This window comes from Mustelus asterias, chromosome 2 (genome assembly GCF_964213995.1).
Source record: "Mustelus asterias chromosome 2, sMusAst1.hap1.1, whole genome shotgun sequence".
NCBI classification, from domain to species: Eukaryota; Metazoa; Chordata; class Chondrichthyes; order Carcharhiniformes; family Triakidae; genus Mustelus; species Mustelus asterias.
This window is the reverse complement of record NC_135802.1, coordinates 159,588,035-159,732,213: the sequence shown is the minus strand read 5'-3', so window position 1 is coordinate 159,732,213 and position 144,179 is coordinate 159,588,035. Positions and strand designations below refer to the sequence as shown.

At 44.8% G+C, this 144,179-nt stretch overlaps 1 protein-coding gene and 1 pseudogene across 2 annotated transcripts; both read right to left on the bottom strand.

The window, feature by feature from the left end:
* Positions 1-68,922: 68,922 nt before the first annotated feature.
* On the bottom strand, positions 68,923-136,014 carry mrpl3 (mitochondrial ribosomal protein L3). 2 transcript variants are annotated; one of them, XR_013495652.1, is made up of 11 exons: positions 135,877-136,014; positions 130,407-130,585; positions 126,903-126,994; positions 126,153-126,251; positions 115,747-115,846; positions 112,724-112,784; positions 91,609-91,720; positions 89,719-89,796; positions 88,589-88,666; positions 72,511-73,328; positions 68,923-69,101 (listed from the first exon to the last, which is right to left on the bottom strand). XR_013495652.1 is itself a non-coding variant. In XM_078199747.1 (10 exons), exons 1-10 carry the CDS (start codon positions 135,951-135,953, stop codon positions 73,179-73,181), a joined length of 1,026 nt encoding a protein of 341 aa, XP_078055873.1. In that variant the 5' UTR covers positions 135,954-136,014; the 3' UTR covers positions 71,824-73,178. The 2 variants fall into 2 exon arrangements, 1 of the variants encoding a protein (XP_078055873.1); XM_078199747.1 differs by lacking the exon at positions 68,923-69,101 and having other exon boundaries at positions 71,824-73,328.
* A 2,857-nt stretch (positions 136,015-138,871) lies between these two features.
* LOC144481952 (U2 spliceosomal RNA) lies at positions 138,872-139,081 on the bottom strand (annotated as a pseudogene).
* Between the last annotated feature and the right edge of the window lie 5,098 nt (positions 139,082-144,179).

The window sequence follows — 144,179 nt, the reverse complement described above, 5'->3', positions numbered from 1 at the left end:
TTGAAGAGTTTGTGAAGTTGATGGTCCTTGGGTTCTACATGGGGTGAGGGACTGCTCCATAAGACCATAAGACATAGGAGCAGAATTAGGCCACTTCGAGTCTGCTCCGCCATTCAATTATGGCCGATATTTTTCTCATCCCCATTCTCCTGCCTTTTCCCCATAACCCCGACCTCCTTATTAATCAAGAACCCATCTATCTCTGTCTTAAAGACACTCAATGACCTGGCCTCCACAGCCTTCTGCAGCAAAGAGTTCCACAGATTCATCACTCTCTGGCTGAAGAAATTCCTTCTCATCTCTGTTTTAAAGGATCGTCCCTTTAGCCTGAGGTTGTGCCCTCTGGTTCTAATTTTTCCTAATAGTGGAAACATCCTCTCCACGTACACCCTATCCAGACTTTGCAGTCCCCCCTCATCCTTCTAAACTCCAATGAGTACAGACCCAGAGTCCTCAACCGTTCCTCATACGACAAGCTCTTCATTCCAGAGATTCGAATATTTACGTTGGTTGTCACTGAGCCAGTTGGCTGTAGAATTGCTGAAGTTTATAGAGATGTTAAAAGCTTTGAAAATCCACTCTGCTTTCAAATATTCCCCTCATCATTTTTTAAAAAAAGAAAACGAGGCATGAAAGAAGAAGCTTGCAAAATCCCCTGGAGAACAAAATTCAACTATGTGTTCAATCAGGTAATCTGTTCATCTCAGCTATTTGTACCTGGATGGTACAATACAGTCATTAGAAATTTTAGATGTTAGGGTTTAGCAACATCCTAACTTTAGGGTCATAGAATCATCCTATAGTATGGCATAAAAGGCACCCAAGCATCCCATGGAGTCATTGTCAGCTCATTCAAACAATAATCCAATTCATCCCAACGCTCCCACTCTGTCCCCATATCCCTGCAAAAAATGTCTCCTTCCAGTATTTATCCAATTCCCTTTTGAGGGCGACTAATGAAGCTGTGACCAGGATTTTCCAGCCCTCTCACGACAGGATTCCCCATGATGGATGCAGCGAGCCATCAGCCACTGTTCTGTTTCCGCCAACATCTAAGGGCTTTTGTGTGGCTCGCCCGGTCTGCCATCTGAGGAACCTGCTGTGGGAGGGTCAATTGGAAGATCCAGCCAGTGGGAAGTGCTGGAGAATCCCACCTTGTATCTGTGATCCTATCAGACTGTGCGTTCCAAATCCTAAATAGAAACAGAAAGTGCTGGAAATACTCAGCAGGTCTGGCAGCCTCTGTAGAGAGAGAGTTAACAGGCAGAATGTGTCGGAGCTCTTGTGGCACAGTGGGTAGCGTCCCTAACCCTGGACCAGAAGCTCCAGGTTCTAGTCCAATGCAAGGCTTGTTGGCTACTGAAGGAGCTTTCATAACATAGTCAATGGGCTGAGGAATCCTTCCATCACTTTCCTCCCAGTGTCAAAGGGTGAAAACAGAGTAGGTGTGAAGATACGTTTAGTGGAATTTTTAGCCCTGCCTCTTAGCGAGTTCGGTGGCAGTGGGTATTTAATCAGGCGGGAGGCTTGCAGTTGAAGAACTCACTACTTTCTCATCTCTACCCCGATTAGGTCTGTGGATGGAAGGATGGTGGATGACCTTGCTGCCCTGTCTCCAATTAAGGCCCTTAAGTGAGCAATTAATGTCCACACCTCCCTGGCATTAAACTAACGCTGGGCGATGGTTTGCCATGCTTGTGCTGGGATGCCAGTGGGATCCTGAGGGACCCCTAGTTCAAAGGCACTCTGTGTCTGATTGAGAAACCCAGCATTGGGAAGGGGGAGGACCACCAAGAATCACCTCCCTGCCCTTGCTGCTGCTCTCCTCCCCCTCATCCCCCGACTCCCACCCTGCAATCACTCACTGTGGCCTGGATTCCAGCGATGATACTAGGCCTTATAGTAGCAGCAACCACCACCTTCCTGGTGACACTGCCCTCCAAGAGAGCTGCTGCTCTGTGGCTGCCTGTCCTCAGCGGAAATTTTGTCCCTTGGGCTCTTGTTCCTGGCAAAGGCCCAGCCAAGTGCCTGAGATCCCCCCCCCCTCCCCCCAATCACCACCATTAAATACCACCCAACATTTCAGCTTGTGATCTTTCATCAAGTCCTATTATTGAAAAGATATTATTAAATTAGAAAGAGTGCAGAAAAGATTTACTTTGGATGCTACCGGGACTTGATGGATTGAGTTATAAGGAGAGGCTGGATAGACTGGAACTTTCTTCCCTGGAGAGTAGGAGGCTGAGGGATGATCTTATAGAGGTCTATGAAGTAATGAGGGGCACAGATCAGATAGATAGTCAATATCTTTTCCCAAAGGTAGGGGAGTCTATAACTAGAGGGCATAGGTTTAAGGTGAGAGGGGAGAGATACAAACGGGTCCGGAGGGGAAATTTTTTCACACAGAGGGTGGTGAGTGTCTGGAACGAGCTGCCAGAGGCAGTAGTAGAGGCGGGTATAATTTTGTCTTTTAAAAAGCATTTAGACAGTTACATGGGTAAGTTGGGTATAGAAGGATATGGACAAAACGTGGGCAATTGGGACTAGCTTAGTGGTTAAAGAAAAAAGGGGCGGCATGGATAAGTTGTGCCAAAGGGCCTGTTTCCATGCTGTAAACCTCTATGACTCTAAGTCCTGAATTAACTCCTCAGAAGCCGGTATCTCGTTACCAGATTCCCTTTATTTACAAACTTATCTCCAATCCGAAGTGGTACAAAGTCAGAATCTGGAGTGTCAGCGTGAGGGGAAGAGACTGTAAGGTGCCTCGATTCTTCTGGAAGCTTAGTTTGATGGAAGCTTGCATTGAGGTGAAGTTTATCAAAGTGTTCAGCAACTTCGCTTCAGCTATGCTGTCATCAGGTGCCTTTCTCTTTGTATGACTTGGTTTGTTGACTACATCTCAACTCAAATTCTAAGCTGGTTCTTAGTCTTGGGGTTCTTGACAATGTGATCACCCCCCCACCCCCACAGTGTTGACTCATCCCCATCTTACTCAATAATGTCAAAGTCATGTTGACAATGAAGTTCCTTCTCAGTCTGCTTCATAACACGAGATGGTGTTCATCGCCATTGATGCATGACCAGAGGCGCATTGGGGTCTAGATGCAACTCTCATGTAATACATTTCAGTTTATCAATACCAGGGAGGCATACGATTCAATAAACGGCTGGTACGCTCCGGGAGAATGTATGTAACAGCAATTGTGCAGATCTGTTGCTGTGTGGAAACTGACAAGCATGTCACATTCTCAGATATGACATAAAATACAACCGTCATTCTGGTATCTTTGAATGGGGTTGGCGTTTCAGAAGTTCTGAGAACCTTCAGTGGTTTGTCACTATCGTTAAGGGAAAATATTCTTATTGCCTGGTTTACAGAGGATTTTTGATTTGATTTATTATTGTCACATATATTGGTATACAGTGAAAAGTATTGTTTCTTGCGCTCTATACAGACAAAGCATACTGTTCATAGAGAAGGAAAAGAGAGAGTGCAGAATGTAGTGTTACAGTCATAGCTAGGGTGTAGAGAAAGATCAACTTAATGCGAGGTAGGTCCATTCAAAAGTCTGACAGCAGCAGGGAAGAAGCTGTTCTTGAGTTGGTTGGTACGTGACCTCAAACTTTTGTATCTTTTCCCCAACGGAAGAAGGTGGAAGAGAGAATGTTTGGGTGCGTGGGATCCTTAATCATGCTGGCTGTTTTGCCAAGGCAGTGGGAAGTGTAGACAGAGTCAATGGATGGGAGGCTGATGGGGTGATCCTTAAGTTTGTACATTTTGTCTCCCGTGACATTGACAGATGCTCCTGTATCTATGAGGGCATCTTTGTCTGAGCAGCCAGTGGTCACTGTCCCATGCGGCTGTTTGCTGTGAACACAAAGGTACATTCAGGGTCATTCGCTCCTACAATGGCTGCAACCACTCATTCTTTGGCTCTGGTACACGCCTGTGGCATCTCTCTGTTAGTATTGGTCTTGTCTTGATTTTTGCTGATAAACAACCGACATTAGCAAAGAAAGTGGTTGAGTTTTCTCACCAGGAGCAGCAACCTCTGCCTGGTGTGGATAAGTTCTGCCCCAGTGGAAACTGGACAAGTCGTTACTCTGTTTGCAAGAAGGGCTTTCCTGGCGTGTGAGCGATGTCTCACAGCACCAGGTTAAAGTTCAACACGTTTATTTGGAATCACGAGCTTTCAGAGTGCTGCTCCTTCATCATCACTCACCTGATGAAGGAGCAGCGCTCCGAAAGCTCGTGATTCCAAATAAACTTGTCGGACTTTAACCTGGTGCTGCGAAACTTCTTACTGTGCCAACCCGCAGGAGTTGAACTCGGAGGGTGCCAGCCTCAACCTCAGTAGCTCTGGGCTCTGAAAGCAATAGGGATCTCATACAAGCATATAAACATATGGATTAGGAACAGGGGTGTCACTGTAGCGTAATGGTCAGCACTGCTGCCTCACAGCACCAGGGTTCAATTCTAGCCACTGTCTGTGTGGAGTTTGCACGTTCTCCCCGTGTCTGCGTGCGTTTCCTCCAGGTGCTCCAGTTTCCTCCCACAGTCCGAAAGATGTGCAGGTTCGGTGGAACTCCCTCCCTAACAGCACTGTGGGTGTATCTACACCTCGGGGACTGCAGTGGTTCAAGAAGGCAGTTCACCACCACTTTCTCAAGGGCAATTAGGGATGGGCAATAAATGCTAGTCTAGCCAGTGACACCCACATTCCACAAATGAATTGTAAAAAATATCTGTACCTCAACTCTATTGACGCAAAAAATGCAGATTGCTCGAGCAATCAAGAAAGAAGGGGAAAGATGAATGCGACTAAATGTTCCCAGCTAAGGAGATTTTTATACACCAAGGGAGATTTAAAAACAATTAAGCTACAAGTTCAGGGAGAAATATTGCTGCCTATTATGCATCAGAGTCAAGAAAACTTCGCACATGAAGTCTCATCTGGAAGAAAATATGAAACTGTCTAAAGAGAGTCATTTGACCTTTATTATTGCTTTGTCTGCCAGAAGATTAAAGACCCACCTCTGTGGAGCCAAAGAAGGGTTTGGCAAGAAAATGCATTTGAAAGCACTTTAGCACAGGAGGACTCCATTAGCATACTCCCTGTGCCATGGACTACCAACTGGGCTGGGCTTCTGCCACTGAGCTGGTAGATTCTGCAAAGCTGTGCTCAAAGCACAAAACATTTCTCCCAGGCAGACATAATCAGGAATTTGGAGACAGGCCGAGTTTTTATTCATTGTCAGTATACAGGTATCATTGACAAGGCCAGCATTTATTCACTGTTCCTAATTACAGCCACTAGTTATATTTATATAGCACCTTTATTGTGAGGTTGAGTTTGTAAAGATATAAAGAATGTTTATAAAGACATAAAAGAATTGTAAAAGATGCTAGAAGGTAAGAAAACAGTGCGTGGTCCCTTTAAAAGCTGGTTTTGAGCTCCGTGCTAAAATGCAGAGTGCACACAGACTCCAGGATGCAGCATTTGTTTCAAAAGGGACCAAAAGCACCAGGGTTGCCTCGGTAACCGGCTCTGCAGGTTTTTGCATTTTGCTAGCCTATGAGTTTAAAAAAAACACTCTCAACTGTTAAGAGCCTATCAGATTTGAATTTGAGAGTGTTGACAACATCAAACCAATCGTGGTGTAAGAAAATTGTGAGGTCATGGCAGGTATAAAAGCCAAAGCAACAGCCATTTTCAAGAGAGAACATCTTGGAAGAACATCTTCAGAGGCCAGGGCAGCCAGTCAAAAAAGCCAGCATTCATCTCGAGAGCAGCTCTCTGTCTCTGCCAGTTTAAATAACTCTTAAGAGAATTATCTAGCTACCTAACCGAAGGATACCGAGTCAGAAAGATCTTACAGACAGCGGACAACTACAAAAGAACTCCAAAACTTCCGAACGTTACCAGACCTGGTGATTTTTTTTTGAGAGTGACTAACATTCCGTTATTACTCATAGATCATAGAATCCCTACTGTGCAAAGGAGGCCATTTGGCCCATCGAGTCTGCACCGACCACAATCCCACCCAGACCTTATCTCCATATCTCCACATATGTACCCTGCTAATCCCCCTGACACTAGGGGCAATTTAGCATAGCCAATCAACCCAACCCGTGCATCTTTGGACTGTGGGAGGAAACTGGAGCACCCGGAGGAAACCCACGCAGTCAGGGGGAGAACGTGTAAACTCCACACAGGCAGTGACCCAACACTGGAATTGAACCTGGGTCCCTGGCACTGTGAGGCAGCAGTGCCAACCACTGTGCCACTATGCCACCACTGTTTTGGTAATGAATGTTCCTTGTATTATTCGAACAGCATTTCAGTTAAACGTACCTTAGTTAATATGTTACTTGTTTAGTTAAAGTTCCTGGTTATTTAAATAAAATATCTTGTTATTTATTCACTTAAAGCGAGTGCCAGGCCTTTATGTTAATGAATCTCATCATTAATTAAGAAGTTAACACCTTCCCAAATATTTTTACCAGATTACAACGTGAGGTAAAAGGGATTAACCTTTGTGTCGTAACACCTTTAACGTTCTGTAATGATGTAAGGTGCTTCACTGGAATATTTTAAAACAAAGCATGACACCGAACCACATGAGGCAATATTAGGTCACATGACCAGAAGCTTGGTCAAAGAGATAAGGTTTAAGGAGCGTCTTAAAGGAGGAAAGTGCGGTAGAGAGGCAGAGAAACGTAGGGAGGGAATTCCAGAGGTTGGGGCCCAGGCAGCTGAAGGCGCGGCCACCAATGGTGGACTGATTAAAATGGGGAATGTCATGAGGCCAGAATTAAAGGAATGCAGAGATCTCGGAGGGTTGTGGTCAATGTTACTACTCGACAAGTCAGATCTCAGGATGGATAGGTCCAAACTTTTTATTTTTGTTTAGATACATGGATCAATAGAGTAACAGGACTGTCAATGAGCTTTTAACAAAAGTATGAACATTTATTAAATAAGAAAAGATTAACTATAATCCATTTCCCCTTCACTCCCGGATACACTTTGTAAGGATAACACAAGTTATAAAATCTATCTTATACTCTAATGTTCTTGTAGGTGCACAGTCCATATAAACCAATGGGTGACGTGTGGTCAGACACCCCACACTCTGAAAGCAAATGGCAGATGCCACCCAAAGCAATTTATACCGATTTCTCATCAAATCCCCCAAACACCTACCACACTATGAGCCGACTGTTCTCACTGGAACTCTGACTTTCACACAAAGGTTCCTAAATTCCACTCTTGAAGAATATGCCTTGGAATCTTTTCCCAAACAATACTTTCTCTCAGATGTCTTCACCAAGGATCCACCTCCAGGATTTCAACCTCTCCTTTCAGTATTCTGACCTGGAACACCACATGCATTCAAGCTTCCAAACAATCTCTCAAGTACCCAGCCACACCAACTGAACACCACAGCTTCACACGCTGTATTAATGTGTCACCAACTTCTTGGTCATCTTCTTGCAAGCTGACATTCCCAGGTCCACATCTTTTAGCCCTATCTTTAACTGGGAGCCCCTCTAAGCCCACTAATTAAACTTCACTCAACAAAAAGCAATTTTTTCGATTCCTGTCTGTGTTGAGTTTGCAGGTTCACCCCGTGTCTGCGTGCGTTTGCTCCAGGTGCTCCAGTTTCTTCCCAGTCCATAAATGTGCAGGTAAGGTGAATTGGCCATACTAAATTGCCCCTTAGTGTCCAAAAATGTGCAGATTAGGCAGATTAGCTATAGTAAATGCATGTGGTTATGGGGATAGGGAGGGGAGGTAAACCAGGTAAGATGCTCTTTGAAGAATTGGTGCAGTCTCAATGGGCTGAATAGTCACCTTCTGTACTGTCGGGATTCTATGGATTCTATGGTTCTGTTCTTTGTTCCTTTGACTTGACAATCTTCCTGGAACTCTCTTCTGTCCCATTCCTTGGTTTCTGGGACTTGCTGTTTCTTAGATTGGGACTGACTTTCTGTCCCTGCGCACTGTCTTGTCTGTATTCGCTGCTTCTAGGAAAGCTGCGTACTCCTGGGTAACCTTCTTTCAAACTGCACTCGCTACTTCTGCTTTTCTGTCTGGGCCCCTGGTTGCTAGGCAACAGCTTAGTTTCTTTAAACCCTGTATTTGCTTTAACATCGTAAAACCTCATTACAATACAGACATCTAAACTGACTTCCGACTTGCAGGCACTTTTTTTAACGTGAAGCTAAAACTGAGGTTTTAACCCTTTCTTAGCAGACAAACACAGAAACAGAAATTAAGCATGTTTAATAATGGTGGTGGCGCAGTGGTATTGTCACTGGACTAGTAATCCAGGGACCCGGAGTAATGCTTTGGGGGATCTAGATTCGAATCCCACCACGGCAGATGGTGAAATTTAAATTAAATAAAAATCTGGAATTAAAAGTCTAATGATGACCATGAAAACTTTGTTGATTGTTGCAAAAACCCATCTGGTTCATGAACATCCTTTAGGGAAGGAAATCTGCTGTCCTTAACTGGTCTGACCTACACGTGACTCCATTCCACAGCATTGTGGTTGACTCTGAAATACCACATAGAATTACTGCAGTGCAGGCGGAGGCCATTTGGCCCATTGAGTTTGCACCGACCACAATCCCAAGCAGGCCCTATCCCCATAACCCCGTGCGTTTACCCTCGCTAGTTCCACCCGACACTAAGTGGCAATTTAGCATGGCCAATCAACCTAACCCGCACATCTTTGGAGCGTGGGAGGAAACCGGAAACCCGGAGGAAACCCAGGCAGACACGGGGAGAATGTGCAAACTCCACACAGGCAGTGACCCAAGCCGGGAATCGAACTCAGGTCTCTGGCACTGTGAGGCAGTAGTGCTAACCATTGTGCCACCGTGCCGCCCCACTCAATTCAAGGGTGATTAGGGATGGACAATAAATTCCGAGCAGCAATGCCCACATCCCATTAACGAAGAAAAGAAAGTTATACCTTATTTCTAATACCCCACATAAACAAATATAAGTGATTTAAAACTGTCTCTAATTCCTAACACCAGGTTGATCCTTTACTCCCAGTTACAAGGTAAGAAAAACATACATGTGCGGGGTGAAAAATTGAGGCTGATTATTGACGCAAGCATAGCGTACCATGACTGAAAAGGTGGTCAACTTATATGCCGTGTATATGCAAATACATGATCTATGGGGCCAGTGAAATTAAGTTGTCTTTTTTGTTGGGTCAATTTCTACGCTGGGATTTACATTATTAAATTCAGGAATTGACTTTGTTCTCTGTTCCTGTAAGAAAAAAATATTAAAATAAAGATGCATTGTTTTACCGAGGACAATAATCCGTTTACTATATAGAATAATATCGTTCCTGCTTTAATTCTTTAACTGTGCATTGCCAGGACAATGTCAGCGAGTGTGCGCAGGAATCGGCGATTTTTATCAATCAACATTCCTTTCCATCTTATCATTATCTTTTCTTTCTGTTTCTATCAGCCGGGAGTTATTTTCTTTTTCATACACAGTATGATCAGATGAGATCTTAATTTCATGAACTAAATGATTGGCTGATGGAAGAAAGATTAAAGATTCAAAGGGAGATCTCGGTGGCCTGTTTTCTCATTACTTTCAGGGAGCACTGCACCTGGGACTGGCTATTGTAATACCACCTTATGAAATAATAGAGGTTTATATAAAACTCACTTCAGGAGCAAAGATATGTGGAATATATGACTAGGGATTTGTCCTGCGGTTATTCTAGTTTCTGTGGTAACTGTCATTGGCTTCGATTCATGGGCAATGAATCACAGAATTCCTACAGTACAGAAAGGAGGCCATTCGGCCCATTGAGTCCAAAAATGTGTGGGTTAGGTGGATTGGCCATGCCGAATTGCCCCTTAGTGTGAGGGGGTCTAGCTAGGGTAAATGCACGGGGTAAGAAAATTACTGCGGATGCTGGAATCTGAAACCAAAAGAGAAAATGCTGGAAAATCTCAGCAGGTCTGGCAGCATCTGTAAGGAGAGAAAAGAGCTGACATTTCAGGTGACCCTTTGTCAAAGCTTTAACAAGAATCACCTGGATTTGAAACGTCAGCTCTTTTCTCTCCTTACAGATGCTGCCAGACCTGCTGAGATTTTCCAGCATTTCCTCTAAATGCATGCATGGGGTTATGGGGATAGGGCCCGGGTGGCATTGTGGTCAGTGCAGACTTGATGGGCCGAATGGCCTCCTCCTGCACTGTAGGAGTCTATGTGTCTCTACAGACCACAACTCCACCCAGACCCTACTCCCGTAACCAATGATGGTTTTCTGTAAGCATTTTTAAAAATTCATTCATGGGACATGGGCGTCACTGGCTGGGCCAGCATTTATTGCCCATCCCTAGTTGCCCTTGGAGGGCAGTTGGGAGTCAACCACATTTCTGTGGCTCTGGAGTCACATGTCGGCCAGACCAGGTAAGGATGGCAGATTTCTTTCCTAAAGGACATTAATGAATGAGATGGGTTTTTCCAACAATCGACAATGGTTTCATGGTCATCAGTAGATTCCTAATTCCAGACATTTTTATTGAATTCAAATTCCACCACCTGCCATGGCGGGATTCGAACCTGGGTCCCCAGAACATTAGCTGAGTTTCTGAATTAATATTCTCGCGATAATACCACTGGGCCATTGCCTTCCCTATTTATCATTATTGCTTTTTGTGGGAATTTGCTGGGCACATATGGGTTGTCACATTTCCTACATCACAGCAGTGGCTACACTTCAGAAAGTACATGATTAACCCTAAAGCACTTTGAAGCATCTCATTTGAGTCATAGAATCCCTATAGTGCAGAAGGAGGCCATTCGACCCATCAAGTCTGCACCAACCCTCCAACAGAACATCTTACCCAGGACCACAACCCATCTTATCCCTGTAACCTCACATGTTTATCCCATGAATTCTTTAACTAAGCAGCAATTTAGCACGGCCAATTCACCTAAGCATTACATCTTTGGACTGTGGGAGGAAACCGGAGCACCCGGAGGAAACCCACACAGACACGGGGAGAATGTGCAGACTCCACACAGACAGTCAGCTGAGGCCAGAATCGAACTCGGCTCCCCGGCGCTGTAAGGCAGTAGTGCTAACCACTGTGCCACCGTGCCGCCTATCTGGTGGGTAAAGCACTTTATAAATACAAATCTTTTTCTTTTCAACACCCATACCCTCTCCCCTCAAAGCTGCAATGTTTTGTCTTGTTTCTGACTGTTTATTTGAACATAACTGTTATGAAATACATTTTTGTTCTTATGTGAACTAGATGACCAATCATGGCATTGCTTTCTGTTACCCCCATCACCCCACCCCACCCCCCATGATTAGTTTGGTTCATTTAGTAAAATGAATATTTCAATGGATTTTTGTACCAGTTTTGGAATTAGCTTCCTCCCTGGATGTGGGATGGGGGGGGAGTCGATTAAACTAACTGTTTAAGGCCATTGAAGGAGGCTGATTGGGATTTTCCAGTCAGCTTCCAGGTTCCTCAGAGGTGGCAGGGCAGTAATTGCCTGGAGACAAAGCAGCCTATCTCTAGTGGCACAGTGGTTAGCACTGCTGCCTCACAACGCCAGGGTCTGGGGTTCGATTCCCAGCTTGGGTCAAGTGCCTGTGCAGAGTCTGCACTTTCTTCCCTGTGTCTGCGTGGGTTTCTTCCGAGTGCTCCAGTTTCCTCCCACAGTCTGAAAGACGTGCTGGTTAGGTGCCATTGGCCATGCTAAATTCTCGCTCACTGTACCCGAACAGGTGCCGCAGTGTGGTGACTCGGGGATTTTCACAGTAACTTCATTGCAGTGTTAATGTAAGCCTGCTTGTGACACTAATAAATAAACTTTAAACAGAGTTAATGCAGGGAGGATATTTTCCTTATCTGGGAGCCTTGTGACACTAATAAATAAACTTTAAACTAAGTTATCTTCCTTTCCATTCTGCTGCTGCTGTCAAGCTGGAAGCCCTCTAATGGGTCAGCTAGCAAAAACCACTCATATCAGACCCGACAGACCAGTTGACCTATGTAGGAGTAAGGCAATACCAGCCCAGTTAATCTGTAACAGTATCCCCCTGTGGCTATTTCTGTATGTATGTATATGAACAAACCGGAATAAATCAGTTTCATTTGGGCATTTGACTTCCGAGTGGCATGTAGTTCATTTTCCTCTCCAGCTCCGAAAACCTGTGTTACGTACTTACCTGTATTGCAAGCCCAAATTGTGCACTAATTGGCCTCCCTCGGGAAAGAACACATTGAGTGACTGTTTCCCACACAGTGTGGGATTCTGATTTCCCCCCTCTTCTTATTTGAACCTGAAGGCAGGATGCCGAAGCCCACAGAGAATCCCAGCCCTTTGTGTCTACCAGCGATCAGCCGCCACGTTAAGATTAATTCTGAAGCCAGTAGCGATGGCAGGTATTTATTAACATTGTCACACTCTGCGTACAATCGACGCTCGACCAAACTTACAGCCAGAGAGCTGCCAATACTGGGAAAATGCTAAGAGGGAGGTTTTTGGGTGAGTGAAACAATTGCAAAGCAATTTAGTGCATCAGAGCTGTGTTTGCCTTGCTGCACTGCAAATAGATCATCAGTTTAAATCAAGATGAATCTGTACTCAAATGCATGAGCCTTGACAGGTTTGCAATTAGTACTGTTACAGTTGTGGTACCCGAAGGAATTGATATGCATGCGAACACATCAAATGTATCAGTGAAATAGCTTTCCATCAAAATAAGTTTTAGATATGATAGGACAGAGCACTAACTCACTGCCCCCTCCCCCCAACCCTTTGTGTGTCCTTTGTGAGTTGGAGCATTTAAAAGGTTGGCACTATTACTGTTACACTCTATGTTATCATAGTCTTTATGTGCCTTGTCTAAAAATCCAGATGTGGAGATGCCGGTGTTGGACTAGGGTAAGCACAGTAAGGAGTCTCACTACGGCAGGTTAAAGCCCAACAGGTTTATTTGGAATCACGAGCTTTCAGGTCACCTGGTGAAGGAGCAGCACTCCGAAAGCTCGTGATACCAAATAAACCTGTTAGACTTTAACCTGGTGTTGTGAGACTTCTTACTAAAAATCCAGAGGCATGGTTTATTAATCCAGAGAATGGGAGTTCAAATCCCATCATTCAGAATTTTCAGTCCAGTTTAAGAGATTATTCTGGAAATAAAAATCTGGTATTAATAAAAGTGATCAGCTTGCAGCAACCAATACCAATCAAATCTGACAGAGCACTCAATCGAGTCAGAAAAAGGAACAACTAGCCCAATCTGTCATAGCACCCTCTTGTAGCCATTTGATTAGGTATGTATACGAACAAACTGGAATAAACCTGTTTCATTGGGGTACTTGACTTCCATGTGGTACATAATTTCTTTTGTCCTGCAAAGATGGCACAGTCTGTGTTCCTTCCCCAGCCAGACATCTTTTGGCTCGGAGAAGCTTCTAACCAACTAGCAAAGGAACTGTGAGGATTTCTTTTGCTGAAAAATAGCCCTAAAAATCCAGTCTCAGAGAAAGGGACCAGGTGCTGCAAAATAGGATTAAAATGAGCAGCTGGGCTTCTTTTTCCCATTTTCTTTTGGCCGGTGCAGACACGATGGGCTGAATGGCCTCTTTCTGCATCATAAGTTTGGTATGGTCCTAAAGCTGTTTTAACATGTGGGTGGACTGACCTTCGAAGATGGCTGCACCAGTAGATGTGCAGGTTAGATGGATTCCCCCTAGTGTCCAAAGACCAATGTGTGGTGTTATTGGGGTAGGGCAACTTGGTGGGGCCGGGGGGGGGGGGGGGGGGTGGGGTGGGGGTGCAATGTGGAGTCAGGGTAAGACGCTCTTTAAGAGAGCCCGTGCAGACTCGATGGGCCAAATGCCCTCCTTCTACACTGTATGAATTCTATGATCTAATAGGTATTATTGGGTGACTGGGAGAGTCCAGCTGTGACCAAGGAACTTTTGGTCCATGTGTGGATCAGTTCAAGATGCTTTTCAGTGCTAAATAATATTCTCAAAGATCCTGAGGGTCTGACCATTAATCAGGTGGTGGGGGAAAGGAATTTACTCACCCCAAGCAAAGCCAAAAGGCTCACCGCTCTCAGACGTCTTGTGTAAGTTTGAGCAGCACTACAATCCCAAACCATTAGAGATTGCAGAAAGCCATGGGTTTGGAACCAGGAATCAGCTGCCCAGTGAGGACACTGGAGAATCCCTACACTGCAGAAGGAGGCCATTTGGCCCATCGAGTCTGTACCGGCCACAATCCCACCCAGGCCCTCCCTCTGTAACCTTCATTTACCCTGCTAATCCCCCTGACACTAAGGAGCAATTTCGCATGGCCAATCAACCTGACCCACACATCTTTGGACTGTGGGAGGAAATTGGAGCACCCGGGGGAAACCCGTGCAGACACGGGGACAAAGTGCAAAGTCAACACAGACAGTGACCCGAGGCCATGAATTGAACCCGGGTCCCTGGCTCTTTGAGGCCGCAGTGCTAACCACTGTGCCACCGTGCAGTCCCACCACTGTGCCAACATTTATTGTGGATTTGAAAAAGTGCCACCCCTGGTTAAGTACAAAGGAAGAAGATTCCTGATTGGCCCATCAATTTGGCCCTTAATCAAGGAGTTCATATTCTAACAGTCCCACCTCGATCGCCTGATCAAAGTCGTTACAATTTGCAGGACAGATTTGTGTGCGGTTTATAAAGTGAAGGTGTTCACATTAAGTTGCTGACATTGCCAAAGTTAATCTTTAACATGGTGTGGAGCCTGGGTCCAGCAGCAGCACCACCCTGACTCTCGATGCCACTCTCTCTCTCTTATCCTTCGCAGGATTCGGAGGGATATCGGGATGGAGGCAGTGGAGCTGGCTATCTTACGGATCACTGCGCTGGAGGAGCACAGAGTCCAGCCACAATGGGGGCAGCTCCGAGAAAAGACCCTGCAGAACACGACCAGGTGTAGGTCACGTTCTGGTGATGTGCAGGTCAGGGTCAGGGGTCGGAGGCCGCAGCAGCCAATTGTGTGGGTGGACTGACCTTCGAAGATGGCTGCACCAGTAGATGTGCAGATTAGATGGATTCCTCCTAGTGTCCAAAGACTAATGTGTGGTGTTATTGGGATAGGGCAAAAAACTCTTTCAGAGAGTCTGTGCAGACACGATGGGCCAAATGGCCTCCTTCTGCACTGTATGGATTCTATGGTTCTAATAGGTATTATTAGGTGCCACGGGAAGGTGAGGGCAGGAATGGAATGAGGTGGAAGATGAATGTGTGGCTGAGGGACTGGTGCAGGGGGCAGGGATTCAGGTTCCTGGACCTTTGGGACCTCTTTAGGGGCAGGGGTGATCTGTATACAAAAAACGGGTGGAACTTGAATCACACGGGGACCAATATCCTGGCCGGTAGGTTGGCTAAGGTTACTGGGGAGAATTTAAACTAGATAGGTTGGGGGGAGGGGAGCTAGAAGAGTTGACTAGGATCAAGGAACTAATTGATGGGGTGGAGGATGCAGGGGTAAGGGGAATTACAAAATTAATGGTAGAGGAGAGGGTGCAAGTGAATGAAGGCGGTAATTTAGATAAGGGAGTAGAGGGAGAGGGTGTTCGCGACTCATCAAAGCGGGTCCAGATAAAAGCTGGAATAAGGACACTTTGCCTGAATGCACGAAGCATTCGGAACAAGGTAAATGAGTTGATGGTGCAAATCAGCACGAGTGGGTACGATCTAGTGGCCATTACAGAAACGTGGCTGAAAGGTGACCAGGACTGGGAGATGAATATCCAGGGGTATCAGGCGTTTAGGAAGAATAGACAGGAAGGAAAAGGTGGTGGGGTCGCGCTATTAATAAGAGATAATATCAGGGTAGTACTGAGGGATGACATAGGCTCTGAGGAACAAAACGTGGAATCATTATGGGTAGAGATGAGGAATAGTAGAGGGAGAAAGACACTAGTAGGTGTGGTATATAGGCCCCCAAATAATAATGTTGAGGTAGGGAGGGCTATAAACAAGCAGATAAGGGATGCGTGTAAAAACGGAACGGCAATAATCATGGGGGACTTCAACATGCACATTGACTGGCAGACTCAAGTCGGTAAGGGTGGAATGGAGGAAGAGTTCTTAGAATGCTGTCGGGATAGTTTCCTTGAACAGCATGTTACGGAACCGACGAGGGAACGAGCTATTTTGGATCTGGTATTGTGTAACGAGGTAGGTAGAATTAAGGATCTTATTGTGAAGGACCCTCTTGGGTCTAGTGACCACAATATGGTCGAATTTATGATTCAGATGGAAGAGGAGAAAGTTTGGTCCCAAACCAGTGTCCTCTGTTTGAACAGAGGGAAATATGATAGGATGAGGGATGAATTGGCTAAGGTAGACTGGGAGAGCAGGCTGGCAGGTAGGATAGCTGAGGAACAGTGGAGGATTTTTAAGGAGATCCTTTTCAGTTCTCAGCAAAAATATATTCCAGCAAAAAACAAGGATTGTAAGAAAAGGGAGAACCAGCCGTGGATAACGAAGGAAATAAAGGAGAGTATTAAAATAAAAACAGCTGCGTACAGAATGGCCAAAAATAGTGGAGAAACAAGTGATTGGGAAAAATTTAAGAAACAACAAAGAGAGACTAAGAAAGCGATAAAGAAAGGAAGGATAGACTATGAAGCTAGGCTAGCAATTAATATAAAAAATGATAGTAAAAGTTTTTATAAATATATAAAAAGGAATAGAGTGGCTAGAGTGAATGTTGGACCCTTGGCGGACGAGAGGGGGGAGTTAATAGTGGGAAATGAGGATATGGCTGAGTCTTTAAATAAGTTTTTTGTGTCGGTCTTCACGGTGGAGGACACAAATAGTTTGCCAAATATTAACGATAGAGGGTTGGCAGCAGGAGAAATACTTAATACAATTAATGTTACCAGAGAGGCAGTGCTGGGTAGACTAATGGGACTGAAGGTGGATAAGTCCCCGGGTCCGGATGGAATGCATCCCAGGGTATTGAAAGAAATGTCAGAGGTAATAGTGGATGCGTTAGTGATTATTTATCAAAACTCGTTGCATTCTGGGGTAGTGCCGGTTGATTGGAAAACGGCTAATGTTACGCCGCTGTTTAAAAAAGGAAGGAGACAAAAGGCGGGTAACTATAGGCCGGTCAGCTTAACGTCTGTAGTAGGGAAAATGCTGGAATCCATTATTAAAGAGGAGATAGCAGGGCATCTGGATAGAAATGGTTCGATCAATCAGACGCAGCATGGATTCATGAGGGGAAAGTCGTGCTTGACGAACATGTTGGATTTTTATGAAGATGTGACTAGGGCGGTTGATGGAGGAGAACCGGTGGATGCGGTGTTTTTGGATTTCCAAAAGGCGTTTGATAAGGTGCCCCATAAAAGGCTACTGAAGAAGATTAGGGCACACGGAGTTGGGGGTAGTGTGTTAAAGTGGATTGGGGACTGGCTATCCGACAGGAAGCAAAGAGTCGGAATAAATGGGTGTTTTTCCGGTTGGAGGAAGGTAACTAGTGGCGTGCCGCAGGGATCGGTACTCGGGCCGCAACTATTTACCATTTATATAGATGATCTGGAGGAGGGGACGGAGTGTAGGGTAACGAAGTTTGCAGACGACACAAAGATAAGTGGAAAAGTGAATCGTGTGGAGGACGGAGAAGATCTGCAGAGAGATTTGGACAGGCTGAGTGAGTGGGCGAGGATATGGCAAATGGAGTATAACGTTGAGAAATGCGAGGTTATACACTTTGGAGGAAATAATAACAAATGGGATTACTATCTCAATGGAAACAAATTAAAACATGCTACCGTGCAAAGGGACCTGGGGGTCCTTGTGCATGAGACGCAAAAGCCCAGTCTGCAGGTACAACAGGTGATCAAGAAGGCAAATGGGATGTTGGCCTATATTGCGAAGGGGATAGAATATAAAAGCAGGGATGTCTTGATGCACCTGTACAGGGCATTGGTGAGGCCGCAGCTGGAATACTGTGTGCAGTATTGGTCCCCTTATATGAGGAAGGATATATTGGCATTGGAGGGAGTGCAGAGAAGGTTCACCAGGTTGATACCTGAGATGAGGGGTTTGGATTATGAGGAGAGGCTGAGGAGATTGGGTTTGTACTCGTTGGAGTTTAGAAGGATGAGGGGGGATCTTATGGAGACTTATAAGATAATGCGGGGGCTGGATAGGGTGGAGGCGGAGAGAATCTTTCCACTTAGTAAGGAAGTTAAAACTAGAGGACACAGCCTCAAAATAAAGGGGGGTCGGTTTAAGACAGAGTTGAGGAGGAACTTCTTCTCCCAGAGGGTGGTGAATCTCTGGAATTCTCTGCCCACTGAGGTGGTGGAGGCTACCTCGCTGAATATGTTTAAAGCGCGGATGGATGGATTCCTGATCGGTAAGGGAATTAAGGGTTATGGGGATCAGGCGGGTAAGTGGTACTGATCCACGTCAGATCAGCCATGATCTTATTGAATGGCGGGGCAGGCTCGAGGGGCTAGATGGCCTACTCCTGCTCCTATTTCTTATGTTCTTATGTTCTTATGTTCTTATTGGGTGACTGGGAGAGTCCAGCTGTGACCAAGGGACCTTTGGTCCGTTTGTGGACCAGTTCAAGATGCTTTTCAGTGCTAAATAATATTCTCAAAGATCCTGAGGGTCTGGCCGTTAATCAGGTGATGGGGGAAAGGAATTTACTCACCCCAAGCAAAGCCAAAAGGCTCACCGCTCTCATCTGTCTTGTGTAAGTTTGAGCAGCTCTACAATCCCAAGCCCAGCCCTCATCGTTGAAATGCTCAGCAGACCCCCGAGGCAAGCGTATCTGATGCTTCACCTTCAGGTGTGGCGTTGGGGAAATATTCCTTTTCATAGAAATCATAGAAACCCTACAGTACAGAAAGAGGCCATTCGGACCTTCGAGTCTGCACCGACCACAATCCCACCCAGGCCCTACCCCCATATCTACCCACTAATCCCTCCAACCTACGCATCTCAGGACACTAAGGGCAATTTTTTTTAGCATGGCCAATCAACCTAACCCGCACATCTTTGGACTGTGGGAGGAAACCGGAACACCCGGAGGAAACTCACGCAGACACGAGGAGAATGTGCAAACTCCACACAGACAGTGACCCAAGCCGGGAATCAAACCCAGGTCCCTGGAGCTGTGAAGCAGCAGTGCTAACCACTGTGCTACCATGCCGCACTTTTCTAAGTGCCTAAAAAATGGCAATCCGGATTACAACTCCTGGGCACTGGTTTCTGCACCAAGGTTTACACTTTACTATTTTTTGGGAAAAATCCCCCCCCCAAGATGCACTGCAGGAACTCACCTCCGACAGCACTTTCCATACTCACAATCATTATAAGTACAAGGCCAGCAGATACATGGGAACACCACCACCTGGAGGTTCCCCTCCAAACCACTTACCATCCTGACTTGGAAATATATCGCCGTTCCTTCACTGTCACTGGATCAAAATCCTGGAACATCCTCCCTAACAGCGCTGTGTGCGTCCCTACACCACATGGACTGCAGCTGTTCAAGAAAGCAGCTAACCACCACCTTCTCAAGGGCAATTAGGAATGGGCAATAAATGCTGGCCTCGCCAACGACGCCCACATCCCATAACTGAATAAACAAAAGTGTGTAGCAAGATCCAGAATGCAGCAGGACCGAGGATGCAGCAAGACCAAGTATGTAGCAAGGGCTCTGGTAAACATCCAGACTCGGGTGAATGAATGGGACGAAATGGGCTCCTGGACACAAAGTGGGTTCTCTAATACAGTGCTTTTCCACTAGTGTGCTGTGGTAAACTGCTGTGCTGTGAGAACTGTCCAAAAGCTGTGCTGGTTAGGTGCATTGGCCGTGCTAAATTCTCCCTCAGTGAGCCGGAGTGTGGCGACTAGGGGATTTTCACAGTAATTTCATTGCAGTGTTAATGTAAGCCGACTTGTGACACTAATAAATAAACTTTAAAACTTTAAAAGTGCCGTTAAGTTTTGCACGAAGGGTACAAATGTCCGCATTTTGAGACTGGCAGGGATTGAAAGACTTTAAGGTGGGACTGTACGAGATGAGGTTACAGTGAGCAGAGAGGGGTGGAAAGAATGATACTTCAGTGAGACGAACTGGCTGTAAACAGTGGGATCTTAGCGAGAGGAGCGGGGCTGGTGTCTATGTGAGTGCACCGTGGAATTGTTAGTCTCATTGAAGTGTGCCGTGTTACTGAAAAGGTTGGGAACCGCTGTTCTAATACAAAGCTTTCCTGTTAATCCTTCTGTCAGCTGCAATGTTCAAATAGTCTGCACTCACTAAGGAAGCTTATATCTAAATTGAAATTAAAATTGAAATTAAAAGGCATTTGAACAAGCTGATAGATCAAGAGCTGTTATTGTCCATACCCGGAGGCCTGTCTGAATTCAAACGGTGAAGCAAAGAGAGTAAAAAATCAAAAGAAATCGGGAAGGAAAATGACATCCAGGTCTTAGACTGTCAATGAAATTCATAGCCCTTGCCAGAAAGCAATATTTTAAACTCCTCATCCTATGATGCATATGCACGACGTATTAATGTAATTCACAGTCAAAAGGGACAAGTGAGTATGAATTATTCCACAGTTACAATCTGACCCTGGTCTCCTCAGAATGTCGAATGCTGAAAATTTATCTCCAAAGCGTGCCCATTTTCAGCACATCAGCCAGAGTCCAGTCACACGTAGCAATGAACTGAAGCAAAGACCTGTCAGATTTTTTTTTTCAAACTGAATATTGTAACGCACCCTCCAATCTGTCGAGTTACCTGCAATCCAACTACTCCGTGTTAAAGGTCCACTCAATTATTCACCACAAGGGCAGATACATCCCTTCCAGTGCTGTTCAGCTGAAACTCCCGGAATTAGAGAAGTAAGGGTCATTTTGATTTTAGACAACAGTAGAAACTGCTGATATCAGCTCCGTCGCTGTGAAACCCCTCGCCCCGCTTTCATTCCCTTAAACATTAGCACAGTAAGAAGTCTCACAACACCAGGTTGAAGTCCAACAAGTTTATTTGGAATCACGAGCTTTCGGAGCACTGCTCCTTCTTCAGGTGAATGAAAGTACGTTCACAAACACTATAAAGGCAAAGACACAATTGCAAGGTAATTACAGATTGGTTGGAATGTGAGTCTTTACAAGTAATCAAGTCTTTACAGGCACAAACAGTGTGCGTGGAGGGCGGAATAAGCACAGGTTAAAAAGGGTGTGAATTGTCTCAAGCCAGGACAGTTAGTGAGGTTTTGCAAACCCAGGCAGTATGGTGGGGGTTACAGATAGTGTGACATGAGCCTAAGATCCCGATTGAGGCCGTCCTCATGCGTGCGGAACTTGGCTACCAGTTTCTGCTCGGCAATTCTGCGTTGTCGCGTGTTGTGAAGACCGCCTTGGAGAACGCTTACCCGCAGATTGGAGGCTGAAAGTCTTTGATTGCTGAAGTGTTCCCTGACAGGAAGGGAACATCCTGCCTGGCGATTGCTGCGTGGTGTCCATTCATCCGTTGTCATGGCGTCTGCATGGTCTCGCCGATGTACCAGGCCTTGGGGCATCCTTTCCTGCAGCGTGTGAGGTAGACAATGTTAGCTGAGTCGCATGAGTATGTACCATGTACCTGGTGGGTGGTGTTCTCACATGTGTTCTCCGCATTTTAAAAATTGGTGTCATAACCCAGGGAATTGGAAGGACGTGACTACTAGTGTCCCACAAGAATCTATGCTGGGACTTACTAATGCGCTATATTTATTCATTACTCAGATAACACATTAGAAAGCCGTATATTCAGGTTCACTGATGATGCAATGTTTGATGGTGGTAATTAGTATAGGTAGGATGGGTGATAGAACATAGAACATAGAAAGCCACAGCACAAACAGGCCCTTCGGCCTACAAGTTGCGCTGATCATATCCCTACCTCTAGGCCTATCTATAGCCCTCAATCCCATTAAATCCCATGTACTCATCCAGAAGTCTCTTAAAAGACCCCAACGAGTTTGCCTCCACCACCACCGACGTCAGCCGATTCCACTCACCCACCACCCTCTGAGTGAAAAACTTACCCCTGACATCTCCTCTGTACCTACCCCCCAGCACCTTAAACCTGTGTCCTCTCGTAGCAACCATTTCAGCCCTTGGAAATAGCCTCTGGGAGTCTACCCTATCCAGACCTCTCAACATCTTGTAAACCTCTATCAGGTCACCTCTCATCCTTCGTCTCTCCAGGGAGAAGAGACCAAGCTCCCTCAACCTATCCTCATAAGGCATGCCCCCCAATCCAGGCAACATCCTTGTAAATCTCCTCTGCACCCTTTCAATGGCTTCAACATCTTTCCTGTAATGAGGTGACCAGAACTGCGCGCAGTACTCCAAGTGGGGTCTAACCAGGGTCCTATAAAGCTGCAGCATTATCTCCCGACTCCTAAACTCAATCCCTCGATTAATGAAGGCTAGTACGCCGTACGCCTTCTTGGCCGCATCCTCCACCTGCGAGGCCGATTTAAGAGTCCTATGGACCCGGACCCCAAGGTCCTTCTGATCCTCTACACTGCTAAGAATGGTACCCTTCATATTATACTGCTGCTTCATCCCATTGGATCTGCCAAAATGGATCACTACACACTTATCCGGATAGGTTTAGCTCAGCTGGCTGGACGGCTGGTTAGCGATGCAGAGCGATGCCGTGAGTTTATTCCTGTGTCGGCTGAGACCTTCTCAAGTTTGCCGCTCGCCTGAAATGTGGTAATCCTCAGGTTAAATCACCACCAGTCTCCCTACGGTCACTTGGGATGATGGCGACTTTACCTTTTACAGGATTTTTACAGGAATATAAAATTACTGAAGGACATTGATAGATTGAGTGAGTGGGCGAATCTGTGGTTGGTGGATTTCAACACAGGTGAGTGTGAGGACATCCGTTCTGTGCCAAAGAAGGATAGATCCGAGTATTTTCTCAAAGGTGAAAAGGTAGAAGCAATCAACATCTACAGAGATTGAGATGTCCATGTATACATTTCATTAAAATGTAATGGTCAGGTACAAACTACCATCAAAAAGCCTTATGGAAATGTGAGTCTACAGGCTAGAATATCAATGGGAAGAAGTTTTGCTTTAGCTTTACAAAGCCCTGGTTAGACCACATCTGAAGGATTGTCTACAGATCGAGGGACCACACCTTAGAAAGGATATAACGGATTAGGAAAGAGTGCAGCCCAGAATGTTACCAAAGTTCCAAGAGTTTGAGTATGAGCAGAGATTGCATCATCTAGAACATAGAACATAGAACATAGAAAGCCACAGCACAAACAGGCCCTTCGGCTGACAAGTTGCGCCGATCACATCCCCACCTCTAGGCCTATCTATAGCCCTCAATCCCATTAAATCCCATGTACTCATCCAGAAGTCTCTTAAAAGACCCCAACGAGTTTGCCTCCACCACCACCGACGCCAGCCGATTCCACTCACCCACCACCCTCTGAGTGAAAAACTTACCCCTGACATCTCCTCTGTACCTACCCCCCAGCACCTTAAACCTGTGTCCTCTCGTAGCAACCATTTCAGCCCTTGGAAATAGCCTCTGAGAGTCTACCCTATCCAGACCTCTCAACATCTTGTAAACCTCTATCAGGTCGCCTCTCATCCTTCATCTCTCCAGGGAGAAGAGACCAAGCTCCCTCAACCTATCCTCATAAGGCATGCCCCCCATCCAGGCAACATCCTTGTAAATCTCCTCTGCACCCTTTCAATGGCTTCAACATCTTTCCTGTAATGAGGTGACCAGAACTGCGCGCAGTACTCCAAGTGGGGTCTAACCAGGGTCCTATAAAGCTGCAGCATTATCTCCCGACTCCTAAACTCAATCCCTCGATTAATGAAGGCCAGTACGCCGTACGCCTTCTTGACCGCATCCTCCACCTGCGAGGCCGATTTAAGAGTCCTATGGACCCGGACCCCAAGGTCCTTCTGATCCTCTACACTGCTAAGAATGGTACCCTTCATATTATACTGCTGCTTCATCCCATTGGATCTGCCAAAATGGATCACCACACACTTATCCGGGTTGAAGTCCATCTGCCACTTCTCCGCCCAGTCTTGCATTCTATCTATGTCTCGCTGCAACTTCTGACATCCCTCCAAACTATCCACAACACCACCTACCTTGGTGTCGTCAGCAAACTTACCAACCCATCCCTCCACTTCCTCATCCAGGTCATTTATGAAAATGACAAACAGCAAGGGTCCCAGAACAGATCCCTGGGGCACTCCACTGGTCACTGACCTCCATGCAGAGAAAGACCCCTCCACAGCCACTCTCTGCCTTCTGCAGGCAAGCCAGTTCTGGATCCACAAGGCAACAGCCCCTTGGATCCCATGCCCTCTCACTTTCTCAAGAAGTCTTGCATGGGGGACCTTATCGAACGCCTTGCTGAAGTCCATATAGACCACATCCACCGCTCTTCCTTCGTCAATGTGTTTGGTCACATTTTCAAAGAACTCAACCAGGCTCGTAAGGCACGACCTGCCCTTGACAAAGCCGTGCTGACTACTTTTGATCATACTAAACTTCTCTAGATGATCATAAATCCTGTCTCTCAGGATCCTCTCCATCAACTTACCAACCACTGAGGTTAGACTCACCGGTCGGTAATTTCCCGGGCTGTCCCTGTTCCCTTTCTTGAATATAGGGACCACATCTGCAATCCTCCAATCCTCCGGAACCTCTCCCGTCTCCATCGACGATGCAAAGATCATCGCCAAAGGCTCCGCAATCTCCTCCCTCGCCTCCCACAGTAACCTGGGGTACATCCCATCCGGTCCCGGCGACTTACCAACCTTGATGCCATTCAATAGTTCCAACACATCCTCTTTCTTTATGTCCACATGCTCGATCCTTTCTGTCCACCGCAAACCAGCAGTACAACCACCCAGATCCCTTTCCACCGTGAATACCGAGGTAAAGTATTCATTAAGCAGCTCCGCCATTTCTAACGGTTCCGCACAAACTTTTCCCCCTTCGCCTTTTAAGGGTCCTATGCCTTCACATCTCATCCTTTTACTCTTGACATATTTGTAGAAAGCCTTGGGATTCTCCTTAATCTTACCCGCCAAGGCCTTCTCATGACCCCTTCTCGCTCTCCTAATTTCCTTCTTAAGCTCCTTCCTACATCGCGTATACTCCTCTAAATCCTTAACACCTCCTAGCTCTCTGAACCTTCTGTACGCCTCTCTTTTCTTATTCACCAGGTTCATCACAACCTTCGTGCACCACGGTTCCCGTACACTACCAACACCCCCCTGTCTCATCGGAACGTTGTCATGCAGAGCTCCAGACAAACATTCCTTGAAAATCCTCCACTTTCCTTCGGTACTTTTCCCCAAGAATGCCTCCTTCCAATTTACCCGTCTAATTTCCTCCCTGATGACACTGTATTTCCCTTTACTCCAGAGAAACACTTTCCTAGCCTGCCTGATCCTATCTCTTTCCAATGCTATCGTGAAGGAGATAGAATTATGATCGCTATCCCCAAGATGCTCACCCACCGAGAGATCCTCCACCTGTCCAGGTTCATTAGCCAGCACCAGATCAAGTACAGCCTCTCCTCTAGTAGGCTTATCCACATACTGTGTCAGGAAACTCTCCTGGACACACCTAACAAACTCCTCTCCATCCAAACCCCTAGCCCTAGGGATATTCCAATCTATGTTTGGGAAATTAAAATCTCCCATCACGACAACTCTGTTATTCCTACATCTCTCCAGGATCTGTTTCCCCATCTGCTCCTCAACATCTCTGTTACTATTGGGCGGCCTATAGAAAACACCCAGCAAAGTTACCGACCCCTTCCTGTTCCTAACCTCCACCCACAGAGACTCCGTAGTCAATCCCTCCACGGCGTCCACCTTCTCTACAGCCGTGACACTATCCCTGATCAACAGTGCCACTCCCCCCCCTCTCTTGCCTCCCTCCCTGTCCTTCCTGAAACATCTAAAACCCGGCACCTGAAGCACCCAGTCCTGTCCCTGAGACATCCAAGTCTCCGTAATGGCCACCACATCACAATTCGAAGCAGCAATCCACGCTCTAAGCTCATCCACTTTATTCACTACACTCCTGGCATTAAAATAGACACATCTCAGACCTTCAGCCTGAGCACTTCCCTTCTCCATCACTCGTCTAACCTCCCTCTTACCCTGTTTACATTCCTTATCTATTTGCGAGCTAACCTCCTCGCTCTCAGTCCCCTCATTTCGATTCCCTCCCCCCAACCTTTCTAGTTTAAAGTCTCTCCAGTAGCCTTAGCCAACCTTCCCGCCAGGATATTGGTCCCCCTGGGATTCAAGTGCCACCCGTCTTTTTTAAACAGGTCACACCTGCCCCTAAAGAGGTCCCAATGATCCAAGTACCCAAATCCTTGTCCCTTGCTCCAGTCCCTCAGCCACGCATTCATTCTCCACCGATTCCTGTTCTCACTCTCCCGCGGCACTGGCAGCAATCCCGTAATTACTATCTTTGCATTCCTCTTTCTCAGCTGTCTACCTAACTCCCTATATTCTCTTTTCATGACCCCTTCCCTCTTCCTACCTATGTCAGCAGTACCTATATGCATCACGACCTTCGGCTCCTCTCCCTCCCCCTTCAGGATTTCTGGGACTCGACCAGAGACATCCCGGACCCCTGCACCAGGGAGGCAAACCACCATCCGAGAGTCCCGTCTGTGTCCGCAAAAACGCCTATCTGACCCCCTCACCGTAGAGTCCCCAATTAGCACTACCCTCCTTTCCTTACCCTTTTGCACTACTGGGCCAGGCTCAGCTCCAGAGACACTGCCACCGCTGCTTCCCCCAGGTGGGCTGTCCACCCCAGTAGTACTCAGACAGGAGTACTTATTATTAAGGGGCACATCCACCGGGGTGCTCACCATCAACCGAGCTTTCTCCTTCCTCACTGTTACCCAGTTACCCTCCTCCCGTGGTCCCGGTGTGACCACCTGCCGATAGCTCCTGTCAATGACCTCCTCACTATCCCTAACCCGGCGAAGGTCCTCGAGCTGCAATTCCAGTTCCCTAACATGGTCCCTTAGGAACCGCAGCTCAACACACCCAGCACAGATATGGTCGTCCGGGAGGCTAGGAGCCTCCAGGACCTCCCACATCCTACATTGGGAACAACATACTGGCCTCACACTCATAATTGCCCCTTTAAACACACAGGGGAAAAAAAAAGTGAATGAAAATTTTAAACTTACCTTTCCTCCTCCTGTTTTCTCCAAAGCCCTGCTCTCACTGGGTCTTTTTTTTTAGGTTAGAGGAGGAGGGAGGGTGGGATACTCTACAAGTGTAGAGTATCGGGATTCCTCTCTGTTCCAATTTATTGGGGAAAAAAAAAAATCTCTCTCTCCCAGACCTCCCTGCGCGACCACTTCCGGGTTTAGATATTTTTTAAGAAAAAACCCGCGAAAAAGTAAGTTAAAAAATAACAGCGCTTACCCGCAGCACTCCTCTCGCGAATCTCTCCCTCTCTGCTGCACTTCCAAGAATCTAGATTCCTATTCCCTGGAATATAGACAGTTAAGGGGTAATTTATTTGGGGTTTTCAGGATTTAAAAACAAGTTGATAAGGCAGAGAGTGAGGAACCTTTCTCCCACTTGCCCGGGATAAAGGGGCAAAATCAGGACCAGGCCATTGCAGAGAGAAGCTGGGAAATGCTTCTTCACACATCGGGAGGTAAAAGACTCAAACTCTCTCCCACAAAAAGCAATCTGGGTTAGGATTACCTGAGATTGATTTTTTTTTGCAAGCTAGTGATATAAAAAAGATATGGAACCAAGGTGGATAGAGTTAAGATACAGATCAACCACATTCCAATTAAATGGTAGAACACGCTCAAGGGACTGAACAACATGCTTCTGTTCCTTGTTATCTCTATTCAAGACAGTACATAAAGATCAACACGGTTTGTACACCAAATTTATCATCTGTCATTTACAGGTGGTTGATTATTTCCAAAAGAAAAGTTTAGAATCATCGAATCTGGGTGGCACGGTGGCACAGTGGTTAGCGCTGCTGCCTCACAGCGCCAGGATCTCAGGTTTGATTCCCAGCTAGGGTCACTGCCTGTGTGGAGTTTGTGCAATCTCCCCATGTCTGCGTGGGTTTCCTCTGGATGCTCCGGTTTCCTCCCACAGTCCAGAGTGCAGAGTGGGTAGATTGGCCATGCTAAATTGCCCCTTAGTGTCAGGGGGGTTAGCTCGGGTTAATGCATGGGGTTATGGGGATAGGTGGGATTGTGGTTGGTGCAGACTCAATAGGCCGAATGGCCCCCTTCTGCACTGAAGGATTTTATGATTCCACAGTGCAGAAATAGGCCATTCGGCCCATTGATCTCCACTGACTCTCTGGCGGAGCATCTTACCCAGGCTCTCTCCCCCGTCCCATCTCTGTAATCCCACACATTTGCCATGACTAATCCATCTAACCTACACATCTTGGATGGCACGGTGGCACAGTGGTTAGCACTGCTGCCTCACAGTGCCAGAGACCTGGGTTCGATTCCTGGCTTGGGTCACTGTCTGTGTGGAGTTTGCACGTTCTCCCCGTGTCTGCGTGGGTTTCCTCCGGGTGCTCCGGTATCCTCCCACAGTCTGAAAGACGTACTGGTTAGGGTGCATTGTCCCGAACAGACGCTAGAATGTGGCAACTAGGGGAATTTCACAATAACTTCATTGCAATGTCTAACTTGTGACTAATAAATAAACTTTATCTTAGGTTTACTGGTTAAATAACTTTGAAACAAGGGATTTAAAGCTTATAGTCCGCTACGGAATTCTACTGATGCTCATCACCAACTTCCTAATAACTCCTTGTGCAGTATCTATTAGTCTATCAAAAGTGAGGATCTGCTCTCAGAGAACAAGAGGTGTGGTTCAACATGACAAGTCCAATCTAGACAGAGGCACCATGTATTTTGGCAGCAGGGGTCCAACAGATGGCACAAGAACTGGCATTTGTATTTTAATTGGTATTTTCTCAGCCACATTTCACCTGAACAAAGTACAAAGGAATTGAAATGAAAGTGATAAAACATTACCCTCTCTCTCGGGTGCTTTGTCTCAGCTGCCTCCACTTTAATTGTAATTTTTTTTTTGTGCTGTAATTGCCAAAAACAAATGTTGTACATTGCTGGCAAAACAGACGTGGCAATGGACCCAACACATTGTTCACACGTGGGGCTCTGCCTCTAACCCCTGGCTCGAATGTAGCACTCAAATTGAGGTCGGAATCTTCATGTTCACAGGATTGAGGATGCGTGGGAACAGCAGCATCAAAGACAGGAAGACAGAGGGTGGAATATTCCCATCCCGCCTGCCACAGGAATCGTAGCGGGCGGGGACAGACCATACAAAGGTCCATTGACCTCGGGCGCGGATTTTCCGGTTTTGGGGCGAATGCGATCGGCAAATCCCACCCAGAGAGAGAGAGGAAAAGCCCAGAGGCAGAGGGGAAAGAAACTGGTAAAGTTAAAAGCAGAATTTTAAGTTTTAAATATCACAAGTAGGCTTACATTAACACTGTAATGAAGTTACTGCGAAAATCCCCAAGTCGCCACACTCCAACACCTGTTCGGGTACATAAGAACATAAGAAATAGGAGCAGGAGTAGGCCATCTAGCCCCTCGAGCCTGCCCCGCCATTCAATAAGATCATGGCTGATCTGAAGTGGATCAGTTCCACTTACCCACCTGATCCCTATAACCCCTAATCCCCTACCGATCAGGAATCCATCTATCCGTGATTTAAACATATTCAACGAGGTAGCCTCCACCACTTCAGTGGGCAGAGAATTCCAAAGATTCACCACCCTCTGAGAGAAGAAGTTCCTCCTCAACTCTGTCCTAAACTGACCCCCCTTTATTTTGAGGCTGTGCCCTCTAGTTCTAGCTTCCTTTCTAAGTGGAAAGAATCTCTCCACCTCTACCCTATCCAGCCCCTTCATTATCTTATAGGTCTCTATAAGATCCCCCCTCAGCCTTCTAAATTCCAACGAATACAAACCCAATCTGCTCAGTCTCTCCTCATAATCAACACCCCTCATCTCTGGTATCAACCTGGTGAACCTTCTCTGCGCTCCCTCCAAGGCCAATATATCCTTCCGCAAATAAGTACACTGAGGGAGAATTTGGCATGGCCAATAAACCTAACCAACACGTCTTTCGGACTGTGGGAGGAAACCGGAGCACCTGAGGAAACCCACACAGACACGGGGAGAACGTGCAAACTCCATATAGACAGTGACCCAAGCTGGGAATCGAACCTGTGTCCCTAGCACTGTGAGGCAGCAGTGCTAACCACTGTGCCACCGTGCCTTCCCGCAAAATTGACCCACGAAAAGGAGGTGACTCACACAAAATGACGCCCAAGTGGAAAACAAATTTCAAAATTTTCAGATCCCAATGAAAAAACCCAGTAATACTGACACCAGTAATTCTGGAATTTCCAGATATAAAAACAAGACCAGTTGGAACCCTGTTTTACTGCGAACCTTTATTTGCAGGTTTTACTGATATTTCTAGATGTGGATGACCAGGGGGCCTGAAGAATCACAGCAAGAGGGAGTAAGGCTTTTAAATAGGAAATGCAAGGCTTTTATTAATAACTAGATATGAGTGAAAAATTATTTCATGCACGCAAACAGTTTCCACTTCTTTCATCAAGGGTATAGAGTCATAAAGTCATAGAGATTTACAGCATGGAAACAGACCCCTCGGCCCAACTTGTCTATACCACCCTTTTTTTTAAACCCCTAAACTAGTCCCAGTTGCCCACATAAAACAGAGGCCAATGGGAAAGTGAGTTTGTTACTTTTTCAGGCACTGTTGAAACTGTCTAAAACAGGCATTAGGCCCCCGGCATGAGGGACCAAAAGCCTGGTTTCAAAGGCCACTGTCAAACTTGGGCAGTGGGGAGTAAAGTAGGAGCTATAGGCAGCAATTATTAACCCACTCTCAGTGTGGGCCAATGCTCTTGGAGCCTGCCACATAATATTGCCAATAGATGTTTCTAGCCTGATATGATTTGCATTAATATCTTTTTGGAAGACATCTGTGCGGAGAGAACATGGGCATATTCCTCCTTGTCCTCCTCAAGATCTCTGCACCATCTATCATGGTCAATCACACCACCTTCCTTCATTGTCCAGGTTTGTGCAACTTCCCAATTTTGCTTTCCGTGCCTGCCTTTCCAATTCTAGCCATAGTATCTCCAACAATATACCTTTTCCCAAGTCCTGCACCATCACCTCCAGATTCGATTAAGAATCTACCACTGGACTGCACCTCTTCCTGTGGCTCCACGCAGAACTTTCCTCCTTTGTCCTTGACTGGGCTTATTCGTTCTCTTGTTACCCTCTTGCTCCTAATATATGCATAAAAAGCCTTGGGATTTTTCTTGACCCTGTTTACTAAAGACATTTCATGGCCCCTTTTAGCCCTCCTAATACTGCGTTTAAGTTCCTTCCTACTTTCACTATACTCTCCAAGGGTTCCATTAGTTTTCAGTTGCCTAAACCTATCATATGCTTCCTTTTTCCTTTTGACTAAGCTTACAATTTCCCTTGTCATTCATGGTGGTTCCCGAATCTTGCCATTATAGAATTATAGAATCCCTACAGTGCAGAAGGAGGCCATTTGGCCAATCGAGTCTGCGCCGACAACAATTCCAGCTAGGCCCTATCCCTGTAACCCCACCTGTCTACCCTGACACAAAAGGGGCAATTTAGCATGGCCAATCAAGCTAATCCACACATCTTTGGACTGCGTGACGAAACCGGAGCACCCGGAGGAAACCCACACAGACACGGGGGAACAAATAGTCTCCCGAAGCCGGAATTGAAGCCAGGTCCCTGGTGCTGTGAGGCAGCAGTGTTGCCCATTGTGCCACCGTGCCGCCCCTAATTGCTGAGCCAGTCATTAATGTTGAATAATTGTGGAGTAAGTCATACATGTTTTACTATCAACTATTATATAATTTGGAATTGAGTAACATGGAGCCATTCCAGAAGATATGGCACCTGGAATCACTTGAGTTGATCAGGGGTACAACAGTTGCTGAGAGAATATTCAAGACAACATTGGAAATTTTTTACGGCAACATTTTCCTCCTCACTTGTGTCCAACCTTTATCTGACAAAACATCACTTTTTAATATGTTTCTTATTTTTAATTTTAATTTAATTAATGACAAATCAATTTGAACGAGTTTCCCGCACAGTCATTTTTCAAAAATTACAATTTTTAATATCGTACGTCAGATTGAGGAATGACATTATAACAAAATTAGCTTTTAATGTCATTTATTAAGCAGGAGACGGGAAATCTAAATCAGCAAACCTAATAACTATCTCATTGACAGAATGACCTACACAGCGGTAATTACATTGGCACCACTCTGCCCATTTGTAGACTGATTTTACTGGGCATTAGAAATGAACAGTTTATATATGGAATGACATGACAGAATAGAGATGCATCACAGATTGTTACACTGTTCTAAATCTCATTTTGAGGTTGAAAATAAAATACTGTGGATGCTGGAATCTGAAACAAAAACAGAAAATGCTGGAAAATCTCAGCAGGTCTGACAGCATCTGTGGGGAGAGAAGAGAGCCAATGTTTCGAGTCTGGACGACCCTTTGTCAGAACTGAGGGCATCTGAGAACTGAGCCCTTTTGCTGTCATTTCTGACGAAGGGTCATCCAGACTCGAAACGTTGGCTCTATTCTCTCCCCACAGATGCTGTCAGACCTGCTGAGATTTTCCAGCATTCTCTCATTGTGAGGATGGTTTAGTCTGCTGTCTTAACTCTTCTGTCTGTGTGGAGTTTGCACATTCTCCCTTTGTGGGTTTCCTCCGGGTGCTCCGGTTTCGTCCCACAGTTCAAAGATGTGCGGGTGAGGTTGATTGGCCATGCTAAATTGCCCCTAGTGACAGGGCGTTTAGCAGAGTAAATTTGTGGGGTTACGGAGATAGGGCTTGGCTGGGATTGTGGTTGGTCACATAAACATTGTGTCTTAACAAGAGCTGATCAGAAACTGGGAATTCTGCAGAGGTCAGAGGCTGGGAACCTCCTGACTCCCCAAAGCCTGTCCACCATCTACGAGGCACAAGTCTGCAGTGTGTTGGAATACTCTCCACTTGCCTGAATGAGTGCAGATCCGACAACACTCAAGAAGCTCAACACCATCCAGGACAAAGCAGCCCCACTTGATCAGCACCCCACCCACCAGGTTAAACATTCACTCCCTCCACCAGCCACAAATAGTGGCAGCTGTGTATACCATCCATAAGATGCACTGCTGCAACTCACCAAGGCTCCTTTGACAGCACCTTCCAAACCCGATCTCTACCACCTAGAAGGACAAGGACTGAAGCTACATGCAAACACCACCACCTGGAAGTTCTCCTCCAAGCCACACATTTGGAAATCTGTCGCCATTCCTTCATTGTCACTGACAAAATCCCGGAACTTCCTCCCTAACAGCACTGTGGGTGCACCTACACCATATGGACGGCAGCAGTTCAATTTGTCACCACCACCTTCTGAAGGACAATTATAGGAATGGGAAACAAATTCTGGCCAGTGGTTCTCACATCCCGTGAACGAGTAAATTTAAACAATCTCCCACCTTCGACATCTCAGTCAAACAGTCTTTGTCTTTCCCAATCTCCAATATGCATCTAAACTAGTCAGCAAAAGTGTCTAAAGTCAATGTGCACAGTTTTGTCCAGAAGATTACTTTTAGATTCCGGGACAGTTAAGGAGAATCCTGGAAGGTTGGCAACCCCAGTTCCTGGGCGACTAGGACAAGGCCCCGCCCAGCAGTAAGAGGCTGCTCCTATGTTCCTACTTGACCCCTGAGGCAGAGTGAGAGGATCAAATCCCCTGAGAGACTAATGGGTGGCTCCTTCCCTTTGAAACCTCCCATCATGGCATATTTCTGGATAAATGCTTGAGGTGATGCCCAGTTAAAGAGTCACAATATAGGTCACTTATCACTGATATTCAGCACTATGTGTTTGTGATTTTTAACAATGGGCAGGATTTTCATGTCTTGCCCTATTGCTGGCATTGTCTGTTCCTGCCGAGAGTCAGTGGAGTTTCGCCTGGGCCACCAAATCTCCCGTGGCGCAATCCCACATGATGGGACTGGAAAATCCCAGCCAATGGACTCCGCCCCATATTTTCCAGTGTTGGATGCAGCCCTCCATTGGCCAGCGGCAGGATCTTCCAGTCCCGCCGATTTCTACGGGTTTTCCGTGCCCCACACCCTCCATCAGTGGGGAATGCGTTGCTTGGAAGGGGGGAGAGGGGTGGTGCGGGGGGCGTGGTCACCACCGGTGTGACCGGAAGGTCCTGTCGGCGGGAAGGGCAGGAAAATCCCAGTCAATGGACCTGAATCCCAATACCGTACAGTCGGACTTTGCTTAAAGCACTGTTTCTGTGCATTGAGTGGCATTGATTAATATGCCACTGGGTGGAAATAAAATGGCAGAGTCACTCGTCTGGTGGGACTTACAATAAATTGGGATATATTTTCTTATTAGAGTTCCTACAGACAGCTATCCTGCTGTGATCTGATCCCAGAATGATCTTATTAAGGGGGTACATGACAATATGATGATCTATGTATATAGATTCTGAGTTTTAAAGTTTATTTATTCGTGTCACAAGTAGGCTTACATTAACACTGCAATGAAGTTACTGTGAAAATCCCCTAGTCGCCACACTCCGGCACCTGTTCGGGTACACTGAGGGAGAATTTAGCATGGCCAATACCCCTAACCAGCACGTCTTTCGGACTGTGGGAGGGAACCGGAGCACCCGGAGGAAACCCACACCAGACACGGGGAGAACATGCAGACTCTGCACAGAGAGTAACCCAAGCTGGGAATCGAACCGGGTCCCTGGCACTGTGAGGCAGCAGAGATAGCCATTGTGCCAACTTTCTGCTGTAGACTTCTGAAGCTTTTGAACCCATCCTTTGCTTCTTCACTTGTCCCATTGCCATCTATCCTCCTTTAGCCTTACACCATCAGGCTTGTTGGGAGGATTTATCAATAAAGGTTGATCGGCTCATTAGTTTAATGGTTAAAGGTAAAATATTATGTCAGTATTTGGGGAATGGTGGATATATTATTTTTCATCTTGGTTGGAGGTCATAGGAATAAGGCTACACATTTAGTTACATATATGGATACTGAATGGATATAACCACATAACCACTGTGCTGCCCCACTTGCCCGTGTCCCCAATGTATAAGTGTGAATCCTAGGCACTGCTAAGATCCTTTTTTTTCACTCTCTCCTTCCATCCATCCCATCTCCTACCTTGCCTTTCATTCCATCCTTCCCCCGCCCCTGAACTTGCTTGAAACTTCTGACACGTTTTGAATATTTTCCAGTTCTGAAGAAAGCTCAATAATCTGCAGTTGTTGGGCTGTGTTTTACCCCACACCTCGGGACCCCGCCATTGAGACCAAACAGGAGTCCCGACCCCTCACTTGATAGTAGCAAGATCGATGGAGGTGCCCTCACAGACCTGGATTTAAAAGTTAAAATTATTAGAGGTGAAACCTAGGAGCCCCTCGAGGTAGAGGGAGAAAGCCTCAGGGTACAACACTCGGGTCGGTGGAGCGGTTGGCATTTCCTGCCAGCAGCCCCCACCAATGGGGCATGGAGCCTCTAACTCTGATGGGCACCTGGTATGTGGCAGGGAGACCACGTTTATGGAGATACAGGGGACCATTCTACTGCTGGGAGGATGACTGCCTGTCCTTAAAAATCAGATCTCATTGGCTCTATAATCAGTTTCATTGGCTGCTTGCCTCTGTGGGACGGGCGATCGATCGATCCAAGTCCATCAATAACCATCCGTGGGCTTTGGCCTCCAGCAAAATCTGAAATAAAAACAGAGAATGGAGGAAGGACTCAGCAGGTCGGTCAGCACCTGTGGAGAACAGAACCAGGTTAACAAGCTAAGTTTCACATACCCACATTCCTCGGTTCCCAGTCCACCATCATGGTGCGAGAAAGGTTCAGCCCCTTAGCTCTGTTATTGAGTGAACGTCAAACACGACTCCACTGGAGGTATCTGGCCTCCAAAAACTCACTTTGTGTCAAATTTCCACCACTCCAGTCAAAACCCCCACTTGAAGTTTAAAGTTGAAGTTTATTTATTAGTCACAAGTCGGTTTACGTTGACACCACAATGAAGTTACTGTGAAAATACCCCAGTCGCCACACTCTGGCGCCTGTTCGGGTACACTGAGGGAGAATTTTGCACGGCCAATGCACCTAACCAATACATCCTTTGGACTGTGGGAAGAAACCGGAGCACCCGGAGGAAACCCACGCAGACACGGGGAGAACGTGCGGACTCCATACAGAGAGTGACCCGAGGCCGGAATCGAACCAGGGTCCCTGGTGCTGTGAGGCAGCAGTGCTAACCATTGTGCCACCGGGCCGCCCCTTTTGCCTCTGTCCCCAACGTATAATCCTAGGCACTGCAAAGATCCTTTTTTTTTAATAAACTAGACTAAAATTCTGACTAGGCTGTTGGTGAATCATCAGAACACGGATTTGTTTTGCCGTTTCGTCAGTTATCCTCCTCCTACAGATACCATGCCATTGGCAGCCATGGACTTCCATTGGATTGGTCCATTATTGCAATTGGCAAAGTACTACATTGATGTGTCATTGTCTTCTGCAGTGTGGCTGACCAGGAAACTCTCCCACTCTTACCACCTGCCATCAGGCTTGTTGGGAGGATTTATCAATAAAGGTTGATCGGCTAATTGGTTTAATGGTTAAAGGTAAAATATTACGTCAGTATTTGGGGAATGGTGGATATATTATTTTTCATGTTGGTTGGAGGTCATAGGAATAAGGCTACACATTTAATTACATATATGGATACTGAATGGACGTTTCCCCTTGTGGGTGGGTCTAGAACTCAGGGACACAGATCCTGAGGGGACTTGACAGGATAAATTTCAAGAGGAGCTTTTGCCTTATGGGGGAGTCTGGAGCTAAGGGTCACATCCCTTGAGTCGGTTGGCTAAGGGCCAACAGATTCAAGAACTGCTTCTTCCCTGCTGCCTTCAGACTTTGAATGGACCTACCTTGCACTCAGTTGATCTTTCTCTACACCCTAGCTATGAGTGTAACACTACATTCTGCACTCTCTCCTTTCCTTCTCTATGAACGGTATGCTTTGTCTGTATAGCGTGCAAGAAACAATACTTTTCACTGTATACCAATACATGTGACAATAATAAATCAAATCAAATCAGTTTTAAAATTAGGGTGTGTCCCATTTAATTTGAAGATGAGGGGATTTATTTTCTTTGAGGGTTGTGTGTGTGTGTGTGTCTGTCTGTTATATATTTAAGTGGTTGTATGATTGCATTAAGAGCCAGTCGCATGATTTGATGGTGACGTCATTGGGGTGTTTCACAGGCTCCCGTTTCGATTCATTTTCTACTCTGTACAGGCAACAGTTCCTCAATGCATCTTACTGTTGTTATTTTGCACAAACCACATCTTTTTTCTTTTTGTTTAAAACCCACAACCCCTGACATAGTTCGGACATTACACTGTGGAACTCTCTTCCCCAGCGAGCAGTGGAGGCTGGGTCACTGAATACATTTAAATGCTACATTAGAAAGATTTTTGATTGATGAGGGAGTCACAGGCTATGGGGGGCGGCGGCGGGGGCGGGGGGGGGAGGGGGGCAGATAGGAAAGTGGAGTTCAGGCCACAATTAAATCAGCCATGATCTTATCGAATGGCAGAGCAGGCGCGAGGGGTTGGATAGATGATTCCTAAATTGTACGCTTTTTTTTACTTCCAATCATTACCCTTAAACTGAGCCATCTGTTAGGCCATTTCAGAGGGCAGTTACCACAGTGCTGTGGCTCTGGAGTCACACATAGGGAAGGATTCCCTTCCCAAAAAGGCATTAATGAACCAGATAGGTTTTTAAAACAATCAGTGATAGTTGTCATGGTCACCATTGCTGAGACTAGCTTTTTATTCCAGGTTTATTCATTAAATTTAAATTCCAGCAGCTGCCATGGTGGGATTTGAACCTATGTCTCCAGAGCATTAGCCTGGGCCTACTAGATTACTAGTTTCAGTGACATTACCATGACACCACCATCTCCATAATTCACAAAGGAGGCCTTTGGCTCAGTGGTAGTGCCCCTACCGCTGGTTCAGAAGCTCCGGGTTGCCTCCAACTTATTGGCCACGGAAGGAGCATTCATAACATGGTTCAATAACCAGATCAGGGATCCTGAATTATTAATCGGAAATTTAACTGTCCCAAAAACCAAGTTGAATAGGGCACTACTTATAAAGAGGGAAACAAGTCAAGCTCCTTTCTGTTTATGGAGAATTGGCAAAAGGAGAAATTAGCGCTGTTCAAATGAACCCCCTTCCTACCTCATGGTGACAAAGGGTCATCTGGACTTGCAGATCTCCTTACAGATGCTGCCAGACCTGCTGAGATTTTCCAGTGTTTTTTCTTTTGGTTTCAGATTCCAGCATCTGCAGTAATTTCATAGAAATCATAGAAACCCTACAGTGCAGAAGGAGGCCATTCGGCCCATCGAGTCTGCACCGACCACAATCCCACCCAGGCCCTATCCCCACATATTTTACCCGCTAATCCCTCTAACCTATGCATCCCAGGACTCTAAGGGGCAATTTTTAAACCTGGCCAATCAACCTAACCCGCACATCTTTGGACTGTGGGAGGAAACCGGAGCACCCGGAGGAAACCCACGCAGACACGAGGAGAATGTGCAAACTCCACACAGACAGTGACCCGAGCCGGGAATCGAACCCGGGACCCTGGAGCTGTGAAGCAGCAGTGCTAACCACTGTGCTACCGTGCCGCCGTTATTTGCTGTTATATTATGGGAGGAGGGTGAAGCCTCTTTTTCCTAGATTAATAGAATCTCTACAGTGCAGAAGAAGGCCATTCAGCCCATCAATCCTGCACCGACAACAATCCCACCTAGGCCCAATCCCTGTAACCCCACAAATTTACCCCGCTAATCCCTCTAACCTATGCATCCTGGGACACTACCACTTTCTCAAGCCACCACCACCCTGTCAAGGGCAACTAGGGATGGGCAATAAATGCTGGCCAGCCAGCGACGCACATGTCCCATGAATGAATAAAAAAAACTAGGGGGCAAATTAACACGGCCAATACACCTAACCCGTACATCTTTGGACTGTGGGAAGAAACCGGAGCACCCAGAGGAAACGCACGCAGACACGGGGAGAACGTGCAAACTCCACACAGACAGTGACCCAAGCCAGGATTCAAACCCAGGTCCCTGGAGCTGTGAGGCAGCAGTGTTAAGCACTGTGCCACCGTGCCGCCCCAGAGGCTTGCCCGGGATTGAACACAGGACCTCCGGCAAATTACAGCACCCAAAGCGAGAATCAAACCCCTAGACAAACGAGTTCCCGCTGGGACGTATCCAATTCAGTTCTCCAAGGCTTCAGGTGAATCGATCTTTCAAGCAAGTTTCTTAGGCATCATTCCCGCTTCCAGGGTGAAAACAGGAGCTTGGAAAATGAGAAGTATGTATAATTTAAAAGTTGGAAAATTAGAAGGATGATTAGATGAAACAGAGGGAAAAACTTTCAATAAGAAAAAGTGGCAGCAGAAATAATTGGAAAATGGCAATTGGTTTGGACTGGGAGGAAACCGGAGCACCCAGGGTCAATGGAGTTGAGGTACAGGTATTTTTTACAATTCATTTATGGGATGTGGGAATCGCTGGCTCGACCAGTGTTTATTGCCTATCCCTAATTGCCCTTGAGAACATAGAACAGTACAGCACAGTACAGGCCCTTCGGCCCTCGATGTTGTGCCGAGCTTTGTCCGAAACCAAGATTAAGCTACCCACTCCCTATCATTCTAGTGTGCTCCATGTGCCTATCCAATAACCGCTTGAAAGTTCCTAAAGTGTCCGACTCCACTATCACAGCAGGCAGTCCATTCCACACCCCAACCACTCTCTCAGTAAAGAACCTACCTCGGACATCCCTCCTATATCTCCCACCATGAACCTTGTAGTTATGCCCCCTAGTAACAGCTGCATCCACCTGAGGAAATAGTCTCTGAACGTCCACTCTATCTATCCCCCTCATCATCTTATAAATCTCTATTAAGTCGCCTCTCATCGTCCTCCGCTCTAAAGAGAAAAGCCCTAGCTCCCTCAACCTTTCCTCGTAAGACTTACCCTCCAAACCAGGCAGCATCCTGGTAAATCTCCTCTGCACTCTTTCCAATGCTTCCACGTCCTTCTTATAGTGAGATGACCAGAACTGCACACAATATTCCAAATGTGGTCTCACCAAGGTCCTGTACAGTTGCAGCATAACCCCACGGCTCTTAAACTCAAACTCCCTGTTAATAAACACTAACACACTATAGACCTTCTTCACGGCGCTATCCACTTGAGTGGCAACCTTCAGAGATCTGTGGATATGAACTCCAAGATCTCTCTGCTCCTCCACATTCCTCGGAACCCTGCTCACCTCGCACTTATCAGGGTTAAACTCCATCTGCCATTTTTCGGCCCAGCTCTGCATCCTATCAATGTCTCTTTGCAGCCTACAACAGCCCTCCACCTCAATCACCTCATCAAGGTGGTGGTGAACTGCCTTCTTGAATCGCTGCAATCCCTGAGATGTAGGCACACCCACAGCACTGTAAGAGAGGGAGTTTCACCGAACCAGCGCATCTTTGGAGTCTGGGAGGAAACTGGAGCACCCGGAGGAAACCCAGGCAGACACGGGGAGAACAGGCAAACTCCACACAGACAGTGACCCGAGGCCGGAATCGAACCCAGGTCGCTGGTACTGTGAGGTTGAGGCCAGGTCCCTGGCACTGTGAGTTGGAAGGATTTGTAGGGTTGATACTAAACCTGTTTGGCTGTGTTATGTGTTATGAATGCACCTTCCTTGGCCAACAAGGTGGAACTTTTTAAAAATTCATTCGTGGGACACGGGTGTCGCTGGCTGGGCCAGCATTTATTGCCCATCCCTAGTTGCCCTTGAGAAGGTGATGGTGAGCTGCCTTCTTGAATCACTACAGTCCACGTGCTGTGGGTAATTTGACCCCAGAGCTTCTGGTTCAGAGGCACAGACAGCACCCATTGTTACAAGACCTCCAAAGCATGACTCGCAAGAGAATACAAATGAAACCCAGTTACTGCTGGTGGGCCTCATTTAACTAACGTTGTCCTCCATTTATTTCAGTTGCACAAACTGCTATCCGTGCTGAATAACGATGGGGAGCTAATGTTCCCCTCTGACTTACAGTCATTCTTATTAATTTTCTTACCTAAAAATGAAGCAGCCGTGAGTCATAGAACTACAGGGTGTTTATTATTCTTCGCTGGGATTGGTATCTAATATACTCTGATTAATGTTTGACCTTTTACTAAATTACAACTCTGTTTACCTCATATAAGACATTTTGACCGTTACAATTCTAAAAGCATTTGAAAAGCAGTTGGACGTACGACAAATAAATCACTAACGTGTGGCAGATGTCAATGAACCCAGAACGGAAAGGGGCCAAGAGTTATTTCAAGAGGAACAGAATTGAAAAGGAGAGACGCTAATCTTGTATTAACCCGTGATTATGTTAGGAACGTAGCTTGGAGAATATTATAGAATTCCTACAGTGCAGAAGAGGCCATTCGGCCCATCAAGTCTGCACCAACTCTCTGGCAGAGTATCTTACCCAGGCTCTCTCCCACCCTATCCCCATAACCCCACACATTTAACCTACACATCTTGGGACACGATGGGACAACTTAGAACTAACCTGTACACCTTTGGACTGCAGGAGGAAACCGGAGCACCCAGGGGAAACCCACGCAGATACAGGGAGAATGTGCAAACTTCATACAAGTCACCCAAGGCCAGAATTGAACCCGGATCCCTGGCGCTGTGAAGCAGTAGTGCTAACCACTGTGCTGCCGTGCGGGCATGTATGAGGCATCACCAGGCCGAAAGGTTGTTTCTCCTCTCTCTCATAAGCTGATCCTAGTTGAGGCAAGGCAGAGATGGTGGTCACCAACATGGTGCTCTCTGGGGGTCCTCTGGTGCCTTGTGTATCCACTCATCTATATGTGTGTGGGGCAGGGGTTAGGAAATGACACCCAGCATGAGATAAGCTAAAGGATGATTTAAGCCTGTGTGGAGATGCTGGCGCTGGACTGGGGTAAACACACTAAAAAGTCTCACAACACCAGGTTAAAGTCCAACAGGTTTATTTGGTAGCACAAGCCACTAGCTTTCGGAGCGCTGCCCCTTCATCTGGTGAGTGTTCATCACCTGATGAAGGGGCAGCGCTCCGAAAGCTAGTGGCTTGTGCTACCAAATAAACCTGTTGGACTTTAACCTGGTGTTGTGAGACTTCTTAGTGTATTGGCCATTGGCTAGAGCTATTGGAACAAGTGGTTGAGCTAGGTGTAGATTAGTGGGGTAAATATGTGAAGTTTTGGGGGACGGGATGGGGGAGAGGGCCTGGGAGAGAATTGGTGCAGACTCAATGGGCTGGATGGCCTCTTTCTGCACTGAAGCGATGTTATGATTCTAACCAACAAGCCCTTCGAAATAAAATATATTAAAGGGTGCTTTGGGTGTAGGGAAACAGGTAGCTGCCTACTTCAGACGGATGGACGAAGGGGGGAGGGGGGAAGAACTTCCTAGCATCTTGGTTAGTTTGGAAAGAAAGAGAATGAGAGGACAATGGAACAAAACAGACACTGCCACAACTACAGAACTCAGCTTAATCTGTCCACTAGGATCAATAAACTGCCCTCAACTACCATGTGGCATTCTGCTTTCCCTGTCTATCTGGCTTATGCATCATTTTTAAATTGTTGCTTCTTAATAAACTATGTTTAAACCATCTGTGACTTCCACTATCTATTATTGGGTAAACTGCCTGAACTCATTCTAAACCTTATAGTTAGACCACATTTGGCATACTGTACACAATCTGATTGCCGCTTTATAAATAGCACATAGAGGGGCTGTAGAGGGTGAAAATAATTTACAAGATTGGTACCAGAACACAAGATTATACCTGTCAAGAAAAAGCAAACTATGGTGAGGATTTTCCCCAGGGGCTTCAGGACCCCAATGTAAGGCTCAAGTCAGAGTCAGAAGTCCATAGGGATCACACACCATGTGGGAAGCCATCACTCGCTGTGATTTTCTTCAAATTGGTCAATTAATGGCCAGAGGACGGGCTTGAAGACAACGAGCAAAGAGGGTCTCCAGTTCAGAAGAAGCAGAGACTGGCCATTCAAAGTAAGTGAGGAAGAAGAGAGGCTGCTCGAAACGGAGACGCCCCCTATTGTGAGGCTTCTTTTGATGTCCCACCTGTTAATGTAGCTATAACTTTATACTACTTTATCCCAAAGATGTGTAGGTTAGGTGGATTGGCCACACTAAATTGTCCCTTAGTGTCCAAAGATGTGCAGGTTAGGTGGATTAGCCATGCTAAATTGTCCCCTAGTGTCCAAAGATGTGCAGGTTAGGCATATTGGCCATGCTAAATTGTCCCTTAGTGTCCAAGGATGTGTAGGTTAGGTGGCTTGGCCATGCTAAATTGTCCCCTAGTGTCCAAAGATGTGGAGGTTAGATGGATTGGCCATGCTAAATTGTCCCCTAGTGTCCAAAGATGTGGAGGTTAGGTGGATTGGCCATGCTAATTTGTCCCCTAGTGTCCAAAGATGTGCAGGTTAGGTGGATTGGCCATGCTAAATTGTCCTTTAGTGTCCAAAAATGTGCAGGTTAGGTGGATTGGCCATGCTAAATTGTCCTTTAGTGTCCAAAAATGTGCAGGTTAGCTGGATTGGCCATGCTAAATTTCCCCCTTAGTGACCAAAGATGTGCAGGTTAGGTGAATTGGCCATGCTAAATTGCCCCTTAGTGTCCAAAGACGTGTAGGTTGAATGGGCAGGGTTATGAGAGTAGAGCTTTGGTGGGATGCTCTTTTGGAAATTCGGTGCAGGCCTGATGGGCTGAATGGCCTCTTTCTGTACTATAGGGATTCTATATTCCTATGGTGCCAGCACTCTGATCCCCTTAGGTCAAACCTTGAAAATCTGCACACAGCAGCGGAGAGCTGGCATCATAGAACTCTGCCACCCGCCTCTCTTCCTTTGAACCTAGGAAGAGGATATTCCCTGGGTGTATTGGGGAGGTAAAGCAGCTCAGTCTGAATTTCACAAAACATCAACGTTTATGGTGACCAATTAGAACAATTCAGACAAATTCAAAAAGAAACAAGGGGCGGGGCAGGCGGTTCAGCAACTAAAACTCACCCTCAAACCGGACTTACATTTTTCTTTATTGGATGTGGGCATCTCTGGCATTGCCAACATTTATTGCCCATCTCTAATTGCCCTTCAACTGAGTGTCTCACTCGGCCATTTCACAGAGGCAGTGGGTCTGGAGTAAGATAGGCCAGACCGGGTAAGAATGGCAGATTTCCTTCCCTAAAGGGTCATTGGTGACACGGATGGCTTATTTAATTTGATTTGATTTATCATTGTCACATGTATTAACATACAATGAAAAGTATTGTTTCTTGCGCACTACGCGGACAAAGCATACCGTTCATAGAGAAGGAAACGAGAGTGCAGAATGTTGTGTTACAGTCATAGCTAGGGTGCAGAGAAAGAACAACTTAATGTGAGGTAAAGCATTGTTAGAGAGTTTAAATAAAGTTTTTGAAGCGTAGAACCAATCACAATTGTTAAGATCACTATTACTGAGACTAACTTTATATTCTGGAGTTACTGATAGAATTTAAATTCCACCAGCTGCCGTGGTGGGATTTGAACCCATTCCCCCCAAGGTGCTAGGTCTGGATTACTCACACCAGTGACATTACCACTACACCACCGTTTCTCAATCTAGCATCCAGAGGCAGAATTACAGTGTTAATATTCTGCTCTAAGAGTCCTGGCATAGACCATGCCGCTCAGTCAGAAAAGCTCTCAGATTGGGAGAGGCTAAAGATTCAAGTGTGGTCATTTATAAATGAAAGATGATGTGGCATTAGTAACAAAACCAGCAGCCATGAGATCTCGGAGTCCTATTCATCCATTGCCAAGCAAATATGGAGAGGTAGAGATAATTAAAATACAGGGCATGTTTAACTGCTGTTAATAAATCCTAATACACATTACAAGCTATTGAATGGAGTGTACTGTTCCCCATTAGCTTATAATCACTCACTTACCACTAAATCTAAGCAAGCATTTCAGAAAATTGCCAATCCTGCTATCTGTTATAATAAGCTATAATCAGGCAGAACTCCCTCATAAAATATTGATACCATCATTTATTCAGTATGCCAAGAGAAAGGTCACACTTTGTGCTCAGACTGAAACATATTTATGATTTCCACCCACTCCATTACCTCTTGATCTCAACACAAGTAAATCTTAAGCGGTTCTTAAACGAACAGGATGCCAGGGGATACTGATTTGTTTACAATAGCTGTAATAAATAATCCGGCCAGACCAGACTCTCCCGAAAGCTATGTGGGGACCGCCACGCTTTAAGTTACCTCTTTAGTTGTGCTGGATGGGGTCGGTTGGATGGCTGCCTCGACTTCATTCCCATCCAGCCATCCACTGAGCTGCCCAGGAGGGTGCAACATCACACTGTTTAAACATCCTATCAAGTTCCCTTCTTCCTGTTATTGTCCGCTGTTAAAAAACTCATTCGCCATCTGACCCTCCAGCACTCATTAAAAATCACTTCCTTCTGTGAACACTCAGAGAAACAAACTAATCCTTTGAATAATTCAAAGTGGGTTTATTCAAATCGGAGGCACCAGTATTTCATAAATGTGGCAATTATCATCATTAGTTTTTAATCTAAAGTGTTTTTAAAGCAATAATCAATTTCATACATATTTTTAAATTTACACTCAGCATTGAGTCACTCTAGGCAAAAGCAGCAGTGAGGTCGACCACATTAGATTATTACTCTGTACATTAGACAGAGGTACGAGATCTTTATATCTTTTCCTGCACAAACTGCTCTGTATAACATACCCCTCCTTACACTGTCCGTATTCCAAACACCACTGTCTTTCCCTTATTCTTTCACAGAATGTGGACGGTGCTGGCTAGGTCAGCGTTTAAAGTTTATTTATTAGTGTTACAAGTAGGCTTACATTAACATTGCCACGAAGTTAATGTGAAAATCCCTTACTCGCCACACCCCGGCGCCTGCTCGGGTACACTGAGGGAGAATTTAGCACGGCCAGTGCACCTAACCAGCACGTTGTTTGGACTGTGGGAGGAAACTGGAGCACCCGGGGGAAACCCATGCAGACACGAGGAGAATATGCAGACTCCGCACAGACAGTGACCCAAGCTGGGAATCGAACCCAGGCCCCTGTCGCTGTGAGGCAGCAGTGCTAACCCCAATGCCACCCTTTCCTAATTGCCCTTGAGAAGGTGGTGGTGAGTTGCAGTCCCTGTGGTATAGGTACACCCACAGTGCTGATAGCAAGGGAGATGGGTGGCAAGGTGGCACAGTGGTTAGCACTGCTGCCTCACAACACCAGGGACTCAGGTTCGATTCCTGGCTTGGGTCACTGTCTGTGCGGAGTCTGCACATTCTCCCCGTGTCTGCGTGGGCTTCCTCCAGGTACTCTGGCTTCCTCCCACAGTCTGATAAGACATACTGGTTAGGTGCATTGACCATGCTAAATTCTCCCTCAGTGTACCCGACCAGGCGCCGGAGTGTGGCGCCTAGAGGATTTTCACAGTAACTTCATTGCAATGTTAATTTAAGCCTACTTGTGACACTAATAAACAATCTTTAAATTCCAAGATTTTAATCCAGCGACAGTGAAGGAACGGCCACTATACGTCCAAGTTAAGATGGTGAGTGGCTTGGAGGTGGTGGCCCCATGCATCCCCAACCTATGAATAAAAAGAATAATAATTCCGTAGCCAGCCTTACTCATCAAACTTATTTCATTTTCTACAATCTTTAGTGCAACCTTTTATTGAGAACACTGGCTTGTGGAGAGTGTAAACATTCATTGGCGCAGGTACGCATTAAGCTGATTGCAAAGGCGGAGTTCTCGTCTTGCACAATGTGAACTGTTCTTTGGTATTGTAATGAAACAAGCTTGGAGAAAAATGAGCTTAATCCATCTTTATTGTGGGTGAGGAGTTGGGAGCAATCATTCCTTCCACCTCAATGAGAAAAGTAATAAAGTAGAATCTTCCTGGGCAGATGAGATGAATGGGAATATATTGAGTTATTGACTTGCTCCTTCCATCTTGAGAAGCAGAAATATGTATTTAATACAATCCAACTGCCTTAAGCTAAGCATTACTAGTGTGATATGGAGTACATTTGTTCTGTAAATCATCAGTTATATGCAAACCAGTGACACCTCTTCACATCAGCATCTTCTGACAGAGCCGCTGCGTAGATCCCAATTACGGCTGGTGGTGTTAGCTGGGAGACTGCAAATTGGTTGCCAGCTTCATAAAGAGAAATAAAAGGTGAGATGCAAACTAGAATACTTCCACTGTCCCGTAGGAACATATAAAAATTCTCAAAGGGTTCCGCTGAGGCGGCACGGTGGCACAGTGGTGGCACACTGCTGCCTCACGGGGACCAGGGTTCGATTCCCGGCTTGGGTCACTCCCCGTGTCTGCGTGGGTTTCCTCCGGGTGCTCTGGTTTTCTCCCACAGTCCGAAAGACGTGCTGGTTAGGGTGCATCGGGCCGTGCTAAATTCTCCCTCAGTGTAGCCGAACAGGTGCCGCAGTGTGGTGACAGTAACTTCATTGCAGTGTTAATGTAAGCCTGCTTGTGACACTAATAAATAAACTTTAAACAGGGTTAATGCAGGGAGGATGTTTTCCTTATCTGGGAGCCTCAAACCAGGGCTAATCTCAGAATAAGGGACCAGCTGATCATTTTCACTCAGGATTGTGAATCTTGGTAATTCTCTAGCTCAGAGGGCTGTGGGTTCTCAATCTTTGAGTATATTCATTTTGGAAACTAAAAAAATCGAGGGACAGAGCAGGAAGTTGCAGCTGACGTAAATTGGTCATGATTTTACTGAACAGTGGAACAGGCTTGAGGGGCTGAATGGTCTATTCTAGCTCCTATTTCTTATGGTCTAATGTAATAGAAGGCACTCACTCACTCAGTGACACTCAAACACTCCCTTTCACTCTCTGACACACATTCTGACACTTATACATTCCCACACACACAATCACTCACAATCTCATGTACACAAACATGTATGCTCTCACAAGCTCACTTCCTCTCAGTCAAAGCACTCCCACTCTCTCTCTCGACACTCACACGTTCTTGCACACACAATCACTCGCTACCTCACATGCACAAGTACACACACACACACACACACACGCTGACACTTATACGCACACTCACACACATAATTTCACATTCACAAGCACAAACTGTCACACATACGCTCACACACATACACAGGCCACGATTCGCTAACCTCACACATGGCTGGGATTCTCCAGTTTTGGCTGAGTGCCAATTCTCCGTTCTCGTGGGGTTCGGTGGGGAGGGGGGGGGGGGGGGGCGGGGGGGCGGTGGGGAGGGGGGGGGGTGCGGTGGGGAGGGGGTGAAACAAGATCAGAGAATTCCAGTCACATTTCCAGCCTCAATCACAATCACTCTGTAACACTCACAATCTCATGCACAAACACACACGTCAGTGCCGGATTTAGACTTGGTGAGGCCCTAAGCTATATAAAGCTTGGAGGCCCCTTGTTAAAAAGTTACACCAAAAGGTCTCACAAAGGTGCGCACCAAAACAGGACCTTGGGTCACTTCCACATTTGCGACACTCACATTTGCATCACTTCCAGTGTTTTCCTCAGCTGAGATTCCAGACTCTGTTGGCCCAGTAGCAGAGGCACTCGGCTGTGGTTGTTTTGGACTTTGCTGATCACCTTGGGTTTGTGGATCCTTATCTGTTTCTGGAGTAAAGTAACTGTCAACTTTTGGTAACTTTTTGAGTTGCTCTTCAAGCTGGTGCTTTCTTTTTCTTTTCTGGTATCCGCTCTTAAATGTTCTCTTCATTGTAAACCTTCTGAAATTTTGTGAGGCCCCTGCGGATTGTGAGGCCCTAAGCTGTAGCTTGTTTAGCTTATGCCTAAATCCGGCACTAGCACACGTTCACTCAATCGTACAAACTCACTCACCCACACACACACACACACACACAAGCACGCATGCACACACATAGGCACACACACATATACACAAACACACACATGCATAGACACACACACATATGCACACACACACACACAAATGCACAAACACACATGTATAGACACGCACACTTCCAGTTACACATGCTGACACACATTCACACATGCACTCAAACTATCACTCACTCTCAGAATCATATTCACAAGCACCCTCACAATCTCACACACACTCACACTGAGTACAATCACACTCAGAAGCACTCACACACACACACACACACACTCAGCAGGGGTCAGGCTGGTGGCACAGTAATGTGGTCACTGGACTAGTAACCCAGAGACTGAGGATAATGTTCAATAAATTTCTGGAATTAAAAATCTAAATAGAAACTTTTGACAAGTTCAAAGTGAACCTAATAAAAGGGCCCACTGCATGAACCATGACCTTTCACCCTACTGCATTAAAGAAAGATTTACACCTTTCGCAACCATAGGATCTCCCAAAACACACCACAGCCAGTCGAGTACTTTTATATTGTAGTCACTGTAGGAAACACAGCAGCCAATTTGTGCACAGCAAGCTCCCACAAACAGCGACGTGACAATGACCAGATAATCTGTGTGTTTTGTGCTGTTGTTTGAGGGATAAAAATTGACCAAGACATCAGGGCTTACTCTCCTTATCCGAATTGAAATAGTGCCATAAGATCTTTCACACCCACCTGAGGGGTCAGCCAGGGCCTTGGTTGAACATTTCACGTGGAAGTTGACTCCTCCAAAGGTGCAGCACATCCTCAATCACTGCGCTGGAACATCAGCCTAGACGTGGCCTGAAGTGGGACTTGAATCCACTGGCTGGTCTATTGAGGCAGTTTTGGTCTCCAATCTGAGAAAAGATGTTCTTGCTCTAGAGAGAGTGCGGAGAAGGTTCACCAGGCTGATTCCTGGGATGGCAGGACTGACATATGAGGAGAGGTTGAGTCTGTTAGGATTGTATTCGCTGGAGTTCAGAAGGCCTCATAGAAATCTATAAAATTCTAACAGGACTAGACAGGGTAGATGCAGGAAGGATGTTCCCGATGGTGGGGGAGTCCAGAACCAGGAGTCGCAGTCTGAGGATATGGGGTAGACCGTTTAGGACGGAGATGAGGAGAAATTTCTTCACCCAGAATGTGGGGAGCCTGTGGCATTCGCTACTACAGGAAGTATTTGTGGCCAAAGCATTGAATGTTTTCAAGAAATAGATATAACTCTTGGGGTGAAGGGGATCAAAGGATATGGAGGGGGGAAGGTGGGATTAGGCTATTGAGTTGGATGATCAACCATGATCATAGTGAATGATGCAGCTGATTCAAAGGGCTGAATGGCCTCCTCCTGCCCCTATTTTCTATGTTTCTATGCTTGTGACAAAGAGACAACGGCATTACCCACTGGACCACCTGGGACCTCCAAATACCCAGGTAACTGCGGAATCTGAGGGAAAATAGTGAGAATGCCAAAACTTCAGGATGAGACAAGGCTAATCAACAACGGCTTAATTATGCACTTTTAATAGGGCACCATTAATCCAGCAACACCAAGCAATAATTGATTGTATTGCTGGAGATAATCACGGTGGCTGTGTCCATTGGGGATTCGGAGATACATAAAGTGTCAGGGAAAATGAATTTTTCAAGGCGTAGTTAATTAATTTGCTCATTACAAAATGTAGAATTATTATATTTTTCATGACTTGCATTTGAATTTGAGGACCTGAAATATAAAACCTGAAATTTAATTTGCTCTTTTACTGGTTTTTAATGATCTGCTTAAATCTGCTTCCCTCAATGCCTCCACTTCTCTACTTCGCTGAGCACTTTACCATTTGCCAATCCTTTTTTCCCCCGTGTGTGCTACACAATAATTGCCTTCAGTGAATGGTACCTGCCACACTTCCAGTCACTCACCTATGTTAACAGGACTCCAGCCAACGGATGAAGCCAAAAATGAGACACAGAGGGAGGGAATTTTCAAGCCGTGCCCAGCCTGAGATCAAATATTTCTGCACGAGGTCAATGGACCTTTAAATGGTCCGTCAAATTCTCCACCCCACTTGCGATAATCCCCCAGAGCTTTTCTTTATTGAGAGAGTTTATTGACTTGTTCAGTTTCACAGCTCTCCTTCCACTCAACCCAGTGTCCCAGCTATCCCCCTATATACATCTGCTCCAAAACAATTAATACCCTTCACTTGTTTCTCTTGAGTTTAACAGTGTAATTGACACGACATTAACAAAAATGAACAATGTAAATGACAAGACATCAACAACAACTCAACAAAACCTAGACAATATCCAGGCTTGGGCTGACAAGTGGCAAGTAACACTCGCCACACAAGTGCCAGGCAATGACTATCCCCAACAAAAGAGAATCTATTCATTTTTTTACACAGAGGGTGGTGGTGGCCTGGAATGCGCTGCCAAGTAGGGTGGTGGAGGCAGGCACGCTGACATCGTTTAAGACTTACCTGGATAGTCACATGAGCAGCCTGGGAATGGAGGGATACAAACGATTGGTCTAGTTGGACCAAGGAGCGGCACAGGCTTGGAGGGCCGAAGGGCCTGTTTCCTGTGCTGTACTCTTCTTTGTTCTTTGTTCATCCCTTGACATTCAATGGCATTGCCATTGCTGATTCACCCCCACTATCAGCATCCTGGGGGCTACCACTGACTGGACTAGTCACCTAAATATTGTGGCTACAAGAACAGGTCAAAGGCTAGGAATCCTGTGGTAGTAACTCACCTCCTAATTCTCTAAAGGTCTGTCCTTCATATACAAGATGTGGAGATGCCGGCGTTGGACTGGGGTGGGCACAGTAAGAAGCCTCACAACACCACGTTAAAGTCCAACAAATTTGTTTGGAATCACAAGCTTTTGGAGCACTGTTCCTTCATCACTCGCCTGATGAAGGAGCAGTGCTCCGAAAGCTCGTGATTCCAAATAAACCTGTTGGACTTTAACCTGGTGTTGTGAGACTTCTTACTGCACCTACAAGGCATAATTCAGAAGTGTGATGCACTTCTCCCCACTTGCTTGGATGAGTGCAGCTCCAACAACATTCAAGAAGCTTGTCACTTTCCAGGACAAAGCAGCCATCATGATTGGCACCCCTTCCACAAACATTTACTCCCTCCACCACCAACAGTGGCAGCAGTGTGTGCCATCCATAAGATGAACTGCAGGAACTCAGCAAGGCTCCATTGGTAGCACCTTCCAAAGCCACAACCATTACCTCCTCGGCTGGAAGGGCAGGGCAGCAGATGCATGGGAACACCACCACCTGCAAGTTCCACTCATCATCCCAGCTTGAAAATATATTAACGTTCCTTCACTGTTTTTGAATCAAAATGCTAATAGCACTGTGGATGCACCTATCCCATATACACTGCAGCGGTTCAAGAAGGCAGCTCACCATCACCTCCTCAAGGGCAATTAGAGATGAGCAAGAAATGCTGGCCCAGCCAGCAATGCCCACGTCCCACGATTGAATAAAAGAATCTAATATAGGTTTGTGCTGTCCACAGTCATTCTCAGGTTGCAGTGTCTCCTAATTTAACAGACATAAATGATGATACTATTCTCTCCATGTTCATGTCCAAATCATTTACACGATGTATTTTTGTCCGCATCTTGACATCATCTTTTTTCATAAAACAGCCTGAAATATTTTGCCATTTTTTATTTCCTGCTTAAGCGCCGCAGTCATTCCTTTCATCTTCGTTTGAACAGTTTCGTTCCCTGACTTAAATCACGCTGTCACTTTCCTCCCCCCCAAACTAAGAGAGTCTTCAGATGGAGGCCAGAGGGCGACAGAGAAACATTACACATGTTCATCAGCAGTTTGCACAGCCACATGAACAAGTGGAGGCTATTTTCCAGCAGGTTGTAAACCAGCGTGTGTAGTTGGGTTGTGAGGAATACATTCCATATTATGCATTTAGCCCAATTACAGTCCATTCTATCACCACCGATAGCAAAACAAACTGAAATATTAGAATCATACAATCCCTACAGGGCAGAAGGAGGCCATTCGGCCCATCAAGTCTGCACCGACACCAATCTCACCCAGCCCCTATTCCTGTAATCCCACATATTTACCCTGCTAACCCCCCTGACACGGGGGGTCAATTTAGCATGGCCAATCCACCTAACTTTGGACTGTGAGAGGAAACCGCAGCACCCAGAGGAAACCCACGCAGACACGGGGAGAACGTGCAGATTCCGCACAGACAGTGACCCGAGCCAGGAATCGAACCCAAGTCCCTGGCGCTGTGAGACAGCAATGCTAACCACTGTGCCACCGTGCCGCCCAAATAATCATACAATCCCTACTGTGCAGAAGGAGGCTATTCGGCCCATTGAGTCTGCACCGACAACCTTCCCACCCAGGCCCGAGCCCCGTAACCCCATGTATTTACCCTGCTAATCCCCTGACACTAGGGTCAATTTAGCATGGCCAATCAACCTAACCCACACATCTTTGGAGTGAAATGCTTGTGCTCAGGGCTTCCTCTGATCATGATCAACCTCACTCACCCATTTCCATTATCACAGAAACCCCCCTTACTAAGAAAGCAATTCCTATCAGAGAATGCAGCACCTGAGGAGGCTCCATGGGTTAAATAAGGCAGTTTTAGTACACTATTTATAATTGACGTGTGATTTGTAAAAGTGTCTTTTGATAAATGGCTGAATATGCCAGTACTATGGTCTTGAGAAGGACCCATTAATAACACACTCCCTGTTGAGTTAAAAATAAATTCAAACATTTTAAAAGACTTATCTCACCAAATGCCTTTCTTAATTACACAACATAGTGTTAACCCACATTAAATTAAATAGCTCAAATTATTACTGTTGTCAGAACAAGTGACGAACTCTGGCAGCCTTACACAAATCATTGGACAGCAATAATAAAGCAATGGTCACAGAAAGCTCCAGCTCAAGCTTGCTTGGCAGATAAATCCCCAGAAGCAGAAATAATTAAAACCCTCGACTAATGCAATAATTCTTTCCCAAACAATATGCGGATCTTAAATACCATTAACATGACACGTTATGTGCCTCACAAATGAGTCACATCACAAAACTGTGTATATGGAAGAAAGTAACCATTAATCTAAACCAGTGAAGATAATGGAACTGAACACCTGAACTGTCCCATAGAACTAAGGGTGAAGCAATCAAAACCAGTTCCTGTTCATGACAGATCAACACCAGACACCATCAAACGATCCAATCAAATTATTCACTAATATAAAAACAGAAAATGATTTGATTTGATTCATTATTGTCACATGTATTAACATACAGTGAAAAGTATTGTTCCTTGCGTGCTACACAGACAAAGCATACCTTTCATAGAGAAGGATACGAGAGAGTGCAGAATGTAGTGTTACAGTCATAGCTAGGGTGTCGAGAAAGATCAACTTAATGCGAGGTAGGTCCATTCAAAAGCCTGACAGCAGCAGGGAAGAAGCTGTTCTTGAGTCGGTTGGTGCATGACCTCAGACTTTTGTATCTTTTTCCCGATGGAAGAAGGTGAAAGAGAGAATGTCCGGGGTGCGTGGGGTCCTTAATTATGCTGGCTGCTTTGCCGAGGCAGCGGGAAGTGTAGACAGAGTCAGTGGATGGGAGACTGGTTTGCGTGATGGATTGGGCTACATTCACGACCTTTTGTAGTTCCTTGCGGTCTTGGGCAGAGCAGGAGCCATACCAAGCTGTGATAAACTCAGCAGGTGTGGCAGCATCTGTGGACAGAGAAATAGCGTTAACCTTTCAGATCTAAATAATCCTTCTACAGAACTCCTTTTTGCTTTCTTTGTTCATTTCTGGGATGTGGGCATCGCTGGCTGGGCCAGCATTTGTTGCCCATCCCTGAATGCCCTATTTCAGAGGGGCATTTAAAAGTCAACCACATTGTTATGGCTCATTGCATAGGCCAGACCAGGTAAAGATGGCAGATTTCCTTCCCTAAAGGTCATTAGTGAACCAGATGGGTTTTTACGACAATCGATTCATGATCATCAGTAGACTTTTAATTCCAGGTTTTTATTGAATTCAAATGTCATCATCTGCTGTGATGGGATTCGAACCCGGGTCCCCAGAACATTAGCCTGGGTCTTTGGATTACTAGTCCAGTGACAATACAATGTTCAGTGTTAGCATTCATTTATGGAGGGTGAGAATACAAGAGCAGGGATGTACTACTGAGGCTGTATAAGGCTCTGGTCAGACCCCATTTGGAATATTGTGAGCATTTTGGGCCCCGCATCTAAGGAAGGATGTGCTGGCCTTGGAAAGGGTCCAGAGGAGGTTCACAAAAATGATCTCTGGAATGAATGGTTTGTCATATGAGGAACGGTTGAGGAGTCTGGGCCGAAACCCGACGGAGTTTAGAAGGATGAGGGGGGATCTAATTGAAACTTACAGAATACCGAGAGGCTGAGATAGAGTGGACGTGGAGAGGATATTTCCACTAGTGGGAGAGACTAGAACGTGAGGGCACAACTGCAGAATGAAGGGACGCTCCTTTAAAACTGAGATGAGGAGGAGTTTCTTCAGCCAGAGGATGGTGAATCTGTGCTCATTGCCACAGAGGCCAGGTCATTGAGTGTCTTTAAGAACAGAGATAGTTAGGTTCTTGATCAATAAGGGGATCAAGGATTACAGGGAGAAGACAGGAGAATAGGGATGAGAATCATATCAGCCATGATTGAATGGCGGAGCAAACTCGATGGGCCCAATGGCCTAATTCTGCTCCTATATCTTATGGTCTAATACCACTGTGCCACCGCTTCCCTAAATCTACATGATCCTTCTAGATCATTTAGATCCGAAGCATTGGCCTTGATTTTACAGGCACACCCGCCCCGAAATCGGGGTGGACGAGGCTCACAGAACGGCATTCTCCGTTGGCCTCAGGCGCAAGCTTACGAGCCTTGGGGGGGCGGGCGTGCCGGTAAAATTCCAGCTGTAAACTCTGTTTCTCTCTCCCATAGATGCTGCCAGACTTGCTGAGTTTATCCAACATTTACTGTTTTTATTTCAGAATTCCAGCAGCTGCAGTATTTTATTTTTAAATTACTCATTTAGTTTTTTTTACATTCAGCAATCTAAAACAAAATCCTCCTATAATATGCACAGATCAACCTGCTGAAATGTGTCCTCCCCCCCCCTCCCCCACCTCCCCCCTTCCCCACCTCCCACCCCCCCAGTCTAATGGTGTTAAATTATTTGTTTGTATCTGTTACGGCATTTAGAAATAAGAGACATGAAGGGGGTGAAATTAATCTGCAGCAACAGTACTAACCGGAGTGAGTCAGCAGCCTGTCACATGGTGGCTGCCTTTCCTTTCCATTCATTTGGAAAATATTGCCCACTGACTTTTAATTCAAGCCGAGTTAGAAGTAACAAGTCTCCAAAAAGAGATTGAACTATCATTTTGTGAACTTCAGCGGCAAGAAGATTATGTGGCATGAAACATCAGCGGTGGCACAGTGGTTAGCACTGCTGCCTCACAGCGCCAGGGACCCCCGGGTTCGATTCCCGGCTTGGGTCACTGTCTGTGTGGAGTTTGCACGTTCTCCCCGTGTCTGCGTGGGTTTCCTCCGGGTGTTCCGGTTTCTGCCCACAGTCTGAAAGGCTGGTTAGGTGCGTTGGCCATGCTAAATTCTCCCTCAGTGTACCCGAACAGGCACCGGAGTGTGGTGACTGGAGGATTTTCACAGTAACTTCATTAGTGTAAGCCTACTTGTGATACCAAGAAATAAACTTTAACATCAGCTGTTGTTTGACTGCTAGCCCGTTTGTAGATCAATTTCAGATCCCCCACGCATGCCCCCTCACCCCCCAGTGCCAAAATTAGATATTTCTGAAATGAACAACAAAAGTATTCCTGAATAAAAGCAAATTACTGCGGATGCTGGAATCTGAAACTAAAAGAGAAAATGCTGGAAAATCTCAGCAGGTCTGGCAGCATCTGTAAGGAGAGAAAAGAGCTGACATTTCGAGTCCGGATGACCCCTTCTCAAGGCTGACAGGCCAGCTTTGACAAAGGGTCATCGGGAGTCCAGATGACCCTTGGTCAAAGCTGAGTCAAAGCAAATAAAAGTAATCCACAAATTGAATTGTTCTCCATGGAGACTCACAGGTGTGCCCGTTTTATTTCATTTTCAGGGTCAGAAGGTGAAAATTGGATCTGTGTTTTAGGAATTGGGAGATCCCAGCTTCTGCGAGTAAGAAAAATACATCCTGGAGATTGTAGCTTTTTCATTCCGTCAAGATACTGGAGTGTGATGTTCGTGTCCCTTTAAGAAAGGTTTTAAAAAAAATTGTGCTCACAATCTTCGGTGATGTCATTGGTGGGAAGAGAAATAAATTGTGCGCAGCTCAGGTGAGAAGGGTTGTTTTTCGTTTAATTTTGGCTGCAGTGTTAGAAGCAGAGCTGAAAGAAGTCTCTCTCTGTTTTTATTTTGAAGGTTTAACCAGTTAGCTGAAAGCACATCTTATTGCCATCCTGCAGTAATTAATCTGTGTTTTGGGGAGCTGATACCACTACAAGCTGCACTGAGTTTTCAAGATCATTTGAAATCAACATTCAACCCAGAGAACCGGATTCCAGTATTGAGTGAGCTTGAGCCTGTGAAGTGATAAATCTGTTTAAAGGGTTTTGTTTATTGGATTTTGGGTATAATTGGAACACATTAGAGATATTCGTTAAGAGTTCGACATTATAGTCATTTTGTTTCTTGTTTGTAATTGATAAACGTTCTTGCTAATTTTCTTACTGTACATGTTAACTATATTCTTAAATAAACTTTGTTTGATAAAAGCTCCCTGGTGGGTCACTTGAATTATTACATCTCATGCTTATCCGAGCCAAATTCAATGTAAAAAGAAACTTATGCCTCAGGCGAGCTTCATTAAACACTTTGAAGTTTCTAACCTGAACCATAACAGGAGTAAAATAAGATTCAAGAATGGAATGAAATCAAGATTAAAAATAAAATTGGGATAAAATAACGAATTGGATGAAGGGGAACTGGTATTAGTGCAGCTGTTTGAAGGGGTGTTTTTGATATGTGAAGTAGTATAGAAGTAGGAAAATAAATATTTGCTGAAGCGACTGGGCGGGGAGGGGGTGGGTGAACAATGATGCATAGAAATAGGTGTTAGAATTGTAGAAGAGGTGAGTACAAAGGATATAATTCACACCTCCATGCCTTGTCCAAGGTGTTACTGAGACATAGTAACAGTAACGGGAAGAAACAGTATATCCACAGCAGAGTAACTGAGTACAGTCAGGGAGCAAGAAAAGAGGTCCGGCTTGTAAGCAGTTGCAATCATAGCCACACCCAGCTGGGGAAGGCAGTTTGATTCCTGGAAAACAAGCTGACGTTGAAAGCTGCGGTTCCATGTTCCCCTTCCGGGTTTTGGGATACCCTCGCATTCAACATCAGTGGAGTTTTTAACAATTACCCCAAGTGGATTCCCGGCTTGGGTCGCTGTCTGTGTGGAGTTTTCACATTCTCCCTGTGTCTGCGTGGGTTTCCTTTGGATTTTCCGGTTTCCTCCCACGGTCCAAAGATGTGCGGGTTATGTTGATTGGGCGTGTTAAATTGCCCCTTAGTGTCCTGGGATGCATAGGTTAGAGAGATTAGTGGGGTAAATATGTGGCGTTATGGGGATAGGGCCTGGGTGGGATTGTTGTCGGTGCAGACTCGATGGACCGAATGGCCTCCTTCTGCACTGTTGGGATTCTATGGTTTCTATGGATCAAAATCATGATATATGACAGATAAGAATTAAAAAGGACTCACATTTACATGGTGTCTTCCACCAATACGAGATATCACAAAGCATTTTATAGCTGCTCAAGAACTTTTTGAAGCATGTCGCTGTTGTAATGCAGCTGCCAATTTCCGCACAGCAAGCTCCCACAGTCAGTACCCGACGATGACCTGATTAGCTGTTTTCCTGAACAGAACTGACAAAGAGTCAAAGGACTCGAAACGTTAATTCTGTTTCTCTCCTGCCAGGTGCTGACAGACCTGCTGAGTTTTTCCAGCGTCCTCTGTTCTTGTTTCAGATTTCAGCATCTGCAGCATTTTGCTTATTTGAGCTGCATTCACGATGTTGTTTGATGGGTAAATATTGGACGGGACACCAGGGAGAACTTTCCTGCCCTCCTTGACCTCACGTGCAGACCAGGTCTCAGTTCAAGGTCCCACCTGAAAGATTGTCACATCCTGCACTGCAACACTCTCTCAGTCCTGCACTGGGGTGCCAGCCGTGACTTATACACTCAGATACCTGGAGCTGAAACCCCACAACCCTGCATCTCAGAGGTGAGGGTACTGATGGGTAAAACGTACAAACTCTGAGAAGAGCAGAGAAATGGAACTTACTGGATTGTTCTACTGGGAGCCAACATGGAGGTGAGAGACAAAATGGCTGCCTTTTGTGTTGTAATCACTCGATGTAGTTGGGTAAAAAGTTCTGAAATAGAGGGGGGAATTTTCCCTTCCCGCCTGCCATAGAATTGTAACAGGGGAGGGGGAGAGTGGAACACGCAGAGGTCTGTTGACCTTGGGCGGGATTTTGCGGTTTTGGGGTGAGCGCGCCTGGAAAATCCCGCCCAGAGAGTTTATTTCTTTAAAAACAAAATACTATTGAAGTCTGCAAATAAATATCTGAAGTAACTCTTGTTACTTTGGTCAGGATTTTTATGCTGCTCAACGGGACTCAGGCCAGAGGAGGACACCCATTAGGTCCTTTGCTGTTTCCTTGGTGCACTCCAGCCACGCCGGCAGGTATGAGGTACAGGGAATGGCAACCTGGTCAAGGTGTGGCTAATCAGAGGAGAACAATTTCCCCGGTGCAATGTAAGTCAGCAAGAACTGCAAACCAGAGACAGGCTATTATGCCCCTCCAGGCTGTCCCCTCAATTAAGATCATGGCTTATCCCTCATTCCCCTTAATAGAACCATAGAAAAGGTAAAGCACAGAAGGAGGCCATTCAGCCCATCTTGTCCATGCGAGCCCAAGGATACCCAGGTACCCTTTCTAATCCCACTTTCCTGCACCTGGCCCATAATCCAGTATTTTACGGCACTGAGGGTGTGGATTCAGGTATTTTATAAATGAGTTTAGGGTCTCTGCCTCCAATATCAACTCAGGCAGTGAAGTCCAGACTCCCATCACACCCTGAGTAAGAAAGGTTTTTCCTCATGTCCCCTCTACACCTACTGCCACTTAGATTGAATCAATGTCTCCTGATTCTAGAATTCTCCACCGAGGGAAACAATTTTACCCTGTCCACTCTATCTCTCCCCCACATAATTTTGTACACCTCAGTCACACCACCCCTCAGTCTTCATTGTTCCAAGGAAAATAACCCCAACCTATCCAATCTCTCCTCATGGTTACACTTTTCCAGGCCTGGCCACATTCTTGTGAACCTCCTCTGCATTCTCTCCAGAGCAATTATGTCCTTCCTGTAACGTGGTGACCGGAACTGCACACAATACTCCAGTTGTGGCCTCATTGGTGTTTTATGCAATTCCAACATTATATCCTTACTTTTATATTCTATACAAGACTGGTGACTTTACTTTATGCCTCTTGAGCATCTCAGATTTATCATTTGCAACTATGCTTCCGGTTGCCAGGGCTCTAAGCTCTGGGATTTTCTCGCTAAACATATTTTTCCTTTTTTAACTTGCTCCTTAAAACCTACCTTGTTAATAATGGTCCACCTACCCTAATGCGTTATTATGATGTGCGAGTTGGGTTAATGGCTATGCTAAATTGCCCATAGTGTCCTGGGATGCATAGATTAGAGGGATTAGCGGGGTAAATGTGTGAATAGGGCCTGGGGTGGGATTGTTGTCGCTGCAGACTCGATGGGCCAAATGGCCTCCTTCTGTACTGTGGGGTTTCTATGATTCTATGTGGTTTAGTGTCTAATTTTGCTTCATTGCACTCCTGTGTAACACCTTGGGACACTTTACTATGTCCAAGCTGCTATATAAAAGTAAGTTGTTGCTGTTACAAATGGCAAAAAGTTTGTGTTGCTTTCTGAGTTTGGATTTCCTTCTGTAATTACACTCCTGCGTCTGAAGATTTCTAATTAATTTCTGCTAAGCTTTAATCCCCGTATTGTTGTGTTAGCCGGTTCTGTTGGCCACTGCTTTTGTGTATCATAGTCTTTGGGAACATCCGAATGACATTTCTCCACAATGGTCTCAATCCATCCTGTCAAATTCTACGCGAGGGTGACTAAATGCGCAATGACTATGACTTTCCATTCCTGTGATTGGCAGTCCATAGGACTCTTAAATCGGCCTCGCAGGTGGAGGATGCGGTCAAGAAGGCGTACGGCGTACTGGCCTTCATTAATCGAGGGATTGAGTTTAGGAGTCGGGAGATAATGCTGCAGCTTTATAGGACCCTGGTTAGACCCCACTTGGAGTACTGCGCGCAGTTCTGGTCACCTCATTACAGGAAAGATGTTGAAGCCATTGAAAGGGTGCAGAGGAGATTTACAAGGATGTTGCCTGGATTGGGGGGCATGCCTTATGAGGATAGGTTGAGGGAGCTTGGTCTCTTCTCCCTGGAGAGACGAAGGATGAGAGGTGACCTGATAGAGGTTTACAAGATGTTGAGAGGTCTGGATAGGGTAGACTCTCAGAGGCTATTTCCAAGGGCTGAAATGGTTGCTACGAGAGGACACAGGTTTAAGGTGCTGGGGGGTAGGTACAGAGGAGATGTCAGGGGTAAGTTTTTCACTCAGAGGGTGGTGGGTGAGTGGAATCGGCTGATGTCGGTGGTGGTGGAGGCAAACTCGTTGGGGTCTTTTAAGAGACTTCTGGATGAGTACATGAGATTTAATGGGATTGAGGGCTATAGATAGGCCTAGAGGTGGGGATGTGATCGGCGCAACTTGTGGGCCGAAGGGCCTGTTTGTGCTGTGGCTTTCTATGTTCTATGTTCTAAATGGATGGGAAATCTTGGGCTGATGAAGCAGAAAATCCCTGGGATCAAAACTCATGCGTTTCTTTCATATTTACTGCAAGTGTAACAATTACTTTAACTGTCTATTTCCATCACTATCTTTTTTTCCTGTCATGCTTGGCTATGACACCAAAAATAAATCTATTTTCCAATGCCATCTCTGCTATATCTCCCTAATTGGCTAAGTGCATTGGGATCAATCCCAGTTTCTGCACTCCAGCTTACAATCTCACCTTCGCTGTTGAGTCAAGTTGTTTCTTGCAGGTGAGTTTTCTCAGCCCTTCAGTTGCTGAGCCCCATTTTCTCGTGTAAAGGCCCGTTCTCCACTTTGACTTGTGTATGCTGTTGTTTATTTCTTCCCCCTCTGTTCCTTCCACCCAGATGGGCAAGCAAAGCTTCCCTCATGGGAAAGTGTCCTCTCAATGTGACAGCAGCGATGCTCAAGGTGGTGAATCTGAAGGCCACTCGGGCAACTTACAAACCATTTCGAAAAGGGGCAGGTGACCTGTTGGCAAACCACCTGGCAAGGTGCCAGAAGGGATCCCCTTTAATTCAATAATCACCTGGCAGGGATACCGTTTTATTGCGATGTTGCTCTTCTCCATCCAGGAGAAAAAAGGACTTTGTACGCAACAGGGCGCACGGTGGCACAGTGATTAGCACTGTTGCCTCACTGCGCCAACCCAGGTTCAATTTGGGTCAGTCTGTGTGGAGTTTGCACGTTCTCCCCGTGTTTGTGTGGGTTTCCTCCCACACTCCAAAGATGTGTGGGTTAGGTGGATTGGCCGTGCTAAAATGCCCCTTAGTGTCAGGGGGACTAGCTAGGGTAAATGCATGGGGCTATGAGGGTAAGGCCTTGGTGGGATTGTGGATGGTGCAGACTCGATGGGCCGAATGACCTCCTTCTGATTTGTAGGATTCTATGATTAACACTTCCTTTTGTAGCTATAATCTAGAGTTTTCAAAAATTACTTCTTCCTGTCTGACAATGCAAATCTCTCAAATGCAGTTTGTAGTGTTCAATTGTTTAATTATTCTGTCTTTGATTGTGTGAGTCTAGCAACTGATTCATGCATGCTGTGCTTGATTGCTTAAGTCTGGGCATTGACTCAGAGCTAAAGTAAATAGACACACACAGAAAGTCCTCAATTCTGAGCTGGAATAAGAATGAATGAGGACATTTTGGAATTGCCTAGATATTTTGAAAGCACTGGTGTAGACTTAGAAACCAGTGTCATCTCTGCATAGCTCCGAGGCATAAAATATACAAAAAACATTGTGGGGAGGTGATGGCCTAGTTGCATTATCACTAGACAATTAATCCAGAAACTCAGCTAATGTTCTGGGGACCCGGGTTCGAATCCTGCAGGTAGTAAATAAAGGCATAGCGTACAGAGACAAGAATCTTGTGCTAAATGTTTTTTAAAACACTGTTTAGCCTCAGATGAAGTATTGAGGTCAATTCTGGGCACAGGTGGTAAGCCCTGAGAAAGGGTGCAGGATAGGTGTACTAGGAAATGAAAAAAAAATCAGTCTGTGTGGAGAAACTAGAGAAACCAGGGCTATTGTGGGGAGGCAATGGCCTAGTGGCATTATTCGTTACACTATTAATCCAGAAACTCGGCTAATGTTCTGGGGACCTCGGTTCGAATCCTGCCACGGCAGATGGTGGAATTTGAGTTCAATAAAAAATATCTGGAATTAAGAATCTACTGATGACCATGAAACCATTGTCGATTGTCGGAAAAACTCATCTGGTTCACGAATGTCCTTTAGGGAAGGAAATCTGCCGTCCTTACCCGGTCTGGCCTACATGTGACTCCAGAGCAACGGCAATGTGGTTGACTCTTAACTGCCCTCTGAACAAGGGCAACAAGGGATGGTCAATAAATGCTGGCCGGCCAGCGATGCCCATGACCCATGAATGAAGAAAAAAAACTCACTCACCATAGCTTGGCCATACCTGACCAGCAATTTCTGACCATGTCAAGTCCTGTCCCCTCCAACTGCATCACAACATTCAGGTTACTTACATCAGGTGTTATAGACAGATCCCAAAGTAGAGACTTCCTCCCTTTTCAGAAGCTGATGGCCCATTATTGCATTTCCAGCATTTTTTGTTTTTAATTGGCATTTTAACCTCTGATAATTTAAAGATTTCAAATCAAAACTTGTATTTATGTAACACTTTTCACAAACTGTCTCAAAGTACGTGACAGCCAATGAAGTGCTTTGGAAGTATAGTCACTGCCGCAATGCAGGAAGCTCAGCAGCTAATTTGTGCATAGCACGATCCCACATTCTGCCCGTGTCTGCGTGGGTTTCCTCCAGGTGCTCTGGCTTCCTCCCACACTCCAAAGATGTTCAGGTTAGGTTGATTGGCCATGCTAAATTGCCCTTAGTGTCAGGGTAAATACATGAGGTTAAGGGAATAGGGCCAGGCTGAGATTGTGGTCAGTACAGGCTCGATGGGCCAAATGGTCTCCTTCTGCAATGTAGGGATTCTATCTTCAGACAGGAGATTCAGACTCCCTATGTAGGAAGCAGCCTGCACCCCTTCCTGTCTGACTAAGCTGGAGTTGGTCTACATGGTGCTACATGATTGAATTTCACACTCAAGCTTTCCAACTCAAACCTCAAGCCACTTCCCCTCTCCACAGACATTACAGAGCCTCTCCTCTGAAGTTGCTGAGTCAATCTCACATGGATATTTTGATTTATCATTCCCTTTGTTTTTGTGTGTGTGCGTATGTGTGTGTAGGGGGGGAGCGGATTGGGTGGTGCCAGATTTAAGTCAAACTAAAAAAGAAATTAAGCATTTGAATTGAGGAACTGCAATATTAATCTAACAATTTTCACTGTGGATTTGTTCAGGCAATTTTTAATTTATTCAGCCACTCATTTCCAACAATAAAATTCATTAAACAGCCACTCCCTCGAGATTAGAAAAGGCGAAATTCAAAAACATTTTTCACTATTCTAAATTACTGCTTGGTCGGATAAGTGGTCTTGGCAGAGAAATCATTCACCTGCTCAGCTATAAATCTGGCAATTTCAATGCTGACCTACCCCCGTCCCAGGGTGGGAAGTGCAGCCTTCAGACTGACTGCGGTCAGTTATTGCTGAAACCTCAGCAACACTTTAATAACTTCCAGCAAAACCTTTCTTATGTATGGATGGCTGGCACAGTGGTTAGCACTGCTGCCTCACAGCACCAGGGACCCGGGTTCGATTCCGCCTTCGGGTCACTGTCTGTGCGGCGTTTGCACGTTCTCCCCGTGTCTGCGTGAGTTTCCTTCGGGTGCTCTGGTTTCCTCCCACAGTCCAAAGATGTGTGGGTTAGGTGGATACTCTATCAGAGAGTCTGTGCAGACTCGATGGGCTGAATGGGGCGGCGCAGTGGTTAGCACTGCTGCCTCACGGCTCCAGGGACCCGGGTTCGATTCCCGGCTTGGGTCACTGTCTGTGTGGAGTTTGCACGTTCTCCCCCGTGTCTGCGTGGGTTTCCTTCAGTTTCCTCCCACGCTCCAAAGATGTGCAGATTAGGTGATTGCAGGGTGGGATAGTCTGTCGGAGACTGTGCAGACTCGATGGGCCAAATGGCCTCTTTCTGCATTGTAGTGATTGTATGGAAGAATCAGGCGAAATATACATGTTTTATTTGTAGTTACCACGAAATCAAATGCAAACATTACAGTGCAGCGCTGCAACTTATCTTCCTTTTTTGTAAATACACAAACATTTGATTTGTCTCTGTATTTGTCTTGCTAGTTAATCTCCCTTTTGAAGTATTTTAAAGTTGTTCTGTTTGAAGGTGCTGCAAAAAAAATGTACCTTCACTGACTTTCAAAAGTTATTTCTACAATGCCTTTTTCAAATGACATTCTCAGCTTGGCCCAAGTGATTCCGATATTTAGTGAGAAATTAAAACAATGAGAATTCCTTTCCGTGTTACTCCCTTCCTCTCTCATCCAGGCTGCCTCCTCCTCACCCTCAGATTGATCTGCATTTTATTTTTCCTGCCTAATCCCACTTGTCCCCTGTTCAATCTGGCCCCAGTGCTCTGACAGCTTTTATAAACTAAGCTTGCTCCTTCTGTCACGCCACGCTGAGTGCCAGGAATTACGAGAGGGAGCTGAGGATATCCCATCACTCTCACAATAAATAGCTCATCTGGTCCCTACAGTGGGAATGAGGCAAGCGACAGGCGTTGTTGCTTTCTGTTCCCCTACACCCTGCTGAATGAGGACATGCAGTAGCCTCGTAAAGCACGGCAGTTTTCCTATAATTCAGCAGGCCAGTGCTTACAGCTGTAGAATGCCAGAAGGTCGCTGCCCTTGGATGATTTCAAAATGTAATTCTTCATGCATAGAGTAGGCACAGTGGCCGCATCTGTGGAAACCTGCGTTCAAAAGGTTTGATGAGATTTAACACTTTTAGTGCTGTTTAGGTGCATTGGCCGTGCTAAATTCTCCCTCAGTGTACTCGAACAGGCGCCGGAGGGTGGCGACTAGGGGATCTTCACAGTAACTTCATTGCAGTGTTAATGTAAGCCTACTTGTGACACTAATAAAGAAACTTAATCTTAAATCCAGGAGCAAAGGCAAACTGCCTGCTTGGAAAAGTATATAAAACACTCGCACAGTTTATCATTTTGCTGCCTTTGACAGAACACCAACAAAAGGAAAATGTGATTTGATATATCTGTGTCATAATCCAGTAGAATAACTTTGCAGCAGCAGCAATATGTGCTAGGTTTAATTAAGCGTGGCGTGAATTCGGAATTGAACACGAGCTTTGCCCGCTTCTTCAGTCATTGGAGACATAGAGCAATACAGCATGGAAACAGGCCCTTCGGCCCAACAGGTCCATGCCGACCATGATGCCCTCCCAGCTGGTCCCAATTGCTTGCGTTTGGCCCATATCCCTCTAATCATTTCCCATCCATGTACTTAACCAAATATTTTTTAAATGTTGCTATTGTACTTGCCTCAATGGGGAGGTGATGGCCTCGTGGTATTATCACTAGACTACTAATCCAGAAATTCAGCTAATGTTCTGAGGACCCGGGTTTGAATCCCACCATGGCAGATGGTGGAATTTGAATTCAATAAAAAAAATCTGGAATTAAGAATCTGCTAATGACCCATGAAACCATTGCCGATTGTCAAAAAAACTCATCTGGTTCACTAATGACCTTTAGGGAAGGAAATCTGCCATCCTTACCCGGTCTGGCCTACATGTGACTCCAGAGCTACAGCAATGTGGTTGACTCTCAATTGATCTCCAAGGGCAACTGGGGATGGGCAATAAATGCTGGCCAGCCAGCGACGCCCATGTCCCATGAATGAATTAAAACATTTTTTCAAAGCTACTTTCTCTGGCAGCTCATTCCATATCCACACCACCCTCTGTGCGAAGAAGTTGCCCCTCAGGTCCCTTTTAAATCTTTCCCCTCTCACATTAAACCTATGCCCTCTAGCTTTTAAAACCCCTTCCAGCCGTGCTCGCCCCAAAACTGGAAAATACCCGAGGTCAATGGATCTTCCCATGGGCAGACCCTCGCCCGCTGCGATTCCCATGGCGGGCGGATTGGGAAAATTCGCCCCTATGTGCGGTGTTCCCATCTATGCCCCTCATGATTTTATACACCTCAATAAGGTCACCCCTCATTCTCCTACGTTCCAAGGAATAAAGTCCTAGCCTGGCCAACGGCTCCCTACAACTCAGGCCCACTAGTCGAACATTAGAAATCAATGAAAACTCCTTTGTTCAAAGTATTCTGGAAAGTGAAAAAAGATGCAATGGTAAATAGCTGAAACATTTTCCTTACAGCACCAAGAGTTAGAATGCAACTCTAGGTGTCATTCAGCTTTTAACAACTGTTGCTGCTTTTGAATTGTTAAGTTGTGGAAAGTAATCTATTCCCACTCTGAAAAAGATGTCTATCAGGTTTCCTGATTTGAATGCAACATGCAAATTACATCCTCGGAAAATACAGCCCGACTTTTGCCAGAAGAAAAACAACTCGATCGGTCTAATTACAACTGGAACTTGATTGCTGTCTGTCACATTTGGGTAACAGAAGGTTGAATGCAAACTAGGGGAAAGAAGGACAATTCATCTGAGTTTTATAGAGTACAGACTCTGGTGATAAAGCAGATTTAGGTTAAGAGTTTATTGAAGATGTACGCCAGATGTGGTAGGAACCAAGTTTCAATAAATGATATGTCGAGCTTGTGGATTTTTTTAAATAAAGAAGCTTCACTGAAAAATGAATCAATAACGTGTTAAAAGATTTTTTTTTGTAACAGCTGCCTGGGTAAAATGTATTAAATTACAAACCTTTCCTCATCTTTTTGGAAGGGCAGTATACTGGCTTCATGATCCTGGTCATCGGAAAGCAGTGGAACACAATACTAGATTTTGGTTCGGTTACTCAGTAAACATGTTTATTCAAACAGTACGCAGTGATGGACAACAGATTTTATTTAAGGTTTCCTTGGTCGATAGAAGTTAATTAACATAAAACAGAAGTTGCGGTAAATACACGGCAGGGCAGCCAGCAGCCATGGGGAGTTAATGGGCAGCACAGTGGTTAGCACTGCTGCCTCACACTGGCAGGGACCTAGTTTCAATTCCTTGGGTGACTGCGTGGAATTTGCACATTGTCCCTGTGTCTGCGTGGGTTTCCTCCAAGTGCTCCGGTTTCCTCCCATACTCCAAAGATGCGTAGGTAAGGTGGATTGGCCACGCTAAATTGCCCCTTAGTGTCTCAAGATGTGTAGGATTAGCCATGGTAAATGCACAGGATTACAGGGTTAGGGCAGGGAGGAGGGTCCAGGTAAGACATTGGCCGGTATTTTACCACCTCACTTGGGCGAGGCTTGTAAAATCCTGCCCAACGGAGAATTCTGTTCTGTGAGCCGCACCCAGAGAGCTGGTGCAGACTCAATGGGCCGAATGGCCTCCTGCATTATAGTGATTCTATGATTCTGATTCTAATATTCAATCCCAAACATGGAGAGAGAAATGTCAAAACTTCCAGACCCGCTGAGTATTTCCAGCATTTTCAGTTCATGTTTACAGGTCTCCAGGATCCACAGGATTTTGTCTTTTGTGACAGAAATACTTACATTACTGCTGTGCTAAGTTATATTGCAAGCAATATTCTTCATTTTTCTGTGCGTGACTCAATTTTTTCTTTGAAGGCTTCAGGCAGATTTGGTGATTGAAAAAAGACAGATTGAAAATTAGTTTTTCTTTAAAATAGGATTAGGAGCAAGCAGAGATTGTTTTTTTTCTGAATTGGCCAGATACATGTTTGATAAAATTCCAGGAGTTGCTTGTATTTGAATGGAATGGGTTGGTTCCATTCCCACACCCGATTGGAAGTGATGTTCCATGACTCCAAGTGAAATTGGTTTCTGTGACCCTGACAGCATTGTCGAGTCACAGAATTATAAAGCACTGAAGGAGGCCATTCACGCCATTGCAACTGTGAAAGCTCTTTGAAAGAATGATTCACTGAGTCACAATTCCCGTGCTCTTTTCGTGTGGGGGACACAGTGGTCAGCATTGCTGCCTCACAGCGCCAGAGAGCCAAGTTTGATTCCTGGCTTGGGTCACTGTCTGTGCAGAGTCTGCACATTCTCCCCGTGTCTGCGTGAGTTTCCTCCGGGTGCTGCGGTTTCCTCACACACTCCAAAGAAGTGTGGGTTAGGTTGATTGGCCATGCTAAAATTGATCCTAGTGTCAGGGGGACTAGCAGGGTAAATGTGTGGGGCTATGGCAATAAGGCCTGGGTGGGATTGTGGTTGGTACAGACTCAATGGTCCAAATGGCCTCTTTCTGTGCTGTAGAGATTCTATGATGATTCTATGAATTTACACACCTTGGGATGCTAAGGGACAATTTACCATGGCCCATCAACCTAACCTGGAAGTAACGGAATGCATGAATTATTTCTGGATGCCCAGGTTCATTAATACAAAATGGATGCGAAATTCAATGAGTTAATTTACAATTTAACAGCCTGAATGCGGAGGTCAGTAGCGGAGTAATCACATTCACTGGTCACCCCATTGAAATCCACACCATCTCCCTGGTGTGGATGAACCTTTCCGAACGTTAGTTTGAACACAGTACTAAGACAAGGGGTCCAGGCATCCACCAACAACGATGTCGTTAAGCAAGGTAAACAATGTAGGAATTAGGAGGAGGAGGAGGCAAATTGAAGAAATTTTCAGTCTGCAAACCAGGAAATTCATCAGACCTTATACATTTTAGAATGAAACAAAGATTGGGACATACATATTAGAAGCTGAAATGTCAAACGCATTAAAAAACAAACTGGAATTATTGTAATGGAACCTGATTGCACAACTATAAAACCAGCGCTCTGACGAAGGGTCATCTAGACTCGAAACGTTGGCTCTATTCTCTCCCCACAGATGCTGTCAGACCTGCTGAGATTTTCCAGCGTTTTCTGTTTTTGTTTCAGATTCCAGCATCCACAGTACTTTGCTTTTATACAAAGCTAGCTTTCTGGGTCAAAGAGGCTGTTCAGTAGTGGTTATGACTTAATGCACCATTAAAAATCCAATATCATGAACAAAGTGTATTTTTTTGCGGGGAGGGGGTTTCAAGCGATATTGCAGCATTAAAGAGGAAGGTCGTATCAATTCAATGATTTCCAATTGGTTGCCGTCTTTGGCACTTCAACAACACACACAATGGAAAAGTGCAAAATCAGTGGCAGCATCTTCCCAATTTTCACATTTAACTGCGCATATGGCGGACTCCAAAAGTTGTCAGTTTTAGAGTAATGACAATGGACACAGAGTTTGATTGTGATTACTAGGGTGAAATCCAAACTCTCATATTCAACTGACCTTCAAGTAATTTGAAACATAATCAAAATACATAAATACTGCAGATGCCACTTGTCCTGCAGTGGTCTATCAGAAACAGTCCAGGGATGATGTAACTTTCAAGCAATATGCCTTCAGGTCCTATATTACAAGGTGTAAAATTATTCAGAACTGCTACAAGACAGCTAATAAAAATTCTACCCTCACAACATGAAGGACAGCAGGTATATATATACCCACAATTTAATCAGCGCCCAGAGATTAGAAGACTCTGATAGTTGGCAGCTTGTTCTATACAAGTTAAATTAACTGCATGTGAGCACGGATAAGCCACTTGCGACAATATAGAATCTAAAATGGTTGCAAAATTTAAACCCAAGTATAAAGGGGTCAAATCAGTTGATATTGCTGAATAAGTATAGAATTCAGGAAACAGAAACGGCAAAAGCTTTTTTTGACACATTCCTCTTCAAAGCACAAGGCATTTAATCTTCTTTACACTGTCATGCTGCAATGAAAACAAGTCATCTGGTGTTTACCATCAAATTCCATCATGTTGTGTCATATAACATGCTAACTGGTGCTTCCCTTGTACACGAGCTGGTAGCAGCAAGGAAAGATGCTAAGCGTTTTCACAGAATTAATGTGTCGTCTAATGACAGAGATGACAGTGTTTGATGGTACGTTACTATGCATGATATATTTGTCGGGAAGCTTTGAACATTGCGGATAAAGCCAACTGCAGCTTCAATAACTTTGCCTTTTAGAGATTAGTTAACGCAGCAAAAAAAAGATTGAACCAGAGATTTCCCCAATGTCTTATATTGTTACAGAACACGACAGGGCAAATCCCCATTATACTGCAATAGAATCCTACAGTGCAGGAGGCAATTTGGCCCATCGGGTCTGCACCAACCACAATCCCACCCAGGCCCTATCCCCATATCCCCAGGCATTTACTCCCTGACACTGAGGTGCAATTTAACACAGCCAATCCACCTAACCTGCACATCTTTGGACTGTGGGAGGAAACAGGAGCACCCGGAGGAAACCCACGCAGACACGTGGAGAATGTGCAGACAGTGACCCAAGCCAGGAGTCGAACCCGGGTCCCTGGCGCTGTGAGGCAGCAGTGCTAACCACTGTGTCACCCAAATAGTTTTAAAATATTTTAAACTACTCAGACCAAACTGTAATACTACATTCTGCACTCTCTCCTTCCTTTCTCTATGAACGGTATGCTTTGTATAGCGCGTAAGAAACAATACTTTTCACTGTATGTTAATATGTGACAATAATAAATCAAATCAATAAATCACTGAGAAGATTATTATTTTCTACAAATGTTTTAATTTATGTATATTTTCTGCCGGGGACTTTCCAGTCCTGATTATCAGCACTTTAAAAGAATGTCCTTCCGTGGTGTTATGTAATTGAACTAGATAAAGTGGCAGATTCAGCAGTCCCTAACTGGGTTACAAAGAATAAAATGGTCACAGTTTTGCAGCGAGACTTTTTCTTCTTTCAGAACATCATTCAGCAACCTCCAATAAACTCATGTTGCTTAAAATCATTCTGGGTCATCCAATTAACCCAAAAGCTAAAAAAAACCTCTCAAGTATTCTTTATTTAAACCATTGTTGCATTTTCAATTCATGGTTAACACTTTGTTCCGTGACCCACTATTATTATTCTTTTCTCTCCAAACCTCACCCAGCAGGCCAGCCAATCACACGGAAATAAAGGTCTCTGGTAGACTTGATAACAGAGATACAAGAATCCGCCAAGGGAACATCTCGGAGCGTTGAACGCTAGGACTCAATGATCGAGGATGCAGAGAATTGGAACACTGCATCATCAAAGATGTCTTCCGGCAGCTGCTCGTCCCCATCAGCAAAGTAAGTTGGGAATGGCGGGTTCTTATTGTCTTCCTGATGAGTTGGCAGTGTGGTGTCATTGACCTGGGATAAAATTAAAACAAAATAAGGCACTGCGAAACAAAAACGGCATCTTTAAACCAGTCAAAATGAGTATGGGTGGTATGGTAGCACAGTGGTTAGCCCTGCTGCTTCACAGCACCAAGGACCCGGGTTCGATTCCCGGTTTGGGTGACTGTCTGTGCGGAGTTTGCATGTGCTCCCCGTGTCTGTGTGGGTTTCCTCCGGGTGCTCCGGTTCCCTCCCACATTCTGAAAGAAATGCTGATTAGGTGCATTGACCCGAACAGGCGCCGGACTGTGGCGACTAGGGGAATTTCACAGTAACTTCATTGCAGTGTTAATGTAAGTCTTACTTGTGACTAACAAATAAACTTTTACTTTAACTTCTAATGTGTTAAACCACCACTGACAAAGTTCAGTGTTCGACACAGCCCAAACCAATCATAAAACCAATTCTTGTGGAAAATTCTTAATTTGGTTGAAGCCTGTTCTATATTTTCATTTCAACAAAATAATCTGATCTTTCGAGTCAGATGCAGAGCACGTACGCTATGCTATCCCTGGCAAATCCTGTAATGAATTGACCACAACAGTTAATGATGTGAAATATAACCCTGGGTTCTGACAAAAAAGGTCACTGACCTAAGATGCTAACTCCATCTATCATTCTCTCTCCACAGATGGTGCCTGACCAGCTGAGTGCTTCCAGCATTTTGTGTTTCCATTTATTAAGCATCTGTATCATTTTGCTTTATTGTGTGACCTTTGTGTACGGACAACTGATAAATACAGACAACCTCCTCTGGACCCACTGCAAATACTGGGCGTTCAAAAGAAGGATTTGTATTGTTACATAACGCCTTTCATGAGCTCAGAGTTCCAAAGCATTTTACAGCCACTGAAGTATAAATGTAGTCACTATTGTAATATAGGAAACAGAGCAGCTAATTTACATGCAACAAGTAATTGAGGGATTAACATTAGCCATGACAGCAGAGATAAATCCCCTGCTCTTCTTCGAACTCAGACTCAATTTATATTAAACCAAATAAACTTCAGACTGTCTAGGTTTTACTGCATACTTCAACATCCAAGCAGAAGTCTCATATTCCAGAAAATAGATTTCAGTACATCACCTCCACTGGTGCCTTTAGAATCATAGAATCCCAATGCTCTGGAAGAGCATCCCACCCAGGCCCTTCCCTCCACTCTATCCCTGCGCATTTACAACGGCTAATGTACCTAACCTACCTGCACATCTTTGGACTGAGGGGGGAAACCGGAGCACCCGGAGGAAACCCACGCAGACACGGGGAGAAAGTGCAAACTCCACACGGACAGTCACCGAGGGCTGGAATCGAACCTGGGTCCCTGGCGCTGTGAGGCAGCAGTGCTAACCACTGTGCCACCGTGCTGCAAAATATTTCCTCACTTATATCCTGGACGTCCTTCCCCATTTATCCCAAAACTTTGCTTCTTCAGGTCTAATGGGCCCAAACTCTGGTGCACAAGTAGTTTAGCTATCCATTGCCGGGTCTGACTGGACTGTATCAAGCTCTACCGGACCTTCCCCTGTGCCAAAACCACTTGTTACTCCTCCTTTAAAACCTACCTCGATGACAAAAGCTTTTTGTTCATTGCTGCTCGCGTCTCTTTCTTTGGCAAAGTATTTTGATGTTTTAGCAACAGATATAAGGATCCCCAACCCAGTAAGCCAGATTTTGAAAACTTACCCCCTTTTCGAACCCCTTGTGTGGCAATTTTAAAATGTGACTTGATGCCTTAATCCAACCACAGCATTCAAGCCCCAGGTTAACTGCAGCAGAATTCCATGGGATCAGTGTAAATCTCTAGATGTGTTCACAACTCCATCCACTTGCCTGTTGCATTTCAGTTTCTTATTAGAAAAACTGTAAATCCATAATCAAACAGTGTTCGGGACTATGTACAAAAGTCTAGCTTTAAAAAAAAATCCCTTGCTGCGAGATGTTTCTTCCATTATTACCCTTTCTCGCCATTTTTCTTTGCACTGGTCTATCCGTGGCACAAGTACAATCGCTGCTGAACAGGGGAAAAGTAAAGGGAATTTGTCGACTGGAAGATGCCAGTACTGTTCAGAAACTAACGCTGTGACAATAATATAAAATGGCCCTTGTTAACTTGGAATGCACTCAGGTTCACTGGTGTTTCAGTACGGCACATCAGTCCTACATTCTTGGAAGGTGAAAGATTGAATATTAAGAGGAATAAGTTGCAGAGAATGAGATCATGAGTTAAACTGTTGATTTTTCTAGTCAGATATTCACATGCACCAGGAATTGGTCACGAGCTAACTCTGGGATGGGATCTACCAACTATACACAGATTTTTTTTTCATTCATTCGTGGGACATGGGCGTCGCTGGCTGGCCAGCATTTATTGCCCATCCCCAGTTACCCTTGGCGGGCAGTTGAGAGTCGACCACATTGCTGTGGCTCTGGAGTCACATGTGGACCAGACCAGGTAAGGGCGGCAGATTTCCTTCCCTAAAGGGACATTAGTGACCCAGATGGGTTTTTCCAACAATCGACAATGGTTTCATGGTCATCAGTAGATTCTTAATTCCAGATATTTTTTATTGAATTCAAATTCCACCATCTGCCGTGGCGGGATTCGAACCCGGGTCCCCAGAACATTAGCCGAGTTTCAGGATTAATAGCCTAGTGATAATACCACTAGGCCATCGCCTCCCCTCGCGGTAAAACTAAACACAGATGATGGGATGAATTTGACCTCTTGCCTTGCAGAGCAGGCAGACAACCCATCTGGTGCTTAAGACCGCGGTGAGGGTAATGGGCTAAATTCTTGTCACCTTGTTCTGGCCATGATAGGTGTAAGGATCTAAGTTTCAGATCATAATGGGTGTGGGCATCCTTACGGAAATTGTTTTATTTGCTGAAAACAGAGATTTGAGAACCAGCTGGTGCGATATTAATTGCACTCACTTCCTCTGCCCTTTATTAATAAAACCATTGTGGGAAATCGGAAATACAGAGCACACAATTTCTGGCAAATAATAGCAACTTTGCTTGACAGAATCAGCAATCTAAACGGTGGCACAGTGGTTAGCACTGCTGCCTCACAGCGCCAGGGACCCGGGTTCAATCCCCGGCTTGGGTCACCGTCTGTGCGGAGTCTGCACGTTCTTCCTGTGTCTGCGTGGGTTTCCTTCGGGTGCTCCGGTTTCCTTCCACAGTCCAAAGACGTGCGGGTTAGATGAATTGGCCGTGCTAAATTGCCCCTTAGTGTCAGGGGGACTAGCTAAGGTAAATGCATGGGCTTATGGGAATAGAGCTTGGGTGGGATCGTGGTCGATGCAGACTCGATGGGCCAAATGGTCTCCTTCTGCACTGTTGGATTCGATGACTCTAAAAGTGAATGCCCAATTTGGAATTTTCTATGTTAGATAACTGCAAGTTGTTCATTTTCTGAAAAAGCATACATTCTAAAAAGAAGCTGGATTCGTATTTTTAAGACAACATCAATTTTAAATTAAATACTTAAAACAAATTTGCACCAGTTAATAGCTCCAAATATAACAGGATATTGTTGCAACCGAAAAGTAGCACATTTCCAAATCTGTTTAGTGCTGGGGTGACATACACAACAGACACTGGGAAGCAACTTCAACCACTTGCCTTCCAATTCTGCAATGATTAATGCACTAATTAATTTTGTTTGCTTTAAAATAAGCAGCTGGCTCAAATTTCATTTTTTTCCCCACCGTAGTGAAGGATATTTCTGCGGCTCAGCGAATAAATGATTCATATTACAGCTTTTTCATTTAACAGGCAAGACTTTGTGCAGCAATCTGTAATAACACAAATAAATTCATCCCAAGATTTCAGCCATCAACCCATCCAATAAAGCTGAACAACTGAACCTTGAAAGTGGACAGCACTGTTATTTGGACCCATGGTGCTAGACAGGTATTAATCCATCAGATTTGTGGAGTACTGTCAGTGCTTCCAGGTCACAAATTATATTTTTTTGAGTTAAGGATACAAATTGTTCCAATTTCGACAGTGCCCTTGCTCCTCACCCCCCATCTTGCGCACTATTTGGAACTAATAAGGTGAAAGATAACCAGCTTCAAGGTCACCAGCAACACACCGTTAAACTGGCCACTCAGATACAGAACTGGAATCCAGGGATGAATTTTTTTCTCAGATGTCACCAACAGTGAGGAGCAATTCAAATCCGTGTCTATTATAAAAAGGATATTATTAAACTAGAAAGAGCACAGAAAAGATTACTAGGATGCTACCGGGACTTGATGGTTTGAGTTATAAGAAGAGGCTGGATAGACTGGGATTATTTTCCCTGAAGTGTAGAAGGCTTAGAGGTGATCTTATAGAGATCGATAAAATAATGAGGGGCATAGATCAGTTAGATAGTCAACATCTTTTCCCAAAGGTAGCGGAGTCTAAAACTAGAGGGCATTGGTTTAAGGCGAGAGGGGAGAGATACAAAAGGGTCCAGAGGGGCAATTCTTTCAAACACAGGGTGGTGAGTGTCTGGAACGAGCTGCCAGAGACAGTAATAGAGACGGGTACAATTTTGTCTTTTAAAAAGCATTTAGACAGTTACATGGATAAGATGGGTATGGAGGGATATGGGCCAAATGCGGGCAACTGGGACTAGCTTAGTGGTTAAAACTGGGCGACGAGGACAAGTTGGGCTGGAGGGTCTGTTTCCATGCTGTAAACCAGTGTGATTATGTCAGCCACTCTGTTAACTTCCCAATGATGACAAAGATCTTACTTTTAATCCAATTCATTGTGTCACACACCCTCTTCAATAGGAGAGGGCATAAACACATGCCAGAATTACTCAGAACCACCTGAATACTCGGTCTTCTCCGTTTACCAACAATGCTGGCTTTATATTAATCAGAAAAGCAAATGTGATCCTGGAGCATAATTTCAGACTGATGGGGACTCGAGATTTCTCTTGAGATGGTGAAGACAGCATCCAGGGCAACTACATCCACATTTTGGTGTGAATCCAGTTGCATGACAAGCTGTCTGGCAGTGCAGGACCTGAGTACTGCTGAACAAAAGATTCTTGTCAAAGCTTTCATCTTGCAGTCATCAAGACACTTCAAGAATACAAACACAAGGGAAAAACAATTTTTACCGTACGAGAAGAGAGTTCTGAGTGGATTATCATTGGTCGAGGCACTGCCATGGAGACTACAAAATTGGTAGAGGCACTGCCTTGAAGATTACACCAGTTGATGGTGACCAACAGTTAACTGCCAAGCAACTGTCAGTCACCATCAACTGGTGCACGTGCCACGGGAATGCCTCAACCAGAGTCCAACAGTCTAAAAAGGTCTTGGGCTGTTGGCTAATATGTCAAGTACAACTTTTGCATGCATCAAATGTTTAAATGTTTTAATCTAAACACGACTTTCAGGAGTGATGGAGATGCACAGCATTTCTCAGGAAAGAGTAGATAAGCACTTCAAGCAGATGATGATAAAGGGCAATGTGGAAAGAATGGGGCAATGGCATTAGCAATAGCACAATAGGTCAAAGGGTTTCTGTGCAGTGAACATATTTAGCCTGGATTTTGAGGAGAAAAAGAAAGTCTGGATTTAAAGAATTTCTAAAAGTCACATGTTGGCATTCAATGTCACATTATTACCTCTCAACAATAAGAGGTCAATTTTGGCATAGAAGACTAATAGGTGCTACAAAGGTACATTTGTCAGAGGTGCAGTTTGTTTTGATTAGCCATCACCAATTTTGTAGTTTCCCAAATTTGATTAAAAGTAACCCTAACAAAATCATTAATTGTTAATTTGCACAATGGCATATTTTTCTTGCATCTTATTTCTTTGCCACCTCCTGCTATTCAAGTTTTTATCACTCTCCACAGTTCTGTTCTTCATTCATCTGTTTCCATTCTAGATGTCTATATCCTGATTTGACATGTTGTCAGGAAAACAAAGGTAGCCTCAAGGGATTCATATTTGTATTGGTAAATATTAGAAATAAGGTATAGTTTTAAGTGGGTTTAATTTAGTTTTTGTGTAAGGAAGAGTAAACCTATAATTAGTTTTATGCTGGATAAAGGTGTTTGTATGTGTGGGGGTTTTGGTTTCAATTCAAACTGTGCTTCTATTGTGCTTAGAGAAGTTACATGTGAAAAGTAAAGAAAAGCTTAGAGAAGTAAAAGTCATTGTTTAGTAACCAGGGGCCACTTCCCAGAGAGAAGATATTTCCTTTGTTCTTAGTTTAACTGGAAGCTAGGGCAGTAGGAGATGGGACATTGGGGAGTGAACATCTCTCAACTCTGCCAGAAGAAAAACCGGGCAGGGCAAGGGAGCTGCAAAAGGCAGACTTCCCAGAGAACTGATAAAGTCCAGACAACCAGGGAATTGGGACATTAGGAAGACTAAAGTCAGGAGAACAAAGACCAAGAAGCAAGGTACTGTTCAGGAGAATTCAAGGGAAAAACCAGAAAAAGTGTTCTGAATTGAAAAGACAGCTACAGTAATCAGATTTAAAGTGAGATGAATGAGATAAAATGAGGTAAATCAAAAGTGTGGTGCCATCCTAATACAGTCGGGAATCGATAGTTAAAGCAATTGTGAAGAATTGGTGCAACAGCCAAGACAAAGAAATTCTGAAGGGGGAGATGTAAAACCTGGATGCTGGATTCCTTGTTAAAAGTGGAATGGAAGCTTTGATTGAAAGAATAGTTTGGAAATCCCAGAGTGGATTTTTGAACACAAACAAATGAGAGAAAGCACTGTTTAAAAGATGATTGAAAGTGTTTCTTTTTGAAAGCAGAATTTGAAATCACTTGTGTGGAAGCCAGAGTTCAGTAACACAAAGTTCCGCATGGTATAAGGATCACCCGGGGCGGGGAGGGGGGGATTCAGAGGAGAAATCCACAGAACTTCAATCAGATTCGGAGTGGAGGATGTGTCTTACCACAGCAAGCCTGTGTGTTTAAAGGGACTTTGTGTTACTGAGACCATTATAGCCCAAGATGCTAACCTTAAAATCTGTGCATATTTGTGAAGCTGGGGGAAGGGGGGGAAGTAAAGGAATATTTTATCATAATTAACCTTTTCAGGTTAATAAATCGAATTTCTTGTTAAAATTAATTAGCGGTCCTGTGACTTCCTCCGTGTTTCCAAACAAAAAGTATGTTATGGTCTTTAGAGTGACGGTTCCATTCTGGGATCTTCCCATCCAGCTAAACAACAACTGGGATCGTAACTGTGTTATTTACATCTATATGCACCTTGCTCCAAATATTAAATCAGTATAACTATACCATCCAAATTTAGTGTTCACTTCCTCTTATTAATCATCTCTTAGGTTTGATAGCAAGCGAACAAAAATCAGCAGTAGAGAAAAATTGAACTGTCAAATCAAAACAATTTGCCACTTAATTCTGAGGGGCTTGCGGGGGTGGGGGGGGGGGGATGATGGTTAATTTTTTGCCTGGCAACAGGAACTGCTTCCCAAAAAAAAATTCTAATTGGTTTCAACTGTCCTCCTTTATAGCCACTACCTGTAATGACTTCTTAGTATTTTAGATAATGTCAAATGATCAGTTAGCAAGATGAACAAAAGTGACTGAAAATGGAATGTTTAAATCACTCAGCACAAACTACTGATTCAAATTATTTCTCTGCTTGTGTAGGAAAACATAATGGGAACTCATTACAGGCGCTGAACAGTTCATAATAGTAATGTCCAGCACAGAATGTGGGGAACAAAGGTAATAATGGGGGGAAAATTGAGCACATCAGCCTTAGTAAGAATAGTAATCATCACCACAATTTCAATCAATGAACAGCTAATTTTCTCTGTCTAATGTTATTCACCCAGAAGCCGACAAATAATGACTTCTTACATCGCAGATGGCATCTCTGAAAAGCATCTGTTCAAGTTTGGAGAAATGGGTGGTGGAGACTAACGCCACAAATTAATTACCGAATAATTAATGAAGCTAAAGGAACTTTCTGGACAGAAGTGCAATATTTTACAATTGCACGCAAGGCTGAAGATTGTGTGAGTTTGTAAACAGAGAAAGGCATCACAGAATGGTTACAGCACAGAAGGAGGCCATAAGTGTAAGTGCTGGATCTCTCTGAGAACATTCACCGAGTGCCATTCTCCCATCTTTTCCCCTCCAGATAATGACCCAACTTCCCTTTTGATTGACCCTGCCTCCACCACACTCTCAGGCCGTGCATATTCCAGATCCTAACCACTCATTGTGTGAAAACGTTCTTCCTCACATTGCCACAGCTTCTTTTGACAATTAAACCTGTGCCCTCTGGCTCTTGGCAGTTCCATCAACAGGAATAGTTTCTCCCAATCTACCCTGTCCAGAATAGCGTTACAAAATCCCTCGGTATATAATCATTTTGTTTATTCATTCAAGGGACATGGGCAAGACTGGCTGGCCAGCATTTATTACCCATCCCAAGCTGCCCGAGGGCAGTTGAGATTCAACCACATTGCTGTAGGCCAGACCAGGTAAGGGTGGCAGATTTCCTTCCCTAAAGGACATTAGTGAACCAGATGGGTTTTTACGACAATTGACAATGGTTTCATGGTCATCAGTAGATTCTTAATTTCAGATTTTTTTTAATTGAATTCAGATTCCACCATCTGCCGTGGCGGGACTCGAACCCGGGTCCCCGGAACATTGGTTGAGTTTCTGAATGAACAGTCTAGCGATAATACCACTAGGCCATCGCCTCCCTGAAAATTAAATTGTACTTGGCTCATGGATGACCGTCGTTGCAATCTGAACACATGCTTTGGACATCTGCAGCTCCCATTTCATGTCCCAATGTCTTATCTTTCATCATGTACAGATCATGTTGATAACCAGGTTACAAAGTGTGATATTTGGCATGAGTTGATGTGTAGGATAAGTTCTTACACATCTGCTGATCTTTTCTTCAGAAAATCTTTTTTTTTTAAATATGGTAATTTCTAAGTCAATACAACTAATTGAAAATACACAGGGCCTCATCAATATGCTAATTCTTACATAATTACTCGTGACCACTAGTCACTGTCCTAAGTAAATCCACTAGCAGAAAACACCAACATGAGTGCTGTATTTCTAACTGGTCTGTTAACCAAAGAGACTTCTACACAACCTGCCCGAAACATAGCACTGGGTTTCAATCCCACTGTATTAGTTCCCCCAGTAAGGAAGAGAGACCAGGACACGAGATGATGATGTAGTGGTAATATCATTGACACTCGTAATCCTAAGATCTATGGGTTCAAATCCCACTATGACAGCTGATAGAATTAAAATTCAATGAATAAAACCTGGAGTATATAGTCTCAATAATAGTGACCATGAACTATTGTAAAAACCCATCTGGTTCACCAATGTCCTTTCCTTTGGGGAAGGAAACTTGTTGTCTTTCCTGTATGTTGCTCCAGACCCACAGCAATGTCTTAACTGTCCTCTGAAAAGGCCTAGCAAGCCACTCAGTTCAAGGGCAATTAGGAATGGGCAACTAATGCTGTCCTCACCTGCGATGCCCTGATTTCATCAAAATAATTTTAAAAGCTACAATCAGTCACACACCTGTAGTCGAATGAGCACATTCAAGGTGGTCTCAAGGTAACTTACTTGAAAGTCCCAGCTCCTAAGAGTCCAAATCTCCACACATTTGAGTTATTGATCTCGGCTGTCCCACAGAGAGGGAGGGAAGTTAAATCAGAAATCCAGTCACATTGCCCCATTCCCCAGTACTTCCCAATTAATGTTTTCAGGGTAGCTTTAGCAGAGATTCAAACAGTAAGCACCTGTGAGTTACCTCAGATTGGAGATGGGGATTGGAGGACAGAAAGATCAAAAAGAGAGAAAATACTCAAGTTTAATGAGCTAAAGGCTAAGCATTCATGGAGCAACTCACATTGACCCAATATTCTAGAATTTTCTGGTGAGATAGGTGAGTTGCGTAATTAACATTCGATTATGATTTTGGCTACTAAATCAACCACAGCCTTGTCCTTCCGGTCATTTTCTCCTCTTCAACAATCACACAACAGAGTTAAAATTAAGCATAATGGAGATCAAATCTCTATCCCACTGACTGTATCGTCAATATTCCAGCACCATTCTTAAACATTCAGTTTAAATGCTGTAACCTCTGTGAAGCTTATCTAGTCTCCCAACATTTTATTTCTAACATAGTAGACTGCTGTAGAAGGAATAACTCTCGTAATTCCAGCAAAATGCCCCAACTTCACTTCTCGCAGCTTGCTACAGATCAGCCTTTGGCATCTAATGGGTGACAGCACTGTCAAGACCTCTGTATTAAATAACGTTAAGCATTATGCTTAGTAATTTAATCATCTGTATAAATTTGCTTATTAATGATGTACATGATGCTTCTGAACACACAGTAGGCACAGCTGCAAGAACTGCGTACGTCAGCAGATTTTTATGATTTTCTATTCCCTTTGAACAGGGCACGCTTTTGAAACAGGTGATCTTTGGCAGCGAGACTTTATTTCCTAAAAGCAGCAGCTGTCACAATCAAGCAGATTCCACATCAATTCCCGTTTATGACTCAAGTTCTTCAATCTGTCTTGGGACTAGCGTGTGAGAAAACAAAGACACACAAAGTCATTGAAGCTAGTCAGTGACAATTGCGTGGTTAAGGAGAGAGCGCTCCAAGCTTAACTTTAGCTAAAATAATTAGGAACAAACCCGTCAGAGCAACTAGCCGGAGATGCCAGGTTGAAACAAGGCAGCATTTGATATAAATCTAGGATGGAGAGCGCACAAAATGATCAAAGCAATGCTCACTAAACTTGACTTGTTATATGACCTTCTTTGCAGAAGTTCAGGTGTAAGCACCTTGACGTTTGACTTACTGGTGGCAATAAATGACAACAATTTGCATTTCTTATTCTTCCAAAACAAATTAAACACACAGCATGCTGTAAGCAAAACAAGCACCGCATGTGGTTAAGTTGCTCCACTGTTTTACAATTTCCCAATGTCTAAATCTCGAGGCTGTACAAGCCCCTCTCCTATATTCAAACTGACAGGTAGAAGCTGATTTGAAGATGCAAATTTATGTATCAGATTTTATTATTCGACGTTACGTTAGATATGTTGGCTTTTCTTTCCATTTAGCAGTGTCTAGTATATTAGTTTGCTCAGGAACATTAATAAAATGGGAATAGTGGAACTATCACTGGAGTAGCAATCCAGAGACCCAGGGTAGTGCTCTGGGGACCCAGGCTTGAATCCCACCGTGGCAGATGGTGAAATTTGAATTCAATAAAAATCTGGAAGTAAAAGTCTAATGATGACCACGAAACCACTGTGGTAAAAACCCATCTGGTTCACTAATGTCTTTTAGGGAAGGAAATCTGCCGTCCTTACCCGGTCTGGCCTACATGTGACTCCAGACTCACAGCAATGTGGTTGACTTTCAAATGCCCTCTGAAACGGGATGGGCAATAAATGTTGGCCAGCCAGTGACGCCCATGTCCCATTAGAAAAAGAATGAAAAAACATCTGCAAGTTTACTTCTTAAGCAAAGTAATTGGACATGATTGGTGATAAAGCAGAAAAGACCCACGGTATTTTGGATTTCAGTATTCTGAAGTGGCACTATCAAGGTGATAGTGCCAAATGCATCCACTGGAATTAAACCCACTTTTCTGGGATTATTTTGAATCAACAAAAATAACCAAACATTAAATTACATTTCTTTGTAATTTGAGAAATCAAAGCAAAGGTCATGCTTTATGGTTCCAGATATGAAGGTTGAAGAGAGGAAAGGTACATCAGCAAACTGTGAAGACAGGTTTGAGTTTCAAAAGTTTGCAGTTTGTCAGTGGAAGGATTGACTGAAGGTACTGGAGTGTGCCACAATTTAAAAATTCTGAGAATGAACAGGTTACAGTCGAAAATCATTCAAAAAATTTTGATTTCCACACAGTGATTTTAGCACATTAAGGAGGACGGAGGGAAGTCTATTTTTGCAGGTGAGCAAGAAGAATGGAATGTTTAGAAATATTGCCATGGGGTTAAGATTCATTGCAGAGCTTTATGCTGCATCGTCATAACCTAGTCTTCACAAGTAGTGCAAGAGGAAAATGTCCCACCACAAATGGACTTGATGCAGATAAGGACAATGAATAATAAAGAATACTCAGCCATTATGCCATAGGAGGCTGCCATTCACTCCATCCAAGCTCTCTGTAGGAGATCCAGTTAGTACCATTCCCCCAATCTCTCCCCATAGCCCCTCAAATTGATTGCCCTCAAGTTCCCTTTTGAAATCATTGATTGTGTCTGCTTCAAACACCCGGATAGGCAGCAAGTTCCAGGTCACTCCCACTCGCTGCACTAAAATAGTCTTCCTCACATCTCTCCCTGCCCAAAAATCTTAAATCTGTGAATTGCATGGAGGATGCGGAAAGTCTGCAGAGAGATTTGGATAGGCTAAGTGAGTGGGCGAGGATCTGGCAGATGGAGTATAGCGTTGACAAGTGTGAGGTTATCCACTTTGGAAGGAATAATAGTAAAATGGACTATTATTTAAATGGTGAAAAATTACAACATGCTACTGTGCAGAGGGACCTGGGGGTCCTTGTGCACGAATCACAGAAACTCAGTTTGCAGGTGCAGCAGGTGATCAAGAAGGCAAATGGAATGTTGGCCTTTATCGCGAAGGGGATGGAGTATAAAAGCAGGGAGGTCTTGCTGCAATTGTACAAGGTACTGGTGAGGCCGCAACTAGAGTACTGTGTGCAATTTTGGTCCCCTTGTTTGCGAAAGGATGTATTGGCCTTGGAGGGAGTAAAGAGAAGGTTCACCAGGTTGATACCAGAGATGAGGGGGTTAGCTTATGAGGAGAGATTGAGTAGATTGGGCCTGTACTCGTTGGAGTTTAGAAGGCTGAGGAGAGATCTTATAGAGACATAAGATAATGAAGGGGCTAGACAAGGTAGAGGCAGAGAGATTCTTTCCACTTAGAAAGGAAACAAGAACTAGAGGACACAGCCTCAAAATAAGGGGGAGTCAGTTTAGAACAGAGTTGAGGAGGAACGTCTTCTCTCAGAGGGTAGTGAATCTCTGGAATTCTCTGCCCATTGAAGCAGTGGAGGCTACCTCGTTAAATATGTTTAAGACACAGGTAGATAGATTTCTGATCAATAAGGGAATTAAGGGTTATGGGGAGCGGGCGGGTAAGTGGAACTAAACCACTATCAGATCAGCCATGATCTTATTGAATGGCAGGGCAGGCTCGAAGGGCTAGATGGCCTACTCCTGCTCCTATTTCTTATGTACTTATGTACTGTGTCCCCTGGGCCTCGTATCATCAGCTAATGGAAACAGCTTTTCTTTGTCTATTTTATCTAAACCTGTCAAACCCTGGATGGAGAGATCAGCTCTTTCTTTAGCCAGTTCAGATCAAACTGTTGTGAATATTAGAGTACCTGATGATAATTACTTTGCTAATTTCCAAAATACAACTGAACTGGTTTCTTGTGCAATTTATTCACAACCAAGCAGTAGTAATGCACTTCGAATAAAGATAAAAATATTGCAATGTACACATTTCTGTGCCCCTCAGCTCACTTCTTCTCTGGGTCTGTTCATCACAGAGGAGATAATAACTGGATACAGAAAGGGAAGCAACAGCTTTTTTTTTTATTCATGGGATTTGGATGGCACTGGCTAAGGCAGCATTTACTGCCTTTCCCTAATTTCCCTTGGCCCGAGTGCTTACAACCCCATTTCAGAGGGCATTTAAAGAGTCAACTACATTGCTGAGAGTCTGGAGGCACAAGTAGGCACAAGGGTGGCAGAATTCATCTCCGAAAGGGCATTAGTTACACAGAGGCTGAAAGTGTGCTCCCAGTGATGGGAGAAAGGAAGGTGACGCATGAGAGAGGGAGAGGGGGAGAGGAGGAAAGGATGTAGAGCTACATTAGGTTGCAATAGTGCAGGACCACAAAGCGGTTTAAAAAACACATTTTAAATTTGATTGATTGGGTGAGGGCGGGCGGGGCGGGCGGGGGGGGGGGGGGGGGGGGGACAGGAGCCAGTTTTGCTCAGCAAAGATAGGATGGTGCATTTATGGAGAGAACTGGAGGAGCAGACACTTAGAGGGTGGAGCTTGGGGAGCATTGGAGATGAACTCAGGTGACAACGACATGCATCAGGGTTTCGCTGGTACCTGAATTAAAGGACAAGACAAAGGGCAAATATTAAGTAGGTCATAGAGTCATAGAGGTTTACAGCATGGAAACAGGCCCTTCAGCCCATTTTGTCTATGCCGCCCCTTTTCTTTTAAACCCCAAAGCTGGTATCAATTGCCTGCATTTGGCCCATGTCCCTCTATACCCATCTTACCCATGTAATGTCTAAACGCTTTTTAAAAGACAAAATTGTACCTGCCTCTACTACTTATGAAAATATAATAGAGTTGGAAGCTCAGTTCTGGTTTGAACTGGATGCCAAAGCTGTAAAATAGTCTGAGTTAGTGACCAGAGAGGGGCATGGAGCTGGTGAGATTGACAGCTGTCGTTTTCCCCAATATTCACCTGGAGGTTATGGCTTATCCAAGACTGGATGTGGGACAAGGAGTTAGAAAGCACAGAGGTACTGGATGGGGGCTCAGAAGTGATGGTGAAGAGATAGAGTTGGGTGCTTTCAGCATTACTGTGCAAAGCTGATCTTATGTTTGTGGATGATATTGTCAAGAAGCAGCATCAGATCAAGAGGCAGAGACGACCAAAGATGAATTCTTGAAAGGCTTTGAAAATGAGCATGAGAAATGGGAAAAGAAGCTAGAGGTGCTTTGGCTACAATCAGAAAGATAAAAGTGGGGTTGAGCAAGAACCGTCTCATATCAATGTCACCTGGAGCTGGAACTATAACAATATGATGCCTCATTGGAATTCTCCATTTTATGCCTTTCCTTAAAAGGCTTCTTGACAGTCAGATATATAATGCAACAAGGAGGATGAAAAGCTTTTGAGAAAATGTGGGTGAGGCAGACAGAGAAACAGAGAGGCACAGCAAGAGAACCGCAGACCTTAGACCTATAAAAAGTCTTCAGATATAATTTGCACCTATAAGGTGGGGAATAGTTGCTTCATTAATTTGAGAGATAGATGAGTGAATTATTCCACTCCGCAAACACTACTCTTGCACTATTGTTATCAACTCGTTATTGAAATATATTGTAGTTCATAATCTTCTTACCTTCACAAAGCAGTTTTTGTGCCCTGGGACAGATCCATGAACATAAAGGATGTTCTCTTTTGTGTTCACTCTCCAGACCTATGAATGCATAAATACCTTCCCAATAAATGAATTTGCAGTGGAAACGAGAAACGTAAAAAGACCTTACAGACAGCATATATGATCAAAACATTTTCCATCAAGACACACAATGGACGATTCTCTACAGCCAAAGCCAACCCACACCTTGAAGCACACAGATCAAAAGGTTTCAGCTGTGCGCGCGTGACATTCCTTATTATTTGCCTTGCCATTCTCCCCCAGCCCCCCACACTATCCTATTTAAGGCTTATTTAATAAATTCCTATCTAAAAACTTAAAATTAAAAAAAATGCAACGGGGACTTTACTCCATTAACATCAAAACTGAGCTCATCAAAATGTCTTGGTTATTCTTCTCTAGTAAGGAAATTCAGATATTAATTGGGACCCATTATGTATAAAGAAAGAATTAGCATTCATATAGCACCTATCACAACCTTGTGATGTCCCAAAGTGCTTCACAGCCGATAAATTGGTTTGCAGTGCAGTCAATGTTGGAACATATTAAAACGAAACAGCCAATTTGCAAATAGCCATCCAAACACTGCAAGGAAAGCTATAATTGTAGTTGAGTAAGCCAAGTACTACTGTTCACCAGAATACATCAGATAATGTCTAAACGTACAGCAGAGACAAACAACCTGTCCTGCAATACGCTTCCACAAACTGTGCAACAAGCATGGAACTTGCAATAGAATGCATGTGACTCTAGGCAAAAGTCTTGAGAAGGAAGACCTAAAGGTCTGGTGAAGTTCTTAGAATAACCTCAACATCAGCCTTCTCTGCAGCATATAATTCAATGGTACAAAATGACTCCCAATAGTTTATAGCAGTTTCAATTGTAAAAAGTAGCTTTGAAAAAACTTTAGTTCCTTCAAGCATGACCATTATCTTGATTCGGTCACATAAAGTAGGTATACCAGGCATCTCAAGTTTGATGAAAAAGATTAAGGCGTTCCAATTGAAATGAAAGTACAACAATTCTCCTCCCTCTGTACTCCACTCTGACCCCAGGGTTAATCACAACAGGGCAAGCTTGGTAAATCTCACCTTCAGTCCGTATGCCGTTCTGTAGATGTTCCCCATTTTTCCAGGCATTTTCTTCCCAGGAAAAACTCTACCAGGGTCCTGCATTCAAGATGACAAGAAAAACCTCATGGTACAATGGATGGGATAAACGCCAGGCAATATACTGCTTTGCATATAGTGGCTTGGATTTAATATCTTTTCATATTGAAGATTGCAATCACCTTGTTAATCCCATTAGCCCAAATGTTTGTATTGTTTAGCTATGTTTGTAGAAATATATTACCCATAGAATTCTAATATTCCACAAGCAATTTGAGGAGGAAAACAAATTCAATTTCTTAAATGTTCATCGTCATTCACGTTAAGTTTAAGATACAGATTAAAATTGTGGTACAAAAGTGCAAAAAGGCAATAGACTGTAATGTGAGGGAAACATCAGAACTTGTGACAATACTGTGCCTTTAAGAAATGTATTTTAATCTTGTCCCTTTGCAGGATTGTGTCGGCACCGTGTTGTCTGCAGCCGGTGTCCTCTAATTGTTACTGAAGCAGTATAATGGACATCATACTGATTTTACTTTGGACTAAATGGTCCAGGTTAAATGGTCCTTTGGGGATTGTTGAGTGGAGCTTGATTGAGGTTGACTGACAGGTCAGGTGATATACTGGGTTTTTATCCACAGAAAAGTCAAGCTTTTAGTTTTGTTTCTCGGTTGTTACTAGAAGCTGGTGGAAGAAGGCAGTGTGTCTGTTTCTCTCCATCCAGAGGCTTTCTGGAAAGTTCCAGGACAGGAAGCCTTAGAGATTTGATCCAACATTCAAGGATCAATTCAGACAGATGTTGAAAACTGCAACTCCAGCATCACGGGAGCATACTTGTTTCTATGCCAAGTCTAAAAAAGAGTGTGTGTCTGTGTGATGGTGTTTAACCTGGAACAGCAGAGATAGCTAGCTGTTAGGAGTTATACTGTGTCATGTTTAATTCTTGCTAATTCTTTCCGTTATATTCTAACTGTGTTCTTAAATAAAATTTGTTTGATAAAAGCTTCCTTTTTTTATTCATTTGTGGGACATGGGTGTCGCTGGCCAGCATTTATTGCCCATCTCTAGTTGCCTGAGGGCAGCTGAGAGTCAACCACATTGCTGTGGCTCTGTGGAGTCTCATGTAGCCCAGACCAGGTAAGGACGGCAGATTACCTTCTCTAAAGGACATTAGTAAACCAGATGGGTTTTTCCAACAATCAACAATAGCTTCATGGTTATCAGTAGATTCTTAATTCCAGATATTTTTTATTGAATTCAAATTCAACCAGTTGCCATAGTGGGATTTGAACCCCGGTCCCCAGAACATTAGCTGAGTTTCTGGATTAATAGTCCAGTGATAATACCATTGGACCATCACCTCCTCTATACCACTGGGTCATTTGTATCATACCCGGAGAGCAACACTTTATGCTCACCCTAATGCCAAAATCAAATGAAAAACGTAGGGTCTAGGCTAACTTCATAAAACACTTTGGAATTTCTGGCCTGGATTTGAACAAACTCAAGGTAATAAACATACCATACCCCAAATGTGATCTTTTTATTGTACGAAACAATTACCCAGAAGCTCTGAAACTAGTTATTTACTCTGTGTCACTATGTAATGAGTTGCAATTTCTGAAATTGTGTGTTTTCAAATGCAAATAATGACATTAGAATCATTGTGAATGCCACTGCAGCTATTGCTGGCTTGAAGAACTGCAGTGAGCCGGGAACATGAACCACCCACCCGAGTGAACTGAACATAATAGCAAACTGCTTCAGCCAGTGCTGTGGCAAAGTGGAACAGCTTAAAGCCTTGAACATTCTGTGGGGCACAGCGGTGTTGGAAAAGCTACTTCCATAAACAACAGAATAAATACCTACACCCCCAGGGCCAGAGGCTCCTGGCCTCCTATGAGTTTTGGTCTGCCCGTGCGTTGCAGGTTGTCCTTTAAATCCCCATCTCTTCATAACTCCCTGAAAACCTTTGCCAATTCTGCAAGAGAGTCATAGGATTAGAAATATATTTTCAATTTACAATGACGGTTTCATAATTCATATGCATTCCTCTAGGAGTTTTCAATAGATTGAAAGACAAAAGTAATCAAAAGTTAGAACATGTATGTGCCAAAGGTGAAATGTAGTCTTACTTCGAGAGAATCATAAATCATTCTTGAGAGCATGGTGGAGGCGGTTATAATTGAGCCAAAGAGGAATTAGACCGTTATCCGAAAAGATACAATGGGCCAGGCTACAAGGAGAAGGCAGGATAGACGCACCCGGTGTTTTATTCGATTGGAGAGTTAGTGCAGACCCGAGCAGCCAAGTCACTTCCTCCTGTGCTGCAACCGTTCTGTGACTGGAAAGAGCATTCTAACACAATCACAACCACATACAAACTGAGATGTCTGCAGTTTATCCATTTTTCATTGAGCTTTCACTGCCTTTCAAACAAACTTTACTTCCGCATGGATAGCAGATGGTTAATTTTGCACAGCGCTGTGGAGGAGTTTTGGGGAAAGTCTAATCTGGCAATTTAAAATTCTGTGTAAAGCTCGATCCGCGAGTGACCCAGTTCTGCAGGTAACGTTACCATGGAAACCTTCGCAACCTGGGCTGTTGACACTGCTTCCATCGTTCAGCAGGAACCAAGTCTTAGCACATTTACATGTTTGAGAAAAGCCGGGGAGATTAGGTGGTCAACTGCAATACTGCAGTGAGCATGCTGTAATACAGTGTACATGCTGTAATACAGTGTACATGCTGTAATACAGTGTGCATGCTGTAATAGTGTGCATGCTGTAATAGTGTGCATGCTGTAATAGTGTGCATGCTGTAATAGTGTGCATGCTGTAATACAGTGTACATGTTGTAATACAGTGTGCATGCTGTAATACAGTGTGCATGCTGTAATACAGTGTGCATGCTGTAATACAGTGTACATGTTGTAATAGTGTACAAGCTGTAATACAGTGTGCATGCTGTAATACAGTGTGCATGCTGTAATAGTGTACATGCTGTAATACAGTGTGCATGCTGTAATACAGTGTGCATGCTGTAATAGTGTGCATGCTGTAATACAGTGTACATGCTGTAATACAGTGTGCATGCTGTAATAGTGCGCATGCTGTAATACAGTGTGCATGCTGTAATACAGTGTACATGCTGTAATACAGTGTACATGCTGTAATACAGTGTGCATGCTGTAATACAGTGTGCATGCTGTAATACAGTGTGCATGCTGTAATACAGTGTGCATGCTGTAATACAGTGTACATGCTGTAATACAGTGTGCATGCTGTAATTGTGCGCATGCTGTAATTGTGCGCATGCTGTAATAGTGTACATGCTGTAATACAGTGTGCATGCTGTAATAGTGTACATGCTGTAATACAGTGTGCATGCTGTAATACTGTACATGCTGTAATACAGTGTGCATGCTGTAATACTGTACATGCTGTAATACAGTGTACATGCTGTAATACAGTGTGCATGCTGTAATACAGTGTGCATGCTGTAATACAGTGTGCATGCTGTAATAGTGTACATGCTGTAATACAGTATACATGCTGTAATACAGTGTACATGCTGTAATAGTGTACATGCTGTAATACAGTGTGCATGCTGTAATACAGTGTACATGCTGTAATACAGTGTACATGCTGTAATAGTGTACATGCTGTAATACAGTGTACATGCTGTAATAGTGTACATGCTGTAATACAGTGTACATGCTGTAATACAGTGTACATGCTGTAATAGTGTACATGCTGTAATACAGTGTGCATGCTGTAATACAGTGTACATGCTGTAATAGTGTACATGCTGTAATACAGTGTGCATGCTGTAATACAGTGTACATGCTGTATTAAGTGCTCACTTATAAGGCCTGCAAGCCAAGTAATCAGCAATTAATGCAGTTGCAGCAGTTTCACACCAGGTGGAAAGTACTAATATCTAGAGCCCAGACACTAAGCAGAAGACTGGGTGGCACAGTGATTAGCACTGCTGCCTCACAACGCCAGGTTCGATTCCCAGCTCAGGTCACTGTCTGTGTGGGGTTTGCACATTCTCCGCGTTCTGCGTGGGTTTCCTCCCACACTCCAATGATGTGCGGGTTAGGTGGATTGGCCATGCTAAATTGCCCCTTAGTGTCAGAGGACTAGCTAGGGTAAATGCAAGGGGTTGTGGGGATAGGGATTGGGTGGGGATTGTGGTTGGTGCAGACTCGATGGGCCGAACGGCCTCCTTCTGCACTGGAGGATTCTACGAAGCGGTGTAGCTTGGGGAACCTCCATTCAAAAGTAAAACAACATGCATAAGTTTGGAGAAATTAGAAGCTTTATTTGATCCGTAACAATATCTCATGTCCAACGTATCGTTAATTTCATGAATTCAAGTTTATTTGAAGACCATTTTGCTGTTGACTATCATTACATGTGGCAGCTTGAACTAGCTTTTGAAAGACATCAACTCTTTAACTGGTTAGCTGAGCAAATCCTGAGAATAAGATGAATGAAGAGTTTTATTATTTCAAGGTTTCAAAGCTTGGCTCACATTCCAGCATTCTTTTGGATACTGTGTTGAATACAGTGCAAGAATGAGATTATTGGAACGGCGATACAACATTGACTAACCCAAATATTTCATAGGTAACAAAAACAGAGAATGCTGGAAAAGGATAGGGCTGCACAGTGGTTAGCACTGCTGCCTCAGAGCACCAGGGACCCAGTTCAATTCCCGGCTTGGGTGACAGACTGTGTGGAGTTTGCAGTTTCTCCGTGTCTGCGTGAATTTCCTCCGGGTGCTCCGATTTCCTCCCACAGTCTAAAGGTGTGCAGGTTAGGTTGATTGGCCATGCTAAACTGACCCAAGTGTCAGGGGGATTAGCAGGGTAAATGTGTGGGGTTACGAGGACGGGGCCTGGGTGGGATGTTACAGACTCGATGGGCCAGATGGACTCCTTCTATAGTGTCTGGATTCTATGATCTGTGGAGAGAGAAAATAGAGTTAACGTTTTGCACCCACTCAGCACTGAAGAGTCATCAGGACGCAAAACATTAACTCCATCTTCTCTCTCCACAAATGTTGCCAGACCTACAAAGAACAATACAGCACAGGAAACAGGCCCTTCGGCCCTCCAAGCCTGTGCCGCTCATTGGTCCAACTAGACCATTCGTTTGTATTCCTCCATTCCCAGACTGCTCATGTGACTATCCAGGCAAGTCTTAAACGATGTCAGCGTGTCTGCCTCCACCCTACTTGGCAGCGCATTCCAGGCCCCCACCACTCTGTGTAAAAAACGTCCCTCTGATATCTGAGGTATACTTTGCCCCTCTCACCTTGAGCCCGTGACCCCTCGTGATCGCCACCTCCGACCTGGGGAAAAGCTTCCCACTGTTCACCCTATTTGTACCCTTCATAATTTTGTACACCTCTATTAGGTCTCCCCTCATTCTCTGTCTTTCCAGGGAGAACAAGCCCAGTTTACCCAATCTCTCCTCATAGCTAAGACCCTCCATACCAGGTAACATCCTGGTAAACCTTCTCTGCACTCTCTCTAAAGCCTCCACGTCCTTCTGGTAGTGCGGCGGCCAGAACTGGATGCAGTATTCCAAATGTGGCCTAACCATCGTTCTATACAGCTGCATCATCAGACTGATGGGTTTTTCCAGCATTTCCTGTTTTTATTTCAGATTTCCAGCATTTGCAGTATTTTTGCTTTTATTTAATAGATAAACTGCTTAATAGGGGAAGACTCCGCTCCTAACAATATATAATTAAGTGGAGGTGAGACCTGTTCTATAATTTATTCTGTGCAGCAAATTGCAACGTTTCAGACATGTCACAAGAATCCGTCCATCTTACTAAATGGGACACCTCCTACGCACGATGAAATACTCCCAAGTTAAAATCTTTTCGATTTTAAAATATTTTCACATTTAAAGCACTGCATTTGATTTGACCTCACCCCCTCATATTTCCTGATGAAAGTTTTTTTAAATCTTCGCGGGGGAAGGAGATAGTCTCTCCGATCTTTCTCTGTTTTAAGGTTTTTTTCCCCCTCAAATCAGCCTGCTTTCACTCTGTGCAGAGCACACACAGGCTTACCGAATTTAATGCCCACCTGAATGATTTTGAACTAAACAAAGTCCAAGATATATGAATTTTAGATACTTGAAACCCGGGTAGTTTTTCCACCACTGATTTTGACAAAGCAAGCAGCATAGGCAAAAAGGTGCATCACATTTTATACACGCCCAGTTCAATTCCTGAACAGTGTAAGTACTATTATGTAACCTCCACAGTGATATGCCTGATGAACTTCCTTCTCTGCACTTCTTTGCGACAACTGAGGCAAGCTGGGGAAGTACATCAGCAAGAAGGGCAATGGCAGAAAAGAAAACCTTATAAAATGGAAAACTCAATCCTATTTTTAAGTTCAAGTTTATTTATTAGTGTCACAAGTAGGCTTACATTAACACTGCAATGAAGTTACTGTGAAAATCCCCCAGTCGCCACACTCCGGTGCCTGTTCGGGTACACTGAGGGAGAATTTAGCATGGCCAATGCACCCTAACCAGCACGTCTGTCAGACTGTGGGAGGAAACCCACGCAGACACGGGGAGAATTTAGAGACTCCGCACAGACAGTGACCCGAGCCGGGAATCGAACCCAGGTCCCTGTGGCTGTGGGGCAGCAGTGCTAACCACTGTGCCACCTTGCCGCCCTGGAGAAAAAGAAGCAAATATTAATAGGTGTTTTTCCTGCTTAAACCAATCAAGCTGCAGTTTTGTTATTGAGTTTTAACACATAATACCTGACATGCCCAGACTCACTGGTACTGGCATTAGTCCCTGTAGCCTGTTGGTTTATCTAACTGTCATGGAACTCTGCTCAGCATTACTCAAAAAAAATCTGTCCGAATTTAGGTTTTCAAAACGTTCTTAAAAACTATTTCAGCAAAGATTATGAAGCAAGGCTGCTCAACTAAAACTGTGATCCAACCCAAATTAAAGATGAAAATGATTAAATTTTTAAAAATGAGATTGTTTTAAAATAACCCATAATTACACAAATGCGGTTTCTTTGCTAAATTAAAACACTGTAGGCACATATTCTTATTTTAACGGGAACACAAAAACTTGCTTGCAGACTGCTGATCAGTCATAGGTATGGCTTTAGCAGCACCATTTTATCTTACAATCACAGAATCCCGACAGTGCAGATGGAGGCCATTTGGCCCATCGACTCTGCACCGACTCTAGACTGATACCCCGACAGGGCATCTTACCTAGGCCTTCTCTACGCTCTATCCCCATAACCCCACACATTTATCATGTCTAATCCATCTAACCCACTCATCTTGGGACACCAAGGGGCAATTTTAGCATGGCCAATCCACCTAACCTGCACATCTTTGGACTGTGGGAGGAAGCTGGAGGAATCCCACGCAGACACGGGGAGAACGTGCAAATTCCACACAGTCACCCAAGGCCGGAATCGAACCTTGATCCCTGACGCTGTGAGGCAGCAGTGCTAATCATTGTGCCCCCGTGCCGCCAGTAAATCATCTACACTAATTTTAACCTGTTAATCATCTAATCTTTAGTCATGTACACTAATTTTAGTACAAAACAGCGTACACGCACTTACACATTATAGGGCACATTTAAGGTCTCCCATCACTGAGAAACCAAAGAAGTAACGCAGTTATGGCAATTAAAACAGTCACAGTGACAGCGCTGTACCATTTTACCAACTGCTCAGAAATGTTGCGGAACTCGTGCACGATCACATGTTCAACAAAAAAGATGCCCTTTTACTCATTTTGTAATTTAATAATCAGGAGCAAAATAATCTGCATCTGGTTCCCCAATTAGTCACGTAGAATAGAATCCTACAGTGCAGAAGGAGGCCATTCGGCCCATCGAGTCTGCACCGATCACAATCTCACGCAGGCCCTCTCCCCATAACCCCATGCATTCACCCTAGCTAGTCCCCCTGACACCAAGAGTCAATTTAGCATGGCCAATCCACCTAATCCGCACATCTTTGGACCGTAGGAGGAAAGCGGAGCACTCGGAGAAAACCCACGCAGACACGGAGAGAACGTGCAAACTCCGCAGTCACCCAAGCTGAGAATCGAACCTGGGTCTCTGGCGCTGTGAGGTAGCAGTGCTAACCACTGTGCCACCGTGACTGAGACACTGACAGAGTATCTTACCTAGGCCTTCTCTTCACCCTACCCCCATAACCCCACACATTTATTATGTCTAATCCATCTAACCTACCCATCATATGTGAGAGCAGCGACTCCTCTGCTGGACTACACACAGGTAGAAAAGCAAAGTCTGACCACCTGGGTGGGGCAATCACAGATTTATAATCACACTTGTTTTAAAGCTAACTGCACATTCAAAAGCTCACATAGGTTCCATCACTCCTAATTACTATAGGAGAGATCCATTAGCTCAAATATTACCATGCTGGAAGCTGAGTACTGGACTGCAGGTTACCTAATCACTTTGCAATATATTTAATACAGTAATTAAACCAAGCCAAATACATCCGTGACTCACTCGGGAGCACTCTCGTTGTGGGTTCAAGTCCCACTCCAGGGACCCTGGTACACCGATTCAGTGTTGGAGGTGCTGTCTTTCAGGGGAGACATTAAACTGAGGCTTTGTCCATTTTCTTGGATTGGATTAAAAGATTCCATCACACTATTCCATAGAACAGCAGGGGAGTTATCCCGGGTGTCCCTGCCAATATTTATTCCCCAATCAACATTGCAATCTGGTCATTATCACACTACGGCTTGTGGGAGTTTGCTGTGCGCACACTGGCTGCCGTGTTTGCTACATTACAGCTGTGACTACATTTCAGAAGTTCTTCATTGGCTGTGAAGTATTTTGGCTCATTTAGGTGCTATATAAATGCTCACCATTTCTTTTCTTTGTACGATATCTCAGATCAAACAGTGGCCACAACTAACTTGTGGATCAACTTATATTCCCGTTACTACACTGAAGTAGTATGAATAATATCCCACAGATTATCAGAGTGCTCATAACGACAACTCAGACAGATACAGCATGCATGGCACCAAAACAGAAAATGCTGGTAAATCTCAGCGGGTCTGACAGCAGGTCTGGAGGGAGAGAGAAGAGCCAATGTTTCATGGTGGCTCTATTCTCTCTATGCTGTCAGACCTGTTGAGATTTTCCAGCATTTTCTGTTATTGTTTCAGGTTCCAGCATCCACAGTATTGTGCTTTTAACTGCGTGCATGATCCAACTTCTGGTAAAGCTCATCTTTGCTCGAGATTAACCTACAGTCCCAGAATTGTGAATACTTGGAACTTCAGTGGAACATACACTTGGTTAAATAAATATAGAAATGTTGGTGTTTTTTACCTTGCGGCTTATTGAAATGTAATGTTTTATCACTCCAACAATCTTAGGATGGTTACAGTACGGAAGGAGGCCATTTGACCCATCATGTCCGTGCTAGCTCTCTGTAAGAGCTATTCACCTTGTCTCACTCCCATGCCCATTCCCTGCAGTCCTACTAGTTTTTGCTCTCAGATAACTGTCCCATTCTCTTTTGAAAGCTGCGACTGAATTTGCTTCCACCGCACTTTCAGACAGTGCATTCCAGATCCTAACCACTCACTGCATGAAAAGGGGTTTCTTCATGCTGCCCTTGCTTCTTTCATCAACCATCTTCAGTTGGTGTTCTCTGCTTCTTGATCCTTCTGCCAATGGCAACAGTATCTCCCTATCTACTCTGTCCGGACACCTCATGATTTTGAGCAACCCTATCAAATCTCCTCTTAACTATCTCTTATCCAAAGAGAACAGTTCCAACTGCTCCAACCTACTCACATAACTGAAGTTCCTCACCCCTGACGCCATTCTTGTGAATCTTTTCTGCACCCTCTCAATTGCCTTCACCTGCAGTATGGTACCCAGAACTGGACATAATCCTCCAGTTGAGGCTAAATTAGGGTTTCATCATAGAAACCCTACAGTGCAGAAGGAGGCCATTCGGCCCATTGAGTCTGCACCAACCACAATCCCACCCAGGCCCTACCCCCACATATTTACCCGCTAATCCCTCTAACCTACGCATTTCAGGACTCTAAGGGGCAATTTTTAACCTAGCCAGTCAACCTAACCCGCACATCTTTGGACTGTGGGAGGAAACCGGAGCACCCGGAGGAAACCCACGCATACCTTTCTTGCTTTTATACTCTATACCCTTAATTATAATGAACATCCTCCAGTTCAGACATTTTTGGCTTAGCGACATCCTCTCTCCCCGGAATTGCTTTGGATAATTGGGACAGCATGGTGGACAGTGGTTAGCACTGCTGCCTCACAGCACCAGGGACCCGGGTTCAATTCCGGCCTCGGGTCACTGTCTGTGCGGAGTTTGCACATTCTCCCCATGTCTGCATGGGTTTCCACCGGGTACTCCGGTTTCCTCCCACATTCCGAAAGGCCTGCTGGTTAGGTTGATTGGCCATGCTGAATTGACCCTAGTGTCAGAGGGATTAGCAGGGTAAATATGTGGGGTTACGGGAAAAGGCATGGATGGTCGGTGCAGATTCAATGGGCCAAATGGCCCCTTTCTGCACTGTGGATTCTACGATTCTAATATATATGGCACGCAAACAAGCCATTCGGCCAAAGCAATCCAAGCCAGTATTTACACAAGCTTCCTCCATTTTCTCTTATCAAGATCCACTAACATAGCCATCCATTCCTTTCTTCCAGAAATGTTTGCTTAGCTTTGTGAAATGTATCTGCATAATTTAGCCACTCGCTGTGATAGGGAGAACCCAATTCCATGTGAACCCAGATTCTAAGAAACTGTATTTGTTTGAATGTTAAGTGTAGATATAGCTGACGATGCAGAAATACTTCAGCAAGTTTTGTCACTTCAGCTGCATTGCATCTTCTCCCGTTGTTATGATCCCAGCTGGATCTGGTTATAACTAGATGGCAAGATCCCACAATGGACCCTGGCTCAAAAGACCATAACTTTTTTTTAGGCAAACATGGAGAAACAGGATCGCTAATTAGGCATGAAAAATTTGATTATGTTATAATACTCTTAGCTTCACAAACCTACACAGATTTTAAAGTTAGCACAGGTTACAAAGTATACCTATAATGGTCTCAGTAACACAAAGTCCCTCTAAACACTCAGGCTTACTGTGGTAAGACACACCCTCCGCTCCAGACCCAAGAGAATGTCTATGGATGCCTCAGAGTCACTCCCCCCTCCACCCCGAACTCCGGCTTCCACACAAATGATCTCAAATTCCGCTTTCAAGAAGACATTTTCAAATCTTCTTTTAAACAGTGCTTTCTCTCAGTTGTTTGTGTTAAGAAATTCCATTCCAGGATTTCCAAACTATTCTTTCAAAGTTTCTGCTCCACTTTTAACAAGGAATCCAACATCCAGGTTTCACATCTCCCCCTTCAGGACTTCTTTGTCTTGATTGTTGCACCAATTCTTCACAATTGTTTTAACTATCGATTCCCACATTGTATTAAGATGGCACCAAACTTTTGATTTACCTCCGGTCTGTTCTCCCACTTTAAACTTGGTTACTGCAGCTGCCTCTTTAACTCAGTACCCTGTATCTGCTTTTCCCTTGAATTCTCCTGACCCATACCTTGTTCAGCTTATTGGTTTCTGTTCTCTTAACTTCAGTCTTCCTTAGACGTTCTTTCTGTCCCAATTCCCTGGTTGTCTGGACTGTATTTGATTCATTGGGAAGTCTGCCTTTTGCAGCCTCATAGTCCTGGTCAGCTTTCTTCTGGCAGAGTTGAGAGATGCTCACTTCCCAGCGTCCTATCTTCAACTGCAAACAAATTCAGCTAAAACTGAATTCAAAAAGCCTTTCTACCTTAAAGTGGCCCCCGGTTGCTAAACAACGATCTCGTGTTTCTGCTAGCTTCAATTTACTCTTCACGCCATAAACCCTCTAAGGATAAAAGAAGTAAGGTTTGAATTGAAACCAAAAACCCCACACAAACAAAACCTTTGCCTTGAAGGAATCTAGCTATAGATTTACCATTCCTAAACACTAAATTAAACCCACTTAAAACTATGCCTTTTTAAAAACATTTACCAACACAAATATAAATCATTTAAAACTACATTTATTTTCCTAACACCAACACAATTGGGATTTAACATGGAGTTCAATCATATCACTCGGATTCGCTGGCCAGAGATTCCTGGGCTTTGCTCCCTTCTCACTGGCAGCACTTGGGCAGAATTGTGGTACAAATCTCATATGCTTGAGTCAACAGAGTTTACCCTGCAATTCTGGTATGGAGAACACAGTATGATACAAAGAACTTCCCCAGGTACAAGTAACTAAAGGGCAAGGAAACTGAGGTTGGGAACGTGACTGGATGCACAATGTACAATCCTCCAGAGACAGAGCCCAGAGTGAGTTGGCGTCTGACTGGAGTCAGGGACAGGGGGTAATAAATTATTTGTTGTTCTGGAGGCGGTAACATATAAGTTTCATTATTTTCTGCAAATGTAGAGGGCCCGTGGGTGTGGTTGCTGTTGTCAATTTATTTCAGAATTTATGATCAGCAGGAACACTAAATCCAAGCAAGAGAAAAAACAACCTTTGCGCAAAGATACTGGAGCAGTAACAGGATTTTAAATGGAGGCAATTCATCTACTCCCATCTACTCCCTCTGAATACCATGGAGACCCAAGGACTAGGATACAGGGATAAAAAAATAGGTGATCCACAGAACTCACGGCAAACCGCATCTTCACACATTTTTGAAGTAGAATCGAGGGCACAGATTTGCAGCTATTGATGTATTTTCTCCAGGATTATATATATTATCTATGCTGCACAGAGTTACAGGGCAGAAGGCATGGAACTTTTTTGTTAACTGAAAGAGGTATTTTTAAACAGAGAATTATTTAAAATACTTTTAAGGTGGAACTGTTAGCAGGTAATGCCTGGACTTTGGACAGAGCAGAGTTGGAAATCAGTGAGAGGAAGTTGAGGGGTGTGTTACCAATGGAAACATTTCCTGTTTAGTGAGTTGCAACTAGCCTCCTCCTCGTAATCCTCCGATAACTCTGCTGCAATCCTCAATTGGGAATTTCTGTTTGAGTTGACTTCTGTCCTTGCTCGTATCAACATTTTCCTGGCTACAAGCTTAAGCCAAGTTACGTTGTGTAACCTAGACATCCCACTCGATCGCCAGCTCAGCTTGCAAATGTGAGGTCATCCATTTTGGTAGGAATAACAGCAAAATGGACTATTATTTAAATGATTAAAAAATTGCAGCATGCTGCTATGCAGAGGGACCTGGGTGTCCTTGTGCAGGAATCTCAAGGAGTTGGTTTGCAAGTGCAGCAGGTAATTAAGAAGGAAAATGAATTTTGTCCTTTATTGCTAGAGGGATGGAGTTTAAAAACAGCGAGGTTATGTTGCAGCTGTATAAGGTGCTGGTGAGGCCACACCTGGAGTACTGTGCACAGTTTTGGTCTCCTTACTTCAGAAAGGATATACTGGCACAGGAGGGAGTGCAGAGGAGATTCACGAGGTTGATTCCAGAGTTGAGAGGGTTGGCTTATGAGGAGAGACTGAGTAGACTGGGGCTATACTCATTGGAATTCAGAAGAATGAGGGGAGATGTTACGGAAACATATAAGATTATGAAGGAAATAAATAAGATAGAAGCAGGGACATTGTTTCCACTGGCGGGTGAACTAGGGGGCATAGCCTCAAAATAAGGGAAAACAGATTTAGGACTGAGATGAGGAGGAACTTCTTCACCCAAAGGGTTGTGAATCTGTGGAATTCCCTGTCCAGTGAAGTAGTTGAGGCTACCTCATTGAATGTTTTTAAGGCAAGGATAGGTACATTTTTGAACAGTAAAGGAATTAAGGGTTATGGTGAGTGGGCAGGTAAGTGGAGCTGAGTCCACAAAAAGATCAGCCATGATCTTATTGAATGGCGGAGCAGGCTCAAGGGGCCAGCTGGCTTACTCCTGCTCCTAGTTCTTATGTTCTTTACCCCCACACCTCTGTTCCTTTCATTTATATCAGCTCCACCTCTTCCCTTCTGCTGATGAAACTGTCGACTGCTCCAGGCTCAACCTCTTCAAACTTTCTTCATCTTGTCCTCAGCGCTTCAATCTGCCACAAGTTTCCCTACAGTGCAGAAGGAGGCCATTTGGCCCATCGAGTCCGCACCAACCACAATCCCACCCAGGCCCTATCCCCATAACCCCATGCATTTACCCTAGCTAGTCCCTCTGACACTAAGGGGCAATTTAGCATGACAAAACCCGAACGTCTTTCAGACTGTGGGAGGAAACCGGAGCACCCGGAGGAAACCCACACAGACATAGGGAGAATGTGCAAACTCCACACAGACAGTGACCCAAGGCCAGAATCAAACCCGGGTCCCTGGCACTGTGAGACAGCAGCGCTAACCATAAAACATGCTTTCACATGTAGGAAATGTAACATTCCCAGCTTCACTAGCTTCCACCTGTCAAAGTTTATTTATCAGTGTTACAAGTGGGCTTACGTTAACATTGTAATGAAGTTACTGTGAAAATCCCTTAGTCGTCATACTCCGACATCTGTTCGGGTACACTGAGGGAGAATTTAGCATGGCCAATGCACCTAACCAGCACATCTTTGGACTGTGGGAGAAAAACGGAGCACCCGGAGGAAACCCACGCAGAAACGGGAAGAATGTACAAATTCCACACAGTGATCCAAGCCGGGAATCGAACCTGGGTCCCTGGCGCTATGAAGCAGCAGTGCTAACCACTGTGCTACCGTGCCGCCCTCTGTCTCTGTCTGTCAATTCCAGAATTCTCATTCAGTTTGCTAATCTTGCCACAGCTTGGTTCCACTTTACCACCTTGGTCATTTCCCTCCTGTTTTGCATTCCTTCACATGTCCTCTGCTGTCTTAATTGACTTTCTCCTCGCACTTTATTACGAGTTGCTCATTCAGTCACTACGCTCCTGCCCCCTGAATCCTCAGCCTCATCACCTCTTCTCTAAACCAGCTGAACAAAACAGCAAACAACCTGTTCAATTCTCCCAGTATTGTCCATTGTAATGATGTCTAAAGATGTGCAGGTTAGGTTGATTGGCCATGGAAAATGCGCAAGGTTACGGGGATAGGACAGGGATGGGATGTGGGCCTGGGTGGGATGTGGGCCTGGGTGGGATGCGGGCCTGGGTGGGATGCTCTTTTGGAGAGTCACTGCAGACTCGATGGGCTGAAAGACCTCCTTCTGCACTTTTGGGATTCTATGGTTCTATGCTCGTGATCCCAGCTGTGAGAATACTGGATGGGCTCGATTCTCGTAAGGGCCTGGTTTCATAGACTGTCATCATTTAAAAGAATATAATATGTGGAAGAACCCAAGGTAAGGAAATAAGTGGCAATACTCCAAGATTAAATGGAGAATGCAAAAGAACCTTTACTGTACAAAGCTGAAAAAAAACAAACACAAGCAATAATGACTAAATAGGTCCAGTGAGTAAATAGGATAATAATTCAAAACAGTATGAGATTCTACCTTGACTTTTTTACTGTGGCTTTCATTCTGATAGGCTTTTAAACATGCACATACTCTGGGTATATCTGTATATGATGTGGAGATGCCAGGATTGGACTGGGGTAATCACAGTAAGAAGTCTCACAACACCAGGTTAAAGTCCAACAGGTTTACTTGGTAGCAAAAGCCACTAGCTTTCGGAGCGCTGCCCCTTCGTCAGATAAGTGGGAGTTCTGTTCACAAACAGGGCATATAAAGACACAAACTCAATTTACAAAATAATGGTTGGAATGCGAGTCTTTACAGGTAATCAAGTCTTAAAAAGTACAGACAATGTGAGTGGAGAGAGCGTTAAGCACAGGTTAAAGAGATCTGCATTGTCTCCAGACAGGACAGTTGGTGAGATTTTGCAAGCCCAGGCAAGTCGTGGGGATTACAGATAGTGTGACATGAACCCAAGATCCCGGTTGGGGCCGTCCTCATGTGTGCGGAACTTGGCTATCAGTCTCTGCTCAGCGACTGCGTTGTCATGTGTTGTGAAGGCCGCCTTGGAGAACGCTTACCCGAAGATCAGAGGCCAAATGCCCGTGACCGCTGAAGTGTTCCCCAACAGGAAGAGAACACTCTTGCCTGGTGATTGTCGAGCAGTGTTCATTCATCCGTTGTCGTAGCGTCTGCATGGTCTCCCCAATGTACCATGCCTCGGGACATCCTTTCCTGCAGCGTATCAGGTAGACAACGTTGGCCGAGTTGCAAGAGTATGTACCGTGTTGCCTGGGCTTGCAAAATCTCACCAACTGTCCTGTCCGGAGACAATACACATCTCTTTAACCTGTGCTTAACGCTCTCTCCACTCACATTGTCTGTACCTTTAAGACTTGATTACCTGTAAAGACTCACATTCCAACCATTATTTTGTAAATTGAGTTTGTGTCTTTTTATGCCCTGTTTGTGAACAGAACTCCCACTTACCTGACGAAGGGGCAGCGCTCCGAAAGCTAGTGGTTTTTGCTACCAAATAAGCCTGTTGGACTTTAACCTGGTGTTGTGAGACTTCTTATTGTATATCTGTATAGGTCACAGCTCAGGTCTGTGGTATATTCCTACCAATATGACCTTCTGGTCCAAGTCTAGGCATCGCTGACGGTCACATGCTATGACCCATCGGACACACAAATATTCCCTGGGCATCTGCTTCATAGTTGGACTTCCCTCTTTACAAAGCTACCCAATTCTCTAAACTTACAAAGCCGAGTTCTCCGGTAAAATACAACAGGCTGGATGTCTGCAGCCTCCAGGTCAGCAGCTCTCACAATTACATTTTTCCTAAAAATCACTAGTTTTCCTTTTAAAGTATAGCTTCACCCTCAGCAATGTTCTCCATAGCAACGCCAGGGCTTTCTTGCTTCTAAAAGCTAGCAGCTGGATCAAAGGTTCGGGCATGGTTTGTAAGCACCGACAGACAGACTAAACCAAAACAAAAGTATACACACCCAATTCTCCTTAAACTCTACATTCTTCGCCTTTAAGATAAATCGGCAATAGAGAGAATTATAACACTGTGTAAATCTTTAATTTCATTCTACAAGAACGACACCCTATCTTCAAGATTCATACAAATTCACTGACAATTCAGCAGCCAATTTATAAGCCCTGAAATACCACTGAGAATGAAAGACACTTCACAATACTCCCAGGGATTGTGCTGGACCCCAATGTTCAGTTGTTAGTTTTCATTAGCTCATGAATAAATAAATGAAACTTCAAGATGAACACTGTGCTTAATAACTTAGCAGTTGACGGATTAATGACATGATTTTATTAAAAAAGAATTTTTGCAGATGTTGAAGTGTTTCTAAGTGGAACGCAGTTCTGGCAGTATCCAATTATTGGAGAACCTGCTGCAAGAGTGGTTTGAGCACATGAATTCACCTTGCAAAAATTAAATCAGCATCACCTCAGTAAATAATCAAGCGGTAAGGCAAGACTAGAGTTGGCAGGTCTTCCAGTCATTATTCAACCAATACAACTTGTCTTCAGATTTTATTCTAATCACTTTAGGTATGGCACTTGGTGATCCATCACGCAGGTTGACACTGTCAAACACCACAGGCACAATGTTTCATCTTTAATTAATCTGCAGGGCGACTTAATGGTTAAAAAAAATATTTTCGGAAGCCAGCGTTCATTTAATGGTTAACAGGAAAAATTATAAAGGCAGTCACAGCACAGAGATATTGGAGTTAATGGGCCAATAGTGCGGAGTAATTCTTGAATCAATTTACAGGCTAATATTAATCAGGTGTCTGTTTTGAGCATTGCTGTCATTCTTTTTAAGCAACCCCCCCCCACCTCCCCTCCCCCCCCCACCTCCCCCCCCCACCTCCCCTCCCCTCCCCCCCACCTCCCCTCCCCTCCCCCCCACCTCCCCCCCCCCCCCCCACCTCCCCTCCCCACCCCACCTCCCCTCCCCCCCCCCCCCTCCCCCTCTTCCGCATATCACTTTTAAACAATCTCTCAGTAGCTACCCGAGCACAGCCGGCAATAAATCTTACAACAATGACAAAGTGACTTTACTCAACAGTTTCAATTGATTCTTTTTCGGATTGCAAAATAAAAGCCTTCAAAAATGTGATACCAGGAACATAAATAGAATGCAAACTGCGAGGCAAAGACTCACTTTCTGCTTACCATAATGTGAGCCGATACATATCTAGTAGGAGCAGCAGGTCAATGAACAGGGAAACGTGTAAATATTCGCATAAATACACAGCGCGTTTCACAGAGAAAATTGGCCAATGCCGACCGGCGCTAAGTAACATTTTAAAAAGTCAGATATTGTGCAGGTTTATCTCACCTCTGCCTCTTTCAAAATTACAGATCAATAAATACAATCAGTGAAATGTTCAGGCAGTCCTGCAGGGTCTTAAAACAGCAACATGCCAGATTAAAAAAAAGTTTATTTATTAGTCTCAAGTAGACGTACATTAACACTGCGATGAAGTTGCTGTGAAAATCCCCTAGTCGCCACACTCCGGCACCTGTTTTGAGGGAGAATTTAACACGGCCAATGCACCTAATCAGCACGTCTTTCGGACTGTGGGAGGAAACCAGAGCACCCGGAGGAAACCCATGCAGACTCGGGGAGAATGTGCAAACTCCACACAGACAGTGACCCAAGCCAGGAATTGAACCCAGGTCCCTGGCGCTGTGAGGCAGCAGTGCTAACCACTGTGCCACCTGAGATACGATGTTGAGATGCTGGCGTTGGACTGGGGTGGGCACATTAAGAAGTCTCACAACACCAGGTTTAAATCCAACAGGTTTACTTGGAATGACAAGCTTTCGGAGCGCTGCTCCTTCATCTGATGAAGGACCAGCACCCCAAAAGCTCGTGATTCCAAATAAACCTGTCAGATCAGATAAGAACAGCATCATCTCCGTGCTGGAGGTGTTGGCGGATTTTTGCCCCTTTAATGCGGGGTTGGGAATGCCATTCCTCCTCTTGCCAGCTCCACATTCTGCTAAATTACTTACCTCCTTTACTGGGCAAAGTAGACCAGCCTTTAGCCTAGTTGCCTGGCATAGCTGGCATCAGTTGTCCTAAGGCCAAACCAATCTCAGAGTGTGGGGAAGGGAGGATGCTCAAAGAGGTGTCAAGCTCCTTATCTGCATCTGCAAAGGGCAGATCGCCTGCTTCAGAACTGACCAAAGGCCGCTTTCTTTTATATCTTAACCCATCACGGTGGACAGCAGACAGATGCACAAGCTTGCTGGGTCCCTTGATGAACAAATAGCAGCCAAAACGTAGGCCTGGAGTCTAGGTATCTAAGAAGTGAATTCGCTAACTGTGATGCTGGTTCCCCATAGTTGATGAACAATTTGTTAGCTGACTTCAGCAATGAAAAAATACCACACAACCACCGTCTGGATAAATCTCTCATTCCTTTGGTTTGGGCTGAGAGTAGAGAGACACTGAGGCTGGCAGAGGGGTCCTTCGGCTGGATTTCTCTGCACAGCACGTGAAAGAAAAGTCTACACAAAATAGTCTGGACACAATATTCATGAGAAGTGTTGAAATCTATATTCTGAAGCCTCCTACAATAGCAATAATAAAGGACGGTATATTAATTACTTTCCAAATGATGGTTACAGGTAATTCTTATACCATCATTAATCAAAATAATCCTGATGCATTTTACACACAGTTTTATTAAGAGTGGAAATTGCTTTACCCGGCTGATAACATGTTATGCTACAATTAGTTGTTAATGAACACCACAGTGATTTTATGCCTGATGAACATCTCGTATTAAAAAATATCATAACAGGGTTATGAAATCCAGGGAACAGCGAGGTCTGAAAGTAATTAAAATACATTTCAAGGTTTGGCCCTTAACCACCTCTCCCGCCAGTCCAGTTCTTTAATATCACTGTTCCCTTCCTCATTAAACTGTAATTAAATGGAATTTCACAACTGTATTTTCAAAAGGCAGCAGCAGCAACACAGTTCAGCATCTGGCAACATTTAGCTCCAGATGGATAATGAAGTATCAATAAAAAGAGTTACCATCAATTTTCTGCAGGATATGTATGGTGCATTGTTATTAAACAGTGATATTTAAGGACCATAAGTAGTTTTGTGTACCACTTCAATTTGTTCCCCGTCTCTGGTATGCCACATTCAAAATAAATACAATGTGTATAAATCAAGAACACAAACATGCGAACACACGTGCACACACACATGCACGCACGCACACAGTATGGACAAGGTGAGTAGGGTGACGACCTCCAGGTCATCAATCAATCTGGATTACAAACATATCCCACCAACCACGCTAACATCCTTCCCCCATGCCCTCCTTGTTTCCCCTTATATACCTGGTTCAATGTGTTAGTAGCCTGACAAATACAACATAATTAAACAAAGAGGGGGACATGATTGAGGTGTGTGAGATTATGAGGGGTATGGATAGGGCGAGTAAGGAGCAGCTGTTCCCCTTGGTTGAGGGGTCAACCACGAGGGGGCACAGTTTTGGGGTGAGAGGCAGGAGATTCAGAGGGGATTTGAGAAAAAGATTTTTCACCTCAGAGGGCGGTGGGGATCTGGAATGCACTGCCTGGAAAGGTATTGGAGGCCGGAAACCTTCCAACCGTTAAATATTTGGATGAGCACTTGAAATACCATAGCATTAAAGGATAAGGGACAAGTGCAGGAAAATGGGATGAGTGTGCCTTTAGTGGTAGTTATTGTCATTGTAGACTTGATGAGCCAAAGGGCCCTTTCCGTGCTGCATGACTCTGTGAGGAAGTTTTACTCCAGTGGATTTCTCTGTATCTAATCTGTGTGTAATGGCATGGAAATGTCGAGAATTTTACTTTGCTGACAAATAGTATTTATGTAACACTTTTAATGTAATAAAACATTCCAAGGCAATTCACAGGGGCATTGAGAGACAAAATTTGACACAAGTGACATAAGGAGAAATTAGGATAAATAACTAAAAGCTTGGTCAAAGAGGAAGATACTAAAGTGTATTAAAGGTGAAAAACAATGTAGGAAAGTGGAGAGGTTTGGGGAGGGAATTCCAGAACTTCGAGCCCAGGCAGCTGAAGGCACAGCCACCAGTGATGGGGTGATTAATGTAAGCTGCCAGAATTAGAGGCGTGCAGTTTTCTCCCAGGGTTGTGGGTCTGGAGGAGATCACAGAGACAAGGAGGGGGTGAGGCCCTGGAAGGATTGGAAAATAAGTAGGAGAATTTAAAGTCAAGGTGACCAGGAGTCAATGTAGGTCAGCATGCCCAGTGGTGAATGGGACTTGGTACAAGTTAGGATGTGGGCAGTAGATTTTTTGGAAGATTGAAGGTGGTCAAGTGTAGGAGGCTGGCCAAGAGTGTGTTAGGATAGTCTAATTTAGACTTACAGACATGAACAATGGTTGAGGGTTTCTGTGGAAGATAGTTGAGACAGGGACAGAGTTGGGCAATGTTATACAGGTGGAATTAGGTGACCTTAGTAATGGTGTTGGAAATTCATCTCAGGGTCTGATACCACACCAACATTGCAGAACATCCCTCAGGGAGAGGGATGTAGTCAGTAGCTGGGGAACAATGTTTGGAGCAGGGATTGAAAACAATGGCATAAGTCTTCTCAATATTGGGGGAAGTTTCAGCTCATATAGTATTGTATGTTGGATAAACAACGTGACAATTTAGAGATGGAGGATTGGGTTGAGAGAGGTGATGGCAAAGTGGAACTGGTTGTCCCAACATACATATGAAAAATGACAAGCATGTCAGTATATTAAAATTCCGTTTAATATATTGCACAAAGCTTTTCATCTTGCACTCATCAGGACAAATGCAGGAACACCAAATTTCAAACAATCTCTGCAGGAGAACAGTGTGCTGATTGGTTAGCAGGTCTACTCTGATTGGCCGAAGCATTGCCATGGAAAAAACAATGGGGAATCATAGGCTCAGGTCAAGTCACTGGAATAGAGTTTGAAGCCATGACCTCCTGACTCAGAGTGTCTCTGTGGAGCCACAGTAACATCTTAAGACAGACATGCAGCCACAACGACGGCACAGTCGCACAGTGAGGGCGGCACGGTGGCACAGTGGTTAGCACTGCTGCCTCACAGCGCCAGGGACCCGATTCAATTCCCGGTTTGGGTCACTGTCTGTGTGGAATTTGCACGTTCTCCCTGGTCTGCATGGGTTTCCTCTGGGTGCTCCAGTTTCCTCCCACAGTCCAAAGATGCACGGGTTAAGTGGATTGGCCATTCTAAATTGCCCCTTACTGTCAGGGGGACTAGCTAGGGTAAATGCATAAGGTTATGGGGATAGGGCTTGGGTGGGATTGTGGTCGGTGCAGACTCGATGGGCCGAATGGCCTCCTTCTGCACTGCAGGATTCTATGAAGCTGTTTCAAAATCGTGACTTACAATTAAGCCTTCCCAAATGAGGAGCATAGGACGACCAGTTAGCAAATAGATCACCCAGTTCAAATGCGGTCATCAGCCTAAGGAAGTTCAGAACACCTAATGAGCTGCTGTTGAAAATCTTAAAAGAAGTGAGTCCTCGTTAATTTGAGTGCCTGTAATCCTCACCATGCTGCTGAGACACAGAAGAATCATTTTTATTCAGATCTGGTAGTTTCAATGCATTAACTCTGAATACTTAGATGTAATAAGTGCTGCACAAAATATACAAAAAGATAAGAGAGCTAGCTTCCAGCGTTACCATCTGAGGCAATTCATTGCTGAAGCGCATGGAAATGCTGTTAAAGGGGGAACATAAACAACAAATGTATTCTGTAAATGTATCTTCAGAACACAGTTACAATGCAGGTTTGCAGAACAGACGTGCAAGTAAAGGATGATTGTTCCAAGATATGGGACTTACGTTTTTGCTGTGACATCCACATACTGTCCCGGCCGAAAATGAGCAGCATACAATGGAGTACCTTGAATAAATTTAAATTCACATTAGATCCACCCAACTCTTGCAAATTATTCAAAGAGCAAAGTTGGAATTATTTAAAGGGATAAATTGCGAAGGCTGCGTGGATTTTAGAATTATTTACAGTGCGCGTTGCATTTACATTCAAATGTTCCCTGTTTTCTATCCCTAAGTTTCACAATCCAATACCTTGGTCAGGTAGCCATAGCTTAATAAATCAGAGACATTGAGGCCAACTGCAGACACTGAGCTATTGCACTGGCTGAGATCAGCCTTCCCTGTACAGGCTGCAATCAAAGTTGACAGCTAAATGGCTAATATTCCTGTGCCCAGCAGCATAATGCCAATGTGTTAGGTGTTAAGCAGCAGAAAATTTACTCTGACATATTTTACCTCCAGCAGGGGAGCTATTACTTCATTGTTCAAGCTCTATTTTTGAAAAGAAAAGAGCAGATCCGCTCACTAAGTTTGCAAGCGTGGCATGAGGAAAGTGTCGCACAGGACAAGAGGCTGCAGCATTGAGAGATGCACCTTTTGACAAATGATTATGACTTTTGTCTTTTGTTCCAATTTCTAGCAGATGCTGTAAGATATTGTCAGCTGTTAATGCAGCGCATGGCTGAGCAATTAAGACTTGGAAGGCCCCACGTTCGATTGCAGTATGTGCCGAGTTGGGTCAAAGTAGGCCGAAGCATGTACGTTATACACAAATAATGAAACCGGTCCTATTGTTTCCCAGTTGGTGCCCATTCAAAGGGTATCCTTGGAAACTTTGAGTAAAAGATTCCAGACCAACAGTTTCACATTAGGGGTTTCTAACAGCAAGCTGATGGACCATAATCTGCTGTCTAACTGTACGGTTGTCGTCTGTTTTGACATGGACTGACAATCTCTCTCTCACCCCAGTTCCGAGTGACAGAGGCACTGGCCCAACTCGTTCAAATAAACTGCACAGAGAAATTCAAGGGAGTTGAGCCATGTCCAGGTTGGGCAGATGTCGAAGTTACACCATTGAATTTATACTGGGGCGAGCGGAAGAGTGCAAGTCTTCTCCTGGGGGAAAGAAAAAGAAATTTTGATGAAGTGGATACCAAAGGAATGTTTCCACTTGTAGGGGAAAAGCAAAACTAGAGGCCATCAACATAAGACAGTCACGAAGAAATTCAATAGGGAATTCAAATCATAGAAATCATAGAAACCCTACAGTGCAGAAGGAGGCCATTCGGCCCATCGCGTCTGCACCGACCACAATCCCACCCAGGCCCTACCCCCACATATTTACCCGCTAATCCCTCTAACCTACACATCCCAGGACTCTAAGGGGCAATTTTTTTTTTAACCTGGCCAATCAACCTAACCCGCACATCTTTGGACGGTGGGAGGAAACCGGAGCACCCGGAGGAAACCCACGCAGACACGAGGAGAATGTGCAAACTCCACACAGACAGTGACTCGAGCCGGGAATCGAACCCGGGACCCTGGAGCTGTGAAGCAGCAGTGCTAACCACTGTGCTACCATGCCGCCCCAAATAAAAGCTTCACTAGCCAAAGAGTGGTGAGAATGTGGAACTCCCTGCCACAGAGACTGGATGAAGCTAATAATACAGATACATTTAAGAGAAAACCAGAAAAGCAAGTGAAGGAGAAGGGATTGAAGGGCTACAATGCAGTAATAGATTCACACAAGAAAGATGCGAGGAGGTTCAAGGGGAGTATAAACATCAGCATGGGCCAGTTGGGCTGAATGGCCTGTTTCTGTGCCGTACATTCTGTGTTTTTAACCACAACACCCCAGAAAGGCCTCTGGTTCTGTGCAAAGCTTTCACCTGTTAAGGGCACCACAACTGCAGAGAGAGAGAGATGGGAAGGTGAAACCTACTGGGATCTCCCTCTCTCAACCTTACTAACTCCCGCTGAAAGCATGAGTGCAAACTGAGTAGGAACAGCATGGACTTGATTTTAATCAGGTCAGTTTCAGAATGGATTTTAAAGAGAAGTATGTTCTCATTTCAATCAGAGCTTCATTTTCAGTTACCGCTGCAATTAGAACTGATTGTACCAATAGCTAGAAATTAACTCCTTATACCCAAAGAAAAGGTTGCCAGTAGTTGGAAGTACCAATCAAAACCTAAATGACTCAAATGTGCGTTTATTCATTTAGAAGGTTTTTATTATTACGATTTGTCTATTTTCAATGGATGAGAAAGTATGCTGTACAAGAATCTATTCAGTAATTATGTTGTTTCTATTAACACGGCTGGAATGTTTACAAACTGCTTATACCAAAGAGGCAGCAAATGCTTTCAATGTACATGCCACCTGATGAGAATAAATAATAGACTTAGAAAATCATTAGACCAACCTACAGTTTAGTATTACTGAAAGGGCGAAAGCTGTATGCACTTTCTTAAACCCCGATTGGCGATCTCCAGCAGCCCCTCCCAACAGCACCGTGGGTGTATCTGCACCACATGGACGGTACTGGTTTAAGAAGGTAGCTCACCACCCCCTTTTCCTGGGCAATTAGGGATGGGCAATAAATGCCGGCCTAGCCAGTGATGCCCACATCCTCCGAAATATTTTTTTTCAAAAAAAACCTCCATTTAATGCCAAAAGAGAAAATGCTGGAAAATCTCAGCAGGTCTGACAGCATCTGTAAGGAGAGAAAAGAGCTGATGTTTCGAGTCCAGATGACCTTTTGTGAAAGCTAAAAGGCAGAGGAAGTGGGAGATATGTGGGAAGTGGGACTTATGTTCTTATTTATACTGTGAGGTAAGGGAATGAAAGATGAGTCGTAGCCACAAAAACAAGGGGAAAGACTAAGAGGTGCGAATGGTGCCAATGATTCCAGCATCCAGAGTAATTTACCTTTATTCTCTATTTAACGCCAATGTGTTCACATTGTTTGCCAGTTTTTTGCACATCACAAAACAAATGCACAAGAAAAGTTCTGCTTGAAGCATTACCTGGTTTAATAATCGCGTTTTCAGACACCCTGAAAACTGTTATTTTCTGTTTTGGGGGTATCCCCGCTAGCCTGTACTTTTCCATCACAGACTCTGGTTTCTGCAAAGAAAAATAAATAAATCCACAATTAACTAACCGCCTGTGTTTCCATAGCGGCTTTAAAGAATACTATAACCCAAGATACATCAGAGGGGCGTCAAATAAAATTTGATACTGTGTCACGTAAGACAGATCACCAAACGTGTGCTCAAAGAGGTGGGTTTTACAGAGTGCCTTAAAGAAGGGAAACAAGGAATAGATTCGGAGATGTTTAAGGAGAAAATTCCAATTCAAGGTCATCGAAGGCACGGCCACCAAAGGTGGAGTAACTAAAACCGGCAATGTGCAAGAGGCCAGAATCCGTGCAAGAGGCAAGAGGCGTGCAGAGAACTCAGGAAGGTTGTGGGGCTGGAGAAGAGTCGGGATAGGGAAGGGCGAGGCTCTGAGGCCATGGGGGAAATGGATAAAAGCTGAGACTTAAGGCACTGCTTAACAGCAGATGGTGGTGTAATGGTAATGTTGCTGGACCAGTAATCTAGAGGCCCTGGCTGATATTTGAGGGAGACTGGTTCGAATCCCACCATGGTAGCTGGTGGAATTTAAGGGCGGCACGGTAGCACAGTGGTTAGCACTGCTGCTTCACAGCTCCAGGGACCTGGGTTCGATTCCCGGCTTGGGTCACTGTCTGTGTGGAGTTTGCACATTCTCCTCGCGTCTGCGTGGGTTTCCTCCGGGTGCTCCGGTTTCCTCCCACAGTCCAAAGATGTGCGGGTTAGGTTGATTGGCCATGCTAAAAATTGCCCTTAGTGTCCTGAGATGCATAGGTTAGAGGGATTAGTGGGTAAATATGTAGGGATATGGGGGTAGGGCCTGGGTGGGATTGTGGTTTGTGCAGATTCGATGGGCCAAATGGCTTCTTTCTGTACTGTAGGGTTTCTATGATTTCTATGAGAACAAATGCAGATCAGTAAAACACAAGGTGATGGGTCCATGTGACTGGGTGCGAGTTAGGATGTGGGCTACAGAATTTTGGACAAGTTTATGGAGGGTGGACGATGGGAGGCCAGTCAGAGGTGTGTTGGAATAATCAAGTCTACAAGAAAGATTGTGTAGGGGAGAAATTAGTCAATGTTACCGAGTGGAAGTAGGTTGTCTTCGCAATGGATTTCTGGTCAGAAGCTCACTTTGAGGTCAAATGCAACAGCACATGAAGCAAATAATGGATTTCACATCGGGTGTTTCTTGTTTGCACTTAACCTGTTCACTGGCTGACTGCAAGTCCATATGAAGCTTTGACTGTTCTGAATCTGTTCTTCACTATTGCTCTGCCCATTAATGAACCTGGTATAATTTATATGAGATTGCATCATTCCTGTTAACCTTATTCACAGCAGAAAAGCTGGGGTGTACAGCAGGAATTTAGGTCAATTTAGGGCGGCACGGTAGCGCAGTGGTTAGCACTGCTGCTTCACAGCTCCAGGGTCCGGGGTTCGATTCCCGGCTCGGGTCACTGTCTGTGTGGAGTTTGCACGTTCTCCTCGTGTCTGCGTGGGTTTCTTCCGGGTGCTCCGGTTTCCTCCCACAGTCCAAAGATGTGCGGGTTAGGTTGATTGGCCAGGTTAAAAATTGCCCCTTAGAATCCTAAAATGCGTAGGTTAGAGGGATTAGCGGGTAAATATGTGGGGGTAGGGCCTGGGTGGGATTGTGGTCGGTGCAGACTCGATGGGCCGAATGGCCTCCTTCTGCACTGGAGGGATTCTATGATTTAATCAGAATACCAAAAGCATTATGTTCAAAGCAGACTACAGCCCTGAATTGGGAAACTCAGCCATCAAGAGAAAAGCAGTTTACTGCGACTGCATTGTATTGAATGCAGAGATGGAGTAAGAATTACAACATTCCCTTGTTTCAGACTTTCAGCATCTGCAGTACTTTGCTTCGCGTTGGAGCATTCCCTCCTGTATTTAAAGAACGCAGTCATGAATAATGATTGCTTAGGTGAGAGACTGGAGCACCGCTGGCAACCATGAAACTATATCAAGCTGTGATGAAAGCACACTGCATCCTGTGTTAAATAGGAACATTTTCTATAACTCAAATGGAAGCTGCCTTCCCTTACGAAACTTCAAAATGGCAAAAAGGGATCTAACTGATTGATCTGCTAATTACTCAGTTATGGGAGCTTTGTTGAGAAGTTCAAATTGTGCATTGTTTAAGGATTTGATGTGTGATAGACCCAGATGGTGCTGTCAAGTTCCTCATTAGTATGCCCTGCACTAATCATCATATAACATCTCTGAGTTTGAATGAATGCTAGAAATTATAGCATTCCTTAATCTCAAAATTCTGCAGCCCATATCCTATCTCGCATCCGGTCCTGTAAACCCATTGTTTTGTCATCTTTAATCTAAGCAACTTTCTGCGCTAAGTCACCTTTTCCACACACAACTTTGCATCCACAAGTAACTATTTTAGCCCCAAAATCTTTCAGGTTATTGCACTATTAGAAATATCTTTGGAGGAGGGTGCTTTTAATGAAATTTGATTCTAAATTGATTCAATATTTGTCTTAAATCATAATTTTCTGTGCATTATTGCTGCAATGCATTAACTTAAATAAGTAAAATGACATAAATAAATCAATTTGTATTAATCCAATTGTAAAATCTAACCGTGATATTTATCATCTTTCAGAGTAGACACCAGAACGTGGAGTGCATTGTTCATATTCTCTGTTTGAAATAGTTAAGGTACATTATTAGATTTATGGTACGTTGTGCTGGTCTTACATTGAAGGATTCACAGGAGAATTAGACAAATAATCATAGAATCCCTACAGCAGAGAAGGAGGCCATTCGGCCCAATCAAGTCTGCACCGATAACAATCCCACCTAGCCCTATCACCATAACCCCACATATTTACCCCGCTAATCCCTCTAATTTACGCATCCCAGGACACTAAGGGGCAATTTAGCATGGCCAACGCACCTAACCCACGCATCTTTGGAGTGTGGGAGGAAACCGGAGCACCCGGAGGAAACCCACGCAGACACAGGAAGAACGTGCAAATTCCACACAGACAGTGACCCGAGCCGGGAATCAAACCTGAGTCCCTGGCACTGTGAGGCAGCAGTGCTAACCACTGTGCCGCCCATGAAAACTATTCTTTTGATAGGAGAACAAAATAAAAAAGATTGAAAGAAAGTTTTAAGTAGCATCGTCAGCAAGAATCGCCACTTTTAAAAGTGCAAGGGAAAGTGCAAAAGGAAAAGAAGCAGAATTTAAGCGCTGCGCTCCTCCATGCAATCCTGATTTGTTCAAACAACCAAGGGTTTCAATGAAGCGGGAAAGATGATAATCTCCATGATCACTGCCATAACTGTAGCTGCATAATAGGCAGTGCTGTGAAAACATCACCCGTGTCAGTTTTATAGTTTGGAAGGATTTCTTTGCACTTCAAACTTTAACAAAAAAAAAAGTGCCTTCCACAACTTCAAGATGTCACAAAACGTGTTACAACCAGTGAAGGGCTTTTGAAGAAGGTTGTAATGTGGGAAATACAGCAGCAAGATCCCACCGGCAGAAATATGATAACAACCAGGCAATCTGCTTCATGGTGTTGTCTGAGGAATAAATATTTCTTTAACCTCTTTAATCTCTTTAACCTGTGTTTAATGTTCCCTCCAACCACATTATCTGTACCTTTTAAGACCTGGCTGGCTGTAGAGATTTGCATTCTAATTAGTATTCTGAAACTTGATTTCTGTGTCTGTGCACTGTTGGAGAACAGAGACCACTCCATCTGACGAAGGAGCAGCAAGCTCCGAAAGCTTATGGTATTTGCTACCAAATAAACCTGTTGGACTTTAACCTGGTGTTGTGAGACTTCTTACTGTGAATAAATATTGACCAGGACAGCGGGGATAACTCCTTGCCCTTCTTCGAAATAGCACCGTGGATATTTTTCTGCCCAACAGAGAGGGCAGCTGAGGCCTTGATTAAACATCTCTTCTGAATGACAGCACCTGCGACAGCGCAGCATGCCGTGGTCAGCTGATGACCTGTAGCTGCTTGCTTGGCTGACAATAAACCCATTGGCAGTGAGTGGGCATATTTTTGGCTACATTACTGTTGCATGTGAACATTTATGTTGTGTACCTATCGCCTGAAGTGAGGTTTATGTAAGTGGAGAAACTTGATGCAAAATAAACAGCTCATTCTTTGGATTAACTTCTTCATTGATGTGGTTCATTGTATTTGAGCCTAAAACATGACTTCTGGTTGGTGAAACTCAGTCTGGTATGGCAGAGATAGCAGTCAGTAGGGGTACTCAAGATAGACGTTTGCAGTTCCCAATCTTGGCTGTTGTAACACAGCAGATTATTCAGCGACAACATATATTGTGGGAGTCTAGTGTTAGGTCCGCGTTTGCTCTGCACTGAACTCAGTTGTGGCTGGGGACTGATTCCCAGGAAGACAGCTGAAACGCTTCAGGGATGCCCTCAAAGTACCGTTGAAGAGGCCAAATGTCCCAGCCTACTTACAGGGGGGGGATCCTGGCTTGTGACCGACTGAAATGGAGAAGGATTTGTTGGGAAGACACTAAACACATTGAGAGGCTTAGTCAGGAGCACGGGCGGCATGGTGGCACAGTGGTTAGCACTGGTCTCTCAGCTCCAGGGACCCGGGCTCGATTCCCGGCTTGGGTCACTGTTTGCACATTCTCCCCGTGTCTGTGTGGGTTTCCTCCCACACTCTAAGGATGTGCGGGTTAGGTTGATTGGCCATGCTAAATTGCCCCTTAGTGTCCTGGGATGCTTAGGTTAGAGGGATTGCGGGGTAAAATACGTGGGTTTAGGATCTGGGTGGGATTGTTGTCGGTGCAGACTCAATGGGCCAAATGGCCTCTTTCTGCACTGTAGAGTTTCTATGAATCTATTTCGATGAGGAGCATGCAGAGGTGAAGTCTAGGCCTCCAAGGGATCACACAAACTTCCAAACAACCCATCTACCCGAACCTTCAAACACCACCTGCCCCACATGACAGAGAATCTACCGATCACGCGCTGGACTTATCAGCCATCTCAGAACCCATCTAACCTGAGTGAAAGCAAGTCACCGTCCAACCCGAGGGACTGCCAAAGGTAAAAGGCTAAGATGGAAGGAGGGAGCACCTGCTGTCGAGAGGTAGGAGCCCTTTGCATAACTACATCAATGGAAGCATCATCTTTCCAAGGAAAATATTATGTCTTTAATATCCGTATTCTGAGTTGCATTTTAAAAACTCTTTATCAGCAATTCCCCTGCCTTAATGTACCGTACCATAAAATCACTTCTTATGATTAGTTTTTGCATGAATCTCTAACCATAGGTATCCAAATTGATCTGCACTTCAAGGTCGATTGCTCCTAATGATTATATTGTATACGTCAGTCTCATGGGTACTTGAGCAGACAGAATTTTTCAAATAAAGTAAGAAGACAATGCTCATACTGTGACGGTTCAGCCAAGGTAATCTTTGCCCCATTCTTGAGAACATGTTACTGTGATTGCAGCCCCTCACTCTTCACACAAACACCTCCCACCAAAACCAACTTTGTTTTCAAAGCGAGCACAGAATGCATATAATTCACCGCTAAACAGGAGCAGTAACATTTGAAATGTTACATCGACGGGGGCCGTCAATTCACCTTGCCTTTACTCAAGACAGATTATGGAGTTATTTCCATTAATTTGGCCAATCCAAATACTATTTTCATCAATTACTGATCATTTGGAGGCTAACGGCTCACACCGAACTGGGAATTATACAAATTTTCGCAATCTACCGATGAGCCATTTTAAAAATAAGCCGTAACAATTTTAATAATTACTCAAATTTTTTCCAAGTGTTAATTTACAGCGGGTATTGTGTATGAGAAATACTGGAGCATCATTGTACGATATTGAATTACATCCCAAGACAATACTTTCAGCTCTGGGGATACAGCAGGATTTTTAATCTAAAAGGAATTACTGCACTGATCTTTCAATAATTGTTAATAGCAAATCTTTCACACAGAGAAATCTGTAGCTCAATGTGCTGGCAAAAAATGAGCCTCTAACTTTGTATGAACCAGTGCCCGGTGCTGACACATGCACAGTATGGCTTCAGAATCATAGAATCCCTACAGTGCAGAAGGAGGCCATTCAGCCCGTTGAGCCTTCACCAGCAACAATCCCACCCAGGCCCCATCCCCGTAACCCCACTTACTTACCCTGCTAGTCCCACCGACACTAAGTGGTAATTAAGCATGGTCAATCAACCTAACCCATGCATCTTTGGACTGTAGGAGGAAACCGGAGCACCCGCAGGAAACCCATGCAGACACGGGGAGAACATGCAGACTCCACACAGACAGTGAGCGGGCAGGTAAGTGGAGCTGAGTCCACGAAAAGATCAGCTATGATCTTATTGAATGGTGGAGCGGGCTTGAGGGGCCAGATGGCCTACTCCTGCTTCTAGTTCTGATGGACACTGGATTACAAGCCATCTTAACTCTGTTGACTTGGTTTGCTCTCTCTACCATTTCTATTATCTCCATGACGGGACGGCACGGTAGCACAGTGGTTAGCACTGCTGCTTCACAGCTCCAGGGTCCTGGGTTCGATTCTCGGCTCGGGTCACTGTCTGTGTGGAGTTTGCACATTCTCCTCGTGTCTGCGTGGGTTTCCTCCGGGTGCTCCGGTTTCCTCCCACAGTCCAAAGATGTGCGGGTTAGGTTGATTGGCCAGGTTAAAAATTGCCCCTTAGAATCCTAAGATGCGTAGGTTAGAGGGATTAGCGGGTAAATATGTGGGGGTAGGGCCTGGGTGGGATTGTGGTCGGTGCAGACTCGATGGGCCGAATGGTCTCCTTCTGCACTGTAGGGTTTCTATGATTTCTATGACCACCTCCGTCCTGTCAAGCATGTGTGACTGACACGAAGCACGGCACATCAAAATTACCTCCTGACTGAAAACCCAACCAAATATTGACACACCAGCACACACCCGTTAATCACCCCGCCCACCCCTTCCCACCACCACGATAAACCACACTCTCACTGCTAACTTCATTCCCCAGCTCAAGGTATTTGCTCAAAAGGAACCAGACTATGAAGGAAGGCCATTGACCTGAAACACTGCGAGGCACATTTCTGAATCATTATTCTATTGGCTGTGTGAACTCACTGTGAAAACATCCCGAGCTCTCTTCGTAAAGCCTTTCTAAAACCTCTCTTATTTCCCCTTCAGCTCCCTACCACCGCTCTAAGTACCTTCACTTGCTTTGAGTGTTGTTCTGTTTTCCTCATTCCCTTCCAGTATTTTCTTATTTCAGACCATGTGAAATCTCAGTATCCTTTTAGACCGAGAGCCAAGATTCAATGTCAAAACCTACACACCATCAAAAGCCCTCATCTCCACAGCATTGCCTACCTCTACCTCATCCCCACTGCTGCTCAAACTCTTACCTGCGATTTTATTCAGTCGCTTCAACTTTACACTTTGTAAATCTCTTCCTAATCGCCACATCCTTGTCAGCTTAGAAAAATCTACTCAAAACCAATCTATTTTGTCAAACCTTCAGTCATTCACCCCAAGGCTTTTTACTCTGTGAGGAATAAAAGAATGACCAGGGTGAGGTTAGGGCCGGTCAAGGACAGTAGTGGGAACTTGTGTATGGAGTCAGTAGAGATAGGCGAGGTGATGAATGAATACTTTTCTTCAGTGTTCACCAAGGAGAGGGGCCATGTTTTTGAGGATGAGAAGGTGTTACAGGCTAATAGGCTGGAGGAAATAGTTGCTCGGAGGGAGGATGTACTGGCAGGTTTGAATAAACTGAAGGTCGATAAGTCCCCTGGGCCTGATGAAATATATCCTAGGATTATTTGGAGGCAAGGGATGAGATTGCAGAGCCTTTGATCTTTGGGTCCTCACTGTCCACGGGGATGGTGCCAGAGGACTGGAGAGTGGCGAATGTTGTTCCTCTGTTTAGGAAAGGAAATAGAAATGACCCTGGTAATTACAGACCGGTTAGTCTTACTTCGGTGGTTGGTAAATTGATGGAAAAGGTCCTTAGGGATGGGATTTACGACCATTTAGAAAGATACGGATTAATCCGGGATAGTCAGCACGGATTCGTGAAGGGCAAGTCGTGCCTCACAAATTGGATAGAATTTTTTGAGGAGGTAACTAAGTGTGTAGATGAAGGTAGGACAGTTGATGTCATATACATGGATTTTAGTAAGGCGTTTGATAAGGTCCCCCATGGTCGGCTTATGATGAAAGTAAGAAGGTGTGGGATAGAGGGAAAGTTGGCAGATTGGATAGGTAACTGGCTATCTGATCGAAGACAGAAGGCGGTGGTGGATGGAAAATTTTCGGACTGGAGGCAGGTTGCTAGCGGAGTGCCACAGGGATCAGTGCTTGGTCCTCTGCTCTTTGTGATTTTTATTAATGACTTAGAGGAGGGGGCTGAAGGGTGGATCAGTAAATTTGCTGATGACACCAAGATTGGTGGAGTAGTGGATGAGGTGGAGGGCTGTTGTAGGCTGCAAAGAGACATAGATACGATGCAAAGCTGGGCTGAAAAATGGCAAATGGAGTTTAACCCTGATAAATGTGAGGTGATTCATTTTGGTAGGACTAATTTAAATGTGGATTACAGGGTCAAAGGTAGGGTTCTGAAGACTGTGGAGGAACAGAGAGATCTTGGGGTCCATATCCACAGATCTCTAAAGGTTGCCACTCAAGTGGATAGAGCTGTGAAGAAGGCCTATAGTGTGTTAGCTTTTATTAACAGGAGGTTGGAGTTTAAGAGCCGTGGGGTTATGCTGCAACTGTACAGGACCTTGGTGAGACCACATTTGGAATATTGTGTGCAGTTCTGGTCACCTCACTATAAGAAGGATGTGGAAGCGCTGGAAAGAGTGCAGAGGAGATTTACCAGGATGCTGCCTGGTTTGGAGGGTAGGTCTTATGAGGAAAGGTTGAGGGAGCTAGGGCTGTTCTCTCTGGAGCGGAGGAGGCTGAGGGGAGACTTAATAGAGGTTTATAAAATGATGAAGGGGATAGATAGAGTGAACATTCAAAGACTATTTCCTCGGGTGGATGGAGCTATTACAAGGGGGCATAACTATAGGGTTCATGGTGGGAGATATAGGAAGGATATCAGAGGTAGGTTCTTTACGCAGAGAGTGGTTGGGGTGTGGAATGGACTGCCTGCAGTGATAGTGGAGTCAGACACTTTAGGAACACTTAAGCGGTTATTGGATAGGCACATGGAGCACACCAGGATGTTAGGGAGTGGGCTAGCTTGATCTTGGTTTCAGATAAAGCTCGGCACAACATCGTGGGCCGAAGGGCCTGTTCTGTGCTGTACTGTTCTATGTTCTATCTATGTTCTTATTCCTAGCTCTTACATACAAACTCCAAGTCCATCCCGTTTCCAGTTTGATCTACATTTTCCACAAGTCCCTCCCCTATTAAAGTGCCTCTGGACGGCACAGTGCCCTCAGTGGTTAGCACTACTGCTTCACAGTGGCAGGGAGCCAGATTCAATTCCTGACTTGGCTCACGGTCTGTGTGGAGTTGGCATATTCTCCTCATGTCTGCGTGGGTTTCCTCCGGGTGCTCCGATTTCCTCCCACAGTCCAAAGATGTGCGGATTAGGTTGATTGGCAATGCTAAAAATGCGCCTAATAGTGTCAGCGAGACTAGCTAGGGTAAATGCATGGGGGTTATGGGGATAGAGCCTGGATGGGATTGTGGTCGGTGCAGACTCGATGGGCCGAATGGCCTCCTTCTGCACTGTAGATTCGGTGTCTCTGCTTGCCAACCCTGTTGCCATTGACTACCCTTACTCTACCTAAACCCTTCAGGATTTTAAACACCTCTCTCCGGTTTCCTTTAACCTTCTCTGCTCAAAGGAGAACAACCCAAAACGTCACTCATCTCTCCACGTAACTGAAATCCCCATCCCTGATTCAATGCTAGTAAATCCCTTCTGAACTCTCTGTGGCCTTGATATCCACCCACATATAGTACGCTCATTGCTCAAGCATGTCATCCTCAGAATAGAAGCTGGATCTAAAAGAAAGAATTTCTTGCTTTATAAAAGGTCAGATGAGCTGCTTTGTTTTTGGCTCACTGCCGCAATAGGAAAATAAACTCAAGTGTTTAAAACAGGGGAAAATTCAGAGTTTGGAATGGTCAGAGATATAAAGCAGCCTAGCACCCAACCATGCATGTTCTTCACAGTCTACCGTAGAATATTTACTTAACAATATTTTATTGATAATGAGTCAATTCAAATAATTAAGCATACATACAAACACTTCCTTACATTAAACGGAGATGTGTTCTTTCCACCCACTACCAACGCAGGTCTCTTGCCATCATATTGCTCTTTCGAAGTATACGATACAACATGACAATCCTGTACCTGGAAGGAAAACACATCAACATATCCTTTTATTCTTCAGCTTGTCACTGTGTTTATTTATTAGCACCAATTCATTTCGGTGAGAAAATCACACATAAGCCAACATGTGCACTGTACTTTCTCAAGGGCAATTAGGAATGGACAATAAATGTTGGCCTAGCTAACAGTGCCCATATCCCGCGAACAAATTAAAAACAGACTTTTCCTTTTCTTTTAAATCACATCCCAACCCCAGTGTTTTATTGCATTTTTATGTCACTTTTGAGGGAAAAATATCTGCTTGCATCATTTTCATAAAACAAAAAGATGTGGAAACTATTGATACAGATTTTGTCATTAAAATGTCAAATGAAACTGGAAAAGGAAGCATCTTGTGCTATCGTAATATTTTTGCACTGTAAAGCCTGCATGATTGTTTTTTAATATTCCAAGTTACCCACATAGTACATTTGTCTAAATATCTGGCTTATTTTCTTCTAATGATCAGAAAGACAACAGTCTGTACATGGAACACTTATCGCTCTGTTGTCACCATTACTTTAAGTATTCCATTCCTTGTAATCCAGGCTCTATTCGCTTCTTCTAAAATCACAACCATCTAAACTGAGCTGGTGATTAACAGTGCTCTTTATGTTCACGCCGGACTTTTACCTGAAGTAATGTGACTGCATGCTTGTCACCCGCTTTGGTCCACAAGGGCATCATCCCCAACTTCACTGCAACGAGTCCAACTCTACGGGTGCCTGCAAAAGGGAGAAAGGTAAGACATGATTCACTTTTAATCAGGGAAGTCCCTCAGTCGCAATTTCTTTAACCACACTAGACAATTACTTGAGCAATGCTTTTATGTAAAGCATAAAATTAAAGCTATCACAATCTGAAACACCCTGACTCCTTATGTGATTAGCATTGAGCAGAGGGGCCATTTTACAAAATCGTGTACCTTGACCAAAAACACCTCCAATATTTGGACACAACCTTCCTTTAACTTTCTATCGGTGATGTTAATTGATGGAAATCATAGAACATAGAACATAGAACATTACAGCGCAGAACAGGCCCTTCGGCCCACGATGTTGCACCGACCAGTTAAAAAAAAAACTGTGACCCTCCAACCTAAACCAATTTCTTTTCGTCCATGAACCTATCTACGGATCTCTTAAACGCCCCCAAACTAGGCGCATTTACTACTGATGCTGGCAGGGCATTCCAATCCCTCACCACCCTCTGGGTAAAGAACCTACCCCTGACATCGGTTCTATAACTACCCCCCCTCAATTTAAAGCCATGCCCCCTCGTGCTGGATTTCTCCATCAGAGGAAAAAGGCTATCACTATCCACCCTATCTAAACCTCTAATCATCTTATATGTTTCAATAAGATCCCCTCTTAGCCGCCGCCTTTCCAGCGAAAACAATCCCAAATCCCTCAGCCTCTCCTCATAGGATCTCCCCTCCATACCAGGCAACATCCTGGTAAACCTCCTCTGCACCCTCTCCAAAGCCTCCACATCCTTCCTGTAATGTGGGGACCAGAACTGCACACAGTACTCCAAGTGCGGCCGCACCAGAGTTGTGTACAGTTGCAACATAACGCTACGACTCCTAAATTCAATCCCCCTACCAATAAACGCCAAGACACCATATGCCTTCTTAACAACCTTATCTACTTGATTCCCAACTTTCAGGGATCTATGCACACATACACCTAGATCCCTCTGCTCCTCCACACTATTCAAAGTCCTCCCGTTAGCCCTATACTCAACACATCTGTTATTCCTACCAAAGTGAATGGGACATCTACATTCCCAATATGACACTCTCCAAAGTCAATGCATCAGAAACTCAATTCTTAAAATTCTATTATAAATGTTCCTTAAAAACCAAAAAGCTCAATCACCAGTCATTAAACATAGAACATAGAACAATGCAGCACAGAACAGGCCCTTCGGCCCACGATGTTGTGCCGAGCTTTGTCTGAAACCCAGATCAAGCTATTTCCTCCCTATCATCCCGAAGTACTCCATGTGCCTATCCAATAGCTTCTTAAATGTTCCTAAAGTTTCTGACTCCACTATCACTGCAGGCAGTCCATTCCACACCCCAACCACTCTCTGAGTAAAACACCTACCTCGGACATCCTTCCTATATCTCCCACCATGAACCCTATAGTTATGCCCCCTAGTTACCGCTCCATTCACCCGAGGAAATAGTCTTTGAACGTTCACTCTATCTATCCCCCTCATCACCTTATAAACCTCTATCAAGTCTCCTCTCAACCTCCTCCGCTCCAAAGAGAAAAGCCCAAGTTCCCTCAACCTTTCCTCATAAGACCTACCCTCCAAACCAGGCAGCATCCTGGTAAATCTCCTTTGCACTCTTTCCAGTGTCTCCACATCCTTCTTGTAGTGAGGTAACCAGAACTGCACACAATATTCCAAATGTGGTCTCACCAAGGTCCTGCACAGTTGCAGCATAACCCCACGGCTCTTAAACTCAAACCCCCTGTTAATGAACGCCAACACACTATAGGCCTTCTTCACGGCTCTATCCACTTGAGTGGCAACCCTCAGAGATCTATGGATATGAACCCCAAGATCTCTCTGTTCCTCCACATTCTTCAGAACCCTACCTTTGACTCTGTAATCCACATTTAAATTTGTCCTACCAAAATGAATCACCTCGCATTTGTCAGGGTTAAACTCCATTTGCCATTTTTTAGCCCAGCTCTGCATCCTATCTATATCTCTTTGCAGCCTACAACAGCCCTCCACCTCATCCACTACTCCACCAATCTTGGTGTCATCAGCAAATTTACTGATCCACCCTTCAGCCCCCTCCTCCAAGTCATTTATAAAAATTACAAATAGCAGAGGACCAAGCACTGATCCCTGTGGCACTCCGCTGGTAACCAGTTTCCAGTCCGAAAATTTTCCATCCACCACCACCCTCTGTCTTCTGTTAGATAGCCAGTTACCTATCCAATCGGCCAAACTTCCCTCTATCCCACACATCCTTACTTTCTTCATAAGCCGACCGTGGGGGACTTTATCAAACGCCTTACTAAAATCCATGTATATGACATCAACTGCACTACCTTCACCTACACACTTAGTTACCTCCTCAAAAAATTCTATCAAATTTGTGAGGCAAGACTTGCCCTTCACAAATCCGTGCTGACTAACCCGGATTAAGCTACATGTTTCGAAATGGTCGTAAATCCTATCCCTAAGGACCTTTTCCATCAACTTACCGACCACCGAAGTAAGACTAACCGGCCTATAATTACCTGGGTCATTTCTATTCCCTTTCTTAAACAGAGGAACCACATTCGCCATTCTCCAGTCCTCTGGCACCACCCCCGTGGACAGTGAGGATGCAAAGATCAATGCCAAAGGCTCTGCTATCTCATCCCTTGCCTCCCAAAGAATCCTAGGATATATTTCATCAGGCCCAGGGGACTTATCAACTTTCAGTTTATTCAAAATTGCTAGTACATCTTCCCTCCGAACATCTACTTCCTCCAGCTATCAGCCTGTGACACTTTCTCTTCCTCAAAAACATGGCCCCTCTCCTTGGTGAACACCGAAGAAAAGTATTCATTCATCACCTCTCCTATCTCTTCTGACTCCATGCACAAATTCCCACTGCCGTCCTTGACCGGCCCCAGCCTCACCCTGGTCATTCTTTTATTCCTCACATAAGAGTAAAAAGCCTTGGGGTTTTTCTTGATCTGACCCGCCAAGGACATTCTAAACATTCTAACATTAATAGGATAATAAAGCTGGTTAGCTCAGTTGGCTGGACAGCTGGTCGGTGATGCAGAGTGACACCAACAGCGAGGTTTTGATTCCCGTACGAGCCAAAGTTATTCATGAAGGTCCAGCCTTCTCAACTTGCCCTTCGCCTGAAGCGTGGTGACCCTCAGGTTAAATCACCACCAGTCAGCTCCTCCACTCAAAGGGGAGAACAGCCTATGGTCATCTGGGACTATGGCGACTTTATCTATTTATTGTGTAAAAGTAATTTAAAACAAAAGGATAAAATGGATGAAGACAACAGGAAGTTTATCCAAGTTTCAAAGATACCTTTAAAAATACACAGTCCAAAGATAACTCCGCTAATATTCTACAAAACTGGATGCAGTTTTAACTAACCTGGCTCCCACGGTAACCTGGGCCATGGCTCATCTTTTAATGGGCAAGATTTGCCGGCAGTCAACGATTTATATTCTTCAGGAACCAAATTTCTTAAATGGTGAATGTTTTCCTCAGAGAGATGTTCACGCCACCAGGTGCTCTCAGTGTTTGTCCTAACAAATATGAATAATGGACACCTGGAAGAAACACAGACAAGCATGCATTTTTACTCAGACAACTGAAGGTACAATGCAATGGAAACATTCTAAGAAACTTTTTCAAATATTACTAATACCAAATGACTTTTCCTTATAATTGAAGATGCGGCAGCGAGTTGTGAGGCTGCAGTTGATGGATTCAGCTGATTTTATCAATAGATAATTTGTATGTCAAGTGCTTTAGTAATGTCTGAACAATAAGGTTATTTTTTTAAATCTTACGATGCACCCCGGGGTATGTACATGATGCCTCTTCTTGTTAATATTTCCATTATAAATACCCACATCCATATTCATAAAGGAAAATATCTATAAATCTGCTCGCGGAGGAACAACAGGCAAGTCAGCAACAAGCAGACAGGATAAAAGCAAATTACTGCAGATGCTGGAATCTAAAACCAAAAGAGAAAATGCTGGAAAATCTCAGCAGGTCTGGCAGTATCTGTAAGGAGAGAAAAGAGCTAACGTTTCGAGTCCAGATGACCCTTTGTCAAAGCTGACAGGCCAGGTTTTCTCTAGCTGGAGAATGCATGCAACTGAATCATAGAACCCTACAGTGCAGAGGAGGCCATTCGACCCATCGAGTCTGCACTGACCACAATCCCACCCAGGCCTTATCCTCATAACCCCATGCATTTACCTTAGCTAGTCTCATTGACACTAAGGGTCAATTTAGCATGGCCAATCCACCTAACCCGCACATCTTTGGACTGTGGGAGGAACAGACACGGGGGAGAACGTGCAAACTCCACACAGGCGGTGACCCAAGCCAGGAATCCAACCCGGGTGCCTGACGCTGTAAAGCAGCAGTGCTAACCACTGTGCCACCCTGAACTGAATTTCCAACTGAAGCAAAGTCTGGAGATTTGGAATCTGCAGAAGGGGTAGACACGCAGAGAACCTGTGTGTACACCTCAGGTGAAACAGAAAAATTACACCGAATCTGCAATAACCCTCATTAACACTCAGCCTGGAACAGAGGACAAAATCCTACAGTACCTCACAGAATCGCAACATCTGACAAAAAGTGACGCTGAGGCACAGAAGGTGGCATCGAGAGCAATAACCAAAAGCTTAAATAAAGGGGTAAGTTTTAACGAGCGTCTGAAGTAGAAGAAGAGGCATGGAGAGAAATTGCTTAGGGTCTAAAACAACAGAGGGCACAGTGTCAATGGTAGGGCAAAGGAGATGATGCAATCGGTAATGGATAATAGATCTGGATGGAATAACAGACCAGTATGGAAGCAATTAATCAGGCCAGCAATAGACTTCCTGAGGCTGACTTGATTGATCACGGAAACGGCTAATTTAGCATAATGAAAGAGAGTGGTATTCGACCCGAAACATTAACTGTTTCTCTCTCTGCAGATGCTGTCAGACCGACTGAGCATTCCCAGCAATTTTTTTACATTTCAGATTTCCAGCATTTTGCTTATTTGCTAGTTTAGCGATGCCAGGTTTGTTTTATACAAGTATAAACTTAGGTTCTGTCAAATGTGAGGAAATGGATCCTTAAGCCAAGATGTCTTAAGCTAAGTAATCAGTGAGTAATTATTGTTTTGCAGCTGTTTTTAAGGATATATGTAAAGAAATAGTTTAAACTGAATGGATTTGGAGTGAGTGAATGAATAAGGAAATGGAATCTGTGATTAGATATTGGACAATCAAGTCTTTGCAATTAAACACTGCATTGATGAGATAGGTAGGCGTAGGTGACTGGTTTCTAAGAGTAACCAGACTAATGGTTAGGAGAGCCACATTGTTTGAGCATACGTTGACTGCAGGAAGAATGTGCTACATAATTGGTGACAGATACTGAGAATCATCAAATGATACAGCACTAAGGACCATTTGGTCCACTGTGCCTGTATCAGCAGATTTGGGAGAGCTATTCAATCAGTCCCCACTCTCCTGCTCTTTCTCCATAGCTGTCCAACCTTTCCCCCTCAAGCATTTATCTAATCCCCATTTGAAAGCACTGCTGCCTCACAGCTCCAGGGACCCGAGTTCGATTCCCGGCTCGGGTCACTGTCTGTGTGGAGTTTGCACGTTCTCCCCGTGTCTGCATGGGTTTCCTCCGGGTGCCCCGGTTTCCTCCCACAGTCTGAAAGACGTGCCGGTTAGGTGCATTGGCCATACTAAATTCTCCCTCAGCGTACCCGGGCAGGCGCCGGAGTGTGGCGACTAGGGGATTTTCACAGTAACTTCATTGCAGTGTTAATGTAAGCCTACATGCCGACTCTGCACAGACAGTGACCCAAGCCAGGAATCGAACTCGGGTCCCTTGTGCTGTGAGGCAGCAGTGCTAACTGTATCATAGGGATTTGATGAATCGGTAAGGGTTGCCTCATAGCAGCACGATCTCACACTACCACAACAAATGTTATTTTACATCGTGTTTATCATAAATAAAGGTATGTTGATTTTTAAACTATACAAAGATCTAGTTGTGTCTCATTAAAAAAGCATCAACTTGTGGCTATCTAACAGGTCAGAAACAGAAAAACACAGTGTTCTTTAAGGGTTGTGGATCTGACAGAGGATAGAGAGATAGGGTGGAGCAGGAGCATGTAGGGATTTGAACACAAAGTTGAGAGTTTTAAACCCCAAGACCTTTTTGACCAGGAGCCAATGTAGGCACAAGGTGTGGATGGGAATAAACAGGACTTGGTGAGTTAGGATATTGTCAGCAGTTTTGAATATTCTCAAACTCAGGATGGGAGATGGCCAGGAAAGCACTGGAACAACTCAATCTAGAGATAGAGAAGCAAGAAAGGTGACTTTAGTAGAAGATGGATGGGGGCAGAAAGCATTTGAGGTGAAAGTGGGCAATCTTTGTAATGGAGAAGATGTGGGGCCACAAGTTCATCTCGGGGTCAAATGTCATAGAGGTTTACAGCAATGGAAACAGGCCCTTCGGCCCAACTTGTCCATGCCGCACTTTTTTTTAAAACCCCTAAGCTAATCCCAATTGCCTGCATTTGGCCCATATCCCTCTATATCCATCTTACCCATGTAATTGTTTAAATGCTCAATAATGGGAATAAAAGGACAAAATTGTAACAAAACAAAATGGATGGATGGGGGAGGGGAGAACTGGTTTGATGAGGGGGGGGGGAAGAGAACTGGTTTGATGGGAGGGGGGGGGAGAGAACTGGTTTGATGGGGGGGGGGGGAGAGAACTGGTTTGATGGGGGGGGGGGAGAGAACTGGTTTGATGGGGGGGGAGAGAACTGGTTTGATGGGGGGGGGAGAGAACTGGTTTGATGGGGGGGGGGAGAGAACTGGTTTGATGGGGGGGGGGGGGGAGAGAACTGGTTTGATGGGGGGGAGAGAACTGGTTTGATGGGGGGGGGGGGGGGAGAGAACTGGTTTGATGGGGGGAGATAACTGGTTTGATGGGGGGGGGGAGAGAACTGGTTTGATGGGGGGGGGAGAGAACTGGTTTGATGGGGGGGGAGAGAACTGGTTTGATGGGGGGGGAGAGAACTGGTTTGATGGGGGGGGGGGGGGGGAGAGAACTGGTTTGATGGGGGGGGGGAGATAACTGGTTTGATGGGGGGGGGGGGGAGATAACTGGTTTGATGGGGGGGGGGGAGATAACTGGTTTGATGGGGGGGGGGGAGATAACTGGTTTGATGGGGGGGGGGGGAGATAACTGGTTTGATGGGGGGGGGGGGGGGAGATAACTGGTTTGATGGGGGGGAGATAACTGGTTTGATGGGGGGGGGGATATAACTGGTTTGATGGGGGGGATATAACTGGTTTGATGGGGGAGAGAACTGGATTGATGGGGGGGGGGAGATAACTGGTTTGATGGGGGGGGAGAGAACTGGTTTGATTGGGGGGGGGGGAGAGAACTGGTTTGATGGGGGGGGGAGAGAACTGGTTTGATGGGGGGGGGGAGAGAACTGGTTTGATTGGGGGGGGGGGGGAGAGAGAGAACTGGTTTGATTGGGGGGGGGGAGAGAACTGGTTTGATTGGGGGGGGAGAGAACTGGTTTGATTGGGGGGGGGGGGGAGGAGATAACTGGTTTGATTGGGGGGGGGGGAGATAACTGGTTTGATTGGGGGGGGGGGGAGAGACTGGTTTGATGGGGGGGGGGAGAGAACTGGTTTGATGGGGGGGGGGGAGAGAACTGGTTTGATGGGGGGGGGGGAGAGAACTGGTTTGTTGGGGGGGGGGGGGGGAGAACTGGTTTGATGGGGGGGGGGGGGGGGGGGGGGGGAGAACTGGTTTGATGGGGGGGGGGGGGGGGGGGGGGGGAGAACTGTTTGATGGGGGGGGGGGGGGGGGGAGAACTGGTTTGATGGGGGGGGGGGGGGGGGAGAACTGGTTTGATGGGGGGGGGGGGGGGAGAGAACTGGTTTGATGGGGGGGGGGGGAGAGAACTGGTTTGATGGGGGGGGGGGGAGAGAACTGGTTTGATGGGGGGGGGGAGAGAACTGGTTTGATGGGGGGGGGGAGAGAACTGGTTTGATGGGGGGGGGAGAGAACTGGTTTGATGGGGGGGGGGAGAGAACTGGTTTGATGGGGGGGGGGAGAGAACTGGTTTGATGGGGGGGGGGGGGAGAGAACTGGTTTGATGGGGGGGGGGGGGAGAACTGGTTTGATGGGGGGGGGGGGGGGGGGGAGAGAACTGGTTTGATGGGGGGGGGGGGGAGAGAACTGGTTTGATGGGGGGGGGGGAGAGAACTGGTTTGATGGGGGGGGGGGGGAGAGAACTGGTTTGATGGGGGGGGGGGGAGGAACTGGTTTGATGGGGGGGGGGGAGAGAACTGGTTTGATGGGGGGGGGGGGACTGGTTTGATGGGGGGGGGGGACTGGTTTGATGGGGGGGGGGGGACTGGTTTGATGGGGGGGTGGGGGGACTGGTTTGATGGGGGGGTGGGGGGACTGGTTTGATGGGGGGGTGGGGGGACTGGTTTGATGGGGGGGTGGGGGGACTGGTTTGATGGGGGGGGGGGGGGGACTGGTTTGATGGGGGGGTGGGGGGACTGGTTTGATGGGGGGGTGGGGGGACTGGTTTGATGGGGGGGGGACTGGTTTGATGGGGGGGGACTGGTTTGATGGGGGGGGGACTGGTTTGATGGGGGGGGGACTGGTTTGATGGGGGGGGGGGGGGACTGGTTTGATGGGGGGGGGGGGGGGAGGATAGAAGGGGAGTGGTGTTGGGGGTTGTTTCTGGATCTGCCGCTGGATTCCCAGCCCCGCTCTCCTCCTCCCGCCGCCGCTGTTTAAATGACAATCTCCATCTTCCCGATCAAACCTCTGAGTTCCGGCTCCAGCTCCTCTCCCCGCAGCTTTCAGCCCCGACAGCAGCCGCCAAACTCCCTTCGCCGCCATGTTGGCCCCTGTCCGTCACCATTCGGTGTCCACCTTTCCCCGCCACTTCCGGTGGTCCGTCCGCCTGAACCATCCGCGGGCCCCGCTCCCCCGTTCCGCCTCCCATTGTGAGAGCAGCATCTCAGTCATCTCCTCGCCACACTTCATTCCAGAGAGTTATTCACCATTAAATCAACCAGACAGATTCAATATCAGCAATCTGTTGACACAGAGCTCCAAGAAATAATGTCACTCAAAAATTTAGGAAAAAGAGCAAGGGTGGCAGAGTGGTTAGCACTGCTGCCTCACAGCGCCAGGGACCTGGGTTCAATTCCGGCCTTTGGTCACTGTGTGGAGTCTGCACGTTCTCCCCGTGTCTGCATGGGTTTCCTCCGGGTGCTCCGGTTTCGTCCCACAGTCCAAAGATGTGTAGATTAGGTGGATTGGCCATGCTAAATTCCCCCTCAGTGTCCAAAGAAGTGTAAATTAGGGGGTTTAGTGGGGTAAATATGTGGGATTACGAGGATAGGATCTGGGTAAAATGTTCTGTTGGATTGTCGGTGCAGACTCGATGGGCCAAATGGCCTGCTTCTGCACTGTAGGGTTCCTATGAAAGGCCAATAGAACTTAGAAATGAAGGATTCATCTGGAACTGGTCTTGTATACCTTAAAATGGAACTCCAGTAGGACTAATTTTACTGAGATTTGAAAACTTTGAATTGGGTTTTCCTTCTCTGAAAAGTTGTAATGGATCAGCTGATCTGGCAACATCTATGGAGAGACAGAGTTGGCGTTTCAGTTTAAACACCTTTCAACAGAATCATGCATTTGGGAGTGAGATTCTCTCTTTTACTACTTTTCCAAGATGCAATTTTTTTACATCTCCCTCTCAAATTTGAGGAGGTTTTGAGGCCCATGCCATTGTAATGGGGCTACGGCCTCGTAATCTCTCTCTGTGCCTATACATCTCATCATGGCTAATTACGGAAAGATTAAAACTGGACAACAACTTTTTAAAATGGCTGAGGACACATCTGTCTGTGACCCTTGAACAATAGCTAATCTGGCAGCAACAGGGAAATTCTCACCCCGATATTTCTGAAGAGACCCTAACCACCCATGTGTGCGGCAGAGATCAAATTCAACGGGAACTATACCAAGGCCATCTACATTTCAGAACCCGGACTGGCCAATCGGCATCTGCTAGTCTGCTAGGACAAAGAGCCCTACAGCCTTCCTTTCAAATTCTTAATGGTTGGAACATTAACAATCTCAGGAACCCAGATAAAGGGATATTCACCCTGTGTCAAAGCTGAATTGGAGAGTTGCAAGTCATGTAACATGACCCACCCTAGCTGGTGAAACCTATAACATTGCCTCGTGAAGCTGCAAAGCTGGGTCTGCTAATTTTCCACTTACCTAGCAGCAGCAGCACAGAAAAGAGGCTCTGCCAGGCTGAATATCTGATGCCTTCTACACTGTTTCTGCTAGACCTTCTGTATCATCGCTTACGGGGTCACAGTAACTACACTGCAGTGTGAATGTAAGCCTACTTGTGACGAATAAATAATTAAACTTTAATCTCCGTATACCTATCTCTTTGATGACGCCATCCCTGCTGGAAAAGTGAATTATCCAGCATCAGTTTTCAACCTGCCAACCTCTGTGAAAGAATTCACCACTGGACTTTTGATTCTGGACTTTAGACTCAAGTGAAATTATATATTCTTTTCTCTGTGGTCTTTGCCCTGTAAATGAAATGTATCCACCAATGAACTGTTGCAAAAACTTATATAATGTGCGACTTGTATCTTTAATAAACTCTTATATATATTGAAATACAGACCTGATATGTTCCAGGAAAAGGCTAACATCTAACCTAGCTTACCCATCTATACATGACAACATATTCTCTTCAATCTATCAAATTTAAATACTCCAGCAGTAGGAACCTGATTAACTCCTTTATCTACTTTATATATCTCTATCAAATCATCTTGATGGCTAAACAAACATCTCAAGTGTAATGAGGAAGGGCCAATGAAATGCTGGTGAATTCATCCAATGAATGAATAGAAACAAATTTAACTGAGGTCCTTGCTGAAATTTTTGCTTGTCCTGAATCTGGAACGATCTGTATGGCCATAACCCTGGTCCTGGCTCTGAGCTTCACACTAGTCCAGGCCCTTAACATGCATGGGCCTGGCCTTGACACTGACCCGAAGCCTAAATGGCCCAGATCCTGGCCCAGGCCTGGTCCATATTAGGGAAAATGAACCTCATGGTATAACAGAAGTACTTAACACATTCAACCTTGCTCCTAAAGTCTCTGATCCTGGCCACCAGACCATCAGATCTCCCTCTCTCCCCATACTTACTGTGGATATCAAGCCTGACACAGTCCCATGTAACGGGAAGATTCCTAACTGAGCTGAAAAACCAGTTGTGTCGATTCCATTTCTGCAGGAACCCGGTGTTTAATTTCTTCATTCTCAGGATGTGAGCTGCCCTGGCAAGGCCAGGGTTTATTGGCCATCCCCACTTGCACTGAGAGGGTGGTGGTGTGTCTTCTTCAAGAACCATCACAATAGCATTTCGGTGCCACTGACTGACTCGTTAAGTCACTTTAGCCGGGAGTGGGATCAACCACGCATGGGTGGAGGATTGGAGTCATGTCTGGGGCCGAGTGTAGGTGGCACATTTCCTTCCCTAATGGACATTTTGTAAACCAGGTGGGTCTACAACAGCTTCATGGTTACTTTTATTTCCAGATTTCCTTTTTGAACTGAGGTTTGATCTCCAATTCTCTCCCATTGGAATATTTTTTTGTTTGTCATTCTTTTCCAATTCAATCAAATCAAGTCCAATTCAGAGTCTCAACAAGTTGAGACATTTCCGATCCAAGCTGACAAGACAGGGTCTTCACACCTGTCTTGGGCCTGATCTACATGAGCCAAGCTGATTGGAGGAGGGGGAGGTTTCCTCCTCCAAGGCTTGATCTCATTTGCATCATAGCCAAAAGGCCGAGATGCCGCTTTTAAAAATTGCTTCATATGAATATGAAGCTTAAATGTAACCTAATGACCTCAACCAAGCACAGCATCCAATCCATACTACACTTGATCTTAGCCAAAAGGCCGAGAAGCCATTGGAATATTTGTCCAGTCACAGAAACACTACGCCATTGTACACTTACATTCTGGCCTGGAAACTCATTGCCTTAGTTGGTCTCCACACATTTTGAGAAGCCTTGTCACAAGTTGGAGCTGGACTCCTCTGAGCTCTGCGAGATTGATTGTAAGGCAGCCCCATAAACTGTGTCAGTATCAGAAAAGCCAGACTGTTGGACTGCAAAGCCCTGACATTGATTTGTGGGTGCCATTGTACATTCTGACACTTTTGGCAATTTTTACAAAACAATCTTATGGTTTTGTTTTTAAATGATCAAATACAAGAAATGTTACCTCTGCAGTTATATTTCCTGCCTTCTTACCCGACTATTTCATTTTTATCATTGGGTGAATCGTGTGATATGAGCTGCGGCTCACTGGATAGCACCAGCACCTCAAATCACAAGGTTCTGGGTTCGAGTCCCACTTCAGTCCCTGAGCACCAAAGTCCAGGCTGACATTCCAGTGTCAGGACTGAGGGAGTGCTGTACTTCCAGAGGTGCCCATCATTTAGCTATACAAAGGCCCCATCCACCTGCTCAAGTGGGTGTGAAAGATCCCGTGGCATCATTTTGAAGAGGAACAAAGGAGCTGGCCCCATTGTCCTGACCAATATTTATCCCTCAATAAACACCACAAAAGACAGATGATCAAATTGGTGCTTGTGGAATCTTGCTGTGCCACATTGCCTACGTTACAGCAGGAGCTACATTTCAAAAAGAAATTCATTGGCTGTAAAGGTCTTTGAGACATCTGGTGGTCATGAAAAGTGCTACGTAAATGCAATCCTATCTTTTCTTTTTAAAGTCAATTTCCTAAGTGCAGGTTACCTCCCTGAGCAGGAGAATGAACAGTTCCGCTGTTTTTCTGTCATTCATCTTGTTGCCTCTTCTGTTAAAACTCACTGCAGGTTCAAAGCTTTTTTAAAAATCTCCCCAACCCTGGTATTTCACTGTCTATTTCCATTGAAATTCCAAGTCTAGTTCAGTGACACTGAGATCACAGCCTCAGCTCAATGATGTTCCATTACTTATTCCACATGAATGGGTTTCTTTGCGACCTCGGATTTTGCCTGCTACTGAAAAGGGAAATTATTTTTCGTGTAATGAACTGACTCTCCATTAGATTCCGATGCACTTTCCTCTCAAGAATCCATCACTCATAGAATACTGCAGCGATGTTTATTCAACTGTTCAAAAACATTCCCCGCCCCACCCTCAGGAGCATTCATGCCCCCTTGATTAAAACAACATAATGAGTTCAAGTTCAACTCCATGTCTGAGCACAGGCTACCAGAGTGAGGTCTTGTAGTACTGCCAGTATTGTTGACTTTCAGATGAGACCCCTGTAGTATATTGAAAATTGCAATGAGCATTAATTTGTCCACTTGAGGCTACCATACACACATGTACCAGCAGAGGGAATCTGCTAAGAAAAGATAATAAAGAATCCATGTTTAACAGTTTAAAAAAATTCATTTGTGGGACATGGGCATTGCTGGCTGGGCCAGCATTTACTGCCCATCCCTAGTTGCCCTTGTTCAGAAAGCAGTTGAGAGTCAACCACATTGCTGTGGCTCTGGAGTCACATGTTGTCCAGACCGGGTAAGGACGGCAGATTTCCTTCCCTAAAGGTCATTAGTGAACGAGATGGATTTTTTCGACAATCGACAATGGTTTCATGGTCATCTGGAGATTCTTAATTCCCCATATTTTTTATTATTGAATTCGAATTCCATGATCTGCCGTGGTGGGATTTGAACCCAAGTCCCCAGAACATTAGCTAAATTTCTGGATTAATAATCTAGTGATAATATCACTAGGCCATTGTCTCCTGGTGCAGTTCTAATTCTAAGGGTGGAATTTTCCCATCCCGCCTGCCACAGAAATCGTAGTGGGTGGGACAGGAAATTCAGTGGACCATGCAAAGGTCCATTGACCTGGAGCGGGAATTTCCAGTCTTGGGGCGAGCGTGGCTGGAAAATCCCACCCTAAATGTCTCTTGTTGAATATATAATTGTTAAAAGACTTAACAACTTATTGCTCAGACAGATGTGAATGATTCCTTGGAGCTATATTGAAGAGGAACAGGGTCACTGTCCCTTGATATCCTGACCAACATTTTTCTTTAACCAACATCACAAAAAGCAGAGGCGTTGGTCATGAGTAAATTGCTGTTTGTGGAAGCTTGTTGTGTGCAGATTGGCTCCTATGTTTCCAACATTACAAACAGTGATTACACTTCCATGAAGGTACCTTCACTGGCTGTATGTCACCCTCTGGGAGATCTGGTGTTGTAGAAATACAAATCTTTCCTTTCCTTTTAGCTACTCCTCTCCAAAGACAACAGAGGTGAAAGCGTTCAAGGTGACAACATCTCTGCAGACAGTATCACAATAATACTCAAAGCTAATGTGTTGAGAGGTATATCTGAGTGATGAAGGAAACAATCCTTTTCTGGAATGTTTCACAGTGGCAAACGCCCGGCTTTAAGCAATTGCTCCCTGATATTTGACTGTCTTGTCAAGGGCAAAAAAAACTCAAAGATGTCTTTGCCTGATAGGCTGTGGTTAGTCCTGAGGACCAGTTTCCTCTGAATCATTTAACTCTGCTTAAACATCCCTGTAGTGTTGTTGTGAATGTGGAACTTTGTGTGCATACTCGCACAGTTTGTGGCATTTTAATGTATTTCTCTTCGGAATCATTCAGGCAGCAGATGCGTGGGATGTGCGCAAAGCAAACTGATTGTGCTGGCAGCAGATGGCATTTTCCAATTGGTGAGAGCAGCCCTGTACATGTGCTGCTGGTGAAGCGACTATGACATGAAAAGACAGTGCCAGAGGCACTGACTGAGTTCTTATCAAATGCCGTCATTCAGCAATATCATCCCTACTGTTTACCAGATCAGAGGAATACCCCAGCATTTGTTTGCAAAAAAAAATAATTGTCACCTTAGATTGTAACGTACAAGAAACCTGGTAGAGCGGTTTGCTAATCAACCCCACCCAGAGGGTGGTGAATGTGTGGAATTCACTATCACAGAAAGTAGCTGAGGCCAAAGCATTGTGTGATTTCAAGAAAGAATTAGATATAGCTCTTGGAGAGCTAAAGGGATCAAGGGACATGGGAGGAAGGGGGGGTGTCAGGATATTGAATTTGATGATTAGCCATGATCAAAATGAATGGCGGAGCGGGCTCGAAGGGCCAAATGGCCTACTCCTGCTTCTAGTTTCTATACAAGAGCTGTAGACTTATCAGGTTATTTGCTTAAAGGCTAGTTAATTTACACTATGTACATGGTGGGATACAGGGAAGGCACATCTACCCTCTGGGCTATCTTTCTGCTGCCTACAGCACTGAGCAGGTGACTGCTTGATGTGAATGCTATATCATCATGTGCCTTAATGATTAGCATGTCCATTATGTTAACTCATACACCTTGCTCCAGGTGCACTATCTTCTTAGTAACAACAATATGAAGCTATATTTTTAACTATTTTGATTTGATTTGATTTGATTTATTATTGTCACATGTATTAGCATATAATGAAAAGTATTGTTTCTTGTGCGCGATACAGACAGAGCATACCGTTCATAGAGAAGGAAAGGAGAGAGTGCAGAATGTAGTGTTACAGTCATAGCTAGGGTGCAGAGAAAAATCATCTTAATGCAAGGTAGGTCCATTCAAAAGTCTGATGGCAGCAGCAGGGAAGAAGCTGTTCTTAAGTTGGTTGGTACATGACCTCAGGCTTTTGTATCTTTTTCCCAATGGAAGAACGTGGAAGAGAGAATGTCCGGGGTGTGTGGGTCCTTAATTATGCTGACTGCTTTTCCCCAAGGCAGCAGGAAGTGTAGACAGGGTCAATGGATGGGAGGCCAGTTTGCGTGATGGATTGGGCTACATTCACGACCTTTTGTAGTTTCTTGCAGTCTTGGGCAAAGCAGGAGCCATACCAAGCTGTGATACATCCGGAAAGAATGCTTTCTATGGTGCATCTGTAAAAGTTGGTGAGAGTCGTAGCTGACATGCCACTATTTACATGAGTGTTCCCCAGTTGGAGACTGGGTCTCTGGAGAGCCTTCACAATTCTACTCGAGTATGCCCTGGTGACTACTTCACTGGGCTGTAAGTGAGCTCTGGAGTGGGTCAACACACTTTCGAGCATCTGGAGCAATTTGGGGGTCTCTGAACCACATTGCATGGAGGTGGAATCCCTGTGGTCAGGCAGGTGTTGGTGCGGTGAGGGCTCGATTGTTTCTGGGGATGGTACAAGACGATTGGACCAAATATGAGTGCAGGTGAGGATGAGACTTTCAGCTTTTTGTATCCAAAAAAAGCTTATTTATTGATCACAAGTAAAGCTTACATTAACACTGCAATGAAGTTACTGTGAAATTCCCCTAGTTGCCACATTCCGGCACTTGTTCGGGTCCATACACCTAACCAGCACGTCTTTCAGACTGTGGGAGGAAACCAGAGCACCCGGAGGAAACCCACGCAGACACGGGGAGAACGTGCAAACTCTGCACAGACAGTGACCCAAGCCGGGAATCGAACCCAGGTCCCTGGCGCTGTGAGGCAGCAGTGCTAACCACTGTGCCACCAAATCACCACCAGACCCGCTGGCTGAGAGTCAAAGTTGGCAGAGCTTTCACCCTGTGCCTGACGTTGTACCTTTGGTGTTGTTTCTTTTCTCAGAGATTCAGCTCCTTCACTCTCACTGTGTTGTGGTCAGTGGGTGTGATGCAATGCTGATGGTTTGGGAACAATAGGGAAACCTTTGCTGTTAAACAGTGTTCAGGAATGAAGGTTAGTGGGTGTAGCCCGATACTGCATCAAAATTGAAGGACAATCCCAAATTCTTGGACATCAGATCTTTACTGATCGGGACCGCTCGATCATCCTCCTTATATGCCATGCTTGTGAACCTACCTCCACTCACCTGATGAAGGAGCAGCGCTCCGAAAGTCGTGATTCCAAATAAACCTGTTGGATTTTAACCTGGTGTCGTGAGACTTCCTACTGCATCCTCCTCATTGACAGGAGAGCTGGTGACACAGAACATCCCGTGGGAACT

Coding starts and splice junctions, on each gene's coding strand:
- mrpl3 (XM_078199747.1), bottom strand. CDS start 135,953: ATGGCGGCGAAGGGAGTTTGGCGGCTGCTGTCGGGGCTGAAAGCTGCG. Junction 130,586..135,876: donor GCTGGAGCCGGAACTCAGAG/GTTTGATCGGGA, acceptor TGTTTCTTCCAG/GTGTCCATTATTCATATTTG. Junction 89,797..91,608: donor GAGCCTCTGGCCCTGGGGGT/GTAGGTATTTAT, acceptor TCTTGAATGCAG/GACCCTGGTAGAGTTTTTCC.